At 37.3% G+C, this 142,740-nt stretch overlaps 11 protein-coding genes, 5 long non-coding RNA genes, 4 other non-coding genes and 1 pseudogene across 28 annotated transcripts; 14 read left to right on the top strand and 7 right to left on the bottom strand.

The window, feature by feature from the left end:
• Window positions 1–8,600: 8,600 nt before the first annotated feature.
• On the bottom strand, window positions 8,601–10,808 carry LOC126598948 (NAC domain-containing protein 90-like). Its single transcript, XM_050265339.1, has 3 exons — window positions 10,627–10,808; window positions 9,784–10,127; window positions 8,601–9,192 (listed from the first exon to the last, which is right to left on the bottom strand). The coding sequence occupies exons 1-3, from the start codon at window positions 10,790–10,792 to the stop codon at window positions 8,851–8,853; spliced, it is 852 nt and encodes a 283-aa protein (XP_050121296.1). The 5' UTR covers window positions 10,793–10,808; the 3' UTR covers window positions 8,601–8,850.
• Window positions 10,809–44,767: 33,959 nt separating this feature from the next.
• Window positions 44,768–46,919, top strand: LOC126598954 (uncharacterized). Its single transcript, XR_007615021.1, has 2 exons — window positions 44,768–44,947; window positions 45,987–46,919. It is a non-coding gene; the product is annotated as an uncharacterized LOC126598954 (long non-coding RNA).
• Window positions 46,920–55,865: 8,946 nt separating this feature from the next.
• Window positions 55,866–55,970, top strand: LOC126601038 (small nucleolar RNA Z266). The gene has a single exon (XR_007615672.1). It is a non-coding gene; the product is annotated as a small nucleolar RNA Z266 (small nucleolar RNA).
• Window positions 55,971–56,413: 443 nt separating this feature from the next.
• Window positions 56,414–57,437, bottom strand: LOC126598950 (uncharacterized). Its single transcript, XM_050265341.1, has one exon. It carries the CDS (start codon window positions 57,172–57,174, stop codon window positions 56,560–56,562), a length of 615 nt encoding a protein of 204 aa, XP_050121298.1. The 5' UTR covers window positions 57,175–57,437; the 3' UTR covers window positions 56,414–56,559.
• A 7,404-nt stretch (window positions 57,438–64,841) lies between these two features.
• Window positions 64,842–66,954, bottom strand: LOC126598953 (uncharacterized). The gene is made up of 2 exons (XR_007615020.1): window positions 65,975–66,954; window positions 64,842–65,264 (listed from the first exon to the last, which is right to left on the bottom strand). It is a non-coding gene; the product is annotated as an uncharacterized LOC126598953 (long non-coding RNA).
• A 40-nt stretch (window positions 66,955–66,994) lies between these two features.
• Window positions 66,995–72,527, top strand: LOC126598946 (sorting nexin 1-like). 2 transcript variants are annotated; one of them, XM_050265338.1, is made up of 11 exons: window positions 66,995–67,236; window positions 67,372–67,503; window positions 68,173–68,308; window positions 69,188–69,321; window positions 69,454–69,525; window positions 70,669–70,828; window positions 70,965–71,098; window positions 71,256–71,324; window positions 71,626–71,705; window positions 71,974–72,034; window positions 72,118–72,527. In XM_050265338.1, the coding sequence occupies exons 1-11, from the start codon at window positions 67,225–67,227 to the stop codon at window positions 72,325–72,327; spliced, it is 1,200 nt and encodes a 399-aa protein (XP_050121295.1). In that variant the 5' UTR covers window positions 66,995–67,224; the 3' UTR covers window positions 72,328–72,527. The 2 variants fall into 2 exon arrangements, with proteins under 2 accessions (XP_050121295.1, XP_050121294.1); XM_050265337.1 differs by having other exon boundaries at window positions 66,996–67,236; window positions 67,369–67,503.
• Window positions 72,528–74,268: 1,741 nt separating this feature from the next.
• LOC126598949 (uncharacterized) lies at window positions 74,269–75,773 on the top strand. Its single transcript, XM_050265340.1, has 3 exons — window positions 74,269–74,693; window positions 74,980–75,033; window positions 75,338–75,773. The coding sequence occupies exons 1-3, from the start codon at window positions 74,352–74,354 to the stop codon at window positions 75,569–75,571; spliced, it is 630 nt and encodes a 209-aa protein (XP_050121297.1). The 5' UTR covers window positions 74,269–74,351; the 3' UTR covers window positions 75,572–75,773.
• On the top strand, window positions 74,736–74,809 carry TRNAN-GUU (transfer RNA asparagine (anticodon GUU)). The gene has a single exon. It is a non-coding gene; the product is annotated as a tRNA-Asn (tRNA).
• A 1,689-nt stretch (window positions 75,774–77,462) lies between the features above and the next one.
• LOC126598955 (uncharacterized) lies at window positions 77,463–78,598 on the bottom strand. The gene is made up of 2 exons (XR_007615022.1): window positions 78,351–78,598; window positions 77,463–77,565 (listed from the first exon to the last, which is right to left on the bottom strand). It is a non-coding gene; the product is annotated as an uncharacterized LOC126598955 (long non-coding RNA).
• Window positions 78,599–80,123: 1,525 nt separating this feature from the next.
• Window positions 80,124–80,611, top strand: LOC126598952 (heme oxygenase 1, chloroplastic-like). The gene has a single exon (XM_050265344.1). The coding sequence runs from the start codon at window positions 80,124–80,126 to the stop codon at window positions 80,559–80,561; it is 438 nt and encodes a 145-aa protein (XP_050121301.1). The 3' UTR covers window positions 80,562–80,611.
• A 3,620-nt stretch (window positions 80,612–84,231) lies between these two features.
• Window positions 84,232–85,013, bottom strand: LOC126598951 (heme oxygenase 1, chloroplastic-like). Its single transcript, XM_050265343.1, has one exon. It carries the CDS (start codon window positions 84,959–84,961, stop codon window positions 84,524–84,526), a length of 438 nt encoding a protein of 145 aa, XP_050121300.1. The 5' UTR covers window positions 84,962–85,013; the 3' UTR covers window positions 84,232–84,523.
• A 421-nt stretch (window positions 85,014–85,434) lies between these two features.
• Window positions 85,435–88,977, top strand: LOC126600236 (protein ORANGE-LIKE, chloroplastic-like). Its single transcript, XM_050266802.1, has 8 exons — window positions 85,435–85,778; window positions 86,086–86,203; window positions 86,393–86,512; window positions 86,880–86,966; window positions 87,260–87,336; window positions 87,641–87,768; window positions 88,149–88,285; window positions 88,660–88,977. Exons 1-8 carry the CDS (start codon window positions 85,603–85,605, stop codon window positions 88,735–88,737), a joined length of 921 nt encoding a protein of 306 aa, XP_050122759.1. The 5' UTR covers window positions 85,435–85,602; the 3' UTR covers window positions 88,738–88,977.
• A 480-nt stretch (window positions 88,978–89,457) lies between these two features.
• TRNAL-UAG (transfer RNA leucine (anticodon UAG)) lies at window positions 89,458–89,537 on the top strand. The gene has a single exon. It is a non-coding gene; the product is annotated as a tRNA-Leu (tRNA).
• A 5,624-nt stretch (window positions 89,538–95,161) lies between these two features.
• On the top strand, window positions 95,162–97,775 carry LOC126600235 (uncharacterized; annotated as a pseudogene).
• Window positions 97,776–98,515: 740 nt separating this feature from the next.
• On the top strand, window positions 98,516–102,641 carry LOC126599388 (DNA-directed RNA polymerase III subunit 2). Its single transcript, XM_050265760.1, has 3 exons — window positions 98,516–98,718; window positions 98,816–98,924; window positions 99,087–102,641. The coding sequence occupies exons 1-3, from the start codon at window positions 98,666–98,668 to the stop codon at window positions 102,417–102,419; spliced, it is 3,495 nt and encodes a 1,164-aa protein (XP_050121717.1). The 5' UTR covers window positions 98,516–98,665; the 3' UTR covers window positions 102,420–102,641.
• A 649-nt stretch (window positions 102,642–103,290) lies between these two features.
• On the top strand, window positions 103,291–115,330 carry LOC126599389 (40S ribosomal protein S14-like). 2 transcript variants are annotated; one of them, XM_050265762.1, is made up of 7 exons: window positions 103,291–103,358; window positions 104,301–104,460; window positions 104,588–104,998; window positions 105,090–105,135; window positions 105,481–105,566; window positions 114,589–114,718; window positions 115,018–115,330. In XM_050265762.1, the coding sequence occupies exons 3-7, from the start codon at window positions 104,918–104,920 to the stop codon at window positions 115,083–115,085; spliced, it is 411 nt and encodes a 136-aa protein (XP_050121719.1). In that variant the 5' UTR covers window positions 103,291–103,358; window positions 104,301–104,460; window positions 104,588–104,917; the 3' UTR covers window positions 115,086–115,330. The 2 variants fall into 2 exon arrangements, with proteins under 2 accessions (XP_050121719.1, XP_050121718.1); XM_050265761.1 differs by lacking the exon at window positions 103,291–103,358 and adding an exon at window positions 103,932–104,034.
• LOC126599390 (uncharacterized) lies at window positions 105,699–114,293 on the bottom strand. Of its 7 annotated transcripts, XR_007615104.1 has the most exons (14): window positions 113,752–114,293; window positions 113,158–113,252; window positions 112,514–112,633; window positions 111,923–112,394; window positions 111,476–111,572; window positions 111,192–111,235; window positions 110,224–110,369; window positions 109,801–109,841; window positions 109,319–109,427; window positions 108,466–108,577; window positions 107,757–108,025; window positions 107,242–107,300; window positions 106,653–106,916; window positions 105,868–106,431 (listed from the first exon to the last, which is right to left on the bottom strand). It is a non-coding gene; the product is annotated as an uncharacterized LOC126599390 (long non-coding RNA). The 7 variants fall into 7 exon arrangements; XR_007615099.1 differs by lacking the exons at window positions 105,868–106,431; window positions 111,476–111,572 and adding an exon at window positions 105,699–105,717 and having other exon boundaries at window positions 113,752–114,287; XR_007615101.1 differs by lacking the exon at window positions 111,476–111,572 and having other exon boundaries at window positions 112,514–112,642; window positions 113,752–114,290.
• Window positions 115,331–117,560: 2,230 nt separating the features above from the next.
• LOC126600009 (ubiquitin-60S ribosomal protein L40) lies at window positions 117,561–119,942 on the top strand. Its single transcript, XM_050266504.1, has 4 exons — window positions 117,561–117,796; window positions 117,899–118,001; window positions 119,571–119,637; window positions 119,788–119,942. The coding sequence occupies exons 1-4, from the start codon at window positions 117,607–117,609 to the stop codon at window positions 119,812–119,814; spliced, it is 387 nt and encodes a 128-aa protein (XP_050122461.1). The 5' UTR covers window positions 117,561–117,606; the 3' UTR covers window positions 119,815–119,942.
• On the top strand, window positions 118,114–118,214 carry LOC126601045 (small nucleolar RNA snoR99). Its single transcript, XR_007615677.1, has one exon. It is a non-coding gene; the product is annotated as a small nucleolar RNA snoR99 (small nucleolar RNA).
• A 1,878-nt stretch (window positions 119,943–121,820) lies between the features above and the next one.
• On the bottom strand, window positions 121,821–123,815 carry LOC126600008 (1-aminocyclopropane-1-carboxylate oxidase homolog 4-like). The gene is made up of 2 exons (XM_050266503.1): window positions 122,914–123,815; window positions 121,821–122,220 (listed from the first exon to the last, which is right to left on the bottom strand). Exons 1-2 carry the CDS (start codon window positions 123,760–123,762, stop codon window positions 121,960–121,962), a joined length of 1,110 nt encoding a protein of 369 aa, XP_050122460.1. The 5' UTR covers window positions 123,763–123,815; the 3' UTR covers window positions 121,821–121,959.
• A 9,246-nt stretch (window positions 123,816–133,061) lies between these two features.
• Window positions 133,062–135,136, top strand: LOC126598684 (uncharacterized). Its single transcript, XR_007614925.1, has 4 exons — window positions 133,062–133,330; window positions 133,413–133,519; window positions 134,068–134,131; window positions 134,898–135,136. It is a non-coding gene; the product is annotated as an uncharacterized LOC126598684 (long non-coding RNA).
• The last annotated feature ends 7,604 nt before the right edge of the window (window positions 135,137–142,740 follow it).

Below are 142,740 nucleotides of genomic sequence, written 5' to 3'. Positions count from 1 at the left end.
ATTGAAATTAGTTTAATAGAATTCGTATCTCATCCAAACGATAGATACTTAGAGTTTATTTATACTTTCATTAAGTATAACATAAGATTTTGTGGTATCCACTTGTGTAAATAATTTAAATTGACGATCGAATTCATTCATTGTATTCGTATAGGGTCACCAAGTGTAGTTGTAAAAAATCATCAAAATCGGAGTTAAAATAACCGTTAAATTGTGATTTTTTGTTTTATAACCGTCGAAAATTTTTGTCTCATTACTTGATCTCTGAATGTTTGTTTTTTGTGATTTTTGGTGTATGCGATCTCGAAGCATATACAAACAAGTTTGACGGTTGGATCGTTGAAATTAGTTTCATAGAATTTGTATCCCATCAAAACAATAGATTCACTAACACTTAGAGTTTATTTATACTTTCATTAAGTATAACATAAGATTTTGTGGTATCCACTTGTGTAAATAATTTAAATTGACGATCGAATTCATTCATTGTATTCGTATAGGGTCAACAAGTGTACTTGTAAAAAATCATCAAAATCGAAGTTAAAATAACCGTTAAATCGTGATTTTTTATTTTATAACCGTCGAAAGTTTTTGTCTCATTACTTGATCTCTGAATGTTTGTTTTTTGTGATTTTTGGCATATGCGATCTCGAAGCATATCCAAACAAGATTGACGGTTGGATCGTTGAAATTAGTTTCATAGAATTCGTATCCCATCCAAACGATAGATTCACTAACACTTGGAGTTTATTTATACTTTCATTAAGTATAACATAAGATTTTGTGGTATCCACTTGTGTAAATATTTTAAATTGACGATCGAATTCATTCATTGTATTCGTATAGGGTCAAAAATTGTAGTTGTAAAAAGTCAATAAAATCGGAGTTAAAATAACCGTTAAATCATGATTTTTTGTTTTATAACCGTCGAAAAGTTTTGTCTCATTTCTTGATCTCTGGATGTTTTTTTTTTGTGATTTTTGGCGTATGCGATCTTGAAGCATATACAAACAAGTTTGACGGTTGGATCGTTGAAATTAGTTTCATAGAATTTGTATCCCATCAAAACGATAGATTCACTAACACTTGGAGTTTATTTATACTTTCGTTAAGTATAACATAAGATTTTGTGGTATCAACTTGTGTAAATATTTTAAATTGATGATCGGATTCATTCATTGTATTCGTGTAGGGTCAACAAGTGTACTTGTAAAAAATCATCAAAATCGAAGTTAAATAACCGTTAAATCGTGATTTTTTGTTTTATAACCGTCGAAAAGTTTTGTCTCATTACTTGATCTCTGAATGTTTGTTTTCTGTGATTTTTGGCGTATGCGATCTCGAAGCATATACAAACAAGTTTGACGGTTTGATCGTTGAAATTAGTTTCATAGAATTTGTATCCCATCAAAACGATAGATTCACTAACACTTAGAATTTATTTATACTTTCATTAAGTATAAAATAAGATTTTGTGGTATCCACTTATGTAAATATTTTAAATTGACGATCAAATTCATTCATTGTATTCGTATAGGGTCAACAAGTGTACTTGTAAAAAATTATCAAAATTGAAGTTAAAATAACCGTTAAATCGTGATTTTTTGTTTTATAACCGTCGAAAAGCTTTGTCTCGTTACTTGATCTCTGAATGTTTGTTTTTTGTGATTTTTGGCGTATGCGATCTCGAAGCATATACAAACAAGATTGATGGTTGGATCGTTGAAATTAGTTTCATAGAATTCGTATCCCATCAAAACGATAGATTCACTAACACTTAGAGTTTATTTATACTTTCATTAAGTATAACATAAGATTTTGTGGTATCCACTTGTGTAAATATTTTAAATTGACGATCGAATTCGTTCATTGTATTCGTATAGGGTCAACAAGTGTAGTTGTAAAAATTCATTAAAATCGGAGTTAATATAACCGTTAAATCGTGATTTTTTGTTTTATAACCGTCGAAAAGTTTTGTCTCATTACTTGATCTCTGAATGTTTTTTTTTTGTGATTTTTGGCGTGTGCGATCTCGAAGCATATACAAACAAGTTTGACGGTTGGATCGTTGAAATTAGTTTCATAGAATTTGTATCCCATCAAAACGATAGATTCACTAACACTTAGAGTTTATTTATACTTTCGTTTAGTATAACATAAGATTTTGTGGTATCCACTTGTGTAAATATTTTAAATTGACGATCGAATTCATTCATTATATTCGTGTAGGGTCAACAAGTGTACTTGTAAAAAATCATCAAAATCGAAGTTAAAATAACCGTTAAATCGTGATTTTTTGTTTTATAACCGTCGAAAAGTTTTGTCTCATTACTTGATCTCTGAATGTTTGTTTTCTGTGATTTTTGGCGTATGCAATCTCGAAGCATATAAAAACAAGTTTGACGGTTTGATCGTTGAAATTAGTTTCATAGAATTTGTATCCCATCAAAACGATAGATTCACTAACACTTAGAATTTATTTATACTTTCATTAAGTATAAAATAAGATTTTGTGGTATCCACTTGTGTAAATATTTTAAATTGACGATCGAATTCATTCATTGTATTCGTATAGGGTCAACAAGTGTACTTGTAAAAAATTATCAAAATTGAAGTTAAAATAACCGTTAAATCGTGATTTTTTGTTTTATAACCGTCGAAAAGCTTTATCTCGTTACTTGATCTCTGAATGTTTGTTTTTTGTGATTTTTGGCGTATGCGATCTCGAAGCATATACAAACAAGATTGATGGTTGGATCGTTGAAATTAGTTTCATAGAATTCGTATCCCATCAAAACAATAGATTCACTAACACTTAGAGTTTATTTATACTTTCATTAAGTATAACATAAGATTTTGTGGTATCCACTTGTGTAAATATTTTAAATTGACGATCGAATTCATTCATTGTATTCGTATAGGGTCAACAAGTGTAGTTGTAAAAAATCATCAAAATCGAAGTTAAAATAACCGTTAAATCGTGATGTTTTGTTTTATAACCGTCGAAAAGTTTTGTCTCATTACTTGATCTCTGAATGTTTGTTTTTTGTGATTTTTGGCGTATGCGATCTCGAAGCATATACAAACAAGTTTGACGGTTTGATCGTTGAAATTAGCTTCGTATATCCCATCAAGTTCAATGGTGTGTGTATATATATATATTATGTAGATTTAAATCTATTTATTTTGTACGTATAATTATTATAGTTTTTTTTAGGGGTATAAAATTTAATTTAAAATTTAATATATATATATATATATATATAAAATTATAGTTAATATTTTGGGGGTATAATTATTATAGTATATATAATTATTATAGTATTTTTTAGGGTTATAAAATTATTAAATTAATATTCTGCTTATCGTGTATCGTGTTACCCACGTGTATACCCAAACCAACCCGTTATCTTAACAGGTGCTTATCGGGTTACCCGATAATACCCGATTCGTTATCGTGTCGACTCGAACACTTGTTAATTTCGGGTCGTGTTGTGTCGGGTTATCGGATCGTGTCAGGAATTGCCAGGCCTAACCATGGCATACCGAAGGCACACCGACGAAGAGCGATGTCTTCTCTTCCCTTCCACCCTCTCTGACGGAGCTCTAAACTGGTATTGTCGTCTTCCACCCGAGACAGTAGACTCATTTGAGGAACTAAGGAAACTGTTTGTCTTTCAACACTTCTTCCAGACTGATCGCTTACATTTTGTAGATGACTTGTACACTATTCGCCAGAAGCCGAACGAGTCACTACGAGAGTATGCCGGTCACTTCAGCCATGAGTATTCTCGTTGCGGCAGATGACAATACCACCATCAAAGCCTTCACGGCAGGCCTACGTGATTGTTTCTTCAAGTACATGATCAATGCCAACACTTGGAAGACTTACTTTAAGGTGATGGCACAGGTTTACAACCACGCCTCCGCTGAAGTAAGGACATACCAAGGGAAACCCCATATGGTTAACCCCTATCAACAAGTGGGAAGTGGAAGTCAAGTTCTACCAAGTGAGGAGATCTTGACCATTCAGACACCCATTGCATCATCTTCTGCCTCATTTAGCTACTTGCCAAGTCACCAAACGTATTTGTCTCTTGGTAAGAGGAAGGATTTTTACTCTCAGCAAGCCCATTACAACAAGAGGGATAAAAGTTCGTATCAAGACAACCAGGGGTGAACGTACTGTCGACTATTATGACTATGGGGCCAAGCCTCACTCTTTCAAAGTGGAGGACTAGGTACTTAAGGAAATGCTATTATAAGAAGGCATACACATTACAAATATTTTGACCTTCAACCGTTTGAGATCTTTTGTCACACAAGCCATTCGCCAAATGTTTAAAGAAGAGGGAATTCAGACAACTTCTTCTGAGTCTTTTGCATTCCTAGTACTGGAACACTTGGTCTACGCTGACCTACCTCTATACTCCAACTCAGAGCTTCAACATGCTTACTTTGACGTAAAGTATGTGATACTAAGTGTTACAACCAACATGGTTCAAATATCGAAAGCATGGATCCCTTCATGCATAGCAAAACATTCATAAGCATCACTCATATCAATCAACATAAACATCATACATTCCAACACATCCATACATAAGCTAACTGTGCTTCGAAAGGGTTCAACATACTTTGTGTCATTCGACACTTGCTACAATGTGTCTCGACACCTTGCCCTTATTCTCACCAACTAGGTGATGAAGGAACTCACATTCGTGCCACCAACCAGGTGATGAAATGTACAACCCGTACTCTAATATTATTTGGCAACTTGCCACTCTTATCATCAACCAGGTGAAGAAGGAACTCATATTTGTGCCACCAACTAGGTGATGAAATATGAAGAAGGAACTCATCTTCATGCCACCAACCAGGTGATGAAATGTACAACCCGTACTCTAATATTATTTGGCAACTTGCCACTCATGCCACCAACCAAGTGAAGAAGGAACTCATCTTCGTGCCACCAATCAGGTGATGAAATGTGATGAAAGGTGATGAAGGAACTCACATTCGTACCACCAACCAAGTGATGAAAGCAACTCACCATTCATTCCACCAACCAGAAGACAAGTGGTACAACTTGTACATGCAAACTCCTAGCATTCACAAATAATAAAAAACCCTTAAGCTTTACAACTCAACTAGGGGAGCACTCATGCATAACAAGAGTTATAGTCACCAACAAAGTCTTATTGCAAGCCAACAACGTCTTATTGCAAGCCAACAACGACTTCAGTGCATAGTATACGAAGATCAAGCTCTTCAGCCCTCTTGCATCTGCTTCAGACATTTCTTCTCTGTAACAATGCAAACACTACAACTCGTAGAAAGCTTCACACACTCTTGATCAAGACTGTTCGAAGCAAATTCAATTTATATGATTCATCCAAACCTTCGACTACTACAAGATTTGGCTTGCTTCACAATCTCTTGCTCAACAGTGTGTAAGCAAAATTTGTATATGTTTGTCTCTCCCACATTTTCAAATTTCTAGTATTCCCAAAAAAAAAAAAAGGAAATTCAACAAATTTCTAGTTTTAGCAAAAAAAAAAAAGGAAATTGGGAAATTCAACAACTTCAACAAATGGAGGGCAACTACAAATGCCAAAAGCTTCACACACTCTTGATCAAGATAGTGTGAAGCAAAATCAATTCATGGTACCCATCAAAGCTTCACTACAAAGTTTCACCTACAAAGCTTCACCATAAAAGTTTCACCAACAAAAGCTTCAACAAATGGAGGGCAACTACAATTCTCAAAAGCTTCACACACTCTTGATCAAAATAGTGTGAAGCAAAATCAATTCATGGTACCCAACAAAGCTTCAACCCCAAAGCTTCACCTACAAAGCTTCAACATCAAAGCTTCACCTACAAAGCTTCAACATCAAAGCTTCACCTACAAAGATTCAACTCCAAAGCTTCACCTACAAAAGCTTCAACTCCAAAGCTTCACTTACAAAGCTTCAACACAAAAGCTTCAACTTCAAAGCTTCACCTACAAAGCTTCAACATCAAAGCTTCACCTACAAAGCTTCAACATCAAAGCTTCACCTAAAAAGCTTCAACTCCAAAACTTCACCTACAAAAGCTTCAACTCCAAAGCTTCACCTATAAAAGCTTCAACTTCAAAGCTTCGCCTACAAAGCTTCAACACAAAAGCTTCACCTACAAAGCTTCAACTCCAAAGCTTCACCTACAAAAGCTTCAACACCAAAACTTCACCTACAAAAGCTTCACCTACAAAGCTTTAATGCCAAAGCTTCACCTACAAAGCATTAATGCCAAAGCTTCACCTACAAAACTTTAAAAAAAAATATATATATATATATATATTTTTCGAAAATTCAAAAAAAAAAATCAAAAATTCGAAAATTCGAAGAAAACAAAATTTGAAAATTCAAAAATTCAAAAAAAAAAAAAAAAGAGATTTGACGACCGTGGAGAGCCAAACCTAGTGGGTGGAGGAGCTGGAGAAGACAGTGGTAGAGTCACACCTACCAGATTTGACAGTGGTGGAGAACAAAACCTATCAGCCTGAGAAGACGGTGGTGGAGAGCCAACTTAGCGGCCAAACCGATTTTTAAAGCTTTCAAATTTTCTTCTGATTTGGGTTTCTAATTCAATTTTTTACTGGGGATATTGCAGAGCCAAACCCAGCAGCCTAAGATTGTCAAAGACTGGCTTTGATGGCGAAGAGGATTGGGAGCGGGGGGGGGGGGGTGTGGTAGGAGGAGAAGGGTGGGGCGCAGAGGAAAGAAGGGAGGGAGGGTTGGGTGGGCGCAAAGGAGAGAAGGGAAGGAGGGTTGGGTGGGAGCGGGGGTTAGGTAAGAGAGGACGGCCCATATTTTTTAATTAATTTTTTTTTTCAAATGTTTTAAATTTTTATTTTTCAATATCCACGTAGGCCTTCTACTAACACGTGGCATCCAATCATTGTCTATGCAGATGTCACGTCACCAGTTAATGCCTGATTTATCAGCAACCTTGATGCATGAAAGTGTCTCAACTTTAAGATGAAAAAAGCTTAATATACTAAATGTTGAAAACCTAAAAACTTTGATAATAAACTCAGACCTTCTTTCAATATAATTGGTGCTTCTATTATCTCTTAAACTTTTCATTCCTTCATCATTGTTTTCCTTTTCTTTTCTTTTTTTCTTTTTATTCTTATGAAGCGACAAATCCCTATTTAGATGACAGATCGTCATTTTTTTTTCTTTTTAGTTTTTATTCTTATGAAGCTACAAACCCCTATTTAGATGACAGACCGATGACAAAATCATGTTTCCGCTGTTATATTTCGTATTTGCAGATAATTGGTGATAATTTTTGTCAATTCTATAAACGACAAGGAAGAATTTAAAAAATGTCGGTGAGAGAAAAGTAAACTAAAGCATGCCTGCTTCTTATATTTTATAAAATTTAAACATATATAGGTCTTGTCTTGCCCACTTTTGTTAGATGGTTTATCTACTTGTTTATATTGTTCATACTAGTATTTAAACATCCCATAAAGCGCCGCTCCCTCGTCCAAACCCCCCAATCTAATCTCATTTTCAGCCGCGGGCCCTCCCTCTTGGGTGGCGTCCGTGGCAACCCATCTCTTTCTTTCCCAATTCCTTTTTCCTTCTTCTCTAACCGGCCACAATCTTTTTCCTTTTCTTTTCTTCGGATTTTAGTGGCGTTAAGGTGCAGAACACCTTATCGTGGAGGTTTCCTAAAGGCACACGAATCACATGACCGAGCGGATCCGATCTGCTCGAAGTCTTGAAACGTTGCGAGGTCCCTGGAGGGAGAAGCCCAGCGTCTTTCACGTGTTTTCATTCTCCGTCTCGTAAAACGCCGCAGTTTGATTGTCGGAGTCATGGAAGAAAATGAATGTTTGAGGATAAGGTGGTTGTGTTTCCTGGAATATGTGGATTCGTTGTGGACAGTGATGTGAGAGTTTTACGGTGTGGGGAGGTGAAAAAAATCAAGAGAAAACCGACATAACTCTTCGTATTGATCCCACATACGGCACTAAATGCTGATGCACAAAATCATATTAGTCTTGAACCAACTAAATCTAACTGTAAATAACACACGCACAAAAACATAATGATATATTGTGGTGCACTCCTAGTTGGGATGGTTCATCCCGAGTTAGGGCTACGTCCATACTAGTGTCAATCCAGTTTCCACTATTACATTACATTATGAAGGCTTATTTCTAGAGAAGCTAAAGTTTGCCATTCGAAAGTGAGGGTAAAGGATCATTTTATAGAATAATTGTTTCCTTCCCGTCTTATATACTTCATGAACTAAGTAGTGAGGCTTAAATTTTTTGAGTAATGCTATTTATACCATATTTTTATACCACATTTCTATACCACATTAGGTGGCATTTGATGTGGACAGCCACATCATTTGAAAAATTTGCAAAACCCAAGGAAATGAAGGAGAAAGACTCCTAGTATACCACAATCATCATTTAATTAACTAGGTTTTCTTAATTATTAGTTTATTAAATAATGAACTAAATTTAAAAATCTGATTAATTCAAATGATATAGTTGTCCACATCAAATAAGGTGATATGAAAATGTGATATAAAAACATGGTATGAATAACATTACTTAAATTTTTAGGCCTAATCTATAGTACAACAAGTTTAAATGCTAAAAAACACATAAGAATGGTTAGACTTGTGAGGGCAAGTCTAGCACAATATGAATTTGGCTTTCTTTTCCAAACTGTAGTCCAAACTTTACCTTAGGACGGTTAAACCCTACAAATTATTCCACTTGCATTCCATTCCATGGAAACGTTATCTTTTATTCAATTCCATTTTGTCCACCCCTTAAAGCCAATTATCCATTAATTCGTCCCAATCCCAAATAGCTTCATTATCAACGGCCATTAGCAAAGACCCACTTTGTTCTGGTTGAGATGATTGAGAGCCATGGTTTCCTGAGGATGAACTCTCCAGTGAGCTTAAGTTTGCTCTCTCTCCCATATTCTGAGGGTTCCTATTCGATGTTGTCGAACCATGATCCAAATGATTTGCACCCTGAGCAGGAGCTGCTTGAATGATTAAGCTAGGGTTTCTAGTCATCTCAATCCCAGGAGGTCGTCTGTCAAATGCCCTAATAAGGCATTTCGATTTCTTGTACACCCGGCATATGCTGAATTCTTCCCTTAACTGCATGTATGCATGCCAACATATATCAGCTTAATAGTTAATAATATGAAGTATTATGAATTTTTTTTTTGTCGAAAATTATTATGAAGTTTAGTTAGTTAAAGTTAGTTAAATTGGTTTAGATGCATATAATTAACTGCACTGAAACTCAATGTCGTACGCCATCAATTAAATCACTTAAAAACAGTGTGGTCCTGTCATATGGTTTCATTAGTTGTTAACTTGTTATAGGTATTGGCACCACTAACATGCATGTTCAGTTTTGTTTTGGTCCCTTCTATAAATTAATAATTAAATGTCCTTTTGTGCGCCCAATTTAGAATATATATGGTGTAACACGGAGCTGATGAGCAAGAATATTCAGTTGTAATTTTTCGAAACCATATTTTATATTTATATATACACACACACAAAGCAACTTGATTAATTATATCATTAGACAACAAATTCCAGTTGAATTGATGAAGTTTTAGAATACAGTAATTTTATTGAACACGCTTGTTGACTCTCTAATACACATATGTTTCGTGAAGTTTTATAACATCGATATTAATTTTGAGCTAAGAAATTAATTGGTACGTATATACTCACCGTGGGAGCAGGAGTACTACTACTAGTGTTTGATGAAGAAGCTGCCATTGAAAGGTGATTACTATGATCTGCATGACCTTCGATGGCTTTGTATTCATTCATCATCCACTCGGTTTTCTTTCCACGGGGAGCTTTGCCAATGTAGAAACCCATGGTTCTTTTGTGGCCGATGGGACGATTGTAATTGGATTTGGAAGAGTAAACAGTGCTCGGAGATCCAGTCGCTTTCCAATACCCAGTTGTTGTGAGTCGTCTCGGTCTCCCTCCTCGAGCTTCACTCGCTTGTCTTGGGATGAAAAAGAACCACTGCTCTGGATCTTCATGGCTCACCTCTCCCGAAACCTCTGTTAATTAGTTCATTTTAATTCATTATAAACGTAATAATGAATTAAAGTGTAAATCATGAAATTGCATGCTAAGCTGGCAAACTAGCTTCATATATCGTATTTTAGTTTTATATATTACATAAAAGAAATGGAAATTGAAATCAGTAAGGGTAGTGATTATTGATAAATAACCGGTGCGAAAACTACCGTAAATTAGTGTCCTAAACAAACATATATAACATTATGTCTATTCTTTGTTCAAAAAGAAAAAAACATTATGTCTATTCATTGAATATCAACAATGTACACGATGCTGTAAATTAGTGTCCTACACAAAATATATACAACATTCATTATCCTAAAACTGGCATGGTCGAAGGGTAAGTGATGAAAAGGAAACACTAGCTATAATTTGGTGTAAACTCCATGTCTAAGCAAGCCAAAAGCTAGCATAAATCCAACAAGTGATCATTAAAAGAAGAGAGAGAGAGAGAGAGAGAGAGAGATGTTGAATTACGTGGAAGTTCCCATGGATTAAACTCATAAATGTAAACAACGGGTACGATTCGGTCCAGAACTCGGTTCAGGTCCTCACTCCTCCCATCAAGTTTATTCTGCAAGTAAAACGAAATCAGCTCTTCCTCAGTTGGGTAGAATCTATATCCAGGTGGTAAATCCTCCATTGCATCTGCTTCTCGAGCTCCCTCTACCCTGACCCTAATAACTCAAAGGTTCCCCTCTACCCTACCGAAATAAATAGGAACAGCTCAAAGCTAGATTTTTGAGCTGTTGGAAATTTCCACGCTCATGTGCACGAAGAAAAAAGCCTTTGTGCAGTATCTTGACTTCTTACTATTTTTGTTCTTTTCCAAACGATTAGTGTATATATCTTTAGACCAATTTTCAAATTTTGCACTTTATGTATATAATTTCTTTTTATTTAATAGGGAGAGCATATTATGTTGTTTTTGTATTACAAATCATATTCTATTTTTAAGAAAGAGTGTTTGAACTCAAAACGCAATGAGTTGAAAAAAATAATATAACTACCAGGGTAATCAACCATTTGTACATTATATTGTTTTAATTTATAAAATATGAACTCACAATTAACGCCGATTAAACAACATATATATCTCGTACGTATGTAAGAGAAACTTACTGGTACACAAGATAAGATAAGCTAGCTTTTTGTTTTAATTATCGAAATTATAGTATAACTTTGTAGCTATAGGATTAATACAATATTTTGGATTTGCATAATGCTTAACATTGCATTTGAATGGATTTGTTTAAGTGTATGAGAAAAATAATGCATATTAATTATAAAGTAATTATAGCAACATTTCAACACCCCTCTTAATTAATTGAGCTGGGAGAAATTTAATTGGTTGGAGAGGGAGGGAAAATCTACACAAATATGTACGAGTGTAGATCTATCATTGTGGTTTCGGTACCTAATCAACTTAATTGTTAGACTGAAACCTTGTTTGTTTAACTATTTTGATTGAGGTCCTTAACATCATTTAAGAGACTTGACTCATGCATTTATAATGTCCCACAAATTATGAAATTTAAACAAGTTCAAATAATATTTTAAAAATATAATAAATACTTAAAAATAAATATTAGAATAATATTGTTCTTCACAAAATTATAGCAAGAAAATAATGTACCCACATAAGTATTAACATATTTTAAAAAATAACTACTGATATATTTTAAAACATAAAATAAATACAAATAATTAGCATGGGTATATTTAGCAAAATTAAAAATGGGTACAAATAAATTAAAAAATATGGGTACAAATACAAATAAAACTTTAAAAAATATGGGCACAAAAAGAAATTAATATATGGGTACAAATAAAAAGTGAAAAGAAAATTGGTACAAAATAAAAAGGGTTGCAAAATAAAAATGGATACAAACTAAAAATAAAAATATATGATAAAAAATTTATGTAACATTTCTAACACTAAATGAATATATTTAGGAATAAAAAAAATATTATTGAAATAATAAATGACGTTTATTAATACCTAAGGATCTTGATCAAAAATTGAAAATGAATAATGTCACATCCTGGCCCAGGCCCCCACTACATCTTGGGCTCGACTCCGCCGTAGCACGATATTATCTGCTTTAGGCCGTGACCACACCCTCACGGTTTTGTTTCTGGGAATTCACACGAGAACTTTCCAGTGGGTCACCCATCATGGGATTGCTCTCGCGCGAACTCGCTTAACTTCGGAATTTCGATGGAACCCAAAGCCAGTGAGCTCCCAAAAAACCTCGTGCTAGGTAAAGATGGAAATATACATATAAGGCTTACATGATCCATTACCATCGGCAATGTGGGATGTTACAATCCACCCCCTTAGGGGCCCGACGTCCTCGTCGGCACACTTCCGGTTAGGGATTGGCTCTGATACCAAATTGTCACATCCCGGCCCGGGTTCCCACTACATCTCGGGCTCGACTCCGTCGTAGCACGATATTGTCCGCTTTGGGTCTCGACCACGCCTTCACGGTTTTATTTCTGGGAACTCACACGAGAACTTCCTAGTGGGTCACTCATCATGGGATGCTCTCGCGCGAACTCGCTTAACTTCGGAGTTCCGATGGAACCCGAAGCCAGTGAGCTCCAAAGACTTCGTGCTAGATAGAGATGAAAATAAACATATAAGGCTTACAGGATCCATTCCCCTCAACCATGGTCTAAAATATAGATAATATCCCGATATTTCTATCAAAATTTTCTTGTTTTTGGACTACCAATATTTCCGATATCATCGATATTTTAGACCTTGCTAAGTCACTCATGTATCTTACCATGCAATCTATAAAGTGTAAAATATTGTACTAATTCATTATATATAAATGATTATGGTGTGTTTAAACTTTTTTCATTAATTACTACATATTTTCTACACTCACAATGTTTGCCAGCTCGCTATATAATCAACTTAAATCAGTTATATCTATCATGCAATGCATTTCCTTCCAATTGTTTGTGATAAACTAATAGATAATTGACTAAATAAACATCCTACAAAGTTTCAATAAAAATTTCCAAGTTTTTCTTACAATTTCCGTGGTTTTAATTCAATTTTTATCGATATCGATAATATCCCGATATTTCCATCGAAATTTCCGTGTTTTTGAACTACCGATATTTCCGATATCATCGATATTTGATACCTTGCCCTCGACGATGTGGGATGTTACAATCCACCCCCTTTAGGGGTGACGTCCTCATCGGCACACTTCCGGCCAGGGATTGGCTCTGATACCAAAGTGTCACATCCAGGCCCGGGCTCTCACCACATCTCGGGCTCGACTCCGCCGTAGCACGATATTATCCGTTTTGGGCCCTGACCACGCCCCTCACGGTTTTGTTTCTGGGAACTCACATGAGAACATCCTAGTGGGTCACCCATCATAGGATTGCTCTCGCGCGAACTCGCTTAACTTCAAAGTTTTGATGGAACCCGAAGCCAATGAGCTTCCAAAAGGCATCGTGCTAGGTAGAGATGGAAATATACATATAAGGCTTACAGGATCCATTCCCTTCAGTGATGTGAGATGTTACAATCCACCCCCTTTAGGGGCCCGACGTCCTTGCTGGCACACTTCTGGCCAGGGATTGGCTCTGATACCAAAGTGTCACATCCAGGCCCGGGCTTCTACCACATCCCGGGCTCGACTCCGCCGTAGCATGATATTGTCTAGTTTGGGCCCCGACCACACCCTCACGGTTTTGTTTCTGGGAACTCACATGAGAACTTCCTAGTGGGTCACCCATCATGGGATTGCTCTCGCGCAAACTTGCTTAACTTCGAAGTTTCGATGGAACCCGAAGCCAGTGAGCTCCCAAAAGGCCTCGTGCTAGGTAGAGATGGAAATATACATATAAGGTTTACATGATCCATTGCCCTCAGCGATGTGGGATATTACAATCCACCCCCTTTAGGGGACCCGACGTCCTCATCGGCACACTTCCGGCCAGGGATTGGCTTTGATACCAAATTGTCATATCCTAGCCCGGGCCCCCACCACATCCCAGGCTCGACTCCATCGTAGTACGATATTGTCCGCTGTAACACGATATTGTCCGTTTTAGGCCCCGACCATGCCCTCACGGTTTTGTTTCTAGGAACTCACATAAGAACTTCCTAGTGGGTCACCCATCATGGGATACTCTTGCGCGAACTTGCTTAACTTCGGAGTTCCGATGGAACCCGAAGCCAGTGAGCTCCCAAAAGGCCTTGTGCTAGGTAGAGATGAAAATATACATATAAGGCTTGCATGATCCATTCCCCTTGGGGATGTGGGATGTTACAAATAAGATTTTAATAAATTGAGTAACAAAAAGAGGAATGAGAACCTAATTTCTCCAAGAATAATACTAGATAGACCAAATTCTTAGACTGCATCTGTAAAACATGTGATATGTCATTAAAAGAAAATATACATATTAACCAACACTTAAGTAATGATCCAATCATTAATTGTCACATCCCGACCCAGGCCCCCACCACATCCCAGGCTCGATTCCATCGTAGCACGATATTGTCCGCTTTGGGCCTCGACCACGCCCTCACGATTTTGTTTCTAGGAACTCACACGAGAACTTCCCAGTAGGTTACCCATCCTAGGATTGCTCTCGCGCAAACTAGCTTAACTTTGGAGTTCTGATGGAACACTATATTTAATCCCCAAATCCCCAGTTTCACAGAAATAGTTGTCAAGCTAAACATCTAGGATATAAATATAATCATATAATCAGTAATAAAAAAGAAATAGTTCTCCAAACTTAAAACCTCAAATCGAAAATTAATCCCCAATTTGAGAAACTAACCCTGATTTGAAATTTTAGGATTTGTAGATAGTAAAAAATTTTAGGATTTGTAGACAGTAGCTTAGCAATCCAATTCGTGAGGACCAGGGAGAAGTTATGGATCCGTAGGGGTGGTGGCTAGGCAGCAGAGTGTGAAGTTTGTAAAAGGAAGGGATGAGTGGTGGTGACTGAAGTGTGAAGAAACAACAACCGATGTTGGAACTTGGAACAGCCAGATCGAAAGACCAGATCAAGTCATGGTGGCAGACCTGGTGGTGGCTGCGTGACTAAGTAATCTGGTGGTGGTGCGTTGTGGCTGGGCGACGGAGAAAGCAGAGAGAACTAGGGTGAGAGAAGTGGAGTGGTTTCATTCGAAGTCGACGGAAAACTGAAGTTTAAAATTTTAAACTTTTATTTTTCTTTGCAACCCAATGGTTGAGATTAACTTTCAACCAATTTTGCAGCCGATATTAATAGTTACATATATATATATATTATTTTTTATATTTAAAATTAAAACTTATATATATTTCGGTTTGATTCAGTCTTACTAAAAAAATCAAGGTTTCATATCGATTCTTGTACCGAATTTTATAGTATTCTCAAAATTGGTATTTGTGTCGATTCGGTTTCGGTACTCTCGATATTTTTTCCACCCCTAGTTTAAATAGAAGGTCTCCCTAGCATTACCTAATAAAAAATGGGTTAAAAACCTTTTTCATCATTGTCTTTATACTTTAAATCTATTTTGGTCACTGTATTTTCAATTTAGTCAATTTGGTTACTGTGTTTCACGAAGTTTACAATCTTGGTCACTTGTGTCATTTTTTTTCTTATAGGACAGGGTATGCCCGGTTGCATCGTGAAAGGCTTGTTGGCCATTCTAGGCTGATGCTGATGCTAAGCATTGTTCAGTCACGTACTGGTTTTCTTTTCTACTTTTTACAAGCATATCATCCACGTAAACTTTCCCCGTCTTCCCTATGTGGTAGGTTTGGTTGACTAGCCGTTGATATGTTGCCCTCGCGTTCTTGAGCTTGAAAGGAATCACGTTCTAACATTAAAATCCTCAGTCGATTATTAAAGTTGTATCATCTTGGTCGGTGGCATGCATGCGAATCTAGTTGTACATCAAGAAAACATCGAGGAAAGTTAAAAGTTCGTTATCTGCCATGGCATCCACAAGTCGGTCGATACAAGGCAGAGGAAAATTGTCATTTAGACATGCCCTATTGAGATCCAAGTAATTGTACACATGTGCACACTTGGTCAGCTTGTCGCCCCTTGTTTCCTTCTTGACCATCACAACGTTTGCTACCCATTATGGGCAATCCACATTTCTGATAAATTAGATATTGAGTAGTTTATCCATTTCCACTTTCAAGGTTTCATAGCGCTTGGCGTTATATGACCGCCGTTTCTACCGAATGGGTGTGCAGTGTAGGTCAAGGTTGAGTTTATAAGAGATGACATTTGGATCTATTTCCAGCATGTCCGCGTAAGTCCAAGCGACTACACTAGCATAGGCCTTAAAAAATTCTATCAATTTAGCTCAAACCTCTGCAGTCAGTTTAGTACCAATTTGAACGGTCTTGGTCAAATATTCTTCCGACATTATAATAGACTCTAATTCTTCCATAGGCTTAAGGTGCTCTCGACCTTCATCATCTCTCGAATATGGTGCAACAGACTTCCCGAAAGGAATAGGTAGGTTCGTCATCTACTTGGTCAAATCTGTGGCCATCTTTTCTTCCTTCTTGCCTGTCATGATACTTAGGATAGTATGACTTCTTCGTCGTAGAATGTCTAAGTCAGCTGGGTAGAAAACAAAACTATTGTATGCAATTCCCATACATGGTGCCAAACCATTAACACTCATTGCAGGTTAACAAATTAAAACAATTAACATTTGGTGAGTTTAGGATAAAAACCAGAATGAAATGGACTTAGGATTTAAATAGTCCACCCTTCAAAACTAGGTTACATCCACTGTGTTACTCAGATTATATTGATTTAAGGATTACAAATAGTGCTAGGCTTATCACATTCCCTCTAACATTAGTCGTCTGACCCTGTTATAAGAAATTCCCACCCCTTTATATAGGCTTTCAATAAACCCAAAAGCCTTTTGCCCACCAAATCTCACTTTCCTAGTATTTTATTCAAGGTTTTAAAAAATGCTAGGCGCTAGTCAGGCAGCGGGCAGAGGCCTAGCACCTAGGTGGCTAGGCGGGGCTTAGGCGGATTTATGTAAATTTATTAAATATCTTGTAAATAAGTGCCAATTTACACTTAAAAAAAATTATACTTGTATGGATAATAAAAGAATGATAAAATGTAAAAATAGAAGTAGAAGAATACACAAAGTACATCCATCCAACATTTTCAATATTTAAAAAATAGTAAGCATATAATCATAATGAGGAGTATTCTTGGATGATAGACTAAATTCTTTTTGTTCATGATCCTTGCATTGGATAGGACATAAACTAAATTATTTAACGTTGTTGTATCTAGTTTATTTTTATTTTTTTTGTATGTATCCCCTCAAAAGTTCTCCAATTCATTTCACAATTGGATGAACTTGTAGTCAATCCATTTCTTGCAAATTAGGCACACCATTTCCATAAGTATACCACCATGAAAAAAAAAAAAAAAAGCACACAATTAATTAAAAAAAAACAAACCGCCTAGGACCGCCTAGCCCACCACCTAGGACCGCCTAGTTCCAAACCGTTTTTTCAAAATGATTTGCCTTAAATCGCGGCGGGTCTTCACCGCCTAGGCTGATTTTTAGAACACTGATTTTAATGCGCCAACTTCCTCAACTAACGTGCTAACAGCTTTTACCTATCAATTTGACATTTATTGGTGAAATGACGCAGCTAAGTTATGATTGTACGCCTTTTTAGAGTTATGCACTCTAAGCGACCTACTTGGCCTTGGTTAACCAACGATGTCCCTCCAAGCAGCATCTCGATTGTGTTTATGTCCCATCCTATGCCCTTACTTTTGATTGTGGATTGACACGTGACCTGGTTGATGTCTGAATAGGCTTGCTCATGAAACCTTGTGCCATAAAGTTGTTGGACTACCCATGTGCATCTGGTGGTCAGAAAGTACTTTATGTAGTTTGGTCCGACTGAGCTAGTTAGCACTATGATATATTCCTTTAATTCCCCTAGGCCCATAGGCTTTGACTTTAATTTGGGCGTTTTGTGATCTATCACCCTGCTTGCACCATTTTATGGGTCGAAAATAGCCCTGCATTAATAGTGAACATCTGGTAATCAAGGCCGAGTCCACGAATAATACACATAACAAGATATTCGTTAGAAATAGGTTCACCAATATCAACAAGTTGATTAACAAGAGACTTGGCTTCTTGAATGTAGACAATCGCGATCTTAGATCATTTGGACAAATCCAAAAGTTGAAAGCACAAAATGGCTTCATTAGCAACCGAGGTCTGAAAAAAAGTGTGTATGAAGACAATCCAATAAAGAATGGTACATAGCAGAACTAACAATGAGATATGTTTATACCATATTTAGGGTCTCGTATTTAGATCTCGTACAAATACTCAGGGAACTTAAATGTAATTATGTAATAAAGGAAGGGGCAAATATGTAATAAGTGAGGAGTCCTTATTCTATAAAAGGACCTCTCACCCTCACAATTAGAGAGGCCAATTCCTATGCATTCTCACCCCTCTCACATCCCCTTTCAGATTCAGAGGTTCTCTCCCTCACCTCTCAGATAAATACATAATCAGTGTGGACGTAGCCTAAACCTTGGGGTGAACCACGATACATCTTGTGTTATTTACATTTCATGCAGATTCACGGTCGGATTTACGTTGTTCCAAGACCTCCGGTTTTGTGCACCAACATTTGACGTCGTATGTGGGAATCGACACGAAAAGTTATGTCGGTTCTCTCTCAATTTTTCACCTCCACCGTGAATCTGCAAAACCTACACAGAGACACAGACACAGAGTCCTCTTCTCTCTCTCTCTCTCTCTCTCTCTGCAAATTCAATTTCCTCCGAGAAGCCCAACCTTTGATTCGTTATGGCTTCTTCCGACCATGAAAGCAGTTATACACACAGACTAAACTAAACAATAAAGATCGTTTCTTTTCTGGTGAAAAATTCTTATAAGATCCACCAACTTAACTGCCCATCTCACTGTTCGATAAAAAACTTTGCGTTCTTCTTCAAATTCTACAGAGAGAAATAGAGGAGGAGGAGAGAGAGAGAGAGAGTTATGGCGAAGCTGAAGCAAATTCTAGTAGCAATCTCAGTATTGTTGGTGGTGTTAGCGTGTGTGCCAATAGCGTGCGTGCCAATCTCTAAGTGTATGCTAAGAAGCCAGCGGCCGGCGCCACGAATGAAGACATTCCTTTCATCAAATGCCAAGTCTGCGAGAAGCTCGCAGCTTAGCTACACCAACAAGTTGAGAAGAAGCGAGCTGAGATCGCCCCAAAGAAGATCTTGGAGTATCAGATTATTGAGATTTTGGAGAATGTGTGTAATTTGAAGAAGCAGGAAACGGATTGGATTTTGCAGATTGATATAGTTGAGAAAGGAGACAAGTTGGAGGGATGGATTACGAAGGAAAATGTTCTTGATGTGCTTCAATTGGCGAGGAACTATGATGCACCGCGGCCTGTGGCTTTCTTGCTTGCAAGGGGCTTGAGACCTTAGTTCGTCATTTCTCCAGCTGTAAAACCCGGGTTCCTAGTAGATGTGGTCACTGCAGAAAAGCTAAAGCTTTTCTCTCTCCAGAAAAGCTAAAGCTTGGTGGGTGGGTCAGCCTCCAGTTCGTTATCATCAACTCATCATTCAAGTCCGTTTTCTCAGCAACCAGGCCGAAAGCAAAAGCAAAACAAAAAAGAAAAAAGCACATGGGAAAGCAAAAGCAAAGCAGGAAAGCAAAAGTAAAGCAGAAAAACAAAAGTAAAAAGCAAAAAGAAGATAAAAAAAAAAAAAGCAGACATAATTGCGGTGGTGATGACATGCAGAAAAGAGAATTAAGGGCGTGACCCATTGAGCAGAGAGTCGGATTTATTTTTTGTATGATGTAATTTATTTTTCCTATCTTTCGGAGACATCTGTATAAACCCCATTAGAGGGTAATAAAAAAAAGGCAAAGCCCAAAATAAATGGGCTAGAATGTTGTGTAGAGGGCGAAGGCCCATAAGCCCAAAATAGCTCCAACCAGGTGATCAAAAGTACGCCCAGTACTCCAAAATTATTCGGCAACTTGCCGCTATTACCACCAACCAAGTGATGAAATGTACAACCCGTACTCTTATATCATTTGGCAACTAGCCATTCATGCCACCAACCAAGTGATGAAATGTACAACCTGTAATCTCCTTCATGCCACCAACCAGGTGATAAGAAGTACGCCCAGTACTCCAAATTATACATGAGCATTACTCATGTCATTCATACATAAACATTCGTGAGCATCACTCATGACAATCATACATAAATATTCATGACCATCATTCATGTCAACATTCATGAGCATCACTCATGTTAACATTCATGAGCATCACTCATGGCAACATCCATGAGCATCACTCATGTCAATCAACATAAACATTCATGAGCATCACTAATGTCAATCAGCTTCAAAAGCTTCATTTACAGAGCTCTAGCTTCAAAAGCTTCATTTACAAAGTTTCAGCTTCAAAAGCTTCATTTATGGAGCTCCAGCTTCAAAAGCTTCATTTACAGAGCTCCAGCTTCGAAAGCTTCATTTACAGAGCTTCAGCTTCGAAGCTTCACCTACAAAGCTTCAGTGCAGGGTATACAAATACCGCATCCGAACAACCGCCACTTCGGCCCATACATGGATTCAATTTGAAGTCTCCAGCCAACAGACTCTATTGACTGAAGACTTGGGGGACTACATTATATACCATATATTTGGCCTCAACTGGGCCTCAATTGGGCCTCATGAAAAATACTTGGGGGACTCTAGCCCATTATTTATGTATTGAAGAGCGAGCCCTTATTTTATAAAAGGGACTCCATCACCATCATTAGAGCAGCATCAACTCTAGCCCATCATTCATGTATTGAGAAGCGAGCCTTTATTCTATAAAAGTGACTCCCTCACCTTCAACGCCACAAGCCGAGCCAACCAAGGCAACATAAGCCACAAGCCAAGCAGCTTCGTAACATATGCAACTTCTAGATGAGCATCATTTCAGATTGAGCACCGCCTCATATCGAACATCAGTTCAATACAACATCTAGTTACTTCGGCCCACACGTGGACTGAATTTCAAGTCTCCAGCCAAAAGACTATTTTGACTGAAGACTTGGGGGACTACTGTTTATACCATATTTAGGGCCTCGTATTTAGATCTCGTATTTGTACTCAGGGGACTTAAATGTAATTATGTAATAAAGGGGCAAATATGTAATAAGTGAGGACTCCTTATTCTATAAAAGGACCTCTCACCCTCACAATTAGAGATGCCAATTCCTAGGCCTTCTCACCCCTCTCACATCTCCTCTCAGATTCAGAGGTTCTCTCCCTTACCTCTCAGATAAATACATAATCAGTGTGGACGTAGCCCAAACCTTGGGGTGAACCACAATATATCTTGTGTTATTTACATTTCATGCAGATTCACGTTGTTCCAAGACCTCCGGTTTTGTGCATCAACAAGGTACAGTAACGGTTCACAAATTGTACTCATTAAATAACTAATCACCAGTTGGTCCTATTGATATTAATGGAGGTACTTGAGATTAGGAATTTTAGGAGGAGAGAAGGGGTCGGCTTCAATGTATTGAGGATTAGCAATGGTGGGTAGGTGAGAGGGAGAGGAACATTCTACGTATTTCCAGAGATCAACGACCAATAAGAAAGACTTTGACTTGACGAACCCAAACAATATAGTTTGTGGTGGATAGTTCAATGAAGTTGGCAGTATTTTTACTAGGAGGAGAGGAAAATGACTCCATGAGAGGAGATAGGGGGATGTAAAGGTTCAGTTTTTGTGTTGTGTTTCTTTTTTTCTTTTTCTTTTTTTTGGGCGGTAGGGAATGAAAATAGAGGAGAAACTCTAGGACCTAAAAAACCATAGATGAGTGATATCGTGTAGAATTATAACTTATTATGTTGATATATGAAAATATTACAATATGGAGGGTTATATTAAACCTTATTGAGGTAAGAATCCTAACTAATAATTAAAAATTATATTTTTATATTATGTGATACAATCATAGACAAAATTCCGAATTAATTAATTTTATTCTAACAACATGCATGATAGTCAAACTTTTTATTCCACTAGCTTCTCTTCCTAATTCACGTATTTGCCAGCATTTTTGTGTCGTAAAACTAGGGGTCGAAACACCACAACAAAAACAACAAACTACGACAGGGCTTGATGGAGAGAGTAGAAATGGAAAGTTGAAATGTGAATGCAGAGTGTGTAAAGCTAACAAGGTGTGTTTCGTGTGAAAGCTTATATATAAATAATAATAAAAAATTCTTGAAAAAAAATCTATCGTTACATGCTTTAGTTTTTAAGTAATTAAGACAAGAATATAACTTTTTGTTGCCTTCTAAACTATAGAGAACAAATTTGAATTCATTTTCCATATTTAATTATATATAAAGATCCGGTCCTGCAAAACACAGAACATAATTCCCTAAGATTTACGTGTGTGAATGCCGTAGTTTCAATAGATGCTCGTTTTTCGGTACGTGTATGTGGAAATTTGTGAGTTTTAGTCCACCTGGAAGACCGAGATGGAGTAGATAGAAAGAGCTTCATGTACGCGGAAATTCAAAATGTGAAGACGCATTGCGGAATGTTGACAAAGTGCAGAAACTATTGAGAATAAATTTCACATTAATAAGACGATGGATTTTGTAAAGATTTATAAGTAAGTAGAGTTACTTCTCATCTTACCAATTGGTTTTATGATAGAACCTCAACTTTCTTCATGGTATAAGAGCAGGTTGTCCCACATGTGCAGCCAAACATCCACACGTGCTCTACGTCACCTTGTTATGTATTCTACGTGTTAAGCTTGAGAAATGGTCACACCTGAATGAGCGTATTGAGAATGAATCCGCATTGATGAGATGATGAACCTTACATTGACTTATAAATAAGTAAAATTATTCTTCATATTACCAATTAATTTTATAATAAAATTTTAACTTTCTTTAGAAGCACGGCAACAAAATCATCATGGTTTAGCTAGTAAACTTTTTTATTACTAAACAAGGATCCCCACTACTAAAATCACTGAGATGAGTTAATTTATTGCGTGTTTCAATTTTAGAGGTGAGTTACATGTGCAAATAGCAGGTAGCCAACAAAGGTGCAGGTCTTGTTTGCGGTTGACATGTGGTCACACGTGGAGAATCTTAATTGGACCACAGATAAAAGAAAAGTGTAAAGGAATGAATTGAAGAGGGGAGCTGGAGGACGTGATGTCTCAAAGAGGGAAAACAAAGTGTTTTCCTTGCCTTTAGACCCGAAGAAAAAGAAGAAAAAATTAAACAGAAGTTCCAACTTCTTCACTGTAATTTCATAACCTGAGTTTTATAAGTCGGATTACAAATAGGTAAATTTTGAAGACTGTTGTACGCGTTCCAGAATTCAATTTTATTTGGGATTCTTACTAACTAAGCTTAAATGTTTGATTTCTAGTGTGTTCTTGATGGATTGTGATGTTTGGAGCTTGAATGAATGTTGCACACCAATATAAAAAATTAGGGTAAATCATTGAACTGATTTAATTGCTGGGAACTATAATCAGTTCAAATAGGTGAGAACGCTATTTGAAGCATTGAGATAATTGGTGAATCCAATTTATGTCTTTTAGTCAAGGATTTGATTAATCTAAGTTGGTTTTTATGTGTTTGGATTTATGCATAGAAAACCTTTGGACAGAAATACAATTATGGTTTATTATTAGAATTAGAGATTCGTGACATGTGTGCGAATTCGAGTATGATTAATTTGTGAACTATGATAAAAGTACGATCTAAGTTTTGAATTGAGGTATGGGTTCACTTGCCTCGTTGGATTTTTCCCGTATTATTTTTATAAATATTTTATACTAAATGATTTGTGTTTTCGATGGTATCGTTGATTATTGGGCCTTGGATTTTAATTGATTTTGGTCATGGTTGTGAAATTGTACTTGAATGTGGTATTGGGTTTCTCCGAACATGTAACACGTATGACGTAGGTGATGACCAAAGTCGAGCAAAGGCCAGACAAACGTACCTATTTCAAATTTTCCCAATAATTAAAGTCCTCCTAGGGTACCACATCGTCAAAAAACTAAGGCGCCGTCTTAAGATAATGCCAATTAACTCCCCGCCGTATATTTGAGAGATAATATATAAAATCTTTGTCGTTTCTAAAGGTGTCAAATCCAACTTTTTCACAGAAGTCCAAGGTACTGTTATCAGGATTTGGATCCTCTCATGAGCTAATGGAGAGGATCCTCCTGACCAGTTATCGTGAATCGTTGAATTTTTATCCAATAGCTACAAACAGCGGATTCTTTTAAAGTTATAATAATTATAGCTGTTGGATAAAAATTTAACGGTCCACAATGACTGGTAAGGAGGATCCTCTCCATTAGCTCAGAAGAGGATCCAAATCCCTGTTATCAGTATTCTTTTTGCAAAAGGACGTCAAGAATTACTTCATTTACTCTGAAATATTTTTTTTTTACGAGAAATTTTTTATTAATATAAAAAATAAAAATTAAATTTGGTCGGCAGATAAAAAACATGCCTCTCATAATGTAGGAAATGAGAAGGGAATAAAAACTTTGACACATCCTCAAACTTGAAGAAAACGAATAAAAGAAAAGAGGAGGTACAAACGAACAAATTAAGCAACAGATGAATGTACATGAAACTCCATCTCGACAATCTAATTTAGTTATTGGCCAAGCTGCTACGCTGAAGAATGTCCTTCCTTCATCTATCAACATTCCCAAGGTTGGAAAATAAATTAAGGAATACTTTGGATGCGGTCTTTTGTCTCTAACACTCTTTGATTAAAACCCTAATGGTATTCAAAATTTAATCAAAGTTCATTAACTTTGTACATCTCATTATCTTACTATCAATATTTATATTTTTACAGTTTTGACATTAATTGTTTGATATTTTATGAGATTTATAATCCTATAAATTTAAAATCCTTCATTATAATACGATTAGAAATGGCTACAATAAAAAAATTCAAACATTTTAATTAAATAAATGGATAAAAACTATGTAACAATACGAAATAATAAATGGCAAAAGAATGTAGCCATATTGTTAAAAAAATTGGTACATTTCACATATAACAAAGTGGTACATTAATAAAGAAGAATGGGTACATTATAAATAAATTAGGGTACAAATAAAAGATTAAAAAATTATGAGTACAAATGACATTTTTAAAAATATGGGCGCAAAAAGAAATTAATACATGGGTACAAATTAAAACTAAAAATAAAATCTACAACTTTAAAAAAAGATTGAATATTAAAAGTGGGTACAAACTAAAAATATAAATATATGATACAAAGTTTATGACACACCCCGACCCGGAATGTCCATTAGGACTTCGAATCGAGTTGTGCTGGCCAACACCTGGAAGGTGACGAAGCCATAAAGTGTGATGATGGGAAATGAATTTAAACCTAAGAGTGCCTAAATGCCAGAGTGCGCTGGTGAGCAGGAATGAACCCACTTCACACGTGATGTTAAAGCATAAGTAAGTACAGTGGAATGGATAAGGATTATACCCTCAGAAGTAACCACCTATCTTGAGATTTGCCGAGAATCCTCGTCTATACGAACTTTCCGCAATTAAAACCTGAAGGGGCGCAAAACAAAAAAGTGTGAGTGGGCAAAACAAAGCTTTCAAAATCATTTTAATTATCAAAGGTATTAACTCCTCGTCGTAAAACTTGTTTAGTTTCCAGAAAATCATACTACGTATAAGTATGAAATCAAAAGTATACAAACAGTAAATCCAGAAGTAAACCACGACATAGCATCTCATTACCAATAAAAATAATCATGTACTTAGTAACTCATACTCGCATGCTAGTCGGAGTCACCTATGGTGACCTGTACGACTACAACCATATCTCATCAATCAATGCTAGTACATAAATCGAAGTCACCTGTAGTGATCTGTACGACTCATCCATATCTCATTAATTAATGCTAGCTAATAAGTCGGAGTCACCTACAATGACCTGTACGACTTATCCATATCTTGTCAATCAATATCCTAGTAATATGTCAGCCGGATCCACCTCTTGTGGCCTGTATGGCTGAACCTATAGCTCATCACATATCCTTCCACACGAATCGGAACCACTTCTAGTGGTCTGTACGACAGGCTGGGTGTAAATAATTATGCTCAAATGCTACGATCACGTGAAGGCTTTATGAAGTATTGCAAGTCACCTATGAGTCGGAACCACCTCTTGTGGTATGTACAACAGGCTGGCACCTAACTTGAATTCAAGGTAAACGTGTGGTGCAGGAGGTGAACGATCATGTGAAGGCTAGGCCCTATCCTCGGACTTGAGCACTAACACCGGGGTGCAGGGTTATAAGCTCTAAATGCATCTAATATGGCATGTACGACTTATAGACAACATGTACGACAATGTCGGAGTTGCCTCTATTGCAACATGTAGCACAGTGTCAGAGTTGCTTAAAACATAAATATAGTCATGTCATCACTCAATCGTTCCAAATAAAATGTAATCATAACCATGCATCCCACATTTCACAACATATACTCACCTGAACTTATCTGTACATCCTACATTCACCTTCGTACTTTAAAACATTCACAATAATTATGCGCAATAATATACTTATGCACATGCCCTGATGCAATCCAACACTTATCCATACCGTAGTGCTTCCAAATATATATATATATATATATATATATATATATATATATATATATATATATATATATATATATATCAATAATATGGTGTAAAATGCAGAATCTATAATGCCCTACTCCCGAACTATTAATTTTGAGACTAATTATCGGTGACAAGCTCAATTACATACTAGTTTAACTAACTATCAATACTTACGATTCTTTACTTCAATTTCTCGAATCTTAACACAATGATTTATGACCAACATCCAATCACTAAATCATAAGGTTAAATCTCACATTTTCCACCAATGTCCCTCACATTGCACAATTTCCCAAAACAAGGCTATTGTCTCAATTATTTAGTCTCATTTATGGTATGGCTGCATCTAATGTCCTAGACTGCCTACGCACCTTATATAGAGATCAAGCCATTCGTAGTTCGCATTAGTACTTCAAAGCATTCATAGTATTATATGCAATAATCAATTTATAACCGTTTGTGGAATTATCAATCAATATATATAGACACACACACACATACGATAGAAAGAAAAATACCTACTTACCTGAGGTCTGCACTATGACTCCCTAGTACGAATATCGAGACGTCACGAACCATCGTCGTCTAGAACAATTATCAAATCACGTCTCAGAGTTCTTACCAATAGAATACATAATTTATATAAAACACATCCCTACGTAGTTCGATTTAAAAGATCTGCATCACGGATTTCCAATCCCTTACTTCCAAAGATTCACATTATACATCTAGAACAACATCCTAAAGTTACATTACGATCCAACGATCGGATCTCTGCCAATTGCCAAAACCAAGTGGCGGTTAACATTTTATTTTAAGAACTTACAAATCCAATTCGGGAAGATCCGTATCTCGGATTCCAGATTCGTAAGTTTCTATGGTCCTCAAATATTATGTACTATAACATATTAAAGTTTGGTGACGATCCAACAGTCGGATAGTCGATTCACATCTTTACCAAGTAATGTATCTTAATGAATATAGGTCCAAACGATCAACCTACGTTGTACAATTACCAAAACTGAACTCAAGACATCTAATTTAGCCTAAGAATAACATCGACGATCCCCTGGCCACGTGCAGCCGCACGCACTGCCGCGGGTGGCGTTTTGCCACCCATACTCGCCGGAAAATCCAACTATTTTCAAAAATTACGAAAATTTACAGGAATGAAGATCTCAATGAACTTTCATACCTATGACCAAGGCCAAATAGGCCGGGAAGAGCTTCAATTTCATTAAAACCCGTCGGAAACCCTATACCTAGGTGTGCTCGATTCGACCTCCAAACTTGCTCTGACGCCTCCACCACTGCCTGGGCTTTGTTCCTGGGTTCTAAAGGAGCCTATTGGTGGTGATAATTGGTTGAGTTAGCTTCGCGATTTGCTAATTGTCGCCAATACCCACATGCACTAGCAGTGCATTTCCCGCGAATCCAAAGCCAAATTGTATGAATTTAAGGATAGAAATGGTAGAGGGAATGCTAGGGAGGTGTTTCCAGGTGTTGGCTTGGCTTAAATCGTCGGAATTTGGTCAGAAAAACCATTAAAATCCATTGGGTTTCACCGTTTAGTGGGTCGGGTCGCAAAGAACCAGGAAAGGATCCATGATCCTGTGCTTCCTTTCCCTCTCCCTTTTCCTCCCTTCTTCTGTCTCCATTGGTCATCATCCTCCTCTCTCCTCTCCTAATTCATCCCTCTCCCTCCTTACTCTCTCCGGATTCCTCATCCTCCTCAATTTCCTCATTTCTTCACTTTTTTTTTTCAATTCTGATTGGTCAACCATTCTTTTTATTGATTGGTCCCTTTCCTTCCCTTAAAAACCGATCGGTTACCACTCCCACAAGATGGAAGTTCAATTTAATTTATAATTAAACTTCAAATAACCAATTTCAAACATCTGTAACTATACTGATAAAATCCAAACTCGCAAATGACTTTTGCCTATGCGTTCGTACCAATGAATACTACACAATTACACCAAAAGAATAAGTCATACATTCCTCTAGACGATGGTCAACAGAAATCAAAATCCTTACTTCTAGGCATTTTCGTGAATTCCCTCGATTAAAATAAATAAAAACGAAATTTTAGGGAAGGGTTGTCACAGTTTAGCCATAAAACATAAATATACCATATGTAATTTTTCTATCATTGATTAATTATACAATGTCACGTGATGGTAAACACATGGGCACAAATACAAATAAAACTTTAAAAAATATGGGCACAAAAAGAAATTAATATATGGGTACAAATTAAAACTGAAAAGAAAATTGGTACAAATTAAAAAAGGTTTGCAAATTAAAAATGGGTACAAACTAAAAATAAAAATATATGATAAAAAATTTATCCATAAATATAAATATACTAATTGTAACATTTTTAACACTAAATGAATATTTTTAGGTAAAAATATTTTAATGTTGAAATAATTAATAATGTTATTAATATCCAAGAACCTTGATCAAAAATTGAAAAAATTAAGATTTTAATCAATGAAGTAGCAAAAGATTGGATGAGAACCTAATTTCTTCATAAATTAAATATATAGAAAATTATATGCATGCATGCATGCATGCATTTCCGTTCTCTTTCATATTTTTTTCTTCCTGTGTCTTTTCAAGACTTCGTCAACTAATTGATGTGAGGACTATCATCATTATGTCTCATATCCAATATATGCATGCATGCATGCATTTCCATTCTCTTTCATATTTTTCTTCTTCTTGTGTCTTTTCAAGACTTCGTCTACTAATCGATGTGAGGACTATCATCATTACGTCTCCTATTCAATATCATCATTACGTCATCATTACGTCTCCTACCCAATATCATCATTACGTCCTATCCGAGATGAATTAATATTCAATTGCATGTTGAGTCAGATGGACTTGAGAATTCTCTTCTCTCATATTTCCATCTCATTTCATCCCCTCCTTTCACATTCTCTATTTTATCTTTGTCTTCCTCTTTTTATAAAAAAAATTAATATAAGATATTGACGTGGCTTAATCGTGACCGTTCAAATAAAAGGGAAGAGAAAAAAAAAGGAAAGAGAACCCTAGTCCGAGTCAGATACAAAATTCTAACAGCATATGATCCTAATTAAGGTATGCTAAGTGCGAGTTGGGCGGCGGCTAGGGCCTATAGCGCCCATGCATTAGAAGGGACTTAGGCGAGCTATGCAGATTTAAGAAAAATTTTAATTTATCATACAAATAAGTGCCTACTACACTAAAAAAAACTATTATTGTATTGAAAATTTGGATATATTATTTTAATTAGGTTTATTATTTAACGTATAGCATACAAAACTATTAGAATTTTTTTTGTTTTAGTATTTTAGTGAATTTAGTGGTATAAGATGAAAGTTCATGTCATCATGAGTTCGCAGTACTTTACGAAATATTTTTGAGAGGTCGTATGAATTTATAAGGATTAAAAAAAAAGATAACAATGTCAAACATATGGTATAAAAAGTATTGATTGAGTAATACATTAACTAAAATGATATGTGGCACACAACCTGATTGGGCAACAATTAAAAAAGAAAAAAGGAGAGTTGATCATGTGGGAAAGGGAGAAAGAAGTGAGAAAGAAGTGATCATGTGGGAAAGGGAGAAAGAAGTCTTTCAACTTCATTGGACAGTATGGACCTAAGGTCTAGGACAAAGCCATGATGATTTTCTCTGTGTTCCTCTTAGTCTGAAATTTATGATTTTCTCTGTGTTCCTCTTAGTCTGAAATTTAATCTTTCTTCTTAGTTCAAAGCTTATGTTTCACAACATCTCCACAACCATAGTAATCTTCTCTCTTCCATCACCTACCCAAACCGTTGGGTGATCCTCGAAGGTCCTCATAAGCGCTTTTTCGAAATTTTGGGTAATCTCGAGACACCCGTTCAGGTCCATGAATGAATCTGCCCCTAATTGCACAATTAACATGTAAATAACAAAATCTTGACCTTTAGTTCTTTTTTGTTTTGTTAATTAATTGTGAATTTCAAGGACATTTACTCTTATTCTTAATCAACCAAAAAAATAATATTTCTAATTAGGATGACTACAAATTATTATATTTGTGTTGACATTCATATTACTCATGAGACTATTCTTGCCAGAATCATGTTTTACTGATGCAAAAAGAGCAATAAGTGCTACTAAATTTCTATCACAAATGGACAACTGTCCAATTATAGTTTTCAATTTCAAATATTTAGACATGCATGTATTTGTAATTGACTTTCGGCATCACTTGTTGCTCTTTTTTCAATTGTGAAGCATGATTCTTTGTGCAACATGTAATCAGAGAAAAACATGCTACTTTTAGTCAAAGAATTGGACTCTTTACTTTGCCAAGATTTTTGCTTGAAAGAAATAAAATTAGGAAGCAGTTATTCACTAGGGCCGACCATGAGGGGGTGCAAAGTGTGCAATTGCACAGGGCCCCGATTTTTTAGGGCCCCCAAATTCTAAATATATATATATATATATATATATATGCGTGAACATGATCACAATGATTTCTTAGCAGAGTTGTCAACCGATGGTAGTGTCATTTATTTGGGCACGAGTTCGACTCCACGTCTACTCATGTTTATTAATTTTGATTTTTTTTCCAGCTATGCTAGGTTTTCTTTCCTATTGGGCATTGTCCGGGTAACCATTTTGAGCCTTTTATTAAGCTAGACTATTTGTTTCTTTTTTAAAATATATGTAGTTTAATTTCTTTCATTGTGTGTTAAAAAAAACATTTCTTTCATTATATAACATTACTTTTGCAAATAAATCTGCAATTAGTAATATCATAATAAATTAAAATTCTTAAAAGTTTAAACATATAACCTTTAAAAGCCCTTTTCTTATATGACGCCATTTAATAGAATACATGTAATAATAAGAATTGTTTATTCTTTTGATCACCGTTTAAACCATGTAAGGGCCCCCGTTTGAGTCCCACACAGGGCTTTCAAAATCTCAAGACCGGCCCTGTTATTCACAATCTTCTTAGTCGTATACTCCTTTTTAAATCATGAGTGCATGACAATGAGTATTATTACGTGCTAATATTTATATTATTCCTTGGCCATGCATGATAATTTTGCTGGCACCAACTTCAAATGAAATGTTAAACTTGTTTTGTCCAAGCATCTCTAATGTGGTTGTATTTATTTAGGAAGTCCTTCTAAATGACGAAAAGTGTTTTTAAGGAAAATATTTTTGGAATCAATTTTTAGTAAAAATGCATGAATTCTGGAAAATCATTTGAAGTGCTTCTAGCGAGAAACACATAACTAACACTAGTAGAAAAAACAGCTTGCACGACGAGATTTTACACGACGAAGAAGATTTCGTCGCATAAGTGTAACTTGCACGACAGAACCACATTTAGGTCACGCAAACAGAGAAAGAATTCAACAAAAAAACTTTGAGCGACAAACGTTTTCATCGCACAAAAGAATTCTCGCAACGATTACTATTGTTCGTCATGCAAGAAAAGGCAGGTAAATAAAATTTGTCACCAAAAGTTTGCGCGACGAATTTTTCTACATATTTGTCACGCAAAGTGTTGCTGAAAACAATCAGTCACACATTAAACGCTCCCATTTATATTTTATAGTGTGCATTTATAACACACTCTGCGCTAGCAATGATTCGTCGTGCAAAATGTGTCGAGTTTTATATAAACACAGTTTTAGAACCCTATTTTGCAAAGGTTTGTTTCAAATGATGGCCGATTCGGTTTTAGATTCAACAAAAATTTGTGAGGGAGATGGCTATGAGGAAAGTTTTGTTGACAATAGAGAGTTACCGACGTAAGCGATTGCCCTCGTTTGATGACAAAAGTTTGGCTAAAGCATCCGCCGAACTTAGGTTTGATATAGTGGGATTGGTGCAGAAGCAGTGTTCTACCAAGTTTAAGTCTTGAAAAATGGTGCCTGTGGACTTGAAGAACTCCATGGTGTAGGAGTTATCGATAAATTTGTATTAAAGAATGTGTAATTGTTTTTGTTTAAAAATAATATTTTTGTGATAACTAATTTAATTTTATTGCCATTACAGGTTGTTTGGGTTGTTGATGAAAACCGATGAGAAGCAGTGGAAGTATGTGGACGACCTTTTCAAGATGTAGTTCCGACAGTGGAAGTTCGATGTACAGCGAGCTGCAGAGCTCGCATGAGTTGACGATGCTGCTGATGACCCAGAGGAAGAGTGGACTTAATTTGGTTTTTTTTTTTTTTTACGAAATAAGATTTATTTGAACCTTATGTTGGACTTTATAAAATTTATGTTACATGGACGGCTTAAAGTTTACATTAGTTCTAATATATATTTTTGTTAATAAAATAGTTTTAATAAATATTTTGGTAATATATAATTTGGTTCGATAATTTTAATTGGATAAAAAAATTACATTAGTTAGAAAGAAAACGGAAAAAAATAATGCAACTTGCGCGACGAATATTGTGTTCGTCGCGCAAATAGTTTACATTATTAAATTATAAAGAAAACAAAAAAGATAAATTTTGCAAAAAAAAATATTGACACTTACAGGACGAAGTTAGTTTTCGTCTCGCAAAAATAACTTGCACGACAAATTCTATATTCATCACGCAAAGTGATTCTTCCAAAAGTAATCTTTATAACGTGATTTTAGCAGCAAAGGCAGAAAACTGCAGATTTCGCCTCTGCACTTCCTTTCCCTTCGTTTTTCTTCAATTCGGGATCCGCCATTCCCTTTTTCTCTCAATTTCTGCCTCTGCAGATCCGCCATTCCCATTCCCTTTGATCGAGCTATTTCGGTGTATTTGGTAAAGATTTTTGTTATTTTCATTTAAAAGTATCAATGTCAATTCATACTAACACCGTAAAATTCATTGCGTATAGGGATATTGTGGGTGACTAGCGCTCGGTGGATAACGATTTGGAAGGTATTTTCTTCGTTTTATTTAAAAAAAAGATAAATTAGTTAAATTATATTGAAATTATGTATAAATTAGTTAAATTATATTGAAATTATGTTGTTATATTTATATTAAGTTGTTAAATTATATTTATTACAAAAAAATTTATCTTATAATTATGTATAATGTTGAATTGTATATGTACAAATTTGTATGTGACGTACAAATATGTGTTGTGATGTAAGGAGTTAATTGTAATTAACTTCATACTTGTTTTTTTTAGTAAAACTTAGTTTCCCGTTTAAGGATTAGTTGGATGTCGCATATGGATGTGAAAGCATGACTGTAGTCCAATTGATTCTTGAATTGGCCCATTATTTGGACAATTTAGAAATGCAAAGTTATGACACGTGGTTTACGATTAAAGAATGGTTTTGGTCGTGGAGATTTTGGTGTCATCTTTGTATGTTCTTCGGGTGGCACATAGGTATTTTATATCTATGCCGTGCACTTGACGAATTGCATAGAGATGCTGCCAAAATTTCCCACGTCGAAATCTAATCTGAAGTAGCTGTAAATTACGTGACATAATTTTGCATTCCTGAATGGGATAGGGCCTTTACCGGAGGCATAAGGTGACAAGATCATGTTGAAGTTGTTGTGATTGTAGGAGGTCTAACGAATACTTGAACAGATGTGCCAACGAATACTTGAACGGAATCGAGGATTTTATTGACTTTGCACATACACACGATCCTGGTGCAACTAGAATCCGGTGTTCTTGTAGGAGGTCTAACAACACGTTAAGGGAAACTATTGAAAATGTCCGATTTCATTTAGTAAGAAATGAAATGGTAGAGACCTATAATATTTGGAACCATCACGAGGAACAATTAGACAATTATTCGTCTTCAAAAGTGATAAGAGTGGGCAATGTTGAACCTAATATGTTTCCTAATGAACAAGTCATGGAAATCTTAAATGATGTTTTTCCATTTGCGTCGACAAATACCAATCAGGAAGTGGAAGATGAAGTGCCTACACCAATGGATAGTGGAGAATTCGAACAATATGAAAAACTATTAAAAAAATACCAACCAAGAGTTATACCTGGGGTGTGAGGGCTTTTCGATTCTCACAACTATTGAGCAACTAATGCACGGCAAAATAAAGTATCGTATGTTAAACCGGTGTTTTGATTACTTTTTGGGGGTTTTCAAGAGAATGCTACCAAAGAACAATTGTTTGCCGAAAGACCATAGAAACGCTCAAAAGGTGTTGAATGGTCTTGGATTAGGTTATGAAAAAATTCACGCTTGCAAAAATAATTGTATATTGTTCCATAAGGAGAATAAAGCATTGGATAAATGCCCTGTATGCAATGAGTTGAGGTTCAAAATGACATCTCAGAATAGATCAATGAAGATCCCACAAAAAGTCATGCGTTATTTGCCTTTGAAGCCTAGGTTGCAGCGGTTGTATATCTCAACGCATATTGCCACTGACATAAGATGGCATAAGAAAAAACGAGTAGATGACAATGTGATGAGGTATCCTGCAGATGGGGAGGCATGGAAACAGTTCGATCGAATGTTTCCTGATTTTGCTGCTGATCCTCGAAACATTAGATTGGGACTTGCCACTGACGGATTCAATCCGTTCGAGGTTCTAAACCAAACCCGTAGCACTTGACTGATTTTCATGTTTCCATATAATTTGCCGCCATGAAAATGTATGAAAAAAGAATACATGATGATTACTCTATTGATAACTGAGGATCCTGGTAGGTCAATCGATGTATATTTACAACCGTTGGTGGATGAGCTAAATGATATATGGACACACGGTGTGCTCATATACAATAAGTGTAGTGGCAAGATGTTCACTTTGCGGGCAATAGTGATATGGACTGTGAACGATTTCCCCGCATATGCAATGGTTTTCGAGTGAAGCACTAAGGGTTATATAGCATGCCCTGTATGCAAGGAAGACGTAACATCTAGTTGGCACACTGAAAAAGTTTGTTACCTTGGTCGTCGGAGATGGTTGTCATGGGACCACGAGTGGCGAGAGAAAGATAAAGAGTTCGACGGAAAAATAAAGCCTTACCTCAGACCTAGAAAATGGTCCGGTAATTAGATTTTTAAACAGCTTAACCGTTTGGATTTTGCTCATTTCGGAAAAATTGTAAGTAGGACCAGACCTTCTACACATATGAATTGGATGCACAAGTCTATGTTTTTTGAGCTCTCGTATTGGTCGAAACTAAAATTGAGACATAATCTCAATGTTATGCATGTTGAGAAAAATTTGTTTGACATATTGGTTGGCACAATTCTGAATATCGAAGGTAAGACAAAGGACAAGATCAAAGCTCATCTTGATTTGGAACGAATGGGAATACGACGGAGTTTATGGATGAATAGGGATAGTGATAAAGCCAAAAGGGATCTTGCGTTTTTTTTCCACTAAAAAGAATTTTTAAAGTTTTTATCGTCTGTAAAGTTTCCCGAAGGGTATGCTTCAAATATCGCGCGTTGCGTGACTGTTGATGGGGGTAAATTAGTTGGACTAAAGAGTCATGACTACCATGTGGTTCTGCAATGCCTACTTCCTGTTGGTATTTGACATCTTTTGCCCGCCGATGTAGTGAAACCAAACATGTTGTTGTCCAACTTTTTTTTACAATTGACATCATGATCGTTGCAAAAGACGGACATTAATTAGTTGCACCATGACATTGTGCAAGTTCTATGCAAGTTTAAGATGATATTTCCTCCAGCTCTCTTCACAAGTATAATTCACATGATGGTTCACTTACTGGATGAGGCATTACTTGCTGGACCAGTCAACTTTCGACGGATGTATCCAATAGAAATGTATATAATCCTCGTCATTTTTATTAATTAATATCTGACGATTAGTAAAATTTGTATCATATCGTTTTATTTTGGCAAGCTTCTCGAAGACTTGAAGAAAAGTATACGAAACAAAGTGAAGCCCGAATGATCAATTATACAAGCTTGGGTGCCATATGAGACACTTACATTTTGTGGAATGTATTTAAAGGATGTGGAGACAACTTTCAATCGTCATTTTCGCAATAATGACGAGGGTGTGAGAAAGGAAAAGCTTTCAGTTTTTGCCCAAATCGCTCAACCCTTTGGAGATTTGATACGAGGCAAGTCATTTTCCAAAAAGGACATGGAAGTAGCACATGGGTTCGTATTCAACAATTGTGACAAGACAATGTCATACCTAGACGAGCATGAAGATATGATGAAGCAAGCACATCTTTCACATTTGTATGCCAAGAAACACAGTGAATTGTTTCCACAGTGGTTTCTCGAATATGTAAGTTTGAAGTGTTTTGTATTGGACATATACATTAAACCAATTATTTTGCTCAAACTAACAAATTAAGTGTTTGTGTAATATTAGGTGAATCAATTGAAAGCATCGAATTCCCTAGCGTACAATGAAGAGTTATATAAATTGGCGTTCGGACCAATTCGCGTTGAATTGTTCTCGGGTTACCATGTTAACGCCGTCAAGTTCTTAGGGGCTGCACGAGATGACAAGTTGTGTACGCAAAACAACGGTGTTCATGTCCTAGGTGGAGGCGAATGTACAGACATTGAACTATGGAAAACTAACAAGTGTCATGCAATTGCTTTACAAAGACCGATGCCAAGTGATCTTATTTAAGTGTTGATGGTTTGATACAAACCCAAATAGGTAGGGAAGTGTTGAAAGATATCATGGATTACTATCAGTGAACACTACCAAAACTTGGTACGATGACGACCCTTACATCTTAGCAAACATGGCAAAACAAATTTTGTATCTAGAAGACCCTAAAGCCGAGAGGGGTTGGAAAGTGGTTCAGAAGATGGATCATAGGAATGTGTATACTATACCAGAACAAGACCCAACTGACGACAACATCGACAATGTCACTGACCAACGGCTAGACTCTTCGATGGAAATTGGTGCGAAAACACTTCGAGATACTAATCTTATCCAAGAACCATTTCAGATAGAATGAGTATCTTTAATCGAAAATACCGATTCAATCAATTACAATTGACCTCGGTAATCTTCCGCGCTAAGATGGTCTAGTGTGCACAAACAACGATGGTGACGTACCTATCAATGATGATGAGGAATAGGACACTGAAAATGATGATAGCGACAAAAGTGAAAGTTATTAGAGTTCGGATAAAGATTAATGCAATTTATTTGTAATTTTTGTTGTAAAATACATTAAATGGTTAATGCATTTTATATGTGAATTACTTTGTAAATACATTTCTTTTATTACTATTTTATAATAAATTGTAATCAAAATTCTATAAAAAAAAAGGGATTTTTTTTTTTGGAATTTTAAGTCGTGCAAGCGTTATAATTTTACGTGGGGATTTAAGTACTTGCTATGGATGTAAACATTTGGATTAGATTATAAATAAAGTCTATCTTTTGACCAAAAACAAAAAACAAAAACAAAATTTAGACATTTGCATGATGAAGACCTATATTTCGTCGCACAAAGGATATTTGAGCGATGAAATCTAGTCTTCATCATGCAAGTGTCTGAAAATAAAGGCGCCTTTTTTCACGGAAATTTAAAAAAAAAAATCCCCACGAAGCATAGAAGCTTGTGCAACAAAGCCTCTGTCGCGCAAGCTTCTATATTCTTATATCAATCTTCTTCCTCCCCTCACTTATTCTCTTCTTCCTCCGATACCCTTTCTCTCCCGACGCCATTGTAGCCCCTCTCTTCGTCGCTCACCTCGCCTCGCCTGCAGTTGCTCTCCGGTCGTCATGTCTTCATCTCCAAGAGGTAATTTCATCTTAATTTGCATTCTCTTTTCTTCGACTTTTAGGTTTTGTTTACTTCCAATTTTAAATTAGAGTTAGATTAGGGTTCTTGATTTTAAATTCGGGGTTAGAATTAGGGCAGTGGGTTGCAATTAGGGTCCTTAAATTAGAGGTTCGAATTAGGGTCCTTAAATTTGGAGGTTTTTTTATTTTAAGTTAGGGGTTAGAATTAAGGCAGTGGGGGTTAGAATTAGGGTGCTTATGAGTGATGCCATGTTTGGAACTTTGGATTGAGTGAAATCAAGAGAAAAGACAAATAGTTGTTGCAACTTCAAAATTTTCACGGACATATTTATACTATTTTCTTTAATAATATTAATCCAACATATTATGACGATATTGCTATTATTACATGCTTCCATAATTCACTATGATAATGTTTTGTGCCATGATTTGTGTTTTCATTTGGCCCGACGCAGTTATTTCGTTAGTAATTCGATATGGAAGTGCTTGTTTGTGATGGACTATGGATTAACTGGTGTACATGCGCTGTCATATTTAATTTATTTTGGGACTTTGATTGTATAGATCACAACGCTCTTATATGATTCTTTAAAATTATGAGTGTGTAGCATTTCTTGAACTACTTATTAGAGTTCATATGTATGCTTAGAATTTGTTAAGATTTATAATAATTGCATACAACTCCATCATTTTCTCTATAAAAGAAGAGCAAGGGATATATACAAAGAAAAGACACACCATTGGAAGCCAATCTTTCTTCTAGTTTACTCTCTCCCTCCTTTCATATTTTGTCAAGGCTCTTAAGCCACTTTCTTGTAATTTATACATATCATACACATATTGTTGCCAACCAGGCTAGTGAGCGGCCAGCTCTAGTCGAACCAGGCTAGTGAGCGGCCAGCTCTAGCGTTCAGACGTGCCTCCCTTTTAATTCCATTGGACCTTGGTCTTTTAATTCTTTTTTAGGCTTTGACTTTTAGTGCGCCTTTTGTTGTTTGCACTTTGAGAGTCGAAATGGACCCTATATCAACAACGGTTTCGAATAGTTACGATACTTTCGGTATTTTTTTTTCCACCTCTAATTTAAATAGATGGTCTCCCTAGCATTACCTTATAAAAAAAAGGGGTTCAAAACCTTTTTGGTCATCATGTTTATCTAAAATCTATTTTGGTCACTGTGTTTTCAATTTAGTCAATTTGGTCACTGTGCTTCACGAAGTTTACAATCTTGGTCCCTACTGTCATTTTGTTCTTATTGAACTTGGTCTGCATTGTGAAAGGCTTGTTGCCCATTCTAGGGCTGATGCTGATGCTGGGCACTATTTGGTTGAGCCATAAAATAGGGCTGTTGATTATTATGCCAATTTTTGTGTTAGCTTCCACGGCCATAAGGGCCACACGATCTGCCACCACCACAGCCGCTACCTGTGCGTGAAGTAGATTATGATGAGGGATATACCATAAGGAGAGCTTGGCCGTTGTGAACTCTAGAATTTTGTTTGGAATTTTGTTGATCAAAGTTGAAAATTTTGGAACGCAACTCGGTGAATGAAGGAAGGGGACCATTGATCAACGTAGTGGTGAGTATCCAGTAATCAAGGCCGAGTCCACGAATAGTACATATACCAAGATCTTTGTCAGAAATAGGTTCACTGTTGGAAAATATTAGGATTTTAGTTTATTTGAATATTTGGTTTTCTGGACTTAGCCCGTTAACATTAGGGTTTTGGTTTCTTACCTTTTTAGGTTAGGGTTAGTTTATTATAAATAGCATGCTTGTTATTCAGTTTAGAATAAGTTATTCACAATATAGTCTCTTAAGGTTTTGTGGCCGTTCCGGCATTTTCGGTTGTTTAATAATATTTCTATTATTTTGTTAGTCTTGTTAGTTGCGCACTCTGATATTCAACTTGGTATCAGAGCAGGTTTGATCCTTTGGGATTTAATCTGTTCTTGATTCGTATCAGTATGTCTGTTTGTGTTGTCAGTTGTTTATTTCTGGTTTAGATTGTCGTTGGTGTAGTTTGAAAAACAAAAAATCTGGAAAAGAAAAACTGCCATCTTGTAAAGTCTGTAATCGAAGCCACCAAGCTCAGTATCCATGACCACCCCACCATCGCCTGCATGACTCACTGCCGTCGCACCCAGATCCGTCCCGCATCAGATTAGCACTGCGCTGCGCACCACTCATTGCCAGACCCGTTGATCAACCCACACCCAATCCATCCATGGTACACCACTGCCGTACCCGCTGCCTTAGAGCCACCCGCTTGTTGCTGTTTGTTCATACCGCCGCTGCACCAATGCTGGAGGTGTATGGCGTCAGTCCAGAAGGAAGAAAAAATGAAAAAAGGGAAAAGGGAAGTAAGAAAAAAGTGGAAAAGAAAATAAGAAGAAAAAAAAAAGGAAAAAAAAGGGAAAAGAACTTAGTTTTGGTTGTTTGTTTTGAGGCCCACACGGGCAAAAGGAAAAAATATGGTTTAAGTTTGTTGTTGGGCCACACAAGTTGTTGCGTTGTTCGTTTGTTGGTACAATTGAGGTATGGATATCTCGTCCGTTTAGTGACGGGTTATTTCCATACTCTCAACACTAGCTAGTCAAGAATCAAGAATCAGTTTGCCAGTTTGCCAGTCAAGTCAAGTTCGCCAGTCAAGTCAAGTCAAGTTTGCATGTCTGCCAGTCCGCCTAACGGAGCCAGTCCGCACATGTCGTATACCGTCATGAGTTTGACGGGGGGGTGTTGGAAAATATTAGGATTTTAGTTTATTTGAATATTTGGTTTTCTGGGCTTAGCCCGTTAACATTAGGGTTTCGGTTTCTTACCTTTTTAGGTTAGGGTTAGTTTATTATAAATAGCATGCTTGTTATTTAGTTTAGAATAAGTTATTCACAATGTAGTCTCTTAAGGTTTTGTAGCCGTTCTGGCATTCTCGGTTGCTTAATAATATTTCTATTATTTTGTTAGTTTTGTTAGTTACGCACTCTGATATTCAACTTTCACAGATTTTAGCAAGTGATCAGCAAGAGACTTGGCTTATTGAATGTAAACCTCTACAGTATTGGATCCTTTGGACAAGCACATAGTAGCTCCATTAGGAACTGAGGTCTAAGAAAAGTGCGTATGAAGACAATCCCATAAAGTATGGGACGTAGCACAACCAATAGTGAGATAAAGTAAAGATTCAGAAATTGTACTCATGAGGTAGCTATTCACCAGTTGGTCCTGTTGATACCAACAGAGGTACTCAAAATTAGGAATTTTGAAGGAGAAAGAGGGTTGACTTCAATGTATTGAGGATTGGCAATGGTGGGTGGGGGAGAGGGAGAGGAACTGTCTAAGTATTTCCAGCGATCATGACCAATAAGAAAAGCTTTAAGTTGACGAACCCAAACAATATAATTTGTGGTAGAAAGTTTAATGAAGTTGGCAGTGCTTTGGCCAAGAAGAGAGGAAGAAGATGTCGCCATGATAGGAGAATGGGGATGGCAATGTTCAATTTTTGGGTTTTTTATTTTTTATTTTTGGGACGGTGGGACAAGAAAAGAGAGGAGAAACCCTAGGACCTAAGAAAAACCCAGACGAATTATGACTCCTGATATTCATATATGAAAAATATTGCAAATATATATATATATGGTTGCATTGATCCATCTTGAGATAGAAATCTTACATTCATTACCATTTGAAATTACATTACTATATTACATGCTACAATCACGAAGAGAAATACAGATTAATTAAATGTACTCTAACAACATGTATGATAGTCAAGCTTTTTACTCCACTAGCATCTCTTCCTAATTCACATCTTTGCCAGCTTTTTTTTGTGGTAAAAGTGGGGGTCGAAACCCCCAAGAAAAACAACTAATTATTTCCATCTTTGTCAGCTTCAATTCAAGCGAAGGAGCTTGTCCCATCTTTTTCCAGCATCAATTCAACGGAAAGAGCTTGATGGAGAGAGAAATGGAATGTTGGAATGGGAAGGCAGAGTGTGTAAAGCTGACAAGTTGTGACTAAAGACGAGGAATACAACTTTTGTTGTCTTCTAAATTGTAAAGCAAAAATTTGAATTTGTTTTCCAAGTATCATTTCCACGTTTAATTAACAAATATTTGCTCTTGCAGAACACAAAACGTAATTCCCCAAAGATTAATTAACATGTGAACGCCTTAGTTTCAAATATGCTCGTTTTTTCACGTGTAATCGATGGAACGTTTCTCAATTTACATATTTGTGAGATTTAGTTCATATGGAAGATCGAGCTTGAAGTGATAGCAAGAGTTTTATCCATTTGCACAACGCTAAATAATAATTGCAAGTGGACTGTTCTTATATTTTGCATGCCAATAATTTGTAGCCCAAAGTCGAGTAAGGAAGGACACTGAGTAGATGCATAATTGCAATTTTTAGTTCTTGAATTAAACTTCGTGAGTTTTGATTCTTGAATTTGTTATAATGTGGAGCAATGATCATTTTAGTTAACTTCATTCACTACTATATCATTTTGCCGATAAATATAAAGCCGACAAAACAAAATTTTTGTTCCCCCGACGAATATTTTAATTTGTAGACTCCAAACTTCTAGACCTACGCCTACCAAAATGTTGTTGGCAGAGAACATTCAAGCCGACGAATAAACTAAAGATCGGCGAAAACATGCCGGTTAGTCATCAAGAAAGGGGCGCAAATTATTAATTCCTTCCCGCCCCTTTATGTTTTGTCTTTTCGATTACCCCACTTAATTTTTTCTTCGAAAGAATTTTCCCCTTAAATCTAGATACAATGTTTGACAAACCCTATTATTTGTGGATAACCGTCACCTCTTCTCTCTCTCTCTCTCTCACAAGCATGGAATTAAATATCGATATTATCGGAGAAATATCGCCGATAATATCGTTTTTTTCCAACAACGATATTTTCAGAGTATTCCAATTGATTATCGTGATAATATCGCGATATTATCGATAATATCGCGATATTATCAATAATATCGATAATATCGCTCTCTCTTTTCGTCGTCGGAACGGTAGCCGAGCTCCGTCGTCGCAGCTGCCAAGATCTGCGCCTCTCTCTGCCAAGATCTGCGCCTCTCACAGGTGGTGATGGTGCTCGCCGGAGTGTGCGCCACGGTGGAGGTCACGGTGTCGTCCGCCATTCTCGCAGAGGCGGGAGAGAGAAGACTGATGATGTGTGATGATGGTGGTGTCGTCCTCGAGCTGCTCGAGTCGAGCAGATGGTACTGCTGCTCTGTGTGTGTGTGGTCACGGCAAGAGAGGGAGAGAGGTAAAAGGATTTTGAGAGAGAGAGAGAGAGAGAGAGAGACAGTGCAGAGAAGAGAGAGAGAGAGTCGAAGTGAGTGAGAGAAGGAAATGGCTTGGTCCCTGGTGTGGATTTGCACTTTGAAGTGTGTTTGTGCGTGTGTGTGTGTAGAAGTGGGGTGTGTGTGTGTGTGTGTGTGTTATCCGAGAGAAATCCACACTTTGAAGTGTGTGTCTGTGCGTGTGTGTGTGTGTAGAAGTGGGATGTGTGTGTGTGTGTGTTATTGAAGTGTGTGTCTGTGCGTGTGTGTGTGTGTAGAAGTGGGATGTGTGTGTGTGTGTGTGTGTTATTGAAGTGTGTATCGTGGGGTGTGTGTGTGCGTTATCCGAGAGAAGAAAAAAAAATCCAAACCTGCTTTCAAAATATCCAGCCCATGTGTCAGTCCGTGTGTGTTATCCGAGAGAAAAAAAAAATGCAATGTATAAAGTGAAAAATATTGTACTAATTCATTATATATAAATGATTATGATGTGTTTAAATTTCTTTAATTAATTACTACATATTTTCTACACTCACAATGTTTGCCAGCTCGCTATATAATCAACTTGATAATATTAAATTCATCATGCAATGCATTTCCTTCCAATTTTTTGTGATAAACTAATAGATAATTGACTAAATAAACATCCTGCAAAGTTTCAATAAAAATTTCCAAGTTTTTCTTACAATTTCCGTGGTTTCCATGTAATTTTTATCGATATCGATATTATCCCGATATTTCCATCGATATTTCCGTGTTTTCGAACTACCGATATTTATGATATTACCGATATTTTCTTCCTTGCTCACAAGGCGCTGCTCTTGGCTTTCCGTTAACATTGTTTTTTTTTTCTCACCGTCGCCGTGGCTTCATCTACTGTCCGTTGCTGCTGCCGTTGCTGTTGAAGGGCCCCTTCTATTCTAGCTTCGAAATCTCCAATACAGAGTGTTTCTCTGCATTTCGTTTATCTTAAACATTTGGGTAATGTTTTCAAGCCTATCTATTCTATTTTTTTCCCCTCAGCTCTCTATTTAATCTCAATTTTATGGTTCATTCCTTAGATTGCTTTTCCACTGTAATTTTGAGGGGTTTTAGGCAATGATTTGATTGGGGATCCTTAGTTAGGGTTTGTAGTTTCTCTTTCTGGATTTCCTGGGTTTGAGGATGCTTAATCCATGTTCTGGAAATTGCTTTTAACTTCAATTTCTGGGAAACTTCAATCAATCTGCAGTAATAGTTTTATAGTTAAAATTGATTGTGAGTCTATGCAATATAATACTCAATTCCTCTGTTTAATCAATTGAAATTCGGTCATGGTACTTGACTACTTGTGAGATTGTCATTTTTTGTATATTTTACTATTTCAATATAATAAACAGTTTTTTATTTATTTTTAATTCCAAGCTTGACATTGAAACTGAATTATCAAGAAAAATGGTCCCAAAATGTTAAGAGCAATGAAATTGCGTTGATGGGGTGGTGTGAGTAATGGCAACCATATACTTGATAACAGCTTCTTACATTTACAAGTGCCTTGTGATGGTTAATTCTTATTTTAAAGTATGTTGTAGTTTGTGTTCTTGTTTGGGCTGGCCATTTGATTTAAAACTGGGAATGCTCCCTTTCTGGTTTTTGAATTCTTAACCAATTTGAGCAGGCTGTAATGTCATGCCTATTCAAAAGTGAACAAAGGTAAGGTTGTGATTTTATTATCAATTTAAAAAATGTGGATTAGTATTGTTTTGGCATTTTGGTGAAATGGGTTTGTTTGTACCTAATTGCAAGCCTTTTGTTTGCTCGTGATTTAATAGATGACTGAGTATCCATGCTTATACATACTTTAATCATTTTTTTTTTTTTTTTGCAACGTATGTTCATGTGGCTGAAATTCTGTGATTAGTTTTCTTCCTTGAAACTTTTGATTAGTTTAATTCTATTCGAATATGAATTATTTCTTTATGCAACATAGATACCTTTTGGTTTGTTGGTGAGGCATTATTTACTAAAGCTGGTTTTATAGGAACTGCTTATGAAGAGAATGAAGTAGCAAATTTTTCATACAATTATCAATACTAAAGTTGCAGACTGAATCTAAGGATGTAAGTTTCCCTACAAACTTAGTTAGACTTGAAAGTGTTTCTTTGAAAGTTTGCAAGTTTTATTTCTCTTCATTGACAAAAATTCATAGATTGGCTGCTTTTGACATACTCACTTGTAGTAGTAGAGGGAAAGGCATGTTATCATGGACAAAGAATGCATTCACCAGTCAAGGTTAATTTCAAATCCCTGAACCCTTAAATGCTATTGCACAATTGTATGTGTCGGTTTGGATCATGTTGTAAGAACTACTACTTTGTGCTGAAAGCCTTTATTCTCCATGTAGTCATTCAATAAATTTATCTTTATTTAACTTCATCACAAATAGCTAAGCCATATACATTTTGAACTTTAAATAGAGTGGATGGTTCACATTTAGGATTGTCAATATGAGCTACAGCTGCATGAAAGGATTTATAAGGTTTTGGTGGAATAAGTGAAGATTCATCTGGGTAATTGATGACTAGTAACTTGAAATGATCTTCAAATTATACACATCAGAGATATTATTAATTGTAGACATTACTTTTCTAAGTATATTGGCAATGTGTTTGTTGGCTGGGAAGTTGTGTCATATGTGATATAGGTATTAATCTTCCCTATTGGGTATATTGTTACATGTTCTTTGCTCTCAAGTATGCTGCAGGTGCAAGATGGTTGTGATTGTGCAGGTGCTAGTGCTAGATGGTTTTGAGTATATAGGGGCAAGATGCAAGATGTGTTGTGATGCTACATGGCAGCCAATTTTGAGGAATGACAGTAGGATAATTTTATTATGTGACATGCTTTTGTATAAGTACTCTAGATGTACGTTCCAAACTTATCAATCAATAAAGTATTATTGTATTTTGATTTTTGTGTATTGTATTTTGATGTGCATATGTAGTAGCTAAGCATCAAAGCATTTATTATTTTTTTTATAAATTAATTGTCTTCCCGACGAAACTAATTTTGTCGGGAGATAGAAGACTTTGCCGACGAAATATCCATGGCACAAACACATTTTGTTGGCTGAAAAGTATTATTTGTCGGCTTAAAAGGCCTCTATCGATGAAACTATTTGTCGGGGAAGATGTAAATGCCGACAAAAAGGAGTTTGTCGTGAAAAGTTGAACCTTACGAAATACCAAAATTTGTCAGGAACGTTCTTGCACGACATGCTTTGCATGACAAAATGGCTGACAAAAATTTTTGTCGGAAAAGACTCTTTGCCGACAAACAAATTTTGTCAGTAAAGCCGAAATTTCTAGTAGTGATTAGAACTTTCATCTAAAATAAAGAGCTTAAAAGGTAGAAAAAAAGATAGAAGTTTTAACTAATTAGGGATGACAATTACCAGTTTGAACTACTTTTAAAATGACTGAAAGCACTTTTGGTGAATATATTTTGGAATCAATCCTTAGAAACACAAGTGAAACATAAAAAAACACTTGAGGTGTTTCTTCCAAGAAGCATTTAAAATGATTTTGAAATCTAAAAATATTTTTTTTTAAACACTTTCAATTATTTTAAAAACACTTTAAATGAATATGTAAGTGCGTTCATTTAAAAAAAAATTAAATTCTTTAAAGAGAACAAGAAGTAGGTTTGCATGCCGGATGCATAACTTGCCCACTGAGCATGACTTTTGCGTTAAAACCGTTGGCTTGTGCCCATCATGTGTCAAATCCAACCTGTATGTAGATGACAGATGTTCAGGGTACTTTCATCGAAATTCATTTTCCAAAATTAAACCAAACCTAAAAATCATACATTGACACAGAGAAATCTGAAAAGATTCTCTAAAAAATGGAACTCTTTGTTATTTGATAATTTAACGTTAATTTTTATACTAATATTATAAAATAGTATATCAAAAATATAAGATAGCAGAGAATTTACTAAAAGAATGACTTTAAAAGAGTTTTCTTAGCATTTTTCATTGTGATACCGTTTGGAACAAAAAGAAAACACCGAAAACAACCAATGAACAACTCCAACAGCTGTAATACAAATACTTCAAACCAATAATTACATGTTTGTGATCATGACCCGTTATAAGAAGAAGGAAGTCACATTGAAAAGTTAAAAAGAAACATGAAATTGAATTACTTTTTTTTTGGTGAACAATTGAATTACTTTTTTTATTGCCAAATTAGTTTTAAAGTGCAACATAAAATCATTAAAACACAATATGTACACGTGTTTTATATCAGTTAATATGTGTTGCTTGTAAGTTTGGCATATATATCATCACATGTAAAGTAGCGTGCGGAGGATGTAAAGAGTTATCTCACATAAAAAAAAAATTAAGAAACTTATTAAAGTTAATAAAGAGTTGGATTGCTCTTCTAATTGCCAAAGATGGAAAGAAAAAGGACTCCATCATTTAGCCAGGGCCGGTCTTGAGATTTTTTAAGGCCTAGAGTGACGCCAAAAAATTTGCCCTAACTTCATATAAGAAAATTATTTCTTTTCACACGTAAGACTTCAACAAAATTATACTTTGAAAACCACTTCAAACTCAATAATTTAGAAACACAGAAAAAACTAATTTAATTTGTATCAAGAGAAGAAAAGCAAAAAACTCCGGAATTGTAAGTAGATTGATAATGAGTAAAATTGAAAAGAAGAAACATGCACATAGCATTTCGAATTCAGAACCTCTTGTTAATTTTAAACAACCAAAATCATTGCTTATGATTAAACCTCTTGATTATTTTATCCAAATTTCATAAATTTAAACTCTTATGAAAAGAAATTCGTAGAAGCTAGAAATTAAAAACCACAAATAGTGTTTCAAACCCGAGACCTTCTTGTCAATTTTAAACAAAAATAAACCACTGTTTATGGTCAAATTTTATAAATTTATACTCTTATGAAAAGAAATTTATAAAAATTGGAAAGTAAATAAACACACATGGTGTTTTGAACCCAAGACCTCCTTATTAATTTCAAACAAGAAAAACCACCAATCCTAGTTAAATTTCTTTGTCATTTAACCAAATTTAAAATATTTATAATGACGCACCCTGACCGAGATCGAGGCATGCTGTCCGTCACGTGAGGGTGACGTAGCTAAGTGCACAGTGCAGAAGCTATAAAGATAAGAGTTATACGAATAAATAAAAACCGAAAGCTACTAAAGTGCACTAATAAACCATAAGTGCTAGGAGTGAGATACAAGTGTAAATACTCCTAATCAAAGCATAGAAAGTCTAGGTCCAATCCAGTAGGACAAGTACTAATTAAACAGTACCAGAAGATGTCCTACTAAGTATATAATTTGTCAGAACAGCCGAAATCCTCAAACGCCACCAACAACAAGCCAATCTAAAACCTAGAGGGGCGCAAAACAGAAAACGTGAGTGGGCAAAAACAAATATTTTTTCAAAACCATTTCATCATTAAAATGCTCTAACCCCTCGTTGTAAAACATGTATAATTTTCCCATAAATAGAATATAAACATATGCATAAATGTATATATAAATATCTCAATTCAAATCATGCTTCACATAACCATATTCATAAGTATGCCATGCCAAAACATAAAAATAGAATAAGTAACTCAGGTGAGAATGATTTCATGGAAAAATAACATATTAGCCGGAACCCCTGCATAAGTCTGTACGGCTGAATTCATAGCTCATTAGTCAATCTAATCAGAGTCACTACCATGACCTATATGGCACTATACTGCACATAAGTTGGAACCACTAAAAAGGGGTCTATACGACAAGACTGGGTGTAATATAATTATGCTTGATACTACGCTCTCATGATAGCTGGGCGATAAATCGCTAACCACTTGCGAGTCGGAACCACCTATGATGGTCTGTACGACAGGACTATGTACCTAAATTGGATCCAATGTAAGCATATGGTGCTGGATGTGACATTATATACAGGCATGTGCCATATCTCTGGCTAATCACTAACACCGGGTGCAGGTTTATGAGCTATATGCTTCTCAATTAATCACAACAATTATTCACATTCACAATACATAAACTCACATATGCTTACCTGAGCGTCCACAGCACCACAATCATATATTATGCATCATATACTAATTCATATACAAAATATAAATTTATATGCATGGCATTCAAGGCATACTTTCATTTAAACGTATTTTTTTGGGGAAAATATCAAGTATATAAGTATATACTGAAAACCAAAAGCCCACTCACTGGTATGTCGAAGGGTCGTAGCCCCCGAGTCGCCCTTGACTGCGCTCGTCCTCAGGATAAGTCTCCCCTATATGCGAAATAACTATAAAAACGTTATTAAAGGCACATAGAAAAAACTAGCTAATAACTTCTCATACAATGCTCAAATGGGGTGTTTGAATATACCAACGTGATCTACACAATTTCACGAACATCTCCATATTTTTAGAAAAAAATTTCGACTACCCACGCGCAAGGACCCTAACGGAATCCTTTAACCCCGTTAAAAAGTAACGGAATCCGTTAAACTAACCAACGCCGTTAGGAATATTCCATCATCCCCTACCTCAGAACTCCGGCGACCGTTGCCGTCGCCGAAAAACTGGGAATTTTTCAAACCTTCATTTCTCGTCCATTTCTCAGTCAAATTTCACGAATTATATACCAAAATGAAGTTTAAGACAAGTAGAACAAACCCTTACCAGTTTTAGGACCTAAATCTCACGGGATCTCGTCGAAAAAATCCCCGATAGTCTGGCCAAACTTAAAACTTGTCGTTCTCAATACTCCAACGTCCAATTTCTTCCAACGAACTACTCCAAGCCTCATGAGGACCTCCTTAAGCTACCTATAAGCTTGAAATCCCCAAAAACACGTGATTCTACGTTTGCATGAATAGTAACTAAATCGGAGTTCGAGAGAAACTAGGGTTTTCGAAGGAGTTCTTACCTAAAACGGTACCATTCAACTCATATGAACCTCAAGAACACGATGGTATCCTTTAAACCCTCGATCTGCAAACTTTCTTCTAGATTTGTTGTTCGTCTGTACGGGAGAAAGGAGAGAGAGTGAGTCCGAGGGAGAGAGAGCACGGGAGAGAAGAGGGAGGAAGAGTTTGTGTGTGTGTGAGTGGTCCACGTGGGTCACCAACCAAAACCACAAAAACTAATTTCCAATTTGTTCCAAAAATTAAGGAAAAATGCAAGTTTGGACTACCATTTACATGCATAACACCCACCACAACACTCACATCCAAGGGTAAAATAGTTAATTCACGTCATCGATAATTTATTTCGGGACGAGCTGTGACATATACTCTTATGTAAACATATTTAAATATACCACTCTAAAAACTTTGGTGCCCCAATTTTTTTGGGCCGCGGACAGTTGCCCAACCCGCACTGGGCCTGGGCCGGCCCTAATCCAACAAATAATCCCTCTCCGATCTCAGCCACCAATTAGAAGAAATAAAAAAAGTCAGTGGGATTTCCACAAGAAATAATGCCACCAAAGGCAGACCGAGAGAAAGATGGTGCGAAATCCCGAGCCGGTGTGAATGCCGGAACTCTACACACACAACAAAATATGGTTAAAAGTGATTGCAGTAGCAGGAAGAAAGGAAGGGAAAACAAAAAGAAGAAGGGAGGGAATGCCACTGAACTTGGCCAGAACTAAAGTCGGCGGCTGAATGGAAATTCAAACAAAAAAAAGGGACTACCACAAACATAATTGGTAATCTCCTATTTGGGTGCCACATTACAAATCTATCAAAAGCCTCAGGCGCGTCTTAAGATAATTCCAATTGACACGTTTTTAAGTATTTTTTTATTAAATGATATTATTTAAACTAAAAGGGTGAAGAATGTAGATTAAATCCTACAATGAACTAATAATAATGTGATTCAAATTCGTTATGAACGAGAATCGAAATTAAAATTTTTCACTTACAAATAAAAATAAATACTAAATACATCGTAATACTAAATTGCGTGTGCAAATATTTAATTGAATTTTAATTTCAATTCTCAATCGTAAGAAAAGGTTAGAGAGATCATATAATTTCGGACTTGGATTGTCTGCCCTCTTAGTTATGGTGCCCTTCCATGCCCTCCTATTTTGTGCGGTCACGGTTAAGCCACGTCAATATTTTATATTAATTTTTTAATAAGATAATAAGACAAAAAATAATAAAAATATAAAATATTGACGTAACTTAACCGTGACCGCACAAAATAGGAGGGCATGGAAGGGCACCACAACTAGGAGGGCAGACAATCCAAGTCCTATAATTTCTGTTGTTTCTAAAAGTGTCTAATCCAAATTTTAGAAAGACGTCCAGGTACTTTCACCAACTTCTCTTTCCTATTTTTTTGTCTTCTGTCTTTTCAAAACTATTACTAAATTGATCATCGTACGCGTTCCGACTAAATTGATGTGGGGACTCTCATTAGGTCCTATCGCAGATAGGAATTAATACTCAATTGGTTGTAGTAGCATATTTAGAATTTTAAAATCTCATGGTCCTAATCGGATAGTACTTTATAAAATATTTTTTAAATATCGTATAAATTTATAATATATTTAATAAAAATAAACGATGTCAAACATATGGTATAAAAAATATTAGTTGAATAATGCATCATTCTTTTATTGATTAAATGCTAAGTGAAACAACTTAATTAGACCAAAAATATATATATATATATATAATAAGGGAGTTGGTCAAGTGGGGATTGGAGAGAGAGAGAGAGAGAGAGAGTCCTTCTTCGTTGAAACCAAGTTCCAAGAGCAGCAGAGTCATGATGGTCTTCTCTGTGTTCCTCTTCATTTAAAATTGGATCTTTCTTCTTGATTCAAAACCTGTTGCACAACCACCTGCCCATACCGTTAGGTGGTTTTCGCAGGTCCTTACATATGCTTCTTTGGACTTCCAAGTTGTCCCAGTACCACTCGAGCCCATGAATAGATCCGTCCCTAATTGCACGATTGACCTGTAAATAACATAATCTTGACTTTTTTTTTTTTTGATTAATTAATTATGAAATTTCGAGGACATTTACCCTTATTCTAAATCAACCAAAGAAATAATATTTCCAATTAGGATGACCACAAAATATATATTTATGTTGACATTCATATTATTCCATGAGATTATTCATGTATGAACCATTCTTCGATCTTGAAATCCAATCACAAATGGACAAGTGTCCAATCATAGTCTTTGATTTATTCAGATACGTATTCGTTTGTGATTGACATTTCAGTATTATTTGCGCTCTTCTTTCAGGGAAGCATGATTCTTCCTGCATCATGTGATTGGAGAAAAACATGCTACGTTTAGTAAAAAAATTGGACTCTTTACTTTGCCAAGATTTTTGTTGGAAAGAAATAAAATTAGGAAACCGTAATTCACAATCTTCGTAGTCGTATTATGAAGAGCTAACATTCATATTATTCTTTGGGCCATGCATGATAATTTTGTAGGCACCGGCTTCAAATGAAATGTTAAACTTGTTTGGCCTAAACATCTCTAATTTGGTTGGACTGGTTTGGAAAATGCTTTTAAATGACTAAAAGTGCTTTTAGGAATATATTTTTTAAACCTATCCTTAGTAAAAATGTGTTAATCCTGAAAAAGCACTCGAAGTGTGTTGGGGGACTTTTAGGTCAAGGTGGACTCGGGCTTTAAGAACATCCTCTTGTCTCCCTTGGTTCGGTTTCGTACCAAGTCTCAGAATCTCTGGAAAAAAGTTAGCTTGTCTTAGAAAATAAGAAAAACTAATGAAAAGGGCTTGAAAACTTTGAATTTTAATGATAAGGACAAAATAAAGGGTAAAGTGAATAGTACCAGGATTGACTTTTTAGTGTAAAAATGTGGTTTTTCGTTAAAGTGAACAGTACCAGGTGCTTTTCGTTAAAGTTCCCTAGAAAATATCCCAGTTTGATCAACGACTCGAAGATAGCATAATTGATCAAGATAATGACTTACTCAAGTAAAGCGTGGTGTGAAAGCTAGAAGACTATTAGTTTAACATGAGAGAGAAGGGGTTTGCATGGTTGCATGACATTCTTGGTTGGATGATTTAGGCCTTCCTAGAGTGTTAACAAGGCTTTTAATGGTTGGGATCCTTAATGGAAGACTGTGGGAATGACTAAGGTTGCGTGGATATGATGATTCTTGAGGCTTTAAAGGATGTTTCTAGGCTAATGGGGCTCTCTTGGTTTGTTTCCTGGGTGGCGCTCCTTGGCTTTCTCTTTCTGCGTTCTCCCTTCTTTTGTAAATGAAGGGTTCTTCTTTAGGCTTTAAAGGAATATCCCTTTATGGCTTGGTCTTCCCCTTCCATTCTCCCTATCCCTCATACTATTTCCCTATTGGTGTAAGGTAGCTGCAATGTTGAAACCTGCATTCTGCTTCTTCTTGAGGCACGGCTTTCCCAGGCCTACTTTCCACTAGCGCTACTTCTAGTAGCACGCCTCATGGTTTTCACGCGTTGGTTGTCTGTGCAAGCTAGGAAGGGAAAGTCAGCATTAAATGCCTGACTTGCTGGGTTTAGCATACATTTAATGCAGGAATCTAGTTTATTAAATGCCTGACTTGCTGGGTTTAGCATACATTTAATGCAGGAATCTAGTTTAGTCCTAACGAATAGGGTTGGCTTGCTATGGAAAGAGGTTAACTAGGCTACTTCTCTCTCAATGTTTGCCTGTGTGAAATGAAAAAGGTATGGGCTTGAATCCTTGGGCCCCCAAGCAGCCCAAAGTCTTCCATAACCCTGATTTCGCGTAGGCCTAATAACTTTCCGTAACCATCCACACCACAATTCACTTGACAAGCTCTGAGCATGTAACTTGGGCTTGGCATGAATAATGACTAGCACGAGGAAGCTTGGCATGATGAATAGGCATGAGCATGACGTGATTTGTATAAATATCCGCCTTTATTACTGTGGCGTGGCATGTTTGAAAATATATTTCCTTCTTGATCTGCACCTTGGCATGTGTTTGGGCTTGAATGAAGGTTTGCATGACAATTGGGCCTTGAAACTTGGTTGGGTTGGGATGTGACATTTTTGGGCCACAATAAAGTGCTTCCTGCAAGAAACACATAGCTGGTGCTAAAACGCTTTAAGTGCTTTTAGAACCCAAATTTTGTTTTTCTTACATTTCTAATCGAGGAACTTCTCTAGGAGGATCCAGTTACAAAAATGATTAAGGGTTTGATGCCGTTTGGTTCTAACATCATCCCAACACTCGCAACTTAAACCAGGTCATGGGTGAAAGTTGAAACTATAATATTTTGGGCCTCTTGCAAATTTCAAGGCTTTGGGTCTCTGCTACTCGCTACCAAAAAGCCTAACCAACACACGAAAAAATGAACAAAGGCTAAATTCATCATTACAAAAACTGCATCCTCTGCTGTATATTCCAACTTCTGCACTTCACCGGCCTCCTCGCCTCTTCAGCCATTACGGTTTTCTTCCATTCAAATTCTGTAACTTGTAAATTGAAATACTTGTTCTGCAATTTTTGTTTGTTCTTGTAAAGCGTGGCCCTTAAGATCGCCTTCCCATTTTACTCATGGAAGCGTTTTGAGACAGCGCTACGCAATAGTAAAAAACTCCATTGGGGAGGGTGTCTTTAGGGTTTTCCTTATGAAACCCTCCTCTCCTCCCACCTGGGTTTTCTGAGGCTTTGCTCTGTTTTCCATCTCATTTTTCTTGAAACCCTAAGGCAGATAACTTCCATGCTGTTTGATTATGGGTGTTTCAGTCAACTGGGGAGCTTCTGGCTCACTGGTTAAACTGCTAAATATGTATGTCTCGCTCTTGGGTGGGTAACATTTTAAATTTTTGGTTTGAGTTGGAAGTGGGATTTGGTGAGAGTGATGATTCAATTAGTTGTGTGAAAAAAGGAGAAATCTTTTTTCATGAACTCAATTATTTGAGGCATTTGGATTTGTCTGGCTTGCTTTCCATCATTATATATATCTTGTTAATTGCTGAGTTTAGTTCACTAAACTTTCAAATTAGCATAACCCCACTTGTTTGTGACTTCTTTTGCTTAATTGTTTGCAATTTTGAGATTTTAGGGTTTCTATGGTTGGATTAAGAAGTTTAATTTATAATGTAGTTAGTAGAATCAAATTTACTATCTTGCAATTTAGTTTGGAAGTGGGGTTGGCAAGAGTGATGATTCAATTAGATGTGTGAAAAGAGGAGAAATCCGTTTCATATAAGTCATTCTAGTATAATCCGTAATCCGTTTCATATAAGTCATTCTAGTATAATCCGTAATCCGTTTATCCATTTCATACAAGTCATTCTCCATAATCCGTAATCCGATTTCATCTTATGGAATTACCAGAAACATAAGCAATAGCAAAATCAAAATATAGAACTTGACCTAATTACCCAGAATCAAAGATAACAATTGGGTATTATATAAAAAAAAAACTCCCCCAATTAATCTTGGCATTAAAAAAGCACCACAATTCTTGATCAACCAAAAGCAGAAAATCGAAATTACCAAAAAATACTAGAGATTTCTGTAGAATTGTTGATCATCAATCAAGAAACCCAGTCTTGCGCCAAATCGCATTCCTAACCTGACGCAAATCCCTACCTTTCAGCGTCCTCCCCACGCCTTCCAGCACCGAGAACGTCGTCCTATCCGAAACCCCCGACCCCCTCGCCACGAGCTCGTGCGGCGGCAGCATCTCTTCGTCTCCCCCGTCGTCGTCGTCCACCACATCCGCCAGATCATCGTTTCTGCTGTGCTTCTCCACCGCCCGGGACAGGACCGGCACCATCATCGGGGCCGAGCTCTGGATCTTCCTCGAATTAGGCACCGACTGGGACTGTAATTGGGACGGCGAAAGTCTCGGAATTGAAGGGATGGGCTTCGACGATGACGAAATTGTCGGCTTCCGGTACAAGACTTGTGCCGATTGACCCGGTTCCGGGAGGACCGCGAGTATTCCGGAGTGGACGCGACGAGTCAGATTGAGTCGGGGGTTTGGGGTGTCGGCGGTGGGCTCGGTGAAGTCGTTGGTCCAGAAGACCTCGGCCTCGTTGAGCTCCTCGCCGGCGGCGGCGGATGAGGGCGGAGAGAAGGAGAAGAGGCCGAGCAGCCGATCCGACGACGGCGATTGCTGGTTGCAGAAGCTGGTGGAATCCATGGTTAGGATTTCTTGGGGGAATAAAAAGGGGGAAAAAGTAGGAGACTTTTGGGTTTCGATGCGGCGGAGGGACGCGGAGTTTTGTGGGAAATAGAAGAGAGGAGAAGAGACGAGAAGAGAAGAGACGAGAAGAGAAGGAAGGGTACCTGAAAATGTTGGGGGGTGGGAGTTGCTTTCGGAAAAAAGGATGTGGTGGGCGATGGTTTCTGGGAGTTTAGATTTTAGTTTTGTAGCGAGTCACGTAGGCCTCAACCTTATCTTTGGATTTTAGGAAAGTTTTTATATATAATAATTTAAGCATATGATATTCTATCTTGTATTGTTCTTCCCAAACGTTACGATGGCGATAAACGAATTATGTATAGACCATTCTTGAAGGTTGATTCGTTAATAAATTGGATTTCGATTTGATTCGGATATGGATTCGATGTGTCTTCATAAAATTTCAATTCGATCTCAATTCGATCATTGTTATGACATGAATAGGAGAATTCGTTAGATTAACAAATCAATTATGATCTAGAGCTAATCTAATCTCACTCGTTTAGTGTTGGGCAAATTTTTTTTTATAATATAAATGATATATTTATATTAAGGGTAGGAGATTTGAGTTAAGTTGTACAATGTGCAAACGAGAATAATTTAGCATTACGATTTGACAAAAAAATAATTTGATATTATGAGATATAAACTTAAGACGTCTCACTTATAAGTAGATAAAAGTATAGATCGTATTATTGTTTGAGTAAAGAAACCCCATCGAAAATTTTCACAAAATAAATTTCTTATATAAAATAGTTCCACTCCTAATTGCACCTAAATCTTTTGTGATAAAATCAAGGGAAATTTTATTTAAACTCATTTAACCTCTTTTTATACCCAACTTAAATTTTAAATATTAATTGTCTATTTTACCCTATTGCATAATTACTATTAAGTACAAAATGAAATTAATAATAAAACTCAAATTTATCAATAAACTCAAACACTATAATTAAACCCTACGATCACTTTTTGTTTATCCTACGTTTATTCTGGCTAAAACCCTAATAGCTCTCATAGAGAAAAATAAGTTTTTTTTATTGATAGATGGTGATTTTGAAGTTTTGAATCCTCCAACCAAGGTATGACTTAATTAATGAATATTTTGTTCGTTTGATTTCAATTTTTTAGAGAGTAGAAGTTATTTACTGTAATTTTTTCCAACAAATACAACAAAAGCATCCTACCTTCCGCTAAAACAACAGCGAAAGCATCCAACTGAGAGAAGTCAAACTCTATGCTCCTTTCTTGTGGTTCTAAAGCGAAAACCACATTCCCTTCCCTTTTCAAGTCTGTTACGAAAACCCACCGGGCTCGAAGGTCACACGAATTCGTAAGGAAGCATTTCCTGCAGGCATCGACACAGAGCTTCTATGGAAACAAATATTGATCATGTCATTTAATCTCATATTCTCCCAAGAGGAGACTCATCCCACGTGATCATCGACCAACCATAGATCATAATCATGGAAGCGTTTTATCTTCTTCTCAAAACCCAAGATATAATTATTGTGAATTATAACATGCATCCCTTTAGTTTCTCGCACCCACGTCTTGTTCTTAAAGTATAATCCTCCAGTTGGGAATGCTGCATGTGGCAGCAGGTAGAGATCCACTTTGTTAACGAGTTTGTTGTCTAATGCCCAGTTAAAAGCGGGTTGATCATTTGCTTTTTTTCTCTCTGGACCATGGTTGATCTTTAAGTTCCTCAATCCACTTCTTAATAACCATCTTTAAGTTCCTGCAGGTAACAATTGAATTATCAGCTTTTGTGTTGTGAAATACCATGCAAAGAACTAAGGTCTAAACACATCAAATTTAGCTTCTAAAAATCAAATGGGTGTAAAAATAAATCCACATATTGAATTGGGTTTATGGGGGTGTATTAGGTATTAAATTTGGGTTTAAAGAGATATTAATAGTTTAGTTAAAAATCAAATGGGTGCAAAGAGTAAGTTGGGTGTAGAAATATGTTAGATGGGTTCAAACACATGTCGAGCTGTGCAGGTGGATAAGTTGGGACCATACCGATGGAACTAGTAGTGGATCGTTGGCTTGACTATGAAAACTTAACATGATAACTATTATTTTCTACACAACTTGGTCCTGATTTACTTAGCTTAAGTTAGCTTTCTTAAGTTAATAGCTCAACTATTACAACTTCTATTATGACACTGGTATACCGGACCTTGTTATCACGCTGAAAAATCTCTACACCACTTGGAGAATTTTTTCATTATGTCAGGAACTAGGGGTGGGCAAACGGGTCTAGGAACCGCGGGTTAGGGCGGGTAATTGCGGTTCAAGGTGGGTATAATTTTTTTAAAGAAGAAACGGGACGAGGCGGTGGTATTTATGAGGTGGGTGAGTCCAAATCTATAGAAGCACGGGGCCGGGGCCCGACCCATTTCTAAAATGGAATGAATGGAATCTGGATGGGGTTTGTTTCTTTTTTCCGAGTGACCTAGTGGTCCTCGATCGATTCCCACTCTTATTTCTCCTAGCCGGCATCACCAAACGCAGACCGCCACCGATTCACCACCATTGTCACCCATAACTGTCGTCGCGACCATCACCACCTTATCACCGTCACAGACGCTATTAACCGTTAGTTTCACCTTAGGTCTCCTCTATGTTTGTTACTCAAGTCATCGATCAATTCTCTCTCGAGTGCGTCGTCCCCTCCACGGTTCTTCCACCTACACTATGTCATTCTCCATCAGTCATCTCCTCCACCACCCAGACATCACCGCTATCGCGAGTCTAGGCCTTGGTGACCACCATGACTGCCCATCAACCTCAATTGTCCTCCTTGAGTCCTTGACGACATCCCATATTTAGAGAACTTTAAGGTTCTCTTTCTCCCTCCCACCCCTCGAATCGACTGCGTCAACATCACAGCAGCCACCACACAAGTCCCGAGGCTCCAAACTCGACTGGTGACAACCCAATCTGGTGCGACTTGATTGATTCCAAGCGCTCTTGACTCGGTCAACGAAGAAGAAGAAGAAGAAGAAAAAAAGGGACCCGTAGACCCGGCTCGAACCGACCCGTTTCAAACGAGTTTGGTTAGGTCCGTTTCCTATATTAAAATTTGTTGTACCCGCCCTGGCCTGACCCGTTTCTTTTAAACCCAAGTCTGGTCCAATTTGGTCCCTTCAAAATTGGGCCCGGCTCAGCCTGTGCCTAGCCATACCAGGAACACAGTTTAATATATCAACTGTCATAATATAATTGGTTCGAAATTTTTTTTTCTTCAAGTTTTCAACCAATTGTATTATGACACTTGATGTATCGTAGCGTCTTCTCAACACACTCTTTCCACCGCTTGAGAATGGTGAGCAAAATGCATACAATAGATTAATAAAGAAAAATACTAATATATAAATATGTTGTAAAATCGACTGTGTGTGCAGTGGAATAAATAAGCAAGACACAAAATTTACGAGGTTCCTCTACAGTCAGTGTGACTGGAGTACGTCCTCGGGGCAGCAGTGGTGCTTCCATTATAATTTAGAATAATAGGAGTACAAAGATAACTCTCTCTATTATCTCCTCTCATCTTCCTCTATTCTCTCTCTTCCTCTTCCTTCTCTCTCTTCCTCTACCTTCCTTCCTCTCTTTCTTTCCCGTGAACTCTTCACATCTATCTTTGTTGTGTTTCATAAGGCTTGCTTATATAGAAGCAAGTCACAAGCAGCATAGTAAAAGAAAATGAATGGGTTATTGGCCAGCCATCCATTCACCTTTACAACACTCCCCCTTGGATGGCCACAAGTCTTCTATTGACTCGTTAAAATCTTGATCTGTTTTGAATGCTCCCCCTGATGAGTATCTCCCCCTGATTTCAAATCATTTAGGTTGATCGTTGATCGTTCTGCTTTAGTCTCTTAGTAAGAAGAGTTGCTGAAAGAGTTGATTTACTTGTTGTTAACTTTCCACAGGCTTTTTCTTGAACTGGGTTGTAGGACTTTCTGCTAGACTTGCATCCAAATGTCTGAATTTACTCCTTTGATCTGAAGCAGATTTGATTCAAGTGTGGTGGACACTTGATCTTGAATCGGACTTGTAATTTCTTTAAGGACCTTCGAAGCTTGATCTTGAATGAAATTGGACCATGAGGAGCTGCACGTGACAAGTGATCTTCGGCTTAGTTGGGGATGAATCAGCATATGTTCATTGCACTTGTCTCCACATGCTTCAATGCATCATTTTCACTTTCCTTACTTGCTCCTTTTGCTTAAGTAGTATTTTCACTGTTTTTCCCCCATGCATATGTGGCATCTTCTCTTGTAGGATTTGTCCCCTGGTGCAGAAGTGGAATGCAAACCCTTGCATTTGGATGGCTCATCACTTCTTGGTGACTGAAGACCCAGCTCCAACCGTTGAAGATGACTACTCGAGAGCAATACTAGGTAAGCAATCAGGAAAGGTTCCAGGCAGTCGGTTCCTTACCTGGAGTTTGAGTGGAGGTTCCGACATACTGCTTTCTTTATCCTTGTCTTTGCAGGTAAGAACAAGGACAAAGGAAAGGACAGGGAGATTGCATGATATGAGATAATCTTGCTCTGGTCCCTGAAGATATGTGATAATCTTGCTCTGGTGTGACATGTTTGAAGAGGTATTCTCGGAGAGGAAGAAAATTGAGTATTTCGAGATGCTATGTTGAAGATGCATTCTCGGAGATGAGGAAGAGTTAGGTATTCTTGCAGTGTTGCAGGTCTGCCTTGTTATGGAGAACAGAGGTCGACATATATAGAGATTTCTCAATAGCAAGTGGTGGTGCTGTGCTTTTACTCTTGTCAGCAACTGTGGTGTAAATAGAACAGTAAGATTTACGTGTTTTCAACTTTGTCAGAGATCTTTGACAAAATTGCACGCGACATCTGAAATGCTGGGATTACGTCTGAAAAATGCCAACGAACTTTATTCAGGAAAATCTGGCTTTTTGAAATTCGGAGAGCCGTGTCGCTTCGATCTTTGAACAAGCGGCTCTGTTGCCTCTTCTTTTATAGAGACATCAATTGCGTTCAAGAGTATGCTCAGAAAGTTGCTGCCTGAGAAATTTCCACCTTCTTGCACTTCTGAAATTTTATTTGACCTCTGTTTTTCCTTCATCATTTCTGAAAAATGACTTGCCCATCTAACATTTGCTTAGATTTGAGTCTTATGAGTGATACAGACGAGCAGCGTCAGGATAATATATGGCGCCCGTCCTTCTTATCTTCTAATGGTCCTCTTACGGTTGGGGACTCTGTGATGAAGAATAACATAACCGCTACTGTGGTAGCTAGGAATCTTCTCACTCCAAGGGATAACAAGATCCTTTCAGAACGGTCTGAAGAGTCGGCCATTCAAGACTCCTTGGCTCTCAGTGTTCAGTGTGCTGGCTCTGTGTCCAATATGGGCCAACGCCTACTTGCTCAAACTCGCCAAGTTGAATCATTGATGGCGGAGGTGGCAAGTCTTAAACAAGAGATCAGAGGGCTCAAGCACGAGAATAGGGTGTTACATGTGCTTGCAAATAGTTACTCTACGAGCATGAAAAGAAAGCTCGTCCAACTGCAGGAATCCGAAAGTCGGATTCAAAGTGATCACCAGAGGTTCGTTGCTAGATTCCGAAAGCAACTGATGCCTTCCCCTTCTGGTGTTTTGCTAAGTACTGGGGTGCCACATGATCAATCTCCAGTGCCTCCCCCTTCTGGGGTACTTCCGAGTACTGAGGCTTCACATGAGCAACCTTTGTGAAGGCTCCATCCTGTTTGTTTGTTTTAACTCATGTGTATGTATATATCTGTAATTTCTTGGAGATATTAATAAATAAGCTTTATTTCATTCAATGTATTGTGCCAAATACAATAAAGCATATACTTCACTAAGATGTGGTACTTCTGGACCAAATATTAATTTATCTTTACCCTCACGAAGATAAATGATTATTCTTAGTGTCTTCATCATATGAGTATTCAACTCATAATCTTCAATCCATATGATTCTTTTAATATCATAAATATCATGGATAAGATTCGTGTTGGTAGATTGTTCGATCTGCAGCTCGAGACAATAATTCCTTCAACACTTTATAATTTTTCTAGACTCTTCAGGAGTCCCAATTTAATATCATCAACTCTTCAAGAGTTATAATTTAATGTCATTGACTCTTGCAAGAGATTTTAGTATGTTGCAACAATATCATAATGATAGTACTCACTAAGGCAATTTATATCATCCATTGGTATTGAGTACATATTTTATGTTTTACCCTTCAGAGGCTTACTTCAAGCAATTTGAATCCTTCAAGGGTTTTCTACACTTCATGACACATTTTCCTTTGGAATTTATACAGAGCAATTTGCTCCCATGTATACTTGAGGGATTTACTTATGGAGATATAATGTGGGCGACTCACAACCCTTCGTATATAATTCTCCATTCATATGAACTCGTTTACAACCTTGTGTCATATCATGTAAGTGTATTACACTATATTACAAATGCCCATATATAACCTCCTTGGTTTAACATCATTTGGCTATTTGTATTGTATTCAAATATATATAGGTTCATTTGCCCACGTTCTTACAAAATTTGTAATGGAATTGCCTTTCTCCATTTTTGGCCAATAATTTTTCTTTTGTCGATGAACAAAAGAACGTGACTTAATATTAACACAGCTTATTGATGAATTTAGTAGCTACTTGTAAAAACCAAAATTACCATTGGTTATCATCAATCCGTGATCCCATATTCTCATGTGCATGCGCATGCATAAAAGCTTTTCATTTCTTTGGATATCCATTGCCTCTTCAAGGGCATTACACTATCTCTTCCAGGATAGTCATAGTTTAGAGAATGCGGATCATAACCTCTTCTTGAGCGTTATAGAGCTTGGATTTTAATCTCCACTTCCAAGAGTTGAGTCATTTAGAACCTATACGTCAATCATGCTTCATGCATGAGACATCAATATTCCCATGTCTGTGGATTGTCATATCTGGGACGTGTATCCATACGGCGACTGTCATGCTTCTGGCATGCAACAGTTATGCTTCGGGAATGCAATAGTTCAGTAGTGCCATATTATTCTTCTTTATTCGAATGACTGAACCTTTTGAGTCTAAGGGTTTGCCACGTTTCAGGCGTGCAACAGATAAATCATTTACTGTCTCATTATTTTATCCAACAGAGACATCAATTCTTGTAGGCACATTTGCAGTAAGTATATATGATTTCATCACTTTCGTTGCATCATTCAATTATTCATATTTCATTTTCTCATTGATTGCTTCGTGAATCAAAATAAGACAAATTCTCTTCGTTCTTCTGGAACGGTCTTTTCTCATTATTCTTTTGGAATGATATTTTCTCATCGTTCTTCTGGAACGATATTATTTTCTCCCCCTAATGGCAGGAAAATTGTCTTATCAAAATGACAGTCCGCAAACCATGCGGTAAACATATCCCCAATCAAGAATTTCAAATATTGAATGATAGATGGTGTTCAACATCAATGCCTAATCTGCAATGATGCCTCATTTCAGTACGTTGTGGCAGTCTTACAGGCACATAGACAACACAACCAAAAACTCGTAAATGTATAATGTTTGGTTGGTTCCAAACCCGAGTTGTACTGAGAAGTATTGATGGTCGGTAACATGTCTCAACCGAATTAATAATGCATCATGTAAAGTTTACATGTCCTCATGTAGAAAATTGGCAATTTCGTTTTCATGAGCAGAGCGCGGGAAATCAATTTCATTCGCTTAATAAAGGCTTCTGCTAAACCATTTTGAGTATGGACATAAGGAACTTCTGGTCCTTATTTAATAGTCAGTAAACTAAGACTCTTATGGCTTTTATTACAATTAAGTTAAGGCACTGCGGCACTTCAAACTTACGGTACTCATCTAGGAACTTCATGTCATGATCTTCAGGATCAAGGGACTTCATGCCAGATCCTTTTGTATGATGGAACTTCGGGTCCAATCATTTTATATGATGAGGATCAAGAAACTGCAGGTTCTGATCTGATCAAGGAACTTCAGGTCCTGTATATACTCATAGTAACAAAAGATAAGTACAATAAATAAATTAAAGCACTAGGCGGTAATTCCAACCATAGTAAATAAATTGCATTTAAGTAAATAAAGCTTGTGACAAGGGCTTTAATTCAGCACCATTCACATAAATCAAAACTTAAAGCAGTAGGCGGTAAAACCGTCCATGGTAAATAAATTGCTTTAAAGTAAATAAAGCTTGTGACATGGGCTTTAAACCAACACCATGCACATAAATATCAAAGCTTTAAAGCAAAGGGTAATAATGCTACCCACTGTAAATAAATTGCTTTAAATAAATAGAGCTTGTGAAAGTGTTTTAAGCCAACACCATTCACATAAATAAATATATATTTTCGTTTCTTATTCATTCACATGGTGCCGTGTACCATCCAATAATATTTGTTCTTTTCTCCTTTTGTGACAACATCATGCACCAAAAATCCACCTTTCCAATTTTTTTATTTATTTTTTATTTTATTTTTTCAGAATGGTGCAACTCACTTCCAAAACCTTTTTGTTTTCTTTAAATAGTCCAACCGACACACCATCCATTTGCTCCCTTTTTCAATTTATATATGTATATTTTTCTTTCTTTCCAACTACCCAAAATAATCACACTTTTCTTTGTCTGCCACTTATAAGAAGATCAAACCGTTAGATTTAACTCAAAATTTAGTATGATATGGATAAGAAGATACCAAACAACTTTCGTGAAGAAACAGTTTCGAGCTGAGCTTCTGAAAATGAAGGTTTGGTACTCATAAGATGGCTGTCCAGTTTTCTGCGGAAATGGAAGCTGAGTTGAAGTTTCAGTCATCTACGACGATCGCACCGTTGACAATTTCTGAAATTTGGATATGTTCTAGGTACTAGGCGGACAAACAACTTTCAAGAAGAAAGTATTTCAATCGGATGTCAGGAAGTTGGAGTTCAGTGGCTATTTACATGGCTGCCAAATTTTCTGCGGATTTTGAGTCTGTAGTATTATTTCTAAGATATGGAATGATTTAACCGTTGGATGGTTCTGGAATTTTGGTATGTTATGGGAGAGAGGATAAGGAACAACTTTTATGAAGGAATGGTTTCTGTATGAGCACTGGAAGTTGAAGTTTCAAAGCTCATATGATTGTCGGATTTTCTGCCAATAATAATGACAATACTTATATAACCACATGTATATTTACTTTAAGAAAATTAGTCATTTAGAGATATGAGAATAAAATGAAAAGATTTTCTTATCTGTGAGATTCCAGCCGATAGATGTGAGAGGTAAGTAGTGCTTTCCACCGACATGAGAGCTTCTCGTGCTGATAACGTGTTGTAAAATCGACTGTGTGTGCAGTGGAATAAATAAGCAAGACACAAAATTTACGAGGTTCCTCTACAGTCAGTGTGACTGGAGTACGTCCTCGGGGCAGCAGTGGTGCTTCCATTATAATTTAGAATAATAGGAGTACAAAGATAACTCTCTCTATTATCTCCTCTCATCTTCCTCTATTCTCTCTCTTCCTCTTCCTTCTCTCTCTTCCTCTACCTTCCTTCCTCTCTTTCTTTCCCGTGAACTCTTCACATCTATCTTTGTTGTGTTTCATAAGGCTTGCTTATATAGAAGCAAGTCACAAGCAGCATAGTAAAAGAAAATGAATGGGTTATTGGCCAGCCATCCATTCACCTTTACAACAAAATACATTTTGTTGTTCGTATTCACGAATACCAACAAACAAGCAATACCTTCTTCTCACTCATTTACGCAACAAGATATCCAACTCATCATTTCCCTGGCGTCGACCACGGAACAGCGCACTGCGCACACACGGCGCACTTTAGAAAATTCCACTTCCACATCCACCACTTGCGCTCTGGTGGGCTATCGGAGTGAAATCTCGCAGAGCTCCGTTTCTCCCCGTCTTCTTCATTGACCCGACCCGACCTCCATCACAACGCCGCCATGCTTACCACGGTAATTACGAACGTGCAACTCATCTCTTCCTCTTCGTCTTCGTCTTCGTCTGTTGGGTCTTTGTTTCACTGATTTACTCGTAGTTTGAAATCTTCGTTTCTGTCGGCGTTTGATTGTGTTTGCATGGAGCAGCAGAGAAGCATATCGGGGTCGTCGCAGAGCCCTAGATCTCCGTCGTCACAGCCGTACCTGTCGGTCTCAGTTACTGATCCTGTGAAATTGGGCAATGGCGTCCAGGCATACATCTCCTACCGAGTGATCACCAAGGTAATTTCGTCATTTCACTCTCAATTTCTGCTTTTGATTGTAGGCTTTGTTTTGGTTAGGGTTAGGGTCTCTGTGAATCGGTTGATTGCGTAATTAACAGTAATTGCATGGTTGGTTTTATCTCAGAGTGTACGGAAGATATAAATTCTCACTTTGTTAGGGGAATTTGATGTACTGAATGACCAATTCGGTTAATATGAGAATAGGTCTTAGAAATCAAGGAAGTTGAAAAAAGGGGTTCCTCCGTACCTGGGCATCGAAAGAAAGAAAAATCAGAATTTGTATTAGCATGGTCATTCAAAATGCACCGCGAAATGATAACTATTCTAGCTTTATGTACCATAGCTTCTTCCTAGAGCTTCGTTGCTAATTAATATGAAACAAGTTAACAAGTATCTGGCTTATTAGTATGATGGAAAGTGTGATGATTGATTGGATTGGAGCCAATTGTGCATTAATCACTAATCAGTGATTCTCGTTATAAAATGTGTGCAAACAAATGATGTTTTTCAATGGATCTTTTGAACTTGAGCATGTTTAGTGAGTTGGATGAGCATGTGATCTATAAACATGCTTTTTAAATCTTGTTTTTGCGTCTGTTTTGATGCTATTATAATGGTTAATTTCTATTTTTGAGTATTCACATCTATGCTATGTTTGTTTTTTCAGACAAATTTTCCTGAATACCAAGGGCCAGAGAAGATTGTTATTCGACGTTACAATGATTTTGTTTGGCTACAGGATCGTCTCTTTGAAAAGTACAAAGGAATTTTTATTCCGCCTCTTCCAGAAAAGAGTACCGTAGGTAACAACATAACTATACCCTTTTTTCTTAGAATTGTTTTGTGCTTGTAAAGTAGAAAATCCTATGTTTACCTCGTCATGTGCATTGTTTTGCCATGCCTAAATTTATGTACTTGCATATTCATGCATGCCTTAACTAGCTAGTTATAGATATCTTGGTTGTTGATTCAAATTGTGAATGAAGAAACTGTGATAGTGCCATGGTGAAGGCTGTTATAGCCAACCCTAAGGATACTCTTTTTTGTGGGTTTATGATGTAGGATAGGGCAGTGGAATTTAGAGTAGTTAGCAGAAGCAAAAACACAGAAAACTTTAAACAAAATGAAATTAAAAGATAAACTGACTCTCTCCAGGGGCCTCACACCCGTTCTTGGCCAAACACCAAGAATTGGAATTTGGAATCACTCCAAATAAACTACCATTGCAGGAAATTTAACTAAACTTTTATTCATAAACTCTTCATTGTCTTTACTATTGGAATTACAAGGATATTTATAATGCCTTAAACCTAAAGAACGCAGGAAAGTAAACCTATTATAGGAAAGAAATCCTAATCCAAAATAGAATAGGAAACCAAATCTAGCCCCAATAAAACTGGAAAGAATCTTAAACCTTCTAAAAGTAGGAAATTAAAAGACTAGAACCCTAAATATTGACATACTAAAACCCTAGAGATTAAAAGACTAAAACACCCAATCATTTAGGGCAGCCTTCACTTTCGTTCCGCATCAGTTTGTAACCATGCTTGGAGTGATTTTGGCACTGAAAATCTTTAACCTTTGGAGTCTATTCTCGTTGCTATACTTAGTAGTTACTGGAGATAGAAAATGCAAGATTATGAGCACTTGTATACAGTGACTAACTTCAGTCCCTAATGCAGAGAAGTTCCGTTTCAGTGCTGAATTCATTGAGATGAGGCGTCAAGCATTGGATGTATTTGTTAACCGAATAGCTTCACATCATGAACTTCAGCAAAGTGAGGATCTGAGAACCTTCTTACAAGCAGATGAAGAGGTGGTGTTTCTAAAGTGATGCCTTGAGTCACAGTTATTCTCGTGTTACTACTATGAAAGTCAATACTCAATAACTTATCAGGCACCTGTGTCGGACTTCAGAATAGTTGACGTGTTTATATGCTTTTTTCAGACAATGGAGAGGTTAAGGTTTCATGAGACTGGTATCTTTAAGAAGCCAGCAGATTGGATGCAAATCTTCAAGGTAACATTGATTCTGCATGGTGTTTTTAAGACTTAACTGTTTCCCTGGATATTTCCTTTCCTAAAAAGGCATTTTTCATGAATTAGAAACGTTCAGTACCTTGTTCTGCTTATCATGGATGGATTTCTGGTTGGTATCTTTCCTTTTATATGATATGTATTCTGTAATGGGAAGATTGAAAGGTTAAATCCTCATATGCAGGTACTGGAAATCTGTAGAAAATTGTCACTATATTCAGTGTGAAAAATAGTGCACATTAGCAATTATTCTCAACCCTCTATTTTCATTATCAGGTTAATGATCTATGTTCTGGATTGTCAAGCCAAATAAAAAATGGAACACATATCACGTGGAAATAAATGTAGGAGAATATTCAATTGCAATTGTACAATTACTATTCTTGTTAATAGGTTGAAGTTTTCTGACGTCCTTCAAGTTTATTTTTCCTTCCTTTTCTTTGTTTGTTTAAATGGTTTTAGTGTCTTGTCAAGTGCAAGCATAAGGGGCAATCCTTTCCACTGCTTCGTGTCTTTTGCATTTAGAGTAAACTGCCGATTTGCCCCCTAAACTATTACCCAACTTTCGATTTCCCCTCTGAACTTTTTAATTGGAAAATTAAGGACTTAAACTAATTTTTTTGGCCAATTTCCCCCCTACTGATAGTTTTTAATAGATTTCATCTAAATTAACGTTAACTCTTATCATGTGCAAACCATGTAACTCTCATTTGTGAACAAAAGCGTTACTTCACTAGACATTCAGACACAAAAGCTATAGAATCACACATATTTGCATAGGTTTATATTTATAGAAATCTAAGGTTTTCAATTATTTTAAAGAATGAAGTGACCGAACTACCCACACATGTTGTGCACATGCTTCCATTTAACATAAATTTGGATGGAATGAATGAAAAATTAACAGCAGGGGCAAATTGGCCAAAAAATTAGTTTAAGTCCTTAATTTTCCAATTAAAAAGTTCAGGGGGGAAATCGAAAGTTGGGTGATAGTTCAGGGGGCAAATCGGCAGTTTACTCTTTGCATTTATTGTATTTATTGAACTGAATAGGCTACTTCAACTAGTAAGTAGTTTTCCTTTTTGAGAGTTTGTCTGGTTGAATAACGCGGCTTTGTATTTAACAGGATGTACAATCTAAAGTAAGTGATGTGGTTCTCGGAAAGGAAAAGCCGGTGGAAGAGTCAAATCCTGAATATGAGAAGTTGAAACACTACATTTTTGAGCTTGAAAACCACTTGGCTGAAGCCCAGAAGCATGCATACCGTCTTGTAAAGAGGCACAGAGGTAACAACGATTTGAAGGCTCGATGTTCTTTCTTTACCTTTTTCTTTTACTCTATTAGGGACTTTTCGGCTGCACTTCCTTATTCTGAATTCAGAATATGGTTAGAATGTGATTATTTATAACTATATTTATGCAGAACTGGGACAGTCTCTAGCAGATTTTGGGAAAGCAGCCAAGCTCCTAGGAGCTTGTGAAGGTAATGCTCTTGGAAAGGCCTTTACCGAGCTTGGGGCGAAGTCGGAGACATTATCAATTAAGCTGCAAAAGGAGGTAGGCTTTAATTGAGAATTCAGTATATCATTGGTGTTCCAGTGTCTATGGTGTGTTTGCTTGTTCTTCTTTGCATGCGTTCATTTTGTTTTCCATTTTGTTTAACAGCTAATCATGATATGTTATGGTATTACCTTATCTTTTCGTCTCTTTGTAGGCCCAACAACTGTTAATGAATTTTGAAGAACCCTTGAAAGATTATGTACGTGCCGTGCAATCTATTAAGGTGAGAAGGGTTTGACTTGACACGTCTTTAGATTATACTCTTTACACTAGCATTCTTCTCTTTTGGCAATGGATATAACTTTAGCTTCTAAGTTCGTGGACACAAATTATTATTTGAATATTTATCCTTCCCATTCTGCATTAGACTTATGGAATTTGTTTCCTACCATTCTGGGTTAATATGTAATAGAAGCTCTTCCTGGAATTGTCCTCGGTCAAAGTTTTTTCCCATTCATTGTTTCCTTCTGGTAATCTTCATTTGTCATAAAAACTGATCCTTTTAAATATGTGTGTTGAAACAGGCCACAATAGCTGAGAGAGCAAATGCTTTCAGGCAACAGTGTGAACTTGCTGAAACAATTAAGTTGAAGGAGATAAATCTGTATGCATCTGACCAACTGTTTTATGTTTCTCTGTGTGTCCGGATTTTCCGTTACGCTAGCCTCTTGTATACTGAAAACATAGACGAGTAGTAACTGTGATTATAGTTAGGTTTCCAGTTAATAAATATAAAATGGTACAAGGGAAAAAAAAAAATTGTGAAAATCATAGATGGGAACCATTTGATTCACAACTAATGTTGAATTTCACTCGCTAGTCGTGTTGCCTGTAATTTTTGATTGGCCAAATAAGTGTTGATTGGTTTGCAGTGACAAGCTCATGTTGACCAGATCAGACAGGGTGGGAGAAGCTGAGCACGAGTACAAGGAGGCAAGTCAGCTGATGCAATCGTATATGGTGTACACGTTAGGTGGCATCTTCATTATTTGACTAAGATTGGTTTTGTGATGCAGTTGAAGGCTGAGGGTGAGGAAGCAACCAGAAGATTTGAAACGATAGCGCGACTGATGAGTGAAGAGATAGTTCGCTTTCAGGAACAAAAAACAACAGACATGGGGGTTGCTTTCCATGAATTTGCCAAGGGACAGGCACGCCTGGCAAACAGTATTGCAGACGCTTGGCGAAGTCTTCTACCTAAGCTCGAATCTTGCTCCCCGGTTTAGTTGAGTGAATATAAAACCGGAGCAGTATACTTCATTTAGTTCGTATAGATGGCAGGGCAGCTCTTGCTTTGTAAAACCTTTGGACCCTCAGGATTTTGTCCTCTTATTCCGGTGTTGTACTTTGCAGACTATTAACTTTTTATTTTCATTTTTACTTATCACCTGTACAAATTCAGAGCTAATTGAAAAGATTTGCTATCTGCACTGTTATTTGCTAATGAGGATCCTGGGAATCCTCAAATCGTGTCTGTTTATCGTACATTGTGCGGTCAAAAATTATTTTAAATATTTTTATTTAAAATTAAATATAAATAATACTTGATGAAAATTGACCGCACGATATACGATGAACGGACAAGATTTGAGGATTCTTTAAAATCCTCACAAAGAGGATCCTTAAGATCCTCACAAAGAGGATCCTTAAGATCCTCATTCGTTATTTGCAGGGGATGTGCGTACCTCACACGTAGGATTTATTCACACATTTTGATGTGCCTTCAAATGTTTAATTTTTCTGAATTGTCCATTGAAATTAGAATTGTTGCAGACTTATTAGTTTCGGAGTGTGATTATGTAAATTCTATCATATCTGAGATACTTTTATGAGATTCTACCATATTTTTTAGACTAGATATTATCTTATTAGAGTTGTAATCATATTGAGGTAAGGAATTTACCTTTCCTATTACTATAAAGTCACAATGGGGTGGAATAACACATACCTCATAATTACATATCTATCTCTTTCTATCTATGGTTGATGCACACCCTCTCTGTTTTATAATTGTTCAGTAAATTATGCTTACAACACGTTGTCTACATGTTTTTAACGCTGCGCTAATAAGAGTTTAATCTTCAATCATGAGAGTATTACGTTTTAATGAAATGAGAGTTTGTTCTGTTATTCCGGTGTTGTACTTGTGGATTATTAAATTTTTATTTTTCGTTTTTTACTTATTATGTGTACAAATTCAGAGTCCAGATCCTCTCCTACTCGTTGCTTGCAGGGGATGTGTATACCTCACACATAGGACTTAATTTTCTGAGTTGTCCATTGAAATTAGAATGGCAGCTGAATGAGTGGGAAGGTTTTGTTTTTATTTATTTCTTTTGGGCTAACCTCAACACGGTAGTTTTCAAAATGGCTAACGAATTTTAATTTTCTCGCATTGCAACCTAATATTTTGAAATCGCATTGATTTGTCTTCTAGTTTTTTTGAACTTCTTTTGGGCTATCCTTATACTCCTTTGTTGAGAAATGAAAACGAAGAATTTTTATTAAAACTGGAAAATAATTAGTTAAGAGTTGTTTGATAACTATTTTTTGTTTTTAAAAACTGAAAATAAAAAAATGAAAACTATTCTCTTGAGTTTTTGTAATTTGGTTTTTAGATTTTAGTTTTTGGTTTTAAAAAATGGAGTAGTTATCAAAAGAGGTTTTTTTTTTTTTTTTTTCAGTTAAAATTTTTTTTTTTAGTACATCAATATTTTTAAGGAAAACTAATGAAAAGGACTTGAAAACTTTGAGTTTTAACGATAAGGATAAAATAAAGGGTAAAGTGAATAGTACCAGGATTGACTTTTTAGTGTAAAAATTTGGTTTTTTGTTAAAGTAAACAATACCGGGAGCTTTTCGTTAAAGTTCCCATATTTTTACTCTAGAGGAGGGGGAGGGAGAGTTCAGCTAACCCACATAATGAGCAATCTAAATTGGTATCGAATTCAATATTCACGTTAAAATCTCTTATTTATAAATAAAGACGAATACTAGCAGATCGTAGTACTAAAGCGATGTACTTATGAAACGATTTTTTAGTTCTACATTAAAAAATGGCAAAATTTGTGGCGACGGTGGCCTACATTTGCTGATGTGGCATGAAAGGATTGAAGCTCGGTGGGGCGTTTCCCGCCAACCATTCCCGCCTCGTAAAAGGTGAACAAAGAAAGCAGCACGTCCACTAAATTCCGATTCCATCCTCCAACGAATCGCCTTCCCTCTTTCCCATCAATTCTAAAACTCAGCCATGGCCATTTCTGTCGCTGTGGCGGGAGGAGTTATGAGCTCACTCCGCCGCCTCAACTTCCCACTTGTCAATTCCCACGTCTCACTCTCCCCTCCTCCTTCGGTGGCTGCTTCCTGTCCGCTAGTATTCACCAACTCCACTAGCTACGGCTTCTTTTCTAAGCTTAATTTGCACTCCGGCCGTCACTACCGCAACCAAAATCAAACACCGGTGGCCAAAGCTTCGTCTCAGGAAAAGGACAGCCTTATTCCTTCCGACGACGCCGAAGACGGCGTCTTGCTCGGGACCATGAAATTGCCCTCGGATACCGATCTTCCCAGATTCCAAATCTTACTATTCCAGGTACCTCTATTTAATTATTAAAGTGCATACTCTAACAACATAGCTGGAATAGCTCAGTTGGTTAGAGCGTGTGGCTGTTAACCACAAGGTCGGAGGTTCGAACCCTCCTTCTAGCGTTTTTTTTCAATTTATTTATTTTTTCCCATTTTTTCAATTTATTTTTTTTTCCATTTTTTCTTGCCTTAAACGCTGCGTTTTGTTCAACAGTTATTTATTTTTTCCCATTTTTTCAATTTATTTTTTTTTCCATTTTTTCTTGCCTTAAACGCTGCGTTTTGTTCAACAGTGGGCTAATAGTCTGTGCCAAGGAGCTAACCTGCCTCTTGATATGCCATTGAAGGTACATAATATATTCTTTTTTTCCTTTTATTTTAGGAATTGATTTTCCGAACATCCATTTTCAGCTTCTGCACATTTCTGTTTGTTTATGTTCCTCCATTTTCCTTTATTTTACTCAAAAGTTTGAAATCGCAAACAGGCGTTCCGTTGGAAGCACTTTTATAAGCGTTAGTTTATATTGCCTTAGCGATGTTGACCTTCATATTTAAGCTGCCAGTTGCATGGACACATTGGAAGATATTATGACAATGGCTTTGAGACCTAGCAATGGACTGAATATTTTCTTGTACATTGCGATGGAACAGGTGGACAAAATTGCAGGTGGGACTAGATTGGGTTTTGTTACAATTGGGAATGCGGAGGTTGAGGTCCCTGTGTACATAGACTGCTTGGTTTTTCCACCAAGTGACGGCTCCCGCCCAATTTTCCGAGCCGTCAGAAACGGACGCTTGAAGGACAAGACACCTCCTGGTGAGCCAAGGATCATGAGAAATCTTATGCAGGCCCTTCAGAAGTCGGTCCAGATCGCTAGACTGTAAACAAGTTTTCTATACATATATTTGTGTTGAGATTATGTGCACTTTCTTGTGTAATGCAAATGCTCTTACTTTTTTTTAAGTCCAAGAAAAGAAAGTCCTTGTTTCTTGTTCATTTTTATGCTTAGTGATCAGATGCAAGCATTTGTTTTGCTTCTACAAAGTTCAATGCAGATTATGGTGATCTGGGATTTGTCCAGAAATAGACCGAATGTGCTTTTTTAGCTAGCTGACAGAAGACCTAAACGATTTTTAACCTCCGAGTTTATATTCTTTCGATTTGTGTCCTTTGTGCTGCTAGACTACATAATATTTGCTGTTTTCTTGAATCTTCTGTGTTCGAACGAGGTACATTGTCTAGGAGCTTATTACTAGGTAATTCTTCTCTCAACTTTGTCTAAACCCTAAACCCTAGGAAACAAATTTGGTATCCAGTACTTTCCCTGTTGGCAGTAACCTCAGCTATAAGTTATCGTGAATCTGAAGCTGAAATTCTCACACTTTGTTTTGACCTTAAGTAAGTAATTGTCCCGAATTCTTGATCCGGGACTTGAGAGAAAATGGAGGAGCAAGAACGGAGGGAAGTTTGTTGATGAACAAGAAGACCGTTATGATCCCGTTGTTTTGTGGTCTGGCTATGGTGGTTCTGCTTGTTGGTTGTCTATGGTAAGGATGTGTCCAGTTGAGAAAGGCCGGAGATAGGAATCTAAGGACTTTCCAACTGACAGCTCGAAGATATTTTCTGCCATGAGGATGGAGAACCAGGTTACCAGAACTTAGGCATTAGCTTTGGACCAAAAGATGCTTTGTTCCAGGTTATTCTCTCTTCCTCTTTTTCTCTCAGGCAATATCTGCCGCGATTCTGTGTTTCGTTGTTTGTTTTGAATCATGCCAATCGCAGGTTTTTGGTCCTTCACACGGTACAAGGCATCATCAGATCCTTTGCGCGGTTGCAACTCCAATGGGCAGGTTTTTGATCTGGTGTCACATATCACAGTACATCCCATCCTCTATGTATGTAATGCTTCTTTTATCCAATGTTCTGTTGGAATAAAATTCTTCTCTTACTATCGTGACAGCAGCTGAGCACATAAGCAAGAACATTTGTGCAGGATGCTCTAAAGTACAAGATGAGAGAAGGTCTTGCATCTGTTCACAAAATTGCTAACCAAGGTCTGGATTCCTTCACTGATAAACTATGGTTAACGGTCAGAGATCATAGGTCTTGGTCCATAAATTAAAAACAGGTAGCAAATGTTTTTAATTTCTGTTTCCGGTCCATTTCTTGCTGCTATAGAGTTCGTAATTTCTTGTCCTCCCCATATAACGTGAAGAAGGTGGATTCGTTATTAGTTGTAGACAATGGAAGTGTCACCATATTTTGCCACAACCTAAAGGAAACGAGAAACTAAATCCAGTTCTTCTACTGGATACTCCACCGAGAGTGACTGGCAGCCAACGGAGGGAAATGACTTAAGTCATATTTGATCCAACCAGAAAAAAATGGCACTACCAACGCTTTATATATCTGGAGGGCGGTCTCTCCTCGTGGCTCCTCACACATCTTTCCTTGCTCATAAGCACATGAAGTTGCACCAACCAGGATTCCAGCACGAAAGGGTAGTTGTGGAGTGTTTCGGGCATTCGGATTTGTTGATTGGAGAGATTCTCACAAGACAGTTTTTCCTCACATTTGATCTCCCATACGATTTGCTGAAAATGGAAGGAGTGGGAAGGGAAAGAGGTTCAGAAAAGAGGCATTGGATTGGGAAGCTGATGGTCTGTATGAAGGATTTGGGGAGTTTGGAACATGGTTTCTCCTTATGTGGTTGTTGTGGTAATGTTTATGTTGTTTCCTATGCAACTAGTGTTCTTTTAGGAGTTGTAAATCTAATTGTTGAATTTTTGATGTGTATTTCATATCAAAACAATTACAAGATGAAACATTATATAGGAAAAGAAAGAGAACATAAGCCTAACTTGCCTAACTTGCCTAACTTGCTTAACTTGCCTAATTTCCTAACTTGCCTAACTTGCCTAATTTACACAAAGAAGGTTGACTAGCCTAACTTCACTAGTCATCCAACATGTTTATTTCATGCATGCATTTTAACAAAAGATATGACTTGCATGCATTCCAACACTCCCCCTCAAGCTGGATCGAGGGGATTCCTTGAGCCAAGCTTGGACAGAATGCGCATGAACTGAACCGTAGGAAGAGGTTTAGTAAAAATAACGCTTTGCTTCTTGCTGCGCCATGTTACCAAATTCCCACTTGAAATGGCTTCGTGCCGCAAACAAACAGTAATGGCTTCGTGCCGCAAACAAACAAACTTGAAATGGCTTTGTGCTGCAAACAAAGAATAATGGCTGGCTTCGTGCCGCAAACAAAGAATAATGGCTTCGTGCCACAAACTTGAACAACGTTAGGTAGAGCTAAAGCATCCATCGAGCTCTCAGCTTCATAATGTTCTCCAGCCATCTTGGCTTAGAGTAAATGTTCTCCAGCCATCTTGGCTTAGAGTAAAAGAAACTTAGCGGAAACGATCAACAGAGCATCCATCGAGCACTCAGCTTCATAATATTCTCCAGCCATCTTGGCTTAGAGTAAAAGAAACTTAGCGGAAACGATCAACAGAGCCAGGAATTTCGAGTTCCTGCTCTGATACCATGTTGAATTTTTGATGTGTATTTCATATCAAAACAATTACAAGATGAAACATTATATAGGAAAAGAAAGAGAACATAAGCCTAACTTGCCTAACTTGCCTAATTTCCTAACTTGCCTAACTTGCCTAATTTACACAAAGAAGGTTGACTAGCCTAACTTCACTAGTCATCCAACATGTTTATTTCATGCATGCATTTTAACAAAAGATATGACTTGCATGCATTCCAACACTAATCAATGTGTAACATAGAGAAATTCTTCAAATGCTACATACTATTGAATGATACGAGAGTGAATGAGATTGAAAATGGAATACCTAACGACTAAAACACATATAACATTGAAGTCAAGCCCTTAACTCAAATATGGGAGCGAAATATGAAGTTTCTTGAGGTCTGAATCTGGACACTAGATCTCCTCTCTTACGGCCCAAGATACGTGATGAGTTTATATGAAATGTTCCAAACCGATTTTGATTTTAAAATTTTCAATTCAAATAAAAAAACTAGTAAAAATAAAATTAAAAACCCATTTTCCTATTCAATCCCTCCTACTCGTCGTAAAATGTTCTGACCAGTTTTTTTTTATGGGAACATGGAGAAATTTTTCGTTGTGTCGAAAACGGTCCGGTACATCAAGTGTCGGTTATTCTTTTTAGGGAGATTTTGGATGTGGTTCCTAGCTATGAATATTTTTTTACTGAAACCTTGTTGATTTTTAATTTTTGGTCGAAATCCCTAAAATTAATGTGATAATTTATTTCTATGTATGTTACTATATTTTTTTAAATTAAAATTTGAAATTTATAGTTGTTTATATTAATGAGATTTTAAATAAAAAACCATAATTTGTGGGATTAAAAATTAACTAAAAAATTATTGTACCAAAATATGGAAGGAGTGGGAAGGGATGAAAATGTAGTAACATGGGTACATTCATCAAAATTAACCAAAAAATTATTGTACCAAAATATGGGTACATTCTTCAAAATCACAAAAAAAAAAAAAAAGATATTGAGCTTAATAACATTAGTAAATTTCTTCGATTAAACTTGACATGGATACATTCTCAAATAAAAAAAAAGAATATACCCGTATAAGTTTAAAAATGGATTAGAAAAAAATTGAATAGATTTTATATAAAAAATGGTACATTTTACATATAACAAATTAGTATATTTGAGAATGATTACATTTTAAAATAAAAAATTTGAAAAAATTACATGAATGGGAACATATAAGATTAAAAAATTGAAAACATTTTTTTAAAAAGCTAATGGGTACAAACTTATTCTATTTTATTTGTTTATTTTGAAATTTTTTTGAATTGAAAATTAGTTAGGTGTTTAATAAATGTGTGAGTATTAAAATTCTAAATCAATTGTTAATTTTTATTTAAAAAAATTATGTAACTGACATGAAAATTCATTATTTTATTAAAGTTAGGGATTTAGATTAAAATCTGAAAACTAATAAGGTTTCAGTTAATGAATATTAGTAATTAAGGATCGGATATTAATTTTTCTTTTTTTTTTAAATTTAAAAAAAAATTCAATTAATTGTTTTGTTACATTTTGTATATTTCTACAGTAATGTTATTCTTACCACATTAATATACCACATTAGTATACCACATTATGTGGCATCTGATGTGGTTGTCCATATTATCTAAATTAATTATAATTTAATTTAAATTTAAAATCATTTAATAAACCAATAATTAAAAAAAATGGCTGAAATTAAATGGGGATTGTGGTATAGGAGGAGTCTTCTCCTTCCTTCCTCGTCCACTCCTGCTTTTTCAATCTAAAATTTCCATTCACGCATCGTTTTCGAACACTCAAACGACTCACTTGCTCTTCCTACAAGCTTTGGACTTTCTACAATGGCTTCTTTAACATCGGTTTCGCAATCTCAATTGCTTTTCAACAAAACCCGGTTCAAGTTACCACCAAATTTAAGCTCCGGTTTATTGCTGAACAAGTTCTCTATTTCGTTCCGGAGGATGAGTTTCAGAGTGCCCATGAAGGTGGCGGCGGCGGCGTCCGAGGTGGTTTCCGCTACCACGGCGGAGAAGGCGAAGAAGAGGTACCCGGGGGAGGCGAAGGGGTTCGTGGAGGAGATGAGGTTTGTGGCGATGAAGTTGCACATCAGGGATCAGGCGAAGGAGAGGGAGAAGGAGGTGAAGGAGCCGCAGGAGGGGCTGGTGGCTAAGTGGGAGCCAACAGTCGATGGGTATTTGAAGTTTTTGGTGGATAGATTGTTGGTTTATGATACCCTTGAAGAGATTGTTGAAAAAGCTTCATTTCCTTCTTGTGAGTAATTTTTTGATTGTTTTTAGATTGAAAGTTCTAATTATTTTGGGGGTGTTTGAATTCGAATTTGTATCTGTATGAATGTTTTCTGGGTGTTGTTTCTCTGTTTGAGATTTTGGCTTTGATATGGTTGTTTAAGTTTGGATTTCGATAATGTGTGTTGGCTGTTGGATGATGTTGTTATACTTTGGCTTTGTGGATTGCTTTTTTCATCGTGTTTGTGTATTTGATTTCGCATTTTATAGCACCAAGGCATTGTTAATCATTTTGTTTTCATTACGTGTTATTGATCAATATATTTGTTTTAGATAACTAATAAGTTGATAAATCATAACATGTTTCACTTGCGACTTTTGTAGAAATCCATAGAAAGTGATGCAATATGCCATATTGATGGTCCACCTCCTTGTAAAAGTGATAACATAGTTGCAACACAAGAGAGTAATGTCGTTGTGGAGGTATGCGATAAATATATTGATCTTGTTATCTTTTTCCTTAGTTAATAATCATTGTCATTATAATTATTATACTTACTCTTTGTAATTGTAATTACTTTTATTCTTTGGGATTTAGCATTCTCATCTTACACAAGGAGTTCAAATTTGCATATCTGCCAACCAATATCCTATTGTTCTCCATACTAATGTAAGTTGTGCATTTTGTCCTATTGATAGTGATTTTGAATTGCTTTTGTGTTAGCTATTGAATAAATATTACCTATTGTAGGAAAACATGGCTTTGTTATTGGAACTCAGTCAAGGTGGTCATCCAAACACGTTGTACAAAGAGTCTGAGATTGGAAATATAAGTTATCCTACTATGCATGGAAATTATGTCCAGGTAAACATTGAGAGGTTGCATATAATTCTTTTGTTGTTATTAATCAAATATTTATTTACATCACATAGTATAACGCTCGATCTGTAGTTCTTATGGTTTTTTTTTCTCTTTATTTAGGGTCAACAATATCCATACTGGAATGGAGGTTTTAGTATGTACAATATGCATAGCTCTACTTCAACGGGAAACGATGGCCAAGAGCTCAACTAAGCAATGGAAGCAAAAATGAAAGCAATTTCTTTATGCAGTTTGAGTTTTTGTGGATTTGGATCCTATTTCTTCTAAACATAGATTTCAATGCATTTCAAATATTTTGTAACAGTAGCCAGTATGCAGAGGTGTTGCTCTTCAAATTCTTGTTGTACTGAAAGCAGAGTTTAATCAAATTCTTAAAAGGAGCAGATGTTTAATCAACGAAATTGAAAAACGAAATGCCTATATCAAAACACTGCTTTCTAAAGCTATAAACCAGAAACCAATTTCTTCCAAGTTTCAATCTTGCAATCCTACAGCAACGCTTATAGCTCAAGAAGAATGCAGAGGAAGTTAAGCACAAATATTCATAATCTGATCATGAAAATGTTTCTACTATTTATTCACATTTACAAGTTGTAGAACAATATTGATTGACCTGGTAAATCTACTGTATACAAAGTGTCTGAAAAATTGAAGCAAAATCCAAACCAGAAAAAAAAGTACAAAAAATCTTAGAACCAGAATGTTCATCTAACTGCAGAAGCAACAGTATGAGCCCACCATTTGAGATTGTCTTTCATGTCAATTTCATTCTCCATTGTAGGAAACCTCCAAATCATCAATAGCTTCTCTATCTTCCTCTTCTCCATGACCTCCCAAGCTTTAGAAAGGTATGGCCTTGTAATTGCAGACTCATCAAAACTCCCATCTCTGCTATCATCCTTCTTTCCCAATCTTTGCAGCCCAGGAATGATTCTCTCCAAGAACCCTTCTGGCAACATAACCTCCAAATCAAAGTCGTCAACTCCGATGACCTGCTTTATTTTCGCATCAACCAACGGCGTCAACTCCGTGGTGATATTATGTTTGCCAATATCAGTAAGTAAATAACACCTTAAAAAAGTTTCTCGAAACAGAAAAGAAGCAGTGCTTTACCTGACTAGTGCATTCTAACGACATAATTTGCTGCTTTTGTAAATTTTCCAGACAATGGAAAATTGGATTGCATTAGCATCAAGAGGTGCAGTAGCATCAGAACTAAAGGTAGCACAAGGTCACTTGAAAACTACAAAGAAAGGATACTCAGAAAATTATACACTCCTCATTTGTATGTAATTGTCAATGCTTTCTTGCTAAAACTCCAATGATGTCATACTCCCTACTATTCACATACATTCCCAAATTAATAAGTAATCAAATTATAAATTGCTACAGTCTAAGGTAGTACATCGTTTGTGCAACTTCCAATTATCAATGGTAACATTTCAGTAGCATATAATATTGGAATAGAACAATCAGACTTGTTCAGAATTAACGGAAAACGTATAAAACATTAAGGTAGGTCACTTGATCTAAGAATTCTACATTCCTTACTGATGAATTAAGGTGCCTCACACATTAAACATATCCTCCCGAATCAACTGATGCAAGTGACTAAAAAGCTTAATCTTGATAAACCTGAATAGTTTTCAAACGCAAACACAAAAACCTTGTGCTCGTCTTGACATACTATCCTCTAAACAGGCTATAAATTCTTTAGTTTGTTACTATATTAGAATGAATGTACAGTTGTAGATACATACCTGCGTTTGCCACTGCACAACGAAGGTTTCCAGTCAGTGAAAACATGAGAAGGACAATGGCGAACTGGTTGCTCGATTTCATGTTCTAGGTGTTCTTCGAAATTTGATGGGTTCGATGAAACCGGTTGTTTCTTGAAGATCCGGATCTCGAACCAGAAAGAATCGTATAGCTTCATTACTTCGTCTGCTTCCATCAATGGCGAGGCTGCTGAAAAAAATCTGGGCTGAAACAAAAAAATGGCATGGAAGAAGAAACGGGAGAAGAAGCAAGGGGAAGGAAAGAGAAGACTCCTCGATATTTTAATTTCATATTTTTTTTTAATTATTGGTTTATTAAATGATTGGTTTTTGTGTTTGGGTAGGCTTTTTGATATTTTGGTCTGTCAAAGAAGGGGAGTTCAAGCGTAAGATTCGCACTTGAAAGTGCAGGATGGGAAGGGTAAAGCTAAAAATTAAGAGGTTGGAGAATACAAATGGGCGTCAAGCAACTTATGCTAACAATACACAAGTACATGTAATTTTGCAAAACTCAGATACATGCATGAACATTTGGAATCTAAGCGGAAGTGCCCATTATATGGATCCTTAGTTTCCTCATTTCGTTGTTCATATCTAAAGGCTCAAACTATTTCATGATAAACAAAACCGAACAAGAATAAACCGTGTTGCTCAGATAAAGTACAGACCGCAAAATTAGAGTGGCAGAACCAATTGTTTAAGCAACAGCTACTACTCCCGAGTAATGGAAGGAAACCGGTATCTCAAATGAATACATTCACAAAGTGAACATAGAAATTACTAGCAATCCAACTATAATAGCACACAAACAAAGCTATAAAAAGTTGCACGACGGGGAAACATTATACCGGGCAGATTGTCAAAGAAAATTTTATCTAATATGGTGAACTGATGCAGAATACAGATCCATATATAGAACTCGATTTCTTTGTTGGTGCAATATCACAACACAATCAAAGAACTCGATTCCTTTCTATGGATTTCTACAAAAGTCGCAAGTGAAACATGTTATGATTTATCAACTTATTAGTTATCTAAAACAAATATATTGATCAATAACACGTAATGAAAACAAAATGATTAACAATGCCTTGGCGCTATAAAATGCGAAATCAAATACACAAACACGATGAAAAAAGCAATCCACAAAGCCAAAATATAACAACATCATCCAACAGCCAACACACATTATCGAAATCCAAACTTAAACAACCATATCAAAGCCAAAATCTCAAACAGAGAAACAACACCCAGAAAACATTCATACAGATACAAATTCGAATTCAAACACCCCCAAAATAATTAGAACTTTCAATCTAAAAACAATCAAAAAATTACTCACAAGAAGGAAATGAAGCTTTTTCAACAATCTCTTCAAGGGTATCATAAACCAACAATCTATCCACCAAAAACTTCAAATACCCATCGACTGTTGGCTCCCACTTAGCCACCAGCCCCTCCTGCGGCTCCTTCACCTCCTTCTCCCCCTCCTTCGCCTGATCCCTGATGTGCAACTTCATCGCCACAAACCTCATCTCCTCCACGAACCCCTTCGCCTCCCCCGGGTACCTCTTCTTCGCCTTCTCCGCCGTGGTAGCGGAAACCACCTCGGACGCCGCCGCCGCCACCTTCATGGGCACTTTGAAACTCATCCTCCGGAACGAAACAGAGAACTTGTTCAGCAATAAACCGGAGCTCAAATTTGGTGGTAACTTGAACCGGGTTTTGTTGAAAAGCAATTGGGATTGCGAAACCGGTGTTAAAGAAGCCATTGCAGAAAGTCCAAAGCTTGTAGGAAGAGCAAGTGAGTCGTTTGAGTGTTCGAAAACGATGCGTGAACGGAAATTTTAGATTGAAAAAGCAGGAGTGGACGGGGAAGGAAGGAGAAGACTCCTCCTATACCACAATCCCATTTAATTTCAGCCTTTTTTTTTTTAATTATTGGTTTATTAAATGATTTTAAATTTAAATTAAATTATAATTAATTTAGATAATATGGACAGCCACATCAGATGCCACATAATGTGGTATACTAATATGGTATATTAACGTGGTAAGAATAGCATTACTGATATTTCTATGAAAGTTTGCTAACTTGGATTTTTCTGTTGTTCTTTCTTTCGTTAACCTTATAAGCGGCGCGGTAACTGCGACGGACGCAAATAACAGTTAACGGTCAAGAGAAAGAGAAGCACGTGGCAAATAACCCATCAGCCTCATCCCTTCTTCTGTCTACGTCTTCCACCCAGATGCTCACTCAAACCCTCCCAGAGATTCCTCTCTCCCCTCCTCTCCTCTCCTCTCCTCTGCTCTCACTCACCAAAACCCTCCTTCCTCTCTCTCTCTCTCTCTCTCTCTCTCTCTCTCTGCTATTTGGCTGATGAGATGAGCAGAGCATAGAAGCTTTACAAAAATGGCTTCTTTCTCTCTCAGCTCTCATCCTCCCCCTTCCTCCAAAGCCCTAATTCCCTCCTCCACCTCAGCCCATGGAATCCCTAGACGTCTCTCTCTGTCCAAATTCATCTCCCCGCGTCCCCAAATTTCCTGTTCTGCTTCCAAGGAATCCTCCCCCGCCGATAACACGCCAAGGTAATCAAGAGCCCATCGGAAATTGCTTATCTAAAAAGCACTTTTACTCATAAGCGCTTTTACTATAGGCACGTTTATAATTTTATTAAAAATCCAAGTGCCTTTAATTTTTTAACTAAAAATTCAAGTGCTTTATGAAGAAGCATCAGGTGCATTTCTTCTCTGAAAAGCACTTCTATTAGCCAAAAGCATTTGGCCCTTTTGTCTGTCAGAAAGCGCTTTTAGCAATCCCAAGCTGAAAGTTGGTCCTTCGGTTTAGTTGACGAGAAAAATGTTGAATTTTCTGTGTTATGTTTTGTTTTCTCAGCACTTTTTGTATCATAGAAGGGCCGGAGACGCTGCAGGACTTTGTGCAGATGCAACTGCAGGAAATTCAGGACAACATAAGAAGCCGGCGCAACAAGATTTTTCTTCTCATGGAAGAGGTGAAAACAGATAACTCAAAGGGCTTTGATATCTGTTTGTTCTTTTAAGTTTCAGTAGCTAAGGAGATTGCGCCGGCTTCTTATGGTGCAGGACAACATAAGAAGCCGGTGCAACAAGATTTGATGTATGGTGCAGGACAACATAAGGGGATTGTGAACTTCTTTGTTTGATATATGTTTGGTTTGTAGCTAAGGAGATTGCGGGTGCAGCACCGGATAAGGATGGCGAAGGATATGGATGCGGCTTGTGAGGAAGAGTCCAATGAGATGCCTGACATTCCATCCACTATCCCTTTTCTCCCTCATATTGTGAGTTTAATCGTTAACCGCCTTAAGTTTGCCCCTTATCGACATCCTCAAACAAGTTGGGAAATTTGGATACAAATCTAACCTTATATTTCAAGAGGGGGCATGCAGGTTGAAAACGATAATTGACAACGAATTGTGATCCATGATTGACGAGATAGTTACGTTTCTTTGTTTAGCTCTTGCTAAGTCCGTTTCTTCTACCAACAGTCACCGCCTAATACCTTTCCAATTAAATGTCCGACTAAAGCAAGTGCTCTTATGTCAAAAATTTCATGTCGTGTGATATTTTTCTTGTGAATTCTGTGGTTGTGCAAGCGCTTTACCTTTTATTTTCAGCTGACATTTCGTGATTTGTGTTATGATGTAGACACCAAAGACGTTGAAGCAGCTCTACCTTACAAGTTTATCAGTGATATCTACTGTCATTGTATTTGGAGGTCTCATTGCACCATCGGTAAGTCTGTAAGCATAGATGATTGTTTATAGTGAATATTTCCTGATGTCTACATACATGTATAATTTTGTAAAGGTGGATTCTCAATTTCTTTACCCTTTACTGCTTTTATGTTTACTGACCCTTGTAGCAAGATGGTACATGTTCCTCTGTATTAAGAGGAGGTCTTCGGTTGAAGTCATAACGGAATATGAGGAACTGTAGTTTTGACGTACATGTTTTGTGCCTATTGGTTAGACTTAAAAATTCTCTACTGTTATGTGTTAAATGTCTCAACCTGTTCTCTGTGACAGCTGGAACTAAAATTAGGTATAGGAGGTAGCTCTTATGAAGATTTCATTCGCAGCATGCATCTGCCTTTACAATTAAGGTATAAACTGGACATGCTTTTTGTTTTTTTTTTCTTGATTAAAGGTCGTACCCAGTGCACAAGGCTCCCGCTTTACGCAGGGTCTGGGAGAGGTGAATGTCGGCTAGCCTTACCCCCATTTATGGAGAGGCTGCTCCCAAATCTTGAACCCGAGACCTATCGCTCATGGGCGAAGGCACTTGCCATCGCACCAAGTGCGACCTCTTTTTTTTTTTTTTTTTCTTGATTACTATTAGAAATTCAAGCAACCAGTACGGATTTTCTTACTTACTGTTCTGAAATCCCTTTTGTTTTCTGAATTCAGTCAGGTTGATCCTATTGTGGCATCCTTCTCCGGTGGGGCAGTGGGTGTCATTTCAGCATTGATGTTGATTGAAGCTAACAATGTTGAGCAACAAGAGAAGAAAAGGTGCAAATATTGCTGTGGAACTGGTATGTTTTAAACTGTCACAAATGCAAGTGTGCCAACTGATAAAGTTCTTAGGGGAAAAGTGGATCATTTGTTGGATGGGGTTGTTTTTTAATTTTCTTGCATTTAGTTTTCTATGAAGTTTGCTTACACTGGTAAGTTTACGAAAATAATAAGTAAAAAATGGCTTAGGTTCTGGCTCTTACAGCGCTATTAGTTTCTTTGATGTTATGGAAGTTCTTCCTCGCCTTTCTCATCACTAGAATTCTTTTCAACTTTATTACTTTTCTTATGTTTTTTTTTACCTTTCTTTAATTTCTCCTCATAAATGTTATTTCTAATGTTTTATTGTTCTCGTACTTTTGTTTTAATCTGGTAATTTTGTTTGGTATTACATGGACAGGGTACTTGGCCTGTGCTAGATGTTCTGCAAGTGGTGTGTGCTTGAACATCAATCCTATATCAGCATCTAGTGCAACGGACCGCCCTTTGCGAGTGCCCACAACTGAGAGGTGCCCAAATTGCTCTGGTGCTGGAAAGGTACAAAATTTGTCGCTAAGTGGTTTATTCATGAGAAATGATTTGGCATGTTGAAGTTTGTTGGCACTGCAATTTATCACACTTATCTCTTGGTGTTGTTGATCATTTGTTTCGTGGTACACTTGCTTCAAATCTTTCCACACGTACATCGTAGCATGTTTGCCGATGGTTTACTCATGCTAGGCTTCAAGGGAAGAAAGAACTATAATGAGATTTACGATGATTTGTCATACTTCCGAAAGGAATTTAGTGCAAGGCTTTAATTCCATGTGTTTCTTTTGATAAGAGATTTGCAGTTTGTGTTCTTCATGCACTGTAATTCCAATCTCTCTCTCTCTCTCTACTAGGACTAATCACCTTCCATGTTCACTTAGGTCATGTGCCCGACGTGCCTGTGCACTGGGATGATGATGGCAAGCGAGCATGACCCGCGGATTGATCCATTTGACTAAAGCAAACCAGATGAAAAACTTAGCGGTGTTATCTCCTCGTCGATGCAGCTTGGGAATAACTTAGCGGTGTGTAACTTGTGCCAAAATGTTGGCTTGACTGCAAGATTACTTCACGTAAACTAGGAATCATCACAAATTTAAGTTCTCCGTTTGATGAAATGTGTTGCAACTTACCGTGGAGGATTGGGAACTTGGTTGTGAAGAAATGCTAATTTAGTTGAATTTGTTGCTTTTTGTTGACGTCAAAGTAGAGAAATATTCTTATGAGCAATTTAGATGCAAAACCTGTTAGTATTAGGTCGGGAAGGCAAATTAACCTATTGTGTAATCATTAAGACTTGTTTAGTTTGATTTTACTATACACTATCATCACTACCAATCTCACATCTATGTTATGATGATATCCAATTAAACGGTCCCTAACGGTTAGCTATTGATAATCTAATGTGTTGATTTGTCATCTCTAGTATCAGCTAATAGCTATTCACGTCCGAGAGCTATGATTGGGGAATTCATCGAGAAGCATGCCTCGTGCGGCAGCTCTCTCACAAAGAGTCGGGGATGCATGTAGGTCCTGCAATTGGGGCCTACTCCCCGCTTCATGTGGAGGACTGCCGTTTCCGCCGGAAGCTAATAGTTATACAGAGGCTATAGAGATGATGTAAGAACCTCTGTATGATAGAGATGATGTAAGAACCTCTGTATGACTAACACCAACAGGACAGTTTGGCCGAGTGGTCTAAGGCGCCAGATTTAGGCTCTGGTCCGAAAGGGCGTGGGTTCAAATCCCACAGCTGTCAAATTTATCATTATTTTTAATCTTTTTTTTTCTTTCAACACTTTCCGTCGATATTCCCGCGGAAAAGTAGTAACGACGTCGGAGAGCTCATAATTTAGTCCCTTTCCTCCAACACAGGCGGAGTAGTTGACAGTTTTCGCCGTCCCCATGGCTCGGATCCTCGGAAACAAACCGGGTCTTCACCACCTCCTTACCCGTTTCACAATCTCACGACGGCCGCTGCAAACCCTAGCCTACGAAGAGCTCAGATTCTACCTTCATCAGTTCCATCGCGAAGGTAAAACCTCTTTCTCCTTATGATAATTGTTTTTTTTTCCTTCTTGTGTAAGATTGCCTCACCCTAGCAAGAGCCTTGGATTCTGTCTAGCTTTACTCCCATTACGAAACAAGGAGATCACGGGACATGGGTGCTCAATCTTGATGGTGCTGTCCAGATGTTCAAGTTCTACCAGTAAATATCCTATTGGCCTCTGTTGGAGCACCCCACAAAAGATACGGAGATAGCTGTTGTGCGTGCTGAGAACAGTGATCGTTGGGACCCGGATGTGGTGGTTCAACTGCTTGGAAGCCTTGCCAATCGAGAAGCCGATGGATCGGAGGGAAATGTTTCACTTCACGTTCTTCCCAAGTCCGCCCATTGGGCAATGGGTTCACATGGACAATCCTAAGGTTACGTTTTTCTCTCGGATTCATACTTCCTTTTATTGATCTTTAAAAACTCCGTTAAACCGTGACAAGGCAACCATGTGGACGATTACTATGCATCCACGTGGCATTGTGGCCCCTCGTGCATTGTGATACTTGTAAAGGAAAGCTTTCTGGGCAACAAGAGTTTATATACTCTACCGAAAATACTCTTATAAAGAGAAATGATTTGTTTAAACCGCTCACCAGAAGACAATACCTGATTCATTTAAACTGCTCACCAGAGGACATAACCTTTTTTTGTGTTAGCACCGTTATTCTAGCTCGTCAAATGAGGCAAAATTCCTTACAGCTTGGGTTCTCCCAAAGAGAGGAAGGTGTACAAAGATGAAATTTTAGAGCAATTCCACCCCTAAGGACTTTGCGCCAGCACCCAGCGCATTTATCCACTCAAATGAACAGTAACAGACTCCAATGAACAGTAATAGGCCAAGGCATCTCCACCCCTAAAAAAATGCGCTGGCACCTAGTGAAAAAATACGCTGGCACAAACGATCTCCATCCCTACAAAATGCGCTGGCACCCAGCCCATTTAAAATATTTTTAAATTTTGTCTAAAAGAATAAAAAAATAAAATAGTTTTAATTTCGGATAGGATTTTTAATCAATCTCGTCACGCCACATGTCATTATTTGAACGTACTATTTTGTGAATAGATTTCCGCTAAGATTTTCAACCAATCCCGACACGCCACGTGTCACTTCCGTTTTACAATAATTTAGCCAAGATTTCGATAAGATTTTCAACCAATCACGTCATGCCACGTTTCATTATCTGAACGTACTATTTTGTGGATAGATTTCCGATAATATTTTCGACCAATCCCGACACGCCACGTGTCACTTCCGGTTTACAATAATTTAGCCAAGATTTCGATAAGATTTTCAACCAATCACGTAGTGCCACGTGGCATTGTCCAGAACCTCATCCTTTCTTTTTTTGTCCATATAAACCCTACATCCCTACATCCATCCTCACACCAAGCTCAATCCTTCTTTTTAGCTCAGAATCCTTGTTCATCGTTTTCAAATCTTGAGTTTTTATTACAATGTCTTCTTCAAGAATGGTGTATAAACAGTTGCAGGAGCAACAACAAAGGTTGTTGGCACAACAGGCAGAATTGGCCAATCTCGAGGAAGGTGGAAGTGGAGGTGGAGATGAGGCTTTCTTCATGGAGAAGGATGAGGATGATCACCATAGAAGGCAGAAGGCCTCACATTCCCGCCGTGTCATGGAAGCCGTGGGTTAGATAGCCAAACCAAGACGTGTTGCAAACCTCGATAGAAAAAGGGAAAAACGAGGTAAAAATCTATTGGAAGATTATTTTATTCCCAATAGCATATTCCCTGATCATATTTTTAGACGGCGTTTTAGAATGCAACGAAATTTGTTCAACAAAATCATGAGTGATATTTGCAACCATGATTCATACTTTGTGCAAAAAAAAAGGATGCTTTTCATGTTCTAGGTCTTATTCCTGAGCAAAAAATTACGGCATCCTTGCGAATGCTTGCATATGGAGCATCTGCAGATCAAGTGGATGAGATCGCGAGGATGGGAAAAACAACTGTTTTGGAGTCCCTGATGCGGTTTTGCTATGCAATTGAAGCCCTCTACACCAATGAGTACCTCCGGACACCCACGCCAAGGGACATGCGAAGGCTTCTGAGGAAGGATGAGATGCGAGGCTTCCCTGGCATGATTGGAAGCATGGACTGCATGCATTGGACTTGGAAAAACTATCCAAGTGCGTGGCAAGGAGCATATGGCAACAGAAAATGAGCCAAAAACATCATTTTGGAAGCGGTGGCTTCATTTGATACATGGATTTGGCATGCTTTTTTTGATGTTCCAGGAGCTCAGAATGACTTAAATGTCCTTGCCCAATCCCCAGTGTTCGACGAACTGCTGCAAGGAAACTCGCCGAGATGCACATATACCATTAATGGTACCCAATACGAGGGATCATACTACCTTGCAGATGACATTTACCCAAGGTGGTCAACATTTGTCAAAACAGTGCCACATCCACAGACTGAAAAGGAAAAACACTTTGCAAAATGTCAAGAAGGGTGTAGGAAGGATGTCGAGCGTTGTTTTGGTATCCTGCAAGCTCGTTGGGCGATTATCAAGGCTGCAGCTAGAATGTTTGATGTCGAGGCTCTTCGATCCATCATGATGACGTGTATTATTCTCCACAACATGATTGTTGAAGATGAGTATGATTATGATGCCGTCGATGAATATGAGCCGGATCCGATGAACAACTCAAGAACACGTATCTATTGTGCTCATGATGGGACCGAAGATCCAGTGCAACACGAGCCGTTGGAACGCGATGGACGTTACAATGAATTGATCGTTCAGCGGTACACTAATGTGCAAGAGCCATACTGGCACGTAACCCGCCAGAATGACTTGATTGAGCATCAGTGAGGATTGCAGAAGGCGAAGATAATTAGAATGAGGCTTGTGGTTGAAGAATAAATTGTATTTTTTTTTAAGTTTATGTAATTCTATGTAGTGTGTTTTGTTTTTAAGTTTATTTGGTGAGTTTATGTAATTCTATGTAGTGTGTTTTGTTTTTAAGTTTATTTGGTGAGTTTATGTAATTCTATTTATTTGGTGAGTTTATGTAATTCTATGTAGTGTGTTTTGTTTTTAAATTTATTTGGTGAGTTTATGTAATCTTATTTCATGTGTTTAAATAAAGTACAAAAGAAATAAAGTTTTAAAAATAAATAAAGAATTACATTCAAATTGCATAATAAATTAAATAAAAATAAATAAAGTTTTAAAAATTACATAAGAAATAACATAAAAATTACATAAGAAATTAAATAAAGTTCAAACCTAAAAAAAAGAAAAAAATTATAAGAAATTACATAAGAAATTAAATAAAGTTCAAAAGAAAAAAGAAAGAAAAAACATAAAAATTACATAAAAATTATACAAAGTCTCTCGAGTTAGGATATGTGGTGCTAGGATCTTGGTTGTCACAAAAGTAGCTAGAACCCTCTTGACTTGTTTCCGCATCTCTTGCACGCCTCCTTCGCATGACATCTCTTTTTTCCGATGTCCAAAAATATTTAGAATTCGGAGACAGTCCTACTAGAGACTTGCTCATAGTGTCACGATCTGCTTGAGCCATCATTTCTTCTCGAAGCAATTCATTTTCTCGATGAAGCGCTTCTCTAACCAGCTCGTTCTCTCGATTAACTATTTCTCTTTGTCTCTTAGCCGCCGCATCACTAGCCTCAGTAGCTGCTAATATTGCTGCCATAGCAGCAACTTTTTCCTCATCTCTAACCTTTTCTCGTGCCATGTTCAGTTCACCTTGGCGAGCAAGTTCCTCCATATATTTAGTGTAGTCATTCTTGTAAGAACTACCTTTTTTCTTTGACGCCTTTTTACCTATGGGCCTGAGGGACTGACGAGTCGGTTGAGTCTCGGGCACTTTGTTCAGGCATCCCTTCCGTGTCTTGAAATGTGTCGGCTTCTTGTTCGGCCATGTCTAGTTCTGGAGAACTATGTAGACCCATACCGTGCATGACAACTTCTGGACCAGTTGCCACAATTTTATATTTAGGGCAATCTTTGACAATTTGCCAACATTCCCATCTAGTGAATGATTTGTTCCCGTTCTTTGAATTGTAGAATGCTTGAGCTTGTAGTGTCTATAAAAATGTGGGATAACATAGTGTTAAAAAATGCGGGTGTAACACAAATAAATAAATTCAAAATATTGATACGGGTGGAATGCATATAAATTACATAAAAGTGACATAAGAAATTAAATAAAAATTACATAAAAATTACATAAGAAATAACATAAAAATTACATACGAAATTAAATAAATCAAAATATTAATGTGAGTGGAATGCATATAAATAAATAAAAATATTGTCACCTGATCCGCTAAACTTTTCCCACTACGGAGGTTACCGGAAGCATGAGAGATGACGTTTTTCCAACAAGTAAAGGATGCGTTGAGTTTTTTCCAACGACCTTGGAGACCTTGACTAGTTCTGGCGTTTTCTCCATGTACATCGCAAAACGCTTTTGTAATTTTACTCCACATTTCTCGCTTATCCATCTCATTACCCGTAATTGGATCATGAGTAGTGTGAACCCAACATTCACACAACGTAACATCTTCAATGAGCTTCCACGAAGACATTTTTTTCTCTTAAAGTGTAGAAAATATTGAAATGTAGATAGTATAGAAAGTGTAGAAAATATTGAAATGTGGTGTAAAGGTAGAAGATGAGGGTTAGGTATTTATAGGAAAAAAATTAACATTTTTCAAAATTTTCTGTAATTTTTTTTTAAATTTTCTGTATTTTTTAATAATTTTTCTGTATTTTTTAATAATTTTTAATGAATTTTAATATAGTTAATTAATTTGAACCGTTGGATTTGAAAAATATTCAAATCCAAGAGCTAGGGAGTTGCCACGTGGCCAACGGTCATATTTATGACCGTTGGGCTTTTTTTTATTTATTTACTTTTTGTAAAAAAAACCTGGACCGTTGATCTTTGATCCAACGGTCTATTTTAAAAGTAAAATTTAAATTTTTTTTTACCGTTGGAAATCCAACGGTCTAGAAAACTAGCCGTTGGAAATCCAACGGCATAAGGGAAGCCACGTCGCCAACTCGGGGGGGGGGGGGACTGAGTGCGCCTGCACGCGGGCCCGTGCTCTGAAACCTTGTCGGGCACTCGCGCCACACCTGCGTGAAGCGCACGCGCCAGACCAACTCCCCGGCTTCTGTCTCAGTCTCTTTTGGGCTGGGCTCTTGCCCAGCTCAGGCTGGGTACCAGTCAACATGAAGGGGTGGACTTGATTGACAGGGTGCTGGCCCTGTTTTTCTCCTGGGTCCTGGGCAAAATCCACTCTGGTGGAATTGCTCTTAGTTAACTGAAAGGACTAAAATGAAAATTGAACAGAATTTTAAGGACCAGGATGTAAAGTGAAAATCGGAATCATCGCTCCCCAAACGGAATAACGGAAAAGTGAAAATCGGATGTGTCAAAATTCCCCATGGCGCGAACCGTCGGAAGCAAACCGGGTCTTCGTGCCCTCCTGACCCGATTCGTTATCTCACGACGGCCATTGCAAACGCTAGCTTACGAAGAGCTCCGACCCTTCGCCGACCCACAACCCTACCGCACCACCGCTTTCGTCCTCCACGGCCTTCTGGGCTCCGCCAGAACCTGGCGATCTTTCTCCCGCACCCTCCTCTCCAATCTCCCGACCCATCTGGTCTATCTCTCTCTCTCTCTCTCTTTCTCTCTCTTTCTTTTCATTTCCCTATTTTTGTAAACACAAAATTCGAATTGCAGGTTGGAGAATGGTGCTTGTGGATTTGAGGAACCATGGGAGGTCGGCGGAGCTCGAAGGTCTGAACCCGCCTCACGATTTGGTCAATTCGGCTCAAGATTTGGCTAATTTGATTCGGACTCAAGGTTGGGGCTGGCCGGATGTTGTTCTCGGCCACTCCTTTGGCGGGAAGGTTGCTCTGCAATTTGCACAAAGTTGTGCTCGTGGTGACTATGGTGATTCTGCTAAGTTGCCCAAGCAGGTTACACTTTGCCCCCTCTTTCTCTTTGTGCTAAAATTGCTTAGAGCTTCATAAAATACTAGTTTGGGTCTGCATCTGCAGCTTTTACCATGAACACGTCGAAATGTTTATTAAGTTTCATGCCAAATGTACTCAAAAGCGCTTTTGGTTACACTTTTAGCCATTCCAGAAGCAACTGCAAACATAAGTGTTTTTCATAATAGCTGAGCACTTTAAAATAACCAAAAGCACTTCTAGCAACGTTTGGCATAGAAAGTTAAAGTGCTTCTGGGATAGACAACAACTTGTAAATACTTTTCTACAGAAGCAACTAGCACATACTTTCTTCTGTAGGTACTTGTAAGTTCCAAGTCCTTTCCTAGGAAGCACTAGAATTTGTATGTAAAATGTAGATTTCCTTCTAATAAAAACGCTTTCAACAAAAGTCCATATAAGCGGAAGTTCTTTTTGGTCAAGCGTTTCCAAACTGGGACACCATGTATGCGACTGTGGACCACTCTGCTTCTTCAACTTATGAATGCTGAAAGCTGTCATACCAACACTTGTATGTATCTGTTCGTAATCGGGGTTTATCTGTTGCATGAATCATGCTTAGTTTCTCTGGTTAGGTTTAAAAGCAAGTACTGCTTCTGATGCGTGTTATCTAATGAAGTTGAAACTATAGGAAGGATTATTAGACTGGTTTGACATTCTAGCATGAATCCCTTCTGTTTTTCTCTGCGGTCCAGAACAGCTGTGGTTGTTGGATTCCGTTCCAGGAGAAGTGAACCCTGAAAATAGGGAACTTGAGAAGGTTTTGCACACATTGCGGAGTCTACCTTCACCAGTTCCCTCGCGAAAGTAAAACCTCTTTCTCCTTACGATGAGTTATTTGATTTTTGTGTGTACATAGGTGCTGTAGTGTGTAACTGTGCGCGCTATCATGGGGTTAATAGTTCAGGAGTAGGTCTAGTGGAGTTCTAGTGTACTTTGTCCGTATGCTAATTCCTTCAAAGATGGCTATATCCCATCAACCTTTAAATTTATTCAGATGCTTTATTAATCATTCAAACGCCTTCTCTACCCTCAAATTGCTTCACTCAAGCAAGAGCCTTGGATTCAGTATCTTTACTTTGTTAAACGTTAATCAGAGTCCAGTTTAGTTGCATAGCGGAATTACAAAATTATCCTATGCATGATCATCATCGTATTTCGAATTTCTTGATGCAATAAATCTGGTTCTTCATTTAAGGTGGCTCATGAATCATTTGCTTGAACTCGGGTTCTCGAAATCATCGTCACAATGGATAGGCAGCAACCTCAAGAAACACGGAGATCATTTGACATGGGCGTTCAATCTTGACGTTGCTGTCCAGATGTTCAATTCTTTCCAGTATATACCTGATTACTTTCGAGACTAATTTGAAGTAGAAAACAATGAAAATCTGTTTCCTTCCCTCTTACCTCTTTATCTTCTATGAATGTAAAACATTGCAGGGAAAAGTGTTATTGGCCTCTGTTGGAGCACCCCCCGCAAGATATGGAGATAGCTGTTGTGCGCGCTGAGGACAGTAATCGTTGGGACCAAGATGCAATTCAACAACTCGAAAACCTTGCCACTCGCGAAGCAGATGGATCAGAGGGGAAGGTTTCAGCTCATGTTCTTCCCAAGTCCGGCCATTGGGTTCACGTCAACAATCCAAAAGGTCTCCTTGAGATTGTGGCACCTAAGCTTTCATCCCTTCGGCCTTCAACTGTATCGGGTTTAATTTATCTGCCACAGAAGATATGTTGTGCAGATATCATTGGTAATTCTTAGTGTTTCAATTGTTCATTTGTAATAAATCATTTGTGTCTCATTTGGGCTTCTCTGTTCTGGTTTTTGGATATCATGTGGACCTACATTATACAATTGTATCAGTTGTTGGTTGAAGATGGCAAATTGGCAATGCTATTGATCCATTTTTCATTTTTTAGTGTGACATGTTGTGTAGTGTTACTAATTTACGGGTAATAGTATGGTTGTAAATGCTTACAATTACGAGTGGCAATTCATGGCCATGAGCTGTTAGCGTTGGCACAAACGCGACACATAATAGTCAGGTCATGTTTTCGAAACTCGAACACGATACAATTATTAAAGGTGTTACACGATAATGACGTTGTTTAATATTCCTTAGTACAAAATTATCTGTAAAATATGGTTAATATATTAATTTGTCGTTCCACATTCAATTTAAAGAGCATCTCGAACAGGAGATGCAAAATGCCAAATCTATATTTTTCATGTAAATACACTCTTTTATTTATATTTTTCTACGAAGATAATAATTTACATTTCTTGGTCTCCACCATTTAAGAAATTTCCGACAAAGAGAAAAGGGTAAAAAATATAATTTGGTGTTGTTCATGCACGATTTTTAGCTCTCACATATTCATCTTAATTTTTAACCTTTGAATCAAATAAATCGAATAAAATTAATAAAAAAATTAACAAAAATGTGTGTGAAATAGAAAAAGGTATGCCACCTACATGATTTTTTTTTTTTGAAAAAACGATAATATCTACATTAAAAAATGATAAAATGTGTTAAGCTTACAATTACATTATCATAATAATATAATTTAACTTTACCCTTGACGAGAATCAAATATGAGATATTCCACTTGTAATACTACTAAAGTGCAGTAGCCAATAGCCAGCATGAAATTACAATTTGCATTTTCCATTTTCGTTGGTGCGGAGGATGTAAAAGATGTAAATAAACCCTAGCGTTTCTTTCTTCCCCCTGTTTCTTGTCTCTGTAAAACAGCTGCAGACACATCCAAAACCCTTTCAAGAAACCCTAGCAATTGGCCATGGGCGTCGCCCTGGACTCTTCCGTCGACCCTCCTGGCAACGACAAGCAACGGTACTCTCTCTCTTAAACTGGTAACTGGTTTCAGTTCAGGGTTTGGGGTTTTAGTTGGATTCCAATTTTCGATTTTTCATTTCATTTTTCGAATTAGGTTTACAAATGCAAGGCAAGCTCCTCAGTCAGCCATTGATATGGAATTCCTCGCCGCTCCTATCAAATCCGCCAAGGACAAATTCGCGCTCGTCCCGGAATTTCTGAAGGTTTCAACTTTAAACTACTATTACCATCCACGTATTCATTTAAATTTTAATTAAAAAGTTGCTACCCTGCTTGTTGTTCTTGTCATCATTGCTACTGTTGTTGTTTTTAGTATTTTTGATTCGTTGGAATTTAAGAAAGATGGAATTTTTATTGTACTGTAGGTGAGGGGGTTGGTAAAGCAGCACTTAGACTCGTTTAATTACTTTGTGAACACGGGAATCAAGAAAATTGTTCGTGCCAATAATCGGATTGAGTCGGAGATCGATCCAACTATTTATCTCGAGTTCAAAGATATCTATGTCGATAAGGCCTCGGTGATGTCAATGGGTAAAACTGATGATATTTCTCCCAATACATGCCGCTTATCTGATATGACGTATGCTGCACCGATAAAGGTTGATATAGTGTACATTCGAGGAAGTCATGATCGGAAGGAGAAAGTTGAGAGGAAAGGTGTGACTATTGGGAGAATGCCTATTATGTTACAGAGTTGCTGCTGTACTCTACTGGGGAAAAATGAAGCCGAGCTTGCAAAACTGGGCGAGTGCCCCCTGGATCCTGGAGGATATTTTATCATCAAAGGGAATGAGAAGGTGCTTTTGATGCAGGAACAACTCTCAAAAAACAGGATTATCATTGATATGGACAAGAAAGGGAACTTTAATGCATCTGTTACAAGCAGCTCAGAGAGAATCAAAAGTAAAACCGTTATTCAGATGGAAAATCAGAGGATCTATTTGATACTTAACCAATTTGCCAAGAAGATTCCTATTATGGTGGTCATGAAGGCTTTGGGAATGACGGGTGATCAAGAAGTTGTGCAGATGGTTGGTAGAGATCCGCGGTATGGTGCCTTGCTAATGCCATCTTTGGAGGATTGTGCAAAGGAAGGTATATACACACAAGAGCAAGCCTTGGACTACCTTGAGTCAAAGCTGAAGCGGTTTAATTTTTCTGGTTCTTCATCCGAGAAGGATAGTGCTAGAGTGATGAAACTTCTTCGAGATGTGTTTCTTGCAAATGTTATGTGTCAGAATGATTTTCGTCCTAAATGTGTATATGTTGCTGTAATGTTGAGACGCATAATGGATGCAGTTTTAAATAAAGATGCAATGGATGACAAGGATTATGTTGGTAACAAGCGGATTGAGTTGTCTGGTCAGTTAATCTCTCTTCTATTTGAGGATCTGTTCAAGACGATGATTACTGATATTAAAAAGATAGGAGACAATATATTATCAAAGCGTAGCAGGAGTAGCGCTTTTGACTTTGCACAGCAGCTTACGAGTGATAGAATTACAAATGGGCTAGAAAGGACCTTATCCACCGGAAACTTCAACATAAAACGGTTCAAAATGGACAGTAAAGGTATGTCACAGGTCCTATTTAGGTTATCCTACATAGGGTGTCTGGGCCATATGACCAGAGTCAAGCCACAATTTGAGAAGACACGAAAAGTAAGTGGACCTAGAGCCTTGCAACCTAGCCAGTGGGGAATGCTTTGCCCTTGTGACACTCCAGAAGGTGAGCAATGTGGACTGGTTAAAAACTTGTCTTTGATGGCTCATGTGACAACTGATGAAGAGGAGGGCCCATTAATGTCTCTGTGCAAGTGTTTGGGTATTGAAGGCCTGGAAATACTATCAGCCGAGGAGGTTCACTCACCATATTCTTTTCTGGTTTTCTTCAATGGAAACATCCTTGGAAAGCATAAGAAGCCACATCACTTTGCCAATGCATTGAGAAAGTTGCGTAGAGCTGGAAAGATTGGGGAGTTTGTAAGTGTCTTCGTCAATGAGAAACAGCGTAGTGTTTACATTGCCTCTGATGGTGGTCGAGTTTGTCGTCCACTAGTTATTGCTGACAAGGGCGTACCAAGGGTCAAAGAACATCATATGCAGGAGTTGAAGGATGGAGTACGCACTTTTAATGATTTTTTAACTGATGGGCTGATTGAGTATCTTGATGTTAATGAGGAGAACAATGCTCTGATTGCTCTATATGAAAATGAGGCGACAACAGAAACAACCCATATTGAAATAGAGCCTTTCACCATCTTAGGTGTTATTGCTGGGCTAATTCCATATCCTCATCACAATCAGTCGCCTAGAAATACGTACCAGTGTGCTATGGGAAAGCAAGCAATGGGAAATATTGCTTATAATCAGCTACAAAGAATGGACATGCTTTACCTTCTGGTGTATCCTCAACGGCCATTATTGACAACGAAGACAATTGAGTTGGTGGGCTTTGATAAACTTGGAGCCGGGCAAAATGCAACTGTTGCTGTGATGAGCTATAGTGGCTATGACATAGAGGATGCAATAGTCATGAACAAGGCATCTCTGGATCGTGGTTTTGGTCGCTGTATTCTAATGAAAAAATTTTCTGGCACGCTTCAAAAATATGAAAATGATGCACGCGACAGAATAGCAAGGCCCTATAGGGATGGAACTGATGCTGGAAGGATGCGGGCGCTGGACAATGATGGACTTGCTGCACCTGGAGAAATTATTAGAAATAATGACATTCTAATGAATAAACAGGTTCCTCAAGTGACGAGGGGGCCGCAGATTTCCCCAAGCCAACTAAATATTCCATATGGAAATGCTCCAGTGTCTTACAAGGGACCTCATGGAGAATCTTGTGTGGTTGACAAAGTGACCCTCTCTTCTGATAAACATAATAATTTATGTTCCAAGTTCTTAATTCGCCATACTCGTAGACCGGAAGTTGGTGACAAGTTCAGTAGCAGACATGGGCAGAAAGGTGTTTGTGGTACCATTGTCCAGCAGGAAGATTTCCCTTTTTCAGAACGTGGCATTTGCCCTGATTTAATTATGAACCCTCATGGGTTTCCAAGTCGAATGACTGTAGGCAAGATGATAGAACTTCTTGGGAGCAAAGAAGGAGTGTCATGTGGCAGGTTTCATTATGGCAGTGCCTTTGGTGAACCAAGTGGTCATGCAGACAAGGTTGAAGATATAAGTGAAACGCTTGTGAGGATGGGGTTTAGCTACGATGGCAAGGACTTGATTTACTCAGGTATCACAGGCTGCCCTTTACAGGCATATATATTCATGGGACCAATTTACTACCAGAAGTTAAAGCATATGGTTCTAGATAAAATGCATGCACGGGGTAGTGGTCCTCGAGTCAGTCTAACTAGGCAACCTACCGAGGGAAAAGCCCGTAATGGAGGACTACGAGTTGGAGAAATGGAGCGTGATTGTTTGATTGCTTATGGTGCTAGTATGCTGCTTTATGAGCGCCTGATGCTGTCGAGTGATCCTTTTGAAGTTCATGTTTGCAAAGAGTGTGGTTTGTTGGGATATTACAGCCATAAGCTGAAAACTGGAATTTGTTCCTCGTGCAAAACTGGGGATAAAATGTATACTGCAAAGATGCCGTATGCTTGCAAGCTCTTGATTCAAGAACTCCAGTCGATGAACATTGTTCCTCGCATAAAACCGGAAGAGCTTGAAAAGGAATGAAGTTATAGGTTATGGCTTCTCTTGACACCGCGGAGTCTGCAACGTACAAACTGCCAGTCAATCTTGCAGAACTTCCTTGGACACTTATTCGAAGGTGATGGATTTTTTTTTTTTTTTTTTGTTAGCATATCCATTGCAAAGGAAGAACCAACATTTCAGTATTATTTTTGTTAATTTCTTTTGTGATATTATCATCGTATCAAATAAAAACAACATGAAGTATACAGGGTATAGAGAAGTCATCCATTTCATTGTTTAAAACTATTCATGTACTCGACGACTGTGCATGTGCACCAAAGTATTCTTTCACATTACTCGTCATGGAGATGGGCATTTCCGAGGATTTATGATAGATAAATGACTAGTTCCGTGATCATCGACCTGACTCCACCTGTTAGGAAACAAAGAGTCCTTATCGGCTGGCGACCGCCAAATTAATCTCTATGGGTTTAAAAAATATTATGAAGGCCTGTCTAGGCGCCTGGCTAGACCAGCTTAATTCTCGACTTTCACTTAAACAGAAAATAGATAATTTTCATGTCTTTTCATCACTTCCATTGCCGAAAGGGATGTGCTATCCACACATTCCATTTTACTTCTCACACATCCCTTGATGATTTATGTCCATTGATTTTCTTCAATTCATCTGATCCGACGGTCGAAAATTAAAAATGTGTGTGAGAAGTAAAATGAGGTGTGTGGATATCACATTCCTGCCGAAATTGGTAAGGGCAATCATGTCATTTAAATAGCCCAGTGTGAGTACTTTAAAAAGGGCAATAAGGTCATTTTAGTACCCCAAATCAAAGCCTTAGCTATAAAACTTAGCGACTAATTTACATCGGCGGGGTTTTCTAGAAGCTCTGAGAGCCTGCCTGAGCGTCGTCGTCGTTCTGAATAATCTGAGACGTCTAACCAAATCATTTACTCGCAGCCATGGTAACCCTCCCTCTCTCTCTCTCTCTCTCTCTCTCTCTCTCTCTCTCTCTCTCTTCTGTGTTTTTAGGCCGTTTACAGTCTGTGGTTGCCGAGAAATTGAAAGTAAAATATGATCAGAAAATACTCATTTTTCCCTCCAAATTTTCTTGCCAACCAAACACATTACGAATTATCGATTGAAGGCCAAGGTAGTTCCGTGATCATCGACCTACCCCCACTTGTTAGGAAACAGACTCATTATTGGCTGGCTACCGCCAAAATTAATCTTTAGGCGTTAAATAAAAATTATGAAGGCCTGAACCTGTTTAGGCGTCCGGCTAGACCCGTCTAGTTCTCGACTTTTACTTAAACAGAAAATAGATAATTTTTATGTCTTTTCATCACTCCCGTTGCCGAAATTGGTAACTAGTGTACTTTTAAAAGGGCAATCATGTCATTCACCACTCGCTTGCGAATTCTGTAAAAAGGGCAATGAAGTCATTTAAATAGCCCAGTGTGAGTACTTTAAAAATGGCAATAAGGTCATTTTAGTACCCCAAAGCAAAACCCTAGCTATAAAACTTCGCGACTGATTTACGCCGGCGGGGTTTTCTGGAAGCTCTGAGAGCCTGTCTGAGCGTTGTCGTCGTTCTAAATAGTCTGAGACGTCTAACCAAATCATTTACTCGCAGCCATGGTAACCCTCCCTCTCTCTCTCTTTCTTCTGTGTTTTTAGGCAGTTTACATTCTGTGGTTGCCGAGTAATTGAAAGTAAAATATGATCAGAAAATACTCATTTTTTCCCTCCAAATTTTCTCGCCAACCAAACACATTACGAATTATCGATTGGAGTAGACTAACACTGTTTGGATTTGTAGATTTATTGAAAATATTGAGCTGCTGTTTTATAATTTTATTTGGTGTTGATTATATCTTTTTATTTGAATTTTTCGATTGGTTTAGTCGAGGAAGAAGACCAGGGAGCCCAAGGAGTATAATGTTACTCTTGGACCTGTGCTCCGTGACGGATGTAGAATTATCAGAGAGACGGGCCATACGGTCCACTTCTAACAACACTGATATTGTCCCCAACTTGGTAATTACCACTCGCACAATCCGTCAGGTATGGGGTTTTATTACAAAAGATATCGGTTTTAGTTAAAGTGGGGCTAGGATATTTAAACTATTACTTTTCTTTTTGTATGGCCGATGTGGGATTCAACACACCTCTTCACGTGGGACCCAATTAGTGGGTCACACGTGAGAGATTCACACATCGGCAACCACGTAGAGCTAAGGGGACTCACCCTACACGCGGGCCAAGGGACCCACCATCATCGCGCGGGGCCAAGGGGACCCACTATCACATGGCAGTACAATACAGGCCCATTCCCTGGCTCTGATACCATGTAGAATTATCAGAGAGACGGGCCATACGGCCCACCTCCAACAACACCGATATTGCCCCAACTTGGTAATTATCATCTGCACAATCCGTCAGGTGTGGGGTTTTATCAAAAAATGTCTCGATTTTAGTTAGAGTGGGGTTATGATATTTAAACTATTACTTTTCTTTTTATATGGCCGATGTGGGATTCAACAACGGAGAACATGCCTTCGGTGTTACTCATATTTTTGCCTCATTTAATGATACCTTCATTGTAAGTGCCATATTTTTATCTTTTCGAATGTAATTTACCATTTTCATTTGTAGTTGAATTTATATGCGAAATTATTGCTTTCTAATTGCAGCATGTGACTGACTTGTCCGGTAGGGAGACTCTTGTGCGCATCACCGGTATGTTTTTCGACATCTCTCAGTTGTTACTTGAAATAGTTTTCGGTATTTTTTGATTTGCAACTGCATGGTTGGATGCGCTCCACAGTAAATTCGGATATTTGTAGTTGATTGTAAAGCTATGTTACGGAAGCTTAGTGATGTTAATGTATGATGGCGCATTGGCGCTCTTCTTAAACCGTTCCCCTTCCATAATTGTGATGAATAGAAGTGACCGTTTCTTGATGCTTCGGTTCTGTTGTGGACTCTTGGCATTATTGTCCTGTCATACTCTGTTGGAAGATGATTTTCTTTTGATTATTCCACTGCTGTTGCCATCATTACCCATTTTTTCCCCAATTTCAGGTGGTATGAAGGTGAAAGCTGATAGGGATGAATCATCGCCTTATGCAGCTATGCTTGCCGCTCAGGATGTTTCTCAACGCTGCAAGGTTTACCAGCCCTTTTATTTAAATGATTTTTATTTCAGACCGAGTTATATGATTTACATCCGTCTTTGGCTTCTATTTCTGAGTTGTAATAATAGAATTAACTAGATAATAAGCCCGCGCGTTGCGGCGGGAACCACTGTTTCAGGCGTAACTACATGAATAAAACACATTAAACTTGAATAAATTCAACACAATCATGAATGAACAAAGGGGCACATAAGTGAATGAGGTCGATAAGATAAACAACTTGACTTTTATATACATTCAACTAAGCTAACATGTAAAGACATTGCACAATTAGTAGGAAGAAACTGAGTTAAGACTTGCTAATCTATCACCTTGTCTTACAGAAACCCACTTAATACTCTCATAACCAGTTTGCTTGTACACCGCAAAGTCCATCAGTTGTTCGTATAAAGAGGTATGCAGAGGAGAAATACAATAACTATTGATGCCACTTTAGTGGGAAAAAGAAAAGCATGATGCAAAAACATATATGCTTCCAATGATTCATCCTCGAAGACAAAAATATGAACAAAGAGAAAGAAAAGCTAATAATAATGAGAGACGTAACAGTAACACTAATAATAGCAGTATAGAACTATGCTTTTTTCTTAATTATCAATGTTGGATTGCTTTCTTTTCTCATGGAAAAGTTAGGATTATGGAACTTTCTTTCATTTTGTTGAAGTTCATTCTCTGGACAAACTCTTGATAGAGCATTTCATTTTCTTTCTTTGAGATTTCACAATGAACTTCATCCAAATCTCCGGTGGTACTGTCCCAACCCTCTGACATAACCTTGAAATCAGGTTTGTAGGTAAGGGATACCATGTGGAATTCGCGGTCATGAGAATTAAAAAATCTGAAAAGAGGAAAGGAGTTATGCACTATGAGAAATAAAATCTGGCTATTAGATCAGCCAAGCACCACTAAGCTTATAAATTTGCGACTACAATTAACGCAGCAGGAAACCTTTACCATCAGTATGAAGTATGCACAGAATATTGATATCATTACAAAATTATTAGAACTACAGGACCCATTGTATATAATAGAAGTAATGCTTGTGAATTGATATCTTACTCTGGGCAGGTGTCAAGCAGGAGCTCAACAGAATCATCTAAAGGACGACCAAGCTTTTTCTCCTCTTCCTCCTCAAGCTCTTTAAGCCAAAGAATAGCATGCACTCTCTGCCTCATAATCCTATAATCCTTAGCCAACCTCTCAACAGTATAAACCTCAGGGATTTCCTTGTGCTTCTTATACATCTCAGCCTTCTCTGAGTCTTTGAGATAAGACCCTCTCGCACCAGGCTCACTTCCAGTTCTCTTATCCTATCCTCAATTTCTTGCAAACCAGATACCATTGGTGATTGAGATAAAGAAACATAGATTATGAGATTAAAACAAAACTGCACAAAAAGGATACAGAGCCGACGACTTAAAATGTAACTATTTACTGTGTTATGAAATACGAATTTAAAATGTAACTATTTACTCTGTTATCAAGCAACCAAGTTATGAAATACGAATTTAAAATGTACTATTTACTGTGTCTGTAATGAATCTGTGAAATCAAATAGTTAAACCCTAAAAAGCACCACTGCAAATAGCATAAGAAAATTGAATTAACCCTAAAGAAATTGGGAGAGAAGAATATGAAAAGGGAATACCTTTCGGCCCTTGTTATTGGAAAAAAACCCAACAGAGCAAAAGCCTCCAACTCTAAACACTGTTGTGGGATTTTTGAAGAGAGCAAGAAAGAGAATATATCAGAAGAAATAAAGCCAAACTGCACTGCTTTTATATATCAATGTTTGAAACAATCTTTCAAATTTCTAAAAAAAATTAATAATACTTTTAAATAATGAACAGAATCTCCCTTTTGGTCCAAAAGAGAGAAACAAATAATAAAAGAATAGAACCCATAACCCTTTAAAGCCAATTATATGTGGGGGTGGGGTTGTGGGATCACAAAAAGTCCAAAATTTTTTTGCACCGCCCATGAAAATTAAACATTGACATTGATTCACAGAGAAGAATATGGGCAACGACAAAGATGGGATGCGGGAGGGGAGGATGAGAATAGAGGGAATAGACACAGACCAAAAATATAATTAACAACTAATGGCATATATATATATATATATATCAAGGACACAAATAGTTGCAAAGGCGTGGATTATACCTTTTCATCTTGGATTTGAGAACTTCGTGGCCTCCGCCTTATTTTTGAACACCAGATTTGAGCTCTGTGTGCTCAAATTAAATGAGTTCATCCAGGCATGGGCTTCAGATCTCACTAACTCTCTGCAAGCATGGGCTTCCTCCTCAATTTCCGTCATATTCTCTCTGCGCTCTATCCCTCCTCCCTCACTCAATCAGGTCAGAGAGCAGGCAAATCTGATGTGGACTTCAATGTATACGAATCCATGGTTGAACTCATTTCGTGACAAACTGAGTGAAAGAAATGAATCATCAAATTAAGATCCACATAATTAGTTGCATTTGTCACTCTTAGATATCTACAATTTAAGATCCGCATAATTAGTTGCATTTGACACCAAAATACCAATCATTCCAAAACACCATTGAAGCACTGACAAATCACAAATTTCACCAAATTCAAAAGCACCCAACACCCACCAATAAAATTTGGAAAAAGTCCGATTAAAAGGATGAGATTGCTTGAAACAAAACCCCCAAAATCACAAAAATGAAATTTTAACAGAAAACCCATTTCTAAGCCCAAACTTAACACTTCTAACACATAATTTTCAAACCACAAAATTACCCACCCTAAAAAGTCAACCTGTTCGTAATGGTAGAGAAGGGTTGAGTAGTGAAACCCATATGATCAAACTCACCGAATACTGAAAAAAAAAATTAATAATTACCTCAACAGCTAACGGAGCCAAAGCCAAACCCCAGAGCTTCGAATGGCAGAAATGATAACAGAAACATGAATGGTCCTTCTTCCTTCCCCACTACTGCTGCCACTTTCTCTCTCTAAATGAGTTACCATTACACCAAACCATTAGCATGCAAGTATTTAACTACAATGTTTAGTGCTTTGCAACTGAGTCATGATACTGAATCAAAAGAATAAAAAATCATATATTCTTGGTCATTTTATCATGAGATCATACCACCACAATGCTCAAAATCCTAAATTAGTATACATTTGCTTACGCAAAATCTATGCTCGTCAATTCAGACCAACCCTCATACATTTGCAGCTCAAATCAGCACAGGAAAAAAAGTGCTAGGCATGTTCCCCCAAAAGTGAATTTATCAGTCTTTGAGATGGGCAATAAAAACCCATCAACATTGTGTTTTCAAGAATCATTTTTCTTTAAAAATAAATAAATAAATATAATAAAAAATCAGCTTTTTCGATAATGAATCCAATTAAACAGTTCAGAAGTCAACAGAGCAAAAAACAAAAATCAAGTCACTTTTTATATACATTTTAAATCAATTAGATCAATCAGATAACAGATAGAAGATGGAATTCCACAAAAACTGTAACAAAAGTCCGCTCATTTAGGTACAATTACTACGAAGATTGAAGTTGAAAACATGAAAGGAAGTAAATTTAAATCATTTTGCCCACACTTTCCCAGCAACCAAGCAGAGAATTAAGAAATTGAAAGCAAATGAACTGATTGGCGCAATCAATTTAACCAAAGAAATCCGATTTTACTACGATGGGGGTAAATATGAAGAAAAGGGTGAGAAATTACTTACAGAGAGAGCTTCGACAACTTGGCCCAGAAAGCCAGAGAGGAGATCCTTTCTTATGAGAGAATCAAATCAGTGTTATGAACCTCACGAAATTCGCATTACAGAAACCCATCTGAAACATTTTCATTCAGAAGAATCATTAGTTTCTCTCGTTCTAAATTGAGAACATGTTGAAGAACTGACCAATTGCATACCGCATAATAAAACCTAAAACTAAAGCCAACCCAGTTCAGCAAATGAACGTACTATTAGCTAAAGGGATACAAATTTTGTGATTAAATCAGATAACACATATCTACTTTCAAATTGCAATCATATGAGAAATTGGTATCTCTATAACAATGTAATATTTGAACTCCAATTATCGAAATCCAATTAACAAATACACTAATATTTGTACACAAATATAATAACCCAATAATTTAGCAAGAATGAAAAGGAAATAATATGAACAGAGAGATATGTATAATGACCTGGAGGTATACCTTACAGACAGAGTCATTCTTTCGCTTCTTCCCTCTTGATGCTGCACATAATTTCATACCAACAGTAAGAACAATGCAGATTATATACACTTTCAAATTGCAAGAGAAGTTAATAAAACAGGATATATTTTCAGTACCTAACCTCTTGGCATCCTAATTCAAGAACCGTATTCAAGTTATGATCATAAATGAAGAATGCATGTTGGTAAATTAGTTAACTACATTGTTACTTTTTCAGTATCCCATATCCATTATATTTACCCCTATGAAGGGTATGACCGTTAAACCTCAAAGCTCGCCCAAAAATAGGATGGTTCATGTCACATGCCAGAATTACACACCCTACATCTAACATTCAAGAATAAATCCAAATTTCATGATTGGGCAACAACAAAGGAAATGTTAAAAGATGATAAACCCAACCATGATAACTTCTTAGTTTAGTATGTTTTGTGTGTATTAGCTTTGCATTCTTGTCTGTTCTCTGTTTCTGGTTGAGGTACTCATGCTTCTTCTTATTCTCGTCAGTGTTTTTCATCAGACGATCCAACCCTACCCATTCATCCCAACTGTTGAGAGAAAAAAAAGAGAGAAAAGGTCAATAAGATAAATGAAATCAAAAGTTTCAAGAGATATTAACCACTGAAAGCTTAAGCATTAGCCTTCATCTCCGATAAACCTCCGTCATCAGAATCAATTACAATATAATGGTCTCATAATAACATCTGCTGTGGTCTAATAAACTAAGGTGAAAGGACCACTTAAACTGAAGCGAGATGGCAAATGATAACCGAAAAATAAAAAAAACATACAAACTGAAGTAGGGAATGGCACACCAATTAAATGAGAAATGTAAAACATTTTGAATAAAAGAAATAGAAGAACGATCACAGTAAGAGCTCCAAGAGGACATTTTAGAGACGAAATGAGCTCAAAAGTTCAGAACACGCAAGTCAAATACTTTAGTAAAATGCAATGATTTACCAATCTCACTACCACAAAAGAACATACAACACAATCTGAGAATTAGGAACTTCTGGATTGAATCCAAAATCACCTGGTCAATGAATTTAATAAGCTTAGTGATTAGGTTGCTGAAAGATAATTGAAATTATAAAGAAACGAAAAAGGGGTAAAATTATACACATGGAAAGACAGTGAACCCCAAACCCTTATTTTCAAACTCAATATATTAGCCATTTTTATCATGCGAACACATGAAAAGCCAAAGTTGCTGATAATGTTTACAACAACGAACACATCACAACTTGGTGTTCTCACGCAAAACACATGCAAAAGTCAATACATTTGGTTGTTTTTATTAAAGAACCAGGCTCAACTTAAGACATAACGATTGCACATTCCACCGTAACAACCGCAAATAAATATACCTCAAAAGCCAAAGGGCAAGTTCTCTGTCCAATGATCCAAGTTCCTGAAAATCGCAACACAGCAAAGCCATTAACACTAACTCACAGAACAGCAACGACAATAACAGCTAAGAAATAACAATGAAAATCTATTTGCGCCAATCAAACACCGCTGGAACAGGGATCATAGCAAAGGCACAACAATTAAACGATTAAAAACCACTAACTCAACCATTTTCTCGTGCAAACAAAATTGTCATCTGCATCCACTTTAAAACCATGCTTGTTCAACGATATAATCATACCAAACAGAAAGACTCGATCCATTGTTAACATCACCAACCATAATTCCCCACCAAAAAGAACACAGCTCCATACATTTGTTAGGAATGATCACAGTCGCTGCGAACCACAGAAAGGGGAAACAAATAATAGGGTAATGAACAAAAAGGGGCAAATTGCATACAGTTTGATTTCTGCAGAGAAGCTATAACACTGAAAGACCAACACAACAGGAAGAAAAAGAGAAATGAAGAGGAAGTGGTATTATCAGACAATGAAGAAAGCAGCCAAAATATCTGTTTTTCTGTCCCAATTTAATAATTTAAAAACATATCTTGCACTCCCAACTAAAAGTTGAATAACCGAACCAGAACCAGACAGAAAAAAAAAGCAGGAAAAAAAAACAGGTTCCTAAGCAAGTTCAAACCAGAAGCAGTGAAATAAGGGAAAATTTGGTTCAAAAAGGACACCTAGCTTTGAAAGGAATTGAAGCTGCCAGTTGGGAGAAATCCTCATCAATGCTTGCAGAGATAGCTTCCAGCTGGAACCAAATCTCTGAAACCAACCCTCGGTTTAGGCGTCCCTTCATGCCTCACCGCTTCTCTAAGCATACCTCACCGAGAAAAAACAAAACCCAAATTCCGGGCAGCCCTACCTATTGCATTGCTCATCCTACCCCTCCCTCTCTCCTCCAATTTTTCCTTCCAGGAGTCCTGCTCTCTCTTCTCTCTGGCATCGCACGACCCCTCTCTCTTCTCTGCCATAGGACGACTCCTCCTCTCTCTCTTCTCTCTCGCATCACACGACACCTCCCATCTCTTCTCGCTGGCATCGTTGCAGGCTAGGCCTGCCCGTGGCGCCATCCATCCGAAAAACCCAACCACAAACAAAACCCACCAACCCAGTCACAGCCCAAACCCGCAAAAGCCCATACAACTAAATCTGAAAAGAAAAATGCCCAGCCGAAATCCTTAGTGAATGTTAAGTCCGTAAATAGAGTGAAACCAGAAAAACAAAATATTATCAAATAAGTAATAATTGGAAAAACATAAACAACTTACAGCCTCCAGCTGTATGAAAATGCTTGTTTAATTTTCTTATGCTGCTTTTAGGAGATGGAAATGGAGGCTTATTCTTGTCTTGTGCTTAATGATATCAATTTCAGCTTGCTCCCAAACGTACTGCAAAAGCTTAAAGAAAGTTACAGACTTTGCAAGTAAACAATAGCCGCTAATTTTTCTCCAAAATTTTCAGATACCTCATTCCCAAACATACACACAAATAAAATAAAAGTAAACACTCCACAGTACCAATACACAACCAAAATTTGAACCTGAAAATCCATCTTCAAGGTTCTATCAAATGCGAGCATTTACTCAATTTTAAGAAGTTGTATTGTTAAAACTTAAATCCCATGATGAACCCACATTCCTTAATCTTTTCCAAAGAAGCAATAATTCACATAATGTATCCAAATTAGAAAATAACATATGATTCATGATATCTTATACTTTCATATCCAAGTTATGTTTATGCAAATCATGAGAGGCACACATTTAAATCTCATCCCACACACCCTAAGTAAAAAAGAAACCAACTCCTCCATCATTCAATGTCCAAGCAGATTTAGCATGTGGAGTAATAGAATATCAAAACGCAAGTTACAATTTTTAATGTAATTTAATAATTATTTCTTCAACATTACCTCCAAGTAGTTCTTCCGATGGAAATAATTGATTTCAAGTGCCTAACCAGTGAGGCACCCTTTCTTTCCCACACTCTGCTTAACAATCCATGAACCTGAAGAGAGAAGAATCAGTTATAAGTTAATTGATCTTTAGTTGGTTCCATAACTTGCTAATACGAAAAGAGAACAAAACAAAAAAAGTTAATCGAAGGATTTTACAAAAGCTACAAAAATTAACTAAATCTCACATAAAAAAAACCCAGAAATTTAATGAAGAATTCTCCAAAACCCACAAATTAAAACGTAAAATTCTACAAAATCATGAAAATTTTAATACAATCTAATTATATTAATCACCAAATTGAATTAGATCTTCACATCCAATAAGTAACAGAGTTTGAAAACATTATACCCCAAGAAACCCCAAATTTACAGAAATTGGGAGCAAAGATCGACGAGATCTCACGAAGCCGACATCGAAATCGTCAATCGTGTTGCAGAGCACAGTTTTTTCGTTTTGGATTTCCAGATAAAGATTCAAACCCAAAACTGAGTAATTTATAAAAAAAAAATTCACTGAATCGATTCAAGAAAGTGCGAAAATTATCAAACCTGAACACCTCTTCCGCCGTTCGCGGACTCGAGCCCATCTCCCTGCTCCTCTCCTCCATCTCACCGAAGCTCTCGTGTTACAGAAATGAAGGCCAGTTTGAGTGGTTTTGGTTTTAGGAAGCAAAAAAATGTCAATCACAGTTTTAACAAAGCAAATGGGAAACAAACAATGAACAATAATTTCTTAACAGTGTTTTACCTGTTGAATCAGAGGACAAAACCGAAAACCCTCTCCTCTCCCATACCTCCCTCAGACATCCTCTGCTCACCAACCCCGTGGGGTAACCCGTTAACCCCAAAAAACGCACAGCATGCTCTCTGCCCTATCTCTCTCCCTGTCCATCCGTCCCTCAAAAAGTGGGAAAAAAATCTCTAAACATCACTCCCACTCATGAAATCGAGGATCTGCAGCAATGGTGCTGAGATCCCCACTCCTTCCTCTCCCTCTCTCTCTCTCGCTCCGTCTGTCTCTATCCATCTCTCAGAGGAAGCATGGCCTGCCATCCCCGAAACCTGCACTGAATGACAGCAAACCCAAACCCACCCCAATCCGTCTCAAATGCACAGGACAAAATTACCCTCCTAACATTTAATAACTACGTTCCAACCCAGCCCCAAATCCCACGGTTGTGTTGTAAATAAAGCAAAATCGAGGGGGGAGGAATTGAACTCAAAAGACAAAATCACCCTCTGAATTTTTGAGAATCACCCCCCAACCCAGCCACATTCGGCTGGCATTGTTGTAAATAAAGCAAAATCAAAACAAAGGTGAATAGTGCCTGCCCTCCCCCCTACTTTAGAATAAGTAATAATTTGTTTTGGTGACTGATATCGTAGGAGCTTGGCATTACTGCTCTACATATAAAGCTCCGGGCTACTGGAGGGAACAAGACCAAGACTCCTGGTCCAGGCACCCAATCAGCACTCAGAGCCCTTGCTCGTTCTGGCATGAGAATTGGTCGCATTGGTAATCTCCTTTGCCCTTTCACCTCTCTGTGGTCTTGATAAATTTACAATGCATCAACATCCTTTTTCATTTACTCCCACTCTCATATTAAATGTGTGTTGTTCCACTCGTGATACCTAGACAATTTAGACTTGGGGAGTGATGTTTGGTGATTATGGAACTTCGTTTCCTTCAAGTTAAATATTTTTGGTTGTTTTCTTATAAAAAAAGAGTATTCGGGTGGTTGTTTGTAACGTTCAGTCCTGAGAACAGTTATTTTGCAGTTCTTGATATTTTTTTTTCTTTTTCTGTTTTGACAGAGGATGCGACTCCAATTCCCACCGACAGCACTCGTAGAAAGGGTGGTAGAAGGGGAAGAAGGTTGTGATTAACTCGCCTTCAATTGTGTGGTTTTCTGCTGCTGCGGTGGTTTGGGAGATATTATGATTTTGGATCAAAATTTTATCATCAGCCATTCCATCAACCCAGACGTAGTTTTGAACCTAGTTAGATTATTTGCCGGAAAAACAAGTAGAATTTAGTTTGGTTGACGATTATCATTCGAGCTTTACACAGAACAAATGATGGTATTCTTGTTATCTATATATGGTTTAAAATCTAGTACTTGGGTTCTGTGTTTTGTTTCTGGTAGACCTGAAAAGTTTCAGTCACCATATTTATCATGACATGCAGCAACTTAGTAGACGCAAGTGTTATGATACCAACCTACATGACACGTATACACGGTAACGGTCATGCATTGTCTCATGCCTATGTATATATGAAAATAACTGAAACCCTAACTTTTTGATACATATATACCTGAGGCCATTTTACAACAGTGACTGTAAAAACCCCAACCCCAGAAATTTCCTTTTTTTCTTGCTGCCCTTGTTATGTCCTAACTGGATTCTTGTTTTTCTTGCTGGCTTTGTTTCGACATTCTTTTTTCACCTTTATTCTTCACTTTACTGTTTGCATGCCTTCTCTCTGGTTTTCCCTGGCTGCCTTTGTTATGTCTTAAACAATATAGGATTATATGAGCCGCTAGTCTGGGAAAGTAAACCATCAATTTAGATTTTATATGGTCAGAATATATTTGTACAAAACCATAAATCATTTCTGTATCCCAAAATATAGAATATGCATAAAGAGGGAATGCTCCTCTTCAGTCATTGCACCCTTTCTAAATATATATTTTGTAAAAAAAATTATGATATCTGATTAGGGGCTTGAAGGTGTAGGGATGTTTCGCCTTTTCAATTAGTTGGAGAGTAAGATCTTGAATATGGGTAACTTCGCTTGTTTTGCCTACAGAGTCAAGGTTGAATACACACACACACACACACTTGCATATGAGAAGTGATGCAAAGGTCATCCCTACGTTTGTGTGCCTATTTTTTTTTTGGGTGTGCTATCCACACATCCCTTTTTACTTCTCACACACCCCTTGTTAATTTTTGTCCGTTGATCTTCTTCAATTCATCCGATCCGACGACTGAAAATTAAAAAGGTGTGGAAGAAGTAAAAAGGGGTGTGTGGATATCACACCCTTTTTTTTTTACTTTGATGCATAGCAATAATAATCCAAAGCTCCTGAATAATGAGTTATAAACATATTAATAAATGATGCTGGAATGCTGTGATAAATCTTAAATTATGTATCTAATTTAATATTATTTAATTTAAGATATGCAATAGGTTTACCTTATTTATATATATTGCTTTACGAAGCTTCAGAATATGGTAAAAAACATTGGGTAGATAAGGATACAACTGTTGTCTTCTCTTCCTTGTTCTTCATTGATTGCATCACAAAATTATGAACGAAATGTATACATATCATAATTATATGAATGCAATTAATGAAGATAGAGGAGAATATGCATATTCATAAAAGAGATAAATGCATCTACCATCGTTTGTTAATATCTTCGTCATTTATTATACAGGAGACTTGAATCATTATTACAATACATAAAATGTCAAAAAGGTGGCACGGAAACTTAAGATGACCTTTGCATCACTATTCATGTGTAAGTATACTTATTTATTCAATTTTGTCTCTATAGACGAAACAAGAACCTTTACCTACATTCAAGATCTTACCCTCCAACTAAATATCATGATTTCTTGCAAAATATATATTTAAGAAGGATGCAACGATTGAGGAGGAGCATTCCCTCTTTATGATACGATTTCCTATATTTTGAGATATGGAGATAGTTTTACGATTTTATGCAATTACATTCCAACTATACAAAAATCAAACCATGATATAATTTTCCAGACTAGGGTTCATATATGAATAATCATAATATTGGAAATCATAATATTGTATCTCTTCAGTGCTGCGGGGAGAAGAGGAGGGAGAAAGGGTATAAGAAAGGTTCTTTTTTATAATAAAAAATAGGAAATCATAATATTGGATAATGACATGTGGCACTATATGAATAATCGAGAATTTTATAAAAAATCTGAATGGATATTTCTAATGGATAATAACACATGACACTATATAAATGAGCGAGAATTTGAACAAAAATCTACGATGATAATGATACGTGGACACAGGGCATTATATAAATGATTGAGAATCTTATAAAAAATATGAGTGGATATTACTAATGGATAACGACACATGACACTATATAAATGGTTGAGAATTTTAACGAAAATCTACGACGATAATGATACGTAGAGGATAAGAGGAAGAAAACATTAAAACTATTATATAGGGCCCAAATAGCCACACTTTTTAACAAGAGGCCCAATTACATCGGGTCATTCCGGGTCAAGCCTTGGCCCCAAGCGAGAAGCCCCAAGAAATGAAACCCTAGAAGCTGATTATAAAACCCTAACGAAGCCATTTCCGCCTCTCACAGAGACACAGCCAAAGGAACCTAAAGATGCAGATTTTCGTGAAAACCCTAACCGGGAAGACCATCACTCTTGAGGTCGAGAGCAGCGATACCATCGACAATGTCAAGGCCAAGATCCAGGACAAGGAGGGCATTCCGCCGGACCAGCAGCGCCTCATCTTCGCCGGAAAGCAGCTCGAAGACGGCCGCACCCTGGCTGACTACAACATCCAGAAAGGTCGGTCTTTTTTTTCTTAGGGTTTTAAATTTTGGGGATTTTTCAGTTGATTGTATTTCATTGCGGAGTCTGATTCGAATTGATTGCTCTGTTTTGATTCAGAGTCGACTCTTCATCTCGTGCTGAGGCTCCGCGGAGGGATTATCGAGCCTTCTCTCATGGCTTTGGCTCGCAAGTACAATCAGGAGAAGATGATTTGCAGAAAGTAATTATCTTTTTTTCTCCTTGATGTGTGAATGTTTTCTTTTTGTTCTAATTTGTTGTTAATTTAGTGGTTAATTTAGTGGGACAATTACTTAGCCTCCATTTCAGATAGAATGCAATTGAGGTTATACTTGTCCCGACATAAATTTCCATTCTCTTAACTTTGTCAGCTGGGCTTAATTATTTTCAGTTGATTTTCTTGAGTGGAACATTGATTAATTGCTGTTATGTTTGGGGAAATTTGGAAAAATAACCAAATTTTAGATCTCATATAGAATTATAAACACTATTTTAATTTTATGATAATTATAACCAAAACTTGATGTAAAAGTATTAATATACCCTTAATACTAGGGTTTCTCATAACAACCACAACACAACCTTTAAACTACCTTAAAATGTTGAGGATTACTGCAGATTGAGGCCACTGAATTAACTTTCTCTTTAATTAGCAAGACAACCTATGAGAATGTTCTTCAGAAGGTACTAATTCCATAGCTAATTATTATTTTTGTAATTAGATACTTCGATTTAGTGTTTCACTGACTAAATTGCATACATTCCAAAATATTTTTCCAGTGGATGAAGAAAGAATACGAAATTGCATATGCAAAGTGAATAGTGAAAACAAAAAAGTGATGAAGATTAATTTCTCATTTTAGGATAGTTTAAAGGTTTGTTTTGGTTGTTGTGAGAAACCTTAATATTAAGGGTATATTAGTACTTTTACATCAAGTTTTGGTTATAATTATCATAAAATTAATATGGTGGCTATAATTCTATATGGGGTCTAAAATTTGGTTATTTTTCCAAATTTCCCTTATGTTTGTATAGCATTTGTTATGTAAAAACACTTGCTTAATGTTGCTTCTAGACCCTAATTTAAGTGATTAGTTGACGATATTAATTAATGATGTTTCAGAGATGAAGATATTAGTAAATTTGGTATTGAGATTTTGATTGGATGAATTAGGATTTTCTTAAGTGGCAAATGGCTAGGCGTTTTTTGTTGTTTTCTTTTCTGAGCAAGTTACACTCTGATTGTTTCCAATAAGAAAATCCGTTTAATCAACTTTCCGTTTATTTTTGTGGGTTGGGCGTTGTGTTGAGGTTTTGGTTCATCCTTCATTGTTGAGACAATTACTTAGCCTCCTTTCTGTGTTAAAGTGTATTGAGGTTATGCTTGTCTCGATATTTATTTCCATCCATTAATTGTGTCAGCTGCGATCAACAGTTTTCAGTTGATGTTCATGGGTGGAACATCCTATTGTTGCTATGTTTACTTGATAGATATTGTAGGATGTGATTGTTTTCGTTTTGATTTTAGAGCTTGACGTTGAGATAAATCTCATGGTTTCTAGTGTTTCAACATTGTCAACTAGGCTTTTCCTGTAATTGATCTTAATATTCTATACAATGTTAATTGATATTGTGTTGGATGTGTATTGTTGTTGTATCCTCCCATTGTTTTTCCACTTGTATTGTTTCAACACTTGATTTTTATGTGATAATCCAAATGATAGATTGTTATGCTGACATCTAAGTTTTTCTCATCTCCCTTGTTTGTTAGGTGCTATGCTCGTCTTCATCCAAGGGCAGTGAACTGCAGGAAGAAGAAGTGTGGCCACAGCAATCAGGTACTTTTATTTTTCTTTGGATGTATTATGGTCGCTGCTTGCTTACTGCATTTGAAATTTGATTGTAGAATTGTATATGATCATGACTGTTTTGCTGGGAATCACTTTATGTTCTGAGCAACTGAAACTGCGATTTTGGTTTTTTTGCAGTTGAGGCCGAAGAAGAAGATCAAGTAGACTATCGTCCAAATATTTTTATTACTTGTCTAGACTGGAGTTTGAATTTTTGTCAGTTGAAGTCATTTGCTTTGTATCGGAGTTGAATTACTGCAGTTTATATTAACATTTGATGCATCTTGGGATAATTTTGATCTCTTGGTTTATGTTTGCTTCTGTTTCATCATCCTTTTCTGATGAACTTGTTGTAGGCCTTTGTTTGTCCCTCTGTTGCCTTATCCATTTTTTCCCTCGTTTCTCATTTTTCGTCTTGTTTTCGCTGATCGACAACTTTTAGTTCTTTTGAATTGCATTCAAAAGGTACAAAGTTTCGGCTGCCGAATAATGTGATGGTCGAATATAAGCAGAGGCGGTGGTTTGTGCGGTAGATTCTTGTGAACGCAACATGTGAGAAAAAATTATGAGTTCACGATGCAGTTTTTGAAGTGTCACTAATAAATTCTTTATTTTTTCATATTTGTCACATATGAGGAGTGTCAACAGAATAAATCTCACATTGAAAAATAAGAGATTTTACATGTGTTTATAAGTAGTTAGGCTATCACTTGCATTCTACGGTGATTGCATGAGTTTAAATCATCAGCTGGCTATAGCAAATTCGATAGCACGTAGCAAACGTATCAAATACATATGAAAATGTATAACCAGATTGACCTCTTAAGCATGAGGTAACAAAAGTTAAAAAGGTATGTGAAATCAGCTCTCCATCTTTCATGTTCACTTGTTTCTGTTTGATATATTCAATCGGATGATCAGAAATAAAAATGAACAAAAGTTAAAAAGGTATGTGAAATCAGCTCTCCATCGCAAATTGTTGGGGTTTGTTGGGGCCAAAAAATATTACATACCAATCCAACCAAGTCTTAGGGCCCAATTGTCATGCAAAACCTACATTCAAGTCCAAACACATGCCAATGCGTAAGATCGATGATGAATATATTTACAAACATGCCATGCCACGATGATTAAGCTGTATATGCATGCCATGTTCATGCCTATTTATCATGCCATGCTTCCTCATGCTAGTCACTATTCATACTAAGCTCAAGTCACATATTCGGGACTTGTCAAGTGAATTGTGATATGGATGGTTACGGAAGGTTATCAAGCCTATGTGGAATCGGGGTCATGGAAGACTTTGGGTTGCTTGGGGGCCTAAAGATCCAAGCCCGTATCCTTTGCATTTCACGCATGCAACATTGAAAGAGAACTAGCTTAGTTTACCCATTTCCCTAGCAAGCCAACCCCTTTAGTTAGAACTAAACTAGATTCATGCATTATATGCATGCTAAACTCAGCAAGTTAGGCATTTAATGTTGACTTTCACTTCCCAGCTTACACAAACAAACAATGCGCGAAAGCCATGAGGCGCACTACTAGAAGTAGCACTTGGGGAAGGTCGCCCTGGGAAAGATGTGCCTCGGGAAAAAGCAAACTGCAGGTCTCAACAATGCATCTATATTACACCAAAAAAGGAATAATAGGAGAGCTAGGGAGAAAGAGGGGAAGACCATGCCACAAATAGAGATTCCCTTTAAGCCTATAGAAGAACCCTTCACTTACATAATGAGGGAGAAACCATTAGAGAAGAGGATAACACATAGAGACAGAGGAGGTAACACAGAGAAAGATAAAAGAAACGCAGGGAGAGGGAACCACCCAGGAAATAACTCCAGAGAGTTTCATTTAGTCCAGAAACATACTTCAAGCCTCAAGCATTACCATCCAAGCAACCCTAGTAATTCCCACAGCCTTCACTTGAGCAAGTCATTATCTTGATCAATCATGCTATCTTCAAGCCGTTGATGTTACTAGAGTGTTTCCTAAGACAAGCTAACTCTTTCGAGATATTCCGGAAATTGGTACAATTCCGCACCAAGGGAGACAAGATGATGTTCTCAAAACCCAAGTCTACCTCGACCTAGAAGTTCAAGTTCCCCAACCGTGTTAAACTTTGATAATTCAATTTGATCCTAGTGTTGCAAATTGAACTAGAGCCCTATGAATATTGGAAACATATTCGCAAACTTTTATTAATTATATTACAAACCTTAAAAAACATGTTGCAAACCAGTTACATATATATATAAATATTACTAGGGGATATAATTACAAACATGGTGGAAGAGAGATTAACAACCCATCTCAATTTTTTATTGTGAGTTTATCAACCAGAGACTTGCTATCTAGTCCTTTGCTGTAAAAATTTTCCTGTAATTCTTGTTCAGTGAAGTCTCGATAGATTGGTGGTTTCTCAGGTGACAAAAGCTCCGGCAGAGGTCCATAGTAGCCACCTTCTCTCCATTTGGTTAGGCTGAAAAATATCACAATAGAGATCCGAGCTTCTTTCCAAGAGTTGGCCAACACCCTGTGTTCCACACTTTTATATTCCCCGTTGGAGATTATCTAAACCCTCACCCAAAAACACATAATTAAAATAAATAATCGATATAAACAAAATAGAACAAATAATGCTTATGGTGCAGATTCGATCCTCAACCATTCATTTTTCTTTTAATAACTAACAATTTAACTACTAACGTTATCATAAAAAGAAAAAATCTAACTTAGTATTATCAAATTAACTTCTTTTTGTAAAACTTAAAAAAGAAGAAGATGAAAATGAAAATTAAACTCAACATTTTCCACATGAGATTAATTTTAGGAAAACTAATGAAAATGGCTTGAAAACTTTAAGTTTTAATGATAAGGACAAAATAAAAGGTAAAATGTGATTTTTCATTAAAGTGAACAGTACTGCGGGCTTTTCGTTAAAACTCCCATTAATTTTTTATCCAAGAGAAAATAGGAAAAAAATATATTGTATCCACCACACAAATTTGTGTTTAGGTGATGTATTAGATATTCTGCAGTTAGCGATTTCCTCTTCAACCTACTGCGTTTCAGATTTAAACATCCCTCCACCTCTTTAGGGTAGATTAATTGATTTGGATTGTATTAAAAAAATGTATTAGATACAAATAATGCACTTCTTATATGGTAGAAAGTAAATCAAGAGTATTTCACCGGATTTATATAGTTGGACGACAAATTGTTCAACCAAGAGAAAATATGAACATGATATCATGTTGGATTTACCTGTAGCATGTCTCCAGCATTAATAATCAAACCTCCAGGCACAGGCTCCACATCCAGCCACTCGTTCTCATGCTTAACTTGCAACCCAGGAACATGGTTCCGCAACAGAACCGTCAGAATCGAACCATCAGTATGAGCCTTAATCCCCACCGTCCGATCTGGCTGGGGACAATAAGGATAGCAATGCCCCACCAGCAACCTTTGTTCTGAAAACGTTAACTCCTTAAACCTCCTTCGCTCCAACCCTAACCCTTCCGAAAGCAACTCCAGCACGTCATCCGCCACCTTAGTTGCATGCAAATCCCATGCAACCACCCCTTCCCGACACACCTCAGGTATCTCCTCCGCCTTCGACCTCTCCGGGGCCATCCACACTTGTAGTGAGTCACACCAGCTTGCGGCCGATGTGCGGTACAAGTCGGTATTGGTGGCATACATGACTCCCTTTCCTTCATTTCTCTTGTAGTACTTGGCTCTGTCTTCATAGGACTGCTCATGGAACGCTTTGACAGTGTTGACTGTTTCATCCAAAACGGAGACAGGCACACCGTGGTTAATGACATGGAAGAAGCCAAAGGTTTTGGCAGCGGATTTCACTTGGTCAACGATTTTGTGGCGGTGAGCGGGGGAGTTGATGTTAGAAAGGTCGATGATGGGGATGGTGGTTGTGGTGTTTTTGGATGAGGGTTTGAGGTTGGCTAAGGTTTGAGGGTCGTGGACGAAAATATGAGGGATGGTCATGATGCCAGAATCAGAGAGGCCTTTGACTCCCATCTTCGACTCGTCGAATTCTTTCACTTCCTTCATGCGGTCGTATGATCCCAAAGTTGCATCAATTTTGGCTGCCATTTTAGAATTGATAGACTTAAGAGCATTCAATTCAATCCTATCTAAGTATATATGTATGCTTCTCCCTTTTATAAAGCATTTTTGCTCACCGCCTAATTATCTGTCACATGTTCTTTTATTTTGGTTGATTTTTTTGATCAAAATTGAAAATGTAACATTTAATTTGAAAGTTAACTAGAGTTATGTGAAAAGACATATGACAAAAAATTAAGTGTATGATGAGCGTACACTATAGTTATGGTAGTGAAGTTGTGAATCATGACTTGTTGACATTTTCATTTCACTTCGCACCAAGATTGGAGCCAGGATTTTTATCTTGGGTGGGTTAGCTAAAATTAGTACCATATAAAATTATGTTTATTTTTCTTTTTTGCCTTTATACAAGTATATCAACGTGAAACAACAACAATGGAACATAGTCTATTCTCAAAATTAAAACCCTAATCAACAAATTCAAATACTATATATAAAATTAATCTACTAATTAAATCAAGAACAAGTAAATAAAAAGATTATGAACGTACCAAACGAGACATTGATCGGAAAATCTCCAACTAAACCTAAAAAGTATAAAGTTCCAAGTTAATTATTATGGATGACTTTCCCTGGATCCTTTTCAACTTTATTGACCTTTATGCATCCTTTACCTTTATAAAAGAAGGTAAGATTCAACTTGGCTTGTTTGCCTTCCCACTTCTCATATACTTTTATTCATTTTTATTTGTGCGGTCACAGTTAAGTTACGTCAACATTTTATATTATTATTATTATTTGTCTTATTATCTCTATAAAAAATCAATATAAAATGTTGACGTGGTTTAACCGTGACCGCACAAAATAGAAGGGGATGAGAGTGTATGAGAAGTGGGAGGGCACAATCACCTATGCTTTATTGGAATGATGATCCTCTCCAGATATTTTAACCGTATCCGTTCATCGTTAATTATGTGGTTAGTTTTTGTCAGGTATTATTTGTATTCAATTTTAAATAAAAATTTTAAAATAATTTATGATCGAACGGTGTATGATGAATGAACATGATTAAAGGATCTTCGAAATCCTTACAAAGAGGACCCAAATAGGATCCTCATTAGCTTTATTAAAAAATAGGCGAGAAGTTTAAACTTTTTTTCTTTTTGAAATTAATTCTTTTAAAATATAATATAAAGAAAGAAAGAGAGAAAAAGGAGGTGGCACTAGGTGGAAGATGAGAGTTGGGAGAGAAGATAAGTGAACGGGAGAGAGAGAGCGGTGGACGGAGAAGAGATGTGAAAGACAAAGAAAAAGAGAGGGGGAGGGGCCAGGTGGAAAAAGAAAGAGTGGAAGATAAAAAATGGCAGTTGAGCTATTTTATTGAGCTGTTTAATGTTAGGTTTTGTTTAAAAGAAAATTAATGAAAATGATTAGAAAATTTTGAGTTTTAATGATAAAGACAAAATAAAGGGTAAAGTGAATAGTAAAAAATTTAATTTTTTAGTGTAAAAATATGATTTTTCGTTAAAGTAAACAGAACTATGTGATTTTCGTTAAAACTCCATTTGTTTAATCATTAAATAAAGTTATTATGGTTATCAACATCATACATTGATTACGTCTGAGTAGCATAACATGTTGGCCCACAAATTGAATCCGTAAGTGCCTCATTGCCCTATGCGGTAAGAGTTTTGGAGAGCAACGTGGAGGAGGCGAGGCAGGAGGTGTTGTATGAGTTGTTGGTTAATATTGTCAACTTACATTCATACTTAAAAAATATATATACAAATATTAATAATTTAATTCTATTTTAATTAATTAATTTATTTTATATTTGCACCCGAACAATAATGTTGAGAACCTTGATGCAATATGGACCACGTACCTGGTACTCCAACGGAAGAGCAACCTCCACAAATATTATAAGACTTTTATAGATTCAAAGATCGCTAGAAGGTTGCCCTCAGGAGTTGGTAAAGAGCTCAGTATATTAGGAGTGGTTGTGTAGGCATTTTCAAGACCCAAAATATGTGGTAAGTATAATAATATTTTAATGATATTCTACTTATTTTTATTAATTTAAAAAATATACGCAATAATACGTACATTTTGTGTTTAACAGAAGAGAACTAAGGCAAACAAGATCAACAGGTCGGAGAAGAAATTCACCACTCTGGTTCGAGGCCCTTCTTCTATAAATTAGAGAAGCGACGATAGGTAAAAGTATATTAATTTTAAATTGTAATTTTTATTAATTTCTATTATAATTAATAATAAATTTCTTAACACTTTTTTTAGGACAACATTAAGTTCTTGAGAATCGACATGTTTAAGGAAGTTTATGTTCGACCTGGCAATGAGACAACTAAGTAGCTCCATGTAAGTTTATGTTTTAGAAATATTATAATATTAATTAAATATTAATATGTGTTTTCTTATTATTATAGGCTACTATGGTGGAGAAGAGCAATCCAAGAGGTAGTACCGTAGCTTCCCATACACCTTTATCGAGGACATGACGCCAACCGAGGATGCGGGTTTTCAGATCATGACTGATGGACTTGGATTGTCTGCCCTCCCATTTCGGTGTCCTTCCCGTGCCCTCCTGTTTTGTGTGGTCACGGTTAAGCCACGTTAATATTTTATATTATTTTTTTATAAAAATAATAAAACAAAAAGAAATAGTAATATAAAATGTTAACGTGGCTTAACCGTGACCACAAAAACAGGAGGGCACGAGGAGGGCATCACAATTAAAGGGCAGACAATCCAAGTCCATGACTGATACCCTAGATCAGAGCCTCGATCGTGGGCCTGATAAGGTTTATTGGGGGATGGCGAACATGTGACACCGTGACACTATTGCCTCCTTTTCTTCTACACAAATCTCGGGAAGTTGAGGACCTGCAGCGGCAATTTGCGGCCCAACGCAAGTTGAGGACTTGTAGCACCACGTTGACGCCCAAGTTAAAGACCTACAACGGCAGTTTGAGGAGCTCTAGTTGTCCGGCTTTCGATTCCCCTGCCATCATCTGCTTCTCAACCAGCTCAGACATCGGGTTCCCAATCGCTCCATCCAATAGATACTGAGCCATCCAACCTAGTAGACATCGGCCACCAACTTTTATAGTTTCTTTTTCTTGTATTAGGATATTATTATTTTTTTCTTCTTGTAGGTACATTTTCATATATAACATAAATAATAATTATATTAATTATTCTTTTGTGCTTTAAATTAATTAAAATATGTGATATAACAAGAAAAATTAATTAAAATATGTAATTTAATAAATAAATTATTAATTAAAAATTAGTTTAAAACCCAGTTGCACAACGAATAGCTTTCGTCGCCTAAGATTTAAAGCTTGGAGGCCTTCATCCCACGTAAGTTGAAACGACAACATATTTATAAATTAAAAAAACTTAAAAATACTCGAAAACCAAATAAGATAGGGCAAACTTCATTGTGTCCTTGTTGACCCGACTAAACAATCCGTCGCACAAGGTCTTACCTAATGAAGACCTATCATTGCCAGAAACCCAACATGACGACACTCTGTGGTAACTTTAAACTTGACACGATGACAGACTTCGTCCCTTAAACTGTAGTGCGACAAACGTCTTTGTAATAATTTTGACGCGACGAAACTTTGCTTTACGAGACAAACTTGTTTTCCTCGAAAAAGCTATTTTTTGTAGTAGTGCTGACAAAATTTCTATGGTGAATCGGTAAATATTGTTAATATACATTGATTTTCTTATATCTCGCCAATACAAGGTAAAGTTGCATTTCAACCCACCCGCTTCCCTTCCCTTTTCATATCAATTCTTAATTTTTTTCAGATATTTCGACAAGAATATCGATACTTTCATGGATATTTTAAATACTGGTTAAATGTATCTTATATAAGAAAAACAAATTATAGAAGAGTTGACATTGTACAAGAGAATCAAATTTCTACACCAATTCATTATAATATATTTCCCGAGAAATACTTGAGTGCACTAATTCATTATAAATGTGTATCTTGGTACAAACAGTTAGGTATACTAATTCATTATGATATAGTCGTGTGCAGAGATTTCATATATAGGAAAGCTTGAAACTTGAATCAATTGCAGCTGCAGAAGCTTAAGCACCAACAAAGAGAATAACCCTTTTAATATAGAGGGCGCATATATATATATATATATATATATATATATATATATATATATATATATATATATATATCTTTAAAAAAGAGATGGATATCTCAAATTTTTATAGTGATTTTCTCAATCAGAGACTTGGTATCTATTCCTTTGCTATAGAAATTTTCAAGGTATTCTTGGGCAGTGAAGTCTCGATAGACTGGTGGTTTCTTAGGTGACAAGAGCTCCGGAAGAGGTCCACGGTAGATATTTTCTCTCCATTTGGCCAGGTTGAAAAAAAATCACGATAGACATCCGAGCTTCTTTCCATGAGTTGGCCAACACTCTGTGCTGTACACTTTTGTACTCCCCTTTGGAGATTCTCTGCAGCCTCAGACAAACCACACAGAAGGTATAAACCTAATTGGACAGAGAGAGTATAATCAAACCAAACCTTGAATAAGTATGGCCATCATGAGTCAAGCACATTCATGGAGAGGAAATGGATTCATTTTTCTATTATCTATCTATATTATCTATATCTATATTATTAAGAGAACCCTCTTTGTCAACTTTTCCCCCCCCCCTTTTTTTTCTTCTTATTTTGCCCTCACTTTTGATACACACTATTGACAAAAAGGAGGGCAGAATAGTAATTATGTATCTTTTGACAAAATGACAGTCATATTCCTATTTTTCCTATTTTACCCTCTTTTTTTTTTTTTTGAGAAAATGACAATCATATACTTATTTTTCCAATTTTACCCTCACTTTTGATACACAATATTTACATAAGAATAGACCTGGCATTCGTGTCGTGTTGTTTTTGTGTCATACCCGATATCTTAACGGGTCGTGTCGTGTAACACCCGTTAAAATAAACGGGTAAAATGACCCGACCCGAAATCGACCAAATAATATTAACAGGTAATATGACCGGATCCGTTACCCCTTAAAGAAAATATATTTTAAACCAATAAATAATCAAATGAAAAACATAATACTAAATAAGTATATACATACCATATTATCACTTTCAAAACATAAAAACGCATTTGTCTTTCAAGTATTACATATTTACATACCCAAAATAAGAGCATAATAAAAAATAAAAATAAAACATTAGAACATTACAAAATATCAAATGTTCAAAAGATTTGCAAAATTAAGGGAGTTATGTTTTAAGGTTTGGAACCTTGCACATTTTCTTACAATCAAACTCTTCAATTTTCATCAATCACCATGGGAAACGGTATTGAAACTTTGGTTTGATATATTGTCTTCAAGAGTTATATTGATGATATTTTCAGTGAGGCTTTCTACATTAGCACTCTCTTCTCATTTATCATATGACTATTGTTTAAGTAAAGTCTTTAATAGTTTTTTAATTAATGTAGAAGTGTGAAAAATATAGAAAATATATATAAACACTCGTAATGACAAGCTTTACAACTTTCGTAAAGGGCTTAACTTTGAATACATGATCAATTACAGGATACAAAAAGATGAACGGTTTGGATTGTTGATATTATGTTCAGAGTTTTACCGTTATTGAAAATATTGCTTGGTGTTTATAAAGTCTCTACAAACTATATAATGTCGACTCATATTTCAATTAACCGTAAATATCGAGACGTGATATCAAAGATCCTAACCGTTCATCGTCCTACATCCCCTAGAAGATCATGTTTTAAAAAAAGAAAAATTTAAATGAAATTCAATATAAAAAATAAAGTCTAAATGACAATCGACAGTTAAATACAAATTTAAGGTTTATGGATTATAGTGTCGGATTTCGAAGTTGACCCCTTCACGAAAGTTGTAAAGCTTGTCACTACGAGTGATTGTATATATATATTTTTTACATTTCTTACACTTCTACAATAATTATTGTTAATTTTATTATTTTTATACTCAAATAAAAAACACTATTCATGACGGTTTGGAGGGTTTTAAAAATCTAAACGATAATGTAAGTGTAACCATTGTCTACTCGTGGAGGAATGATGAATCATGAGTGTTTATATATTCTTTCACATTTTTCATACTTGTAGGGATGTCTTATTGCCTATACTAATATTATACTAGTTGATTTTAATTTTGGGCAACAACATGTAAGTAAAATTTATCCTATTAATGATAATAAGAAACTCTCATAATAAAAATAAATAAATGAATAAAACTTTGACACGCCCCGACCCTGATATTCCCCGAATACCTGGATAGACACGTACTGGCCGACACCCGAGGGTGTCGGCCAGCACGTGTCTATCCAGGTATTCGGGGAATATCAGGGTCGGGGCGTGTCAGATTGGTATCAGAGCGTGGTTTGTTCAGAGCATACTTAGGATTCTCTTCTATTCTCTTAAAGTGTCGGTTTAAACATCATTTGGATGTCACGACTTTCGGATTTTATGCCAGTCGGTGCAGTTGTGCAAATATCTCTCGGATTGAATTGTCGCCTTCTGTTTGAAATTCAAGAACTCGTGTCGGGATTGTGCCTCATAGGAAACGAATTGGTTTGCTGGACCACTTTCAACATCGGATCTATACTCTACGACGTGCATTCCTCGGGTAGGAAGGGTAGAGTCAGTATTACTTGGAAGTGACGTGTTTTAGAAATCTCAATGTGCGGAAGTTTGGTAAAGACCAGCTGTAGATTCGAAATGGCGATGCCACTCTGCAACATGCGTTCCCTAGGAATTGGGGGCGGAGTCGGCTCTACTTCGAAATCTTTGGAAATTCCTCAGTAGCAGACGCTATTCTCATTAATTTCCAAAATGAGGTGCAATTCTTGTTGCTGCTGTAGTTGGATTTGGATGATGAATATCCAGTCTTGTTTGGATAAACAGATTCCTTGAACTTCACCCAGGTTTAGTACTTGGTGGTAAACCCTAGTCCCTCGTCCGCGTACTTTTCGGAGAACGTGAACTTAGTCTCTGCTTGCAACCTAAATGTTCAGTCTTGTAATTTTTAGTGTAATGGCTTGAGACTTTATCATATTCATCATTGTATGAAGATCGAACTTTACTCTAAACTTCTCTGGACTCATTGAGCTTTGGTTTGCTCAAGGGCATCACTTTAAGGTAGCCAATCGTGTCACTGCATGCTTACGCAGGCTGTTTCATATCTTTCTTGTCATTATGTTGATTCCAAGTTCTGTGTTTAAATGCTGAACTTTGAAACAACTCTCATAAAGTATTGTGAATTTTGAAATGTCTTTGGCCTCATCAAATCTTATTGACAGTTCTTAAATATTCCTGAGTTTGGACCTATTTCCTTTTGGTTAAGAAATCAGTTGACCATACTGTGATGATTTGCAAAATAATCATAACCAGTGACTTCTATTTCTGCATCTTTACCTTCCTTCGCTTGTTTGTTTCTCAATGTGAACTGGATCGTGCCGAAACATTATACAGAGGGTGAAAAAAAAAAAAAACAAAAAATTTGTTCTCGGCATAGTTTCTGGTTCAAATCTCAATATCTTGTACTCTAGATTTTAATGGACTTGTTTTGGCCCTCAAATTCTTGAGTATTCTTTCAACCTTCTCGACATGGTTTCTCGCTCAATCAGTGAGAAATTCACGATCGATCGATTCGGCGGAAGTGTGCGCCCAATTCTTATTGATTTGGACAAGAATGTTGGGAGCATAACCTTTTCACAAGCTTACCAGAAAGAGTTCCACGTGGGTGTGAAGTTTGAGCCGTATTTTGGTAAGAGGCTGGTGAAGATTTTGGTGCAAAAGGTCAGCATATTGCATCACCATCTTACTAGAATTCATAGGCATCACATCGGTTATTTTCCAACGATATGTGTTCGTCTCGACGCATATTTCCACTGCTTTACTTCTGAACCTTATTGTTGTGAGTACGTGGTTGTTAAAACACTTCTAGCAGATCTGCTTGGTGCATTATGAGATGGCACTACAAGACGGCCGAAGCGAGAATTGGATAATCTTTACACTTCTCTCGAAAGGTGTGTACTCTCTTTTGTTTTTAGGTTGACCATTTGCAAGTCGTTCTTCTTTCCACCAACTTTGGCCTTGTTTGACTTGAAATCTGCAACTAAGCAAAAATGGAGAGGTGGATTGAGCACTACAATAATTCCCAAGAGATACTGCGTGTTGAGGAAGATGACTTCTCGTTTTCTGCTTGCTTGGTTCGAGCTTTTGGGTTTACTACTAACATGGTAGCCAGTTCTCTTGAATCCCAAGGTACAGTCTTCAAATGGGTTCTTTACTGGTGAAATTTTGAAGTAGTTGGTCACATTTGGAAGAACCGAGGAGAATATGATGTTTGGTGCTGGATAGAGTTTTACGACGGCAGTTTCTGTTTTATTTGGTTTGGGTATGACACTGTTGCGACATGGTACTAAAGTTTCTACAGGTAACATTGGTTGTTAGAGGAGTTGTGCGAGCTTGTATTCGGAGGATCGAATTTACGACGTGTGAAATTATTCATCCTCAGGAAATTACTGCTTGTTTATCGAGACAACAAATGTGTGATCGATATCACGGGCGGCCGACCGGTATATCGATAGCTTATTTGTTGGGTTCGTTAAGCAAGTGGGCAAGAAGATTCGCCTACAGTAGCTGATGTAGATTCGAAATTGTTATTCTTTGGACTCGACCCAAAGACACATTTATTCTCGGAATATGTGACATTTCGAATTCTTGGGCGAGACCCACTCTCATTCTTCAGTCTTGATTTTTCAATATAAGTATTTTAACTTCATTTACTCTAGTTAATTGTTTTGGCGTTACAAATGTTTTTGGAAAAGTATTTATGTTTTCATTTTTAAGTTGATTTGAGTTTTGACATATATGTGATTACTTATCTATTTTGACGTTATCTGGCCTTAAATTATTTTGTGTTTTCGACTTTATATTTTATTAAAGTATGTGTTCTATTTTTACACTGATGGGGAAAGAAAGTTTGAGCCTGGAGGCACGGAAGATGGAATCATTGCAACCCGATCGCGACGGGATGGCATTTTTCCTTTTGTGCAACCGCTCTGATTTGATTTCTTCGTTACGTATATATATGTGTATCCTTTCTCGTGTTTTGAGTATTTTCAGTGTAGTATGTTATTTTAAATTTCGAGGACGAATTTTTTTTATAAGGGTGGTAGATTGAAACACCCCAACCCCACTTTTATTTAAAAATTGTTTTAAGGTCTTAATTGGTGAGCCCGTAGGGCCCACCTTATAATTTTTTTTTTTTCCCCCGGTCTCTCTTCCTTCTTCTTCGTCTCTCTCCCCCGTAACTCTCCCTTAGCTCTCTCTCTCTCAACTCTCCCGAACCTCTCTCCCTCAACCTCTCGCATCTCTCTCGCTCCCCATGGACTCACTCGGACCTTAGCACCATCAGGAGAGACTCGCCACGAACCAGGGACCCCTGCCCTGCGAGATAGATGGCTCGGAGCAAAGCTCCGACGAGCTTTCTTCCTTTTTCAGTAGGGGTAAGTCTCGAATCCCTCATTCTCGTACCTAGCATAATGTTTGGTTGTGATTTAGAAGCTTGAACCTTCCATTTTTACGTAGGTTGTGCTTCAGAAACGTTTTGGGGTGAGCACACCCGTTTTCCGGCGAACTCGTGGACTTTGGGAGCTTTTTCCGGTCACCTCCGACCGAGTTATGGTTTTTGGAAGGTAGAAACCTCTTCCTCTCTTCTTGTTCTTCATGGTTGTACTTAGATCGGAGCTCGAAGCTCTAGTTTTCAGGTGACCGGAGCTGTAGCAGCTCCGGCCTTCTCTCTCGGCAAGCCAGGCCAGTCAGCCTTCCTTTTCCCTTCCCTCAGGCCTTAAGCCCATTAAACCCCAAACCTTTTTCTTTTATTTTTATTAGCTTATTTTTTTTAAACCCAAAAATGGGCCTTGGGCCGGTGGCTTTTAAAAAAAGGGCTTAAAGCCCGGTTTTTCTTTATTTTTTTATTTAGGCCTTAAGGCCTTTGTGATTTTGGGCCCGTGGGTGGGTGTGTGTATGTGTGTGTGTGTGTGTGTGTGTATGTGCATATGTTTGGGCTTAAGCCCAAACCCCTTTTTCCTAACCCTAAACCCTTTTAACCCAAACAGCCCTAGGTTCCCAAAATCCATTAAAAACCCTAAACCCATCCAATCCCAAATCCCCTATTTTAATTTAATTCAAACCCAATCTTTTAGAAAATCCTTTTATTTAATTATTACATTCTTGTTCTTAGGTAAAATTGCTAGTGGAGAAATTTTATATCCTTATTCGCGCGATTCTTCTGCTAAGGAATATTTGTGAGTGGACCCCTTCTAAAATTACATGATTTTATAGTTTAATTGCATAAATGATTAGCATGCCTACGAATTTATGAAGTGATTTATGTGAAGCCTGTTGATTAAATATATTGATTATCGTCTCGTGTTTTGGTGAGGAATTAATTGTTAGCCTATACTGAGCTATATTTCAATATATCGTATTTTCTATAAAAACCATGAACTGGTAGACTATCTGACAGGTGACGATAGGATGCTAGAACATGATTTTGAACCCTCTTTATAGCGTAGACGATATTCGGTAACCTATGCTATGAAGTGGTTATTTAAGAGAGACGTAACTATTTGTGCGTACCTAGTGGACACTATGCCGCCTGGGGCGAGGATCTGGTGTTGGCATGTAGGCCGGGAGAAATAATCCCTAGCGAAAGGCTGAGGGACACAGAGACAGGCATTGGGCCGAGAGGGAGTTATCTCTAGCTACAGGCACAGAGACTGAGGTGCAGGCATTGGGCCGGGAGTTATATTTATTCAGTGATCTTTCTAGCAGCACACCGCGTTTACGAGACGATTTACGAGACATTTACTGTTTTGATTTTCCGCGATGTTATTCCGCGATATGGCTTTTTGAGATACTTTGGCATGCTAGGATTTTTATTAAATCCATCACTTACTATGCTAGTAGTTTTCACTATTAAACTTTGGGGGTTAATATGTTGATAATTGTTTTATTATTATTATATATATAAACTTGGTCCACTCACCTTTGTTTTGCGCCCCCATTCAGGACTTAGAATCAAGGCACCTAATCCCGGCGTGGAGACACTTCCGCAGCAGCATCTTCGGATCCTCTCGATGTAGGACCCACTCCTTTATTCATTAAATTTTATCTTAATTCCTTTTAGTGATTAGGTTTAGTTGTATGCTCTGAGCACGTTCCTAAATTATAAATTCTTTGTATTTTAAATTCTTAACCCTTATTTATTTCTTATTCTTAGCTTTTGTATCAATTAATGGCTTTCGTCACCCTCGGGTGTCGGCCAGCACGTGTCTATCCAGGTATTCGGGGAATATCAGGGTCGGGGCGTGTCAAACTTAATTTTTTTAACTTATATAGAATAATAATACAAAAAATATATTTAATATAGAATATACCAATATATACAATATGACTATTGTATTTTATAATAATTTTTTTAGTAATTAAACTTTAAAATTATAACTTATTTTTCTTAATGGGTCGAAACGGGTTACCCATGTGTTACCCGCTTATATACCCGTTAAGAACCCGGTGCATACCCGTTAAGAACTCGTTATTAACGGGTCACCCTATAATGACCCGATTAGTTATCGTGTTGACCCAAAACCTGTTATTTTCGTGTTGTGTAAGAAACTGTCAGGTCTACATAAGGAGGACAAAATAGGAAGAAAAAAAGGGAAAAAAAGTTGACAAGGAGGCTTCTCTTAATAATAGTATAGAAAAAAAATATGCACTTATTAAGAGAAAGGGGAAAAAAGTTGACGATGAGGCTTTTCTTAATAACACTTTTGATACACAATATTTACATAAGGATGACAAAATAGGAAAAAAAAAAGGGAAAAAAGTTGACAATGAGGCTTCTCTTAATAATAGTATTGAAAAAAATATGCACTTATTAAGAGAAATTGTTCACACGTACACAAAATGTATGCTCGCTGCTAGTTCTTTATAAAAGAATTTAAGATTAGGTTCGAGCTCTCAAGCTATGCAATTATGCATCCTGCACCTTTATGCTTTATTGAAAATACGACAAGTTTAAACGTTCTTTAATATTAAGAATGAGACCACATGGGATTCAATATCGACGGCAGTATCGATCTTCCACCTAACTTTGCATTTCAAAATTAACTAGTCCTAATAAAAAATTGAAAAGGAGAGAGAGATTTTTGAATTAAACAAATCAAAAGAAAATAAATGAATAAAATAAACAGAATTTGCCAAAGGAGAAAAAAGAATTTGAGAGAATCATTGACGAAAGTACAAAGTTGCATCAATATTTTTGGTTGCCATTTTCTTAGTACAACTGGTAGAATCAGAACATTCAATCCAATATAACAATATATTTGTGCGTCTCCAATTATTTCATCTAAAAATATATAAAGGCGGGGATGCGTTTGGTGCTCTTATTTTTAATCGTTTTTTGGTGCGAAGTCTTGACGTACTGCTCAGCGAAAGTTCCATTTTACCTAATCATTAATGTATATCCTTTTCATTTGACCGGAAAATAATACAAAAGGAGGAAAAAGAAACGTAAAAAACTTACAGAAAAGAAGAAAGCCTTGCACGACTCATGCATGTGGATGTCCAATATATACTGGTAATTTGGTAGTGATATTTCAGAACCAAGCGACACTAAATAACAGAATAATCACACTACTAGAAAAGCCTTCCAAGAGCCACAACTTATAAGGTTTTCCACATAAAAGGAAAGAGGTAGATAGCATACAAAAGGGATAAAAGTTCGTATCAAGATAACCAGGGGTAAACGTACCGTCGGCTATTATGACTATGGGGCCAAGCCTCACTCTTTTAAAGTGAAGGACTAAGTACTGAAGGAAATGCTATTATAAGAAGGCATACACATTACAAATGTTTTGACCCTCAACCGCTTGAGATCTTTTGTCACACAAGCCATTCGGCAAATATTTAAAAAAGAGGGAATTCAGACAACTTCTTATGAGTTTTTTGCATTCCTAGTACTAGAACACTTGGTCTACACTGACCTCCCTCTATACTCCAACTCAGAGCTTCAACATGCGTACTTTGACACAAAGTATGTGATACTAAGTGTTACAACCAACATGGTTCACATATCGAAGGCATGGATCCCTTCATGCATAGCAAAACATTCATAAGCATCACTCATGTCAATCAACATAAACATCATACATTCCAACACATTCATACATATTCATACATAACCATCATACATTCCAACACATCCATACATAAGCCAACTGTGCTTCGAAAGGGTTCAACATACTTTGTGTCATTCGACACTTGCTATAATGTACCTCGACACCTTGCCCTTATTCTCACCAACTAGGTGATGAAGGAACTCACCTTCGTGCCATCAACCAGGTGATGAAATGTACAACCCGTACTCTAATATTATTTGGCAACTTGCCACTCTTATCACCAACCAGGTGAAGAAGGAACTCACCTTCGTGCAACCAATCAAGTGATGAAATGTGAAGAAGGAACTCATCTTCATGCCACCAACCAGGTGATGAAATGTACAACCCGTACTCTCCTTCATGCCACCAACCAGGTGATGAAATGTACAACATGTACTCTAATATCATTTGGCAACTTGTCACTCTTCCCACCAAGCAGGTGAAGAAGGAACTTATCTTCGTGCCACCAACCAGGTGATGAAATATGATGAAAGGTGAAGAAGAAACTCACCTTCGTACCACCAACCAAGTGATGAAAGCAACTCACTATTCGTTCCACCAACTAGAAGATGAATGGTACAACTTGTACATGTGAACTCCTAGCATTCACAAATAATCAAAAACCCTCAAACTTTACAACTCAACTAGGGGAGCACTAATGCCTACCAAGAGTTATAGTCACCAACAAAGTCTTATTACAAGCTAACAACAGCTTCAATGCATGGTATACGAAGATCAAACTCTTCAGCCCTCTTGCATCTGCTTCAGACATTTCACCACTGTAACAATGCAAACACTACAACTCGTAGAAAGCTTCACACACTCTTGATCAAGATTGTTCGAAGCAAATTCAATTTATATGGTTCATCCAAACCTTCGACTACTACAAAGTGTGGCTTGCATCACAATCTCTTGCTCAACAGTGTGGAAGCAAAATTTGTATATGTTGTCTCTCCCACATTTTCAAATTTCTAGTTTTCCCAAAATAAATAAATAAAAAAGGAAATTGGGAAATTCAACAACTTCAACAAATGGAGGGCAACTACAAATACCAAAATCTTCACACACTCTTGATCAAGATAGTGTGAAGCAAAATCAATTCATGGTACCCAACAAAGCTTCACCTACAAAGCTTCACCACAAAAGCTTCACCAACAAAAGCTTCAACAAATGAAGGGCAACTACAATTCTCAAAAGCTTCACACACTTTTGATCAAGATAGTGTGAAGCAAAATCAATTCATGGTACCCAACAAAGTTTCAACCTCAAAGCTTCACCTACAAAACTTCACCACAAAAGCTTCAACAAATGGAGGGCACCTACATATGCCAAAAGCTTCACACACTCTTGATCAAGATAGTGTGAAGTAAAATCAATTTATGGTACCTAACAAAAGCTTCAACTCCAAAGCTTCACCTACAAAACTTCAACACAAAAGTTTCGCCTACAAAGCTTCAACTCCAAAGCTTCACCTACAAAAGCTTCAACACCAAAACTTCACCTACAAAAGCTTCACCTACAAAACTTCACCTACACAGCTTCAACATCAAAGCTTCACCTACAAAGCTTCAACTCCAAAGCTTCACCTACAAAAGCTTCAACACAAAAGCTTCACCTACAAAGCTTCAACTCAAAAGCTTCACCTACAAAGCTTCAACTCCAAAGCTTCAACAAAAAAACTTCACCTACAAAGCTTCACCGACAAAAGCTTCACCTACAAAAGCTTCACCTACAAAAGCTTCACCTACAAAGCTTCACCTACAAAGCTTCAAAAAATATATATATATATTCGAAAATTCGAAGAAAAAAAATTCAAAAATTCAAAAATTCAAAAATTCAAAAAAAATAAATAGATAAATTCGAAAAAAAAGAAAAAGAAAAAGGAGAGCCTAGGCCTCCCCTTCTTTGGGCCTAACAATTTTCATAACAAATGTACATGAAAGAGGAGTTTTGAGCTACCACTTAGAAAGGAAAATGGTGAAGTTTTGTTACTTTGGAAACTTGGCTACTAGCAAGACACCTCCTTCATCAACTCCCTCGACCAAAGACTTGGGGGACTCCTACCATATGCTACTACACCTCGGTACTTGGAAGTTTCATGACTACTCAGTGACTTGGATCTTTCAAGTCTCCAACCGAGAAGTTTTCCTCACTCAGGAAATTAAGGGAGCACTACCTCAACCTACATGTTTCACTCACAAAGGTTCAACATACAAGCTTTAACAAAAGAAAAAATTCAAAGAACTTAGTAAAGGAAGCCTTAGTGTATTTAACACAATACATTGAAATGAAGCAAAACTTATTTATTGATATCTCCGATAAGTTACAAATATGTACATATACATGAATCAAAATAAACAAACAAGAGGGAGCCTTCATAAAGGTTGCTCAGGAGAAGTCTCAGCAGTTGGCAGAGCCCTAGAAAGAGAAGGCACCGCAGGGTGATCATTCGGAACCTCAATACTGGGCAAAACCTCAGAAGGAGGAGGCGCTGAAGGTTGATCATTTGGAGCTTAATAACGCGGTACAACCCCAGAAGACGAAGGCAATAAATGCCTTTGGAACAAACCCACAAACCTCTGATGATCAAGTAAAATCTGACCGTCAGATTCCTGCAACTGGTCAAGCTTCCTCTTCATGTTTGTAGCATAGTCATGTGCGAGCATGTGCAACTCTTTATTCTCATGCTTGAGCCGTTTGATCTCCTATTTGAGACTTATCATTTCAGTCACCAATGATTCAACTTGGCGGGTTCGAGCAAATAGGCGTTGGGCCATATTAGACACAGAATCTGCACACTGAACACTAAGAGCCAGATAATCCTTAACAGCCAACTCATCAGACCGTTTGTAAAGAAGTCTGTTATCTTTGGGAGTAAGAAGGTTCCTCGCCACCACCGCAACGGTCATATCATTCTTCATCACAGAGTCCCCAATGGTAAAAGGACTAGTAGGGGATAAAAATGTTGGACGCCACATATTGTCTTGAGGAGGCATGGCTACCTCTTCACAAAAGTTTAAGTCAAAACGACGGTCGGATGGGTCAGACATTTTCAAAAATGATGAAGGAGAAATGAGGTCCAATAAATCTCTGAAGTACAAAAATAAGGGCAAATTCCTACAAGCAATAACTCTCTGAACGTACATCTTGCACACAATTGGTGCCCCTATAAAAGAAAGGGCAACAGGGCCGTTGGTTCAAAAATCGAAGAGGCACCACTCTCCGGATTTCGAGAAACTAATTTTCCTGAGTAATATCTATCAACCATCTCCACACACAACATCAGCTCCTCAGGTACCACAGATAACTTTGCCAAAGATGTCTGATAAAGTTTAGACACATAAATTTTGAAGGTCCAACTACCCTACTATTACCCACAAGGGTAAATGAACAACATCACTACTTGATACAGGAAAGTCCCTACGTGGCAAGGCAGACTGGCAAAAATGCCCAACCTTTACTTACATTTGAGAAAACACTCCTAACAGGATTGCTTGCTCAAAAATCAAAGAGGCACCATTCTCCGAATCTCGAGAGCCAAACTCTCAACAAGATTACTTGCTCAAAAATCGAAGAGGCACCGCTCTTCGAATCTCGAGAGCCAGACTCCCAACATGATTGTTTTCTTAAAAATCGAAGAGGCACCGCTCTCTGAATCTCGAAATCCAAACTCCCAACAGGATTGCTTTCTCAAAAATCGAAAAGGCACTGTTCTCCGAATCTCGAAAGCCAGATCCTTGACAAGATTGCTTGTTCGAAAACCGAAGAGGCACTGCTCTCCGAACTTCGAGAGCCAGATTTCCTTGGATAAAGCTTGTCTACAATCTTTACACGCAACATCAGCTTTCCAGATACCACTGACCACTTTTTCAAAGTGCTCTGACAAAGTTAAAACACGTGAATCTTGCAGCTCCTACTACATTGCTATGATCGAGAAGGGTAAAGGAACAACGTTACCACTTGCTGTTGGGACAATTCCTATATATGTCAACCTTCATCCTTCACAGCCAGGCATACCTGCAAATAAAAAAATGCTCAACTTTTCTTCACATCCGAGAGGGCACTCTCAGCAGAGTCTCTCGAAATACTCAGCTTCTTCCCCCCCCCCCCGATAATACCTCTGTAAACAAGCCACACCAGAGCAAGAGTATCTCATATCATCAAGGTTAAAAGAAAGAGTGTCCCATATCATGTTTTTTCCTTGTCTTTTCCTTTGTCCTTGTTCTTACCTGCAAGACAAGGAGAAAGAGAGTAATCAGTCAGCACTTGGAATCAAACTTCCAGTTAGGAACTGACTGCCTAGAACTCCTTGCCTGATTACTTACCTGGCATTGCTCTTGAGTACTCATCTTCAACATCTTATGCTTCTAGAAAAGATACTACATCTGCTTGAGGAACAGGTAAGGCAAGTGAGAAGGATACAAGGAAGCATGTGGAGACAAACACAACATAACACGTGCCAATTCATCTATTACTTTGTCAACAATAAAAGTATCCCATTTCATCAAGGTCGAACAAACTCTTGATTTGATAGACTTGTTTTAACCCTTAAATTCTTGAGTCGGCCTTGTACTCTGGAGGAAACTAGAAAACCCTCCAGCCCAGTTCAAGAAAAAGCCTGTGGAAAGTTACTTCTTCAAAAACAAAAATCTCCTCGCTCAAAGACTTGGGAGACTCCTACTATAAGGTTTGTATTGCGCTTGACTAAGTCCGAAACTACAAGTAAGCTTCAACTGAAATGATACATTACCTTGTGCATCTCTATCAGTTAAAGATACCACCCCTGGATGGAGGAAAAGTACTTCCAGAGAAGATGTCACATCTACCAATGAGACAGATAAGGCAAGTGAAAACGATACCACACTTCGGTACTTAGAAGTTTTGTGATTACTCAATGGCTTAGATTTTGCAAGTCTCCAACCGAGGAGCTTCCCTCACTTGGGAACTTAGGGGAACACTGTTTGTACCATACTTGACCAATTCTGAAACTACTGAGCACCGATCAACGTTATACAGTCAAGGATCCACAAGAGTTTTCCTTCAACTAAGAGGCCAATCACATCGCAACACGTGTCAACATCAAAGGCCAATCATAGCACGACACGTGTCAAGGCCAGAACAAAGCTAGAAACTCGCTTCTATAAAAGGAGATCATTCTCCCACAATAATCCATAATGTCATTTGTGCTAAATCATTCACTAGTACTCACTAAATGAGAGCTTGAACCTATGTACTTGTGTAAACCATTCATAATTAATGAGAACTCCTCTACTCCGTGGACGTAACCAATCTAGGTGAACCATGTACATCTTGTGTTTGCTTTCCTGTCTCTATCCATTTACATACTTATCCACACTAGTAACCGAAGCAATCTAGCGAAGGTCACAAACTTGACACTTTCTATTGTACCAAAGTCCTCACTGATTTTGTGCATCAACACGTATAATTGGGTATAATGTGTGATGATGAGACCGCACCATGTAATAGTGGTACATGGATGGTCCTACTTGGTATATCTGCGATGAGGGACCATACGTATGGTAGGAGTGATCATACTTGGTATATCCGCAATGGGTGATCACTACCTAGAGTTATATGAAATAGTCCTGCTTGGTATATCCGCAATAGAGGACTGTTAGGGCTAATCATGCTTAGTATATCCGCGATAGGTGATCACTGTCTGCACGATGAGA

The sequence above is a fragment of the Malus sylvestris genome, chromosome 14, assembly GCF_916048215.2.
Source record: "Malus sylvestris chromosome 14, drMalSylv7.2, whole genome shotgun sequence".
In the NCBI taxonomy this organism is placed as follows: Eukaryota; Viridiplantae; Streptophyta; class Magnoliopsida; order Rosales; family Rosaceae; genus Malus; species Malus sylvestris.
This window is presented reverse-complemented; position numbering and strand designations above follow the sequence as displayed.

Coding starts and splice junctions, on each gene's coding strand:
- LOC126598948 (XM_050265339.1), bottom strand. CDS start 10,792: ATGGAGGATTTACCACCTGGATATAGATTCTACCCAACTGAGGAAGAG. Junction 10,128..10,626: donor TAATCCATGGGAACTTCCAC/GTAATTCAACAT, acceptor ACTAATTAACAG/AGGTTTCGGGAGAGGTGAGC. Junction 9,193..9,783: donor GTAGTACTCCTGCTCCCACG/GTGAGTATATAC, acceptor GCATACATGCAG/TTAAGGGAAGAATTCAGCAT.
- LOC126598950 (XM_050265341.1), bottom strand. CDS start 57,174: ATGGATTCCACCAGCTTCTGCAACCAGCAATCGCCGTCGTCGGATCGG.
- LOC126598946 (XM_050265337.1), top strand. Junction 67,504..68,172: donor CCTACCGAGTGATCACCAAG/GTAATTTCGTCA, acceptor TTGTTTTTTCAG/ACAAATTTTCCTGAATACCA. Junction 69,322..69,453: donor TCTTACAAGCAGATGAAGAG/GTGGTGTTTCTA, acceptor TGCTTTTTTCAG/ACAATGGAGAGGTTAAGGTT.
- LOC126598949 (XM_050265340.1), top strand. CDS start 74,352: ATGGCCATTTCTGTCGCTGTGGCGGGAGGAGTTATGAGCTCACTCCGC. Junction 74,694..74,979: donor TCCAAATCTTACTATTCCAG/GTACCTCTATTT, acceptor TTTGTTCAACAG/TGGGCTAATAGTCTGTGCCA. Junction 75,034..75,337: donor CTCTTGATATGCCATTGAAG/GTACATAATATA, acceptor GCGATGGAACAG/GTGGACAAAATTGCAGGTGG.
- LOC126598952 (XM_050265344.1), top strand. CDS start 80,124: ATGGCTTCTTTAACATCGGTTTCGCAATCTCAATTGCTTTTCAACAAA.
- LOC126598951 (XM_050265343.1), bottom strand. CDS start 84,961: ATGGCTTCTTTAACACCGGTTTCGCAATCCCAATTGCTTTTCAACAAA.
- LOC126600236 (XM_050266802.1), top strand. CDS start 85,603: ATGGCTTCTTTCTCTCTCAGCTCTCATCCTCCCCCTTCCTCCAAAGCC. Junction 86,967..87,259: donor GAGGTCTCATTGCACCATCG/GTAAGTCTGTAA, acceptor TCTCTGTGACAG/CTGGAACTAAAATTAGGTAT. Junction 87,337..87,640: donor CATCTGCCTTTACAATTAAG/GTATAAACTGGA, acceptor TTCTGAATTCAG/TCAGGTTGATCCTATTGTGG.
- LOC126599388 (XM_050265760.1), top strand. CDS start 98,666: ATGGGCGTCGCCCTGGACTCTTCCGTCGACCCTCCTGGCAACGACAAG. Junction 98,719..98,815: donor CCTGGCAACGACAAGCAACG/GTACTCTCTCTC, acceptor TTTTCGAATTAG/GTTTACAAATGCAAGGCAAG. Junction 98,925..99,086: donor TCGTCCCGGAATTTCTGAAG/GTTTCAACTTTA, acceptor ATTGTACTGTAG/GTGAGGGGGTTGGTAAAGCA.
- LOC126599389 (XM_050265762.1), top strand. CDS start 104,918: ATGGCCGATGTGGGATTCAACAACGGAGAACATGCCTTCGGTGTTACT. Junction 104,999..105,089: donor CATTTAATGATACCTTCATT/GTAAGTGCCATA, acceptor TTCTAATTGCAG/CATGTGACTGACTTGTCCGG. Junction 114,719..115,017: donor CATGAGAATTGGTCGCATTG/GTAATCTCCTTT, acceptor CTGTTTTGACAG/AGGATGCGACTCCAATTCCC.
- LOC126600009 (XM_050266504.1), top strand. CDS start 117,607: ATGCAGATTTTCGTGAAAACCCTAACCGGGAAGACCATCACTCTTGAG. Junction 117,797..117,898: donor TGACTACAACATCCAGAAAG/GTCGGTCTTTTT, acceptor GTTTTGATTCAG/AGTCGACTCTTCATCTCGTG. Junction 118,002..119,570: donor GAGAAGATGATTTGCAGAAA/GTAATTATCTTT, acceptor CTTGTTTGTTAG/GTGCTATGCTCGTCTTCATC.
- LOC126600008 (XM_050266503.1), bottom strand. CDS start 123,762: ATGGCAGCCAAAATTGATGCAACTTTGGGATCATACGACCGCATGAAG. Junction 122,221..122,913: donor ATGCTGGAGACATGCTACAG/GTAAATCCAACA, acceptor GTGAGGGTTTAG/ATAATCTCCAACGGGGAATA.